The following is a 144,179-nucleotide window of genomic DNA, read 5'->3' as shown; positions in this document are numbered from 1 at the left end:
AAGCTATTATATGTGCAAGCTGAATTTTTGCCTCTGTGGAACTGGGAAAGTTAGCCATGGGTTAATTTATAATGAACAAATTGCAGGGCCTGAATTGTGTCACATCATTATAAAAAAACTTTTTGTAGTCTTGTCATCCTATACAATAAGAAACCATGTTAAGAATTTTATTTTAGTGCCGTGGGTTAATATGACTTCTATCACTGGAATATCTTCCCATCTTCAAAACATGATGGATTTTTTTTAAAATCACCCCCTTCTGAGATAGGGAAGTCTATTTGTTCACCTTTATAGATGGAAATTGAGATACAGGAAGATAAATGAGAATTACAGGCAGTGAGCCTATATTCCAGAAAGAGAGAAAACTGATGTAGGTAGAAGTTGCTTAGATGTTTCTGCTGAAGTCCATACTCCTTTACCTAGGTATGTCTCATTGAATTCATTATGCAGGCTAAGCAGATATAGGATTCAATTCTTCCCCCCCCTTAAACCCTTGGTTAATTAATGTGTTGTATTGTGCTTCGGTATTCAGGATCCAAAGACCCAAGAAATGGCCCGATTTTGCTGCACAATATTGTGCCTACATTGCCAGCAGGAAAAAGAATGCCAAGCTTTACATAGAAAAGGGCTTCCTGAATGTTGACAGCACCAATGGCAAAAGTCAAGATGGTCTACACTACAGGATACCCCCTTGTGCTCACTACCATTCACAAAGTGGCACTAAGCAAGGAAAAATCCCAGAAGTTGATTCTCTCTCTCTCCCCCCCAATCAGTTAACCAATTCTCTGTCAAACAGAAAGCAATGGTCATGGCAGTTTTTTGATAAGTGATGTACAAATTTGTATGCTAATTCCCTGGAGGTGCATGCAAAATGTACTGTTCTGGAGAACTGTCAGTCCATTACTTTCTTTCCTCTTTTGACTGTTTCAGTGACTTTTCATTGCCCTCCAAACATCTCCTTTCCAGGCCACAAAGCTACAATAATGTGTCTTCTTTCGAATGCACTTGCTGGTAAGACCGTTCCATGCATGCTCAGTAGATAATAAAGCCACAGTTTTACCCATTTGAAAGGCCTTTTTTGAGGATCACTATTTCAGCCCCTGTAGCCTAAATTCCTTCCAAATAAAAAAAGTGGGTGGGACCAACCATTTTCTTTCAAAATAAGCAAGATGGATATTTTCAATTTATTTGATCCGTTTTTAATCTGTGGACATTTAAGGCCACTTGTTTCTGCATGGGGGAGGCTGTAAAACAGCTTTACATTTTTTAAAGAAAGCATAACTCAAGAGCTCTTTGCCCAGACTCCCACAAATTTTGCACAGATCAAGAGCAGACTGTCTGCTACATCTGTGCCAAATTTGGTCCAAAGTCCAGTTTCAAAGTTATACTTTTTTTTGGTCAGACTGCCCCCATTTTTAGAATTGCCTTTAGGATGTTGATTTGCTCTGCTGCACAACAAAATCACTACACTCTTGTGCAATTATAATTACACTGGAAGACATACAGCAAGAGCAGGAAACCATGGGTTGTTCTTGTACAATTTCTAGGCAACATGCACAAATGCAACTAATGCAGGTTATGTAGAAGTCAGGGTAGGGTGAGAGATGTTTACTTATCCTTTCTTTGCTTTTCAAGCATTAACAGTTTTTGAATTACTCATATTTCCCTCTGGAAGAATCTTCATGAGGCTTTTTCTAAGGATCTTCCCACAGTCTATTTGATTGTTTTGCTGATGGATCTGCATTTTCTCTGGGAAATACTCTGGGATTATTCAAAGGTTCAGATACACTCTATATATCTAGTTCTTAGACCTGTATTAATCTTTGCAGTAGATGGTCTTTTTTATTCCAAGATCAAAGAAACATCACACATCATTATTTCAGAAGTCCCATTGATATTAGAGCTAACATGTACCCAATAAGCAGGCAAAGAACTAAGAAAGCAAACTGGCTACACAAAGACGTATCCAAAGGCCTCAATCGAGATTAAGACTTCCTTGTGTTTTACATAAATTAATAATCCATCTTTCTGTAATATCCCATGAGTATAAAATAGCTGTCTTCCTTGATAGACCCCAGCCTCTGACCAAACAACAATTCAGCATTTCTGTGACACAGCAAAGCGTGCTGCTTATATACCACTCCATAATGCTTAAAGCATGGAATGGTTTACAAGTTAATTATGCAGGCCACACATTCCCCCCCCCCCCAGTGAGCTGAGTACTCATTTTACTGACCTTGGGAGGATGGAAGGCTGAGTGAACCTCGAGCCGGCTACCTGGGATTGAACCCTGGGTTGTGAACACAGTTTTGGCTGCAGTACAGCAGTTTAACCACTGTACAACCAGATATACTTGGTTGTATCCTTTGGAGCAACTTGCCAGTGGAGATCTGCCTGGCTCCCTCTCTGGGTGTTTTCAGGAATAAACGTAAAACTTGGCTATTTGGTAGTCTTTCCCTCCTGCCATATCTTAATCTCTTATACTTCGCCATCCTGGACTTATAATATATAGTATGTTTTTGGTTTTATTGTTTTTAAATTTGTAAACCACCCAGAGTAGACCTTTGGTCTAGATGGGCAGGATAGAAATCCAACCAACCAACCAACCAACCAACCAACCAACCAACCAACCAACCAACCAACCAACCAACCAACCAACCAACCAACCAACCAACCAACCAACCAACCAACCAACCAACCAACCAACAAACAAACAAACAAACAAACAAACAAACAAACAAACTTAGCTTATCACCCTGACTAGGATCTGCTAATGAACAGCTTGATAGTCCTATTATCGCTTTATCGATTCATCATGTCGTTGCTCACTGGAGAAACCTATGGTCCATTCCTCAGATTAGGAGACAATAGCATCTTCCTGGAGCTGTGTGAATAGGATGGAAATTCTGAGGCAGAAAGCACCAGTTAAAAAGGGTTCTGATGCATCCTCTGAGGGTATGGTCAGATGGGCATTGGCTCACTGTTTGGTCTGATGCAGGGACAGGCTGGTTTGATCCTTTTTCTGGCAATCCTATGATGTTATCACTGGAGTGAATTAGCCCATCTACTCACAAGTTTCTGGGTCCCTGTCAGGACCTTCTTTTGTGGAGGTGTAATTGCTCCATTTCCATTGTGCAACCCACTGGAAATGAACCAAAGCAGATGTCAAGTCTCCTTCAATTTCCCACACTGTGGCTTAAGAAGACAGCCACTTCCCAGCATTGACAAATTAAATACTTCCTCTGCTCCATGGAAAAGAGTAAGTTAAAGATTTTTTTACATTATAAGGGCAGTGCTGATGTATTGTATCATATATTTTAAAAATTGAAAACTTGAAAACTTCCTGGAAGGAGATAGGAGGGGCAATAAGGGGGAATTTATTTATTTCTTTTTTGTGACTTGTCTTAAAGGTTGTGTTGAGAATCTGACAACAGCTCTATATGTCCCAAAGTATTTTTAAAAGTTATTGTATGTTATTGTATCATTTCATCCTTATACAGGATTTTATTTGCTGTTTTTTAAATTAACAATTGTTCAGTTATTTTTGTTTCAACATTTTTGCAACAACAAATCCCACTTGGAATGCTGTTGATGGAAAACGTGTTGGTGCTGACTGAAAAATACCTATCCAGCATTTTGATCACCGTTCCTCCATCCTTCTTTCTTGCCTCTTCTTGTGTCTTGTTCTGCTTACATACTGCCTCTTTTTAAATCTGGAAATTATTCCTGCAAATATTTTCAACTTCCCACAATACCTTCAATTAATTCTCATTTAAAAAGTAAAGGTTCCCCTTGACAATTTTTGTCCAGTCGTGTTCGACTCTAGGGGTAGGTGCTCATCCCCGTTTCCAAGCCATAGAGCCAGCGTTTTTGTCCAAAGACAATCTTCCGTGGTCACATGGCCAGTGCGACTTAGACACGGAACGCTGTTACCTTCCCACCGAGGTGGTCCCTATTTATCTCCTTGCATTTGCATGCTTTCGAACCGCTAGGTTGGCGGGAGCTGGGACAAGCGACGGGCGCTCACTCCGTCACGTGGATTCGATCTTATGACTGCTTGGTCTTCTGACCCTGCAGCACAGGCTTCTGCGGTTTAGCCCGCAGCGCCACCACGTCCCCTTATTAAAGACAGGCTTGGTAAACATATTTGCTACAGTACAAATTCTACAGGACACAGTAAGACTTAAAAAGGTTGAGGGGAGAGAAAAGGAAAAAAAGATATAAAAGGAAAGTATCCCAAGATGAGGGTTTTAAGTTTTAATCTTGTAAACTACTCAGAGTACTGTTTGCAGTAATGGGGCAGTCTATAAATCAAATGAATGGAAACACAGAGGCCTTCAGGCAGGCTGCACAATCCAAGATGGAGGGTACCAGGAGCTCACATATTCACAAGGAGAAACTGAGGCAAAGAATGAGGAGTCTTACTGTGTTCCAAGCAATCCAGGCTGTTTTACAGATTCAAAATTCTCCCAGACATTATAGGATGAAAACTTTGACAGATAAATGGTGAAATAAATGTTAAATGAAGAAGGAAATACTGAAGACGACAAAACTTTCATGTACCTTCTTTTGGCATTCTAGAGGCTGGCTTTTGGGAGTGAACAGAACACACACACACACACACACACACACACACACACACACACACACACACACACACACACACACACACACACACACACACACACACACACACACACACACACACACACAAAGAGCCTCTTTCATATTATGTCCCATCTCTCATTGCCTCCCATGTAGTAAAATCGCTGATGCTCCCTTCCATTATGTGGAATAGCAGCGGCAGCATCTATGAACACAGAGCCAAGTGTAGATCCTGGCATGCTGTAATGCCCTTCGTCAGCCCTACAAATGCAATTATTTACAGAACTAATTTGAATATCTAATCATTGAAAGAGGTGAGAACTAAGAGCATGTGATTTCCGCTGTGAAAGGTACACATGCTTTCCATTTTAACTTTGGCCATGGACCAGAAAGACTAGTTAGTCCACTGTGCATAAGTGGCTTGGCATTATATGTTGTATTTGAAGAACATGTTCCGATGTTCCATTCCAGAGCTTACTGGCTGGGGGATGCTGGGAGTTGCAATCCAAAAATAACTTTTCTCCTGCAGGGAAGTAATAACATCCAAAAGTTAGAGACCTATTTGGCCAGGCTAGTCCCTGAGTTGCTCCATATTACCGAAGTCGAGCCAGTTTCCAAAGTCAATAGTAGTGGATCGAAAAATCACCTTTCAGTGGGAAGTGTAAGGTACCTATTGATCTCTAAATACACACATATATGACTAAAGATGTGATGAATATTTATGAATCTTCTTGCCCTTGATAAGAATGGGCATCTAGAGAGATTGAGACATTCCGTCAAAAAAATGGTCAACTGACAGAATTTGGGTTTTGTTCTGCCCCTGCGTTAGAGCAAAAACTATCACTAGGTGTTAAGTGGGGAAAACTATGTTTTTCACAGAAAAATCTCATAGCTTCTACAAAGCACTATGTATTCTGCAGAAAAGATGGTATTTTTTGCAAAAATGCATGGTGTGTGTGTGTGTGTGTGTGTGTGTGTGTGTGTGTGTGTGTAAGTGTGCTCGCGCGTCACATCTCCATAAAAAGTTTGCAGAAGTCTTGAAATTCAAACAAACAAAAAGAAAACAAATGCCACAGGAACTCTCATCCATTGGGGAGAAACCTTTTGCCAATGTGAAGATTTACATTCTCATCAGTGACCTCCTGAAAAAGAAAGGCTGCAATCTAATAAGGCTAAGATCATTTGTAGCTTCAGAGATGCCCCTGATTCTATTCAATCCTATCACAATGGTGGAATGGTTTGTTTTTAAGGTGCAGCGCTTGATGGTTCATTTGAAATGCATCAGAAATGGCCACGGATGCCTAGGCATTGGTTTGCTGCTAAGTGATTCATCCGACGGTACTTATTTAAATTCATAGGATAATCTTTGCTTGTGCCTACTGAAGTGACAAGTAATATTCTTTCCATCTGCATTAGCTGATGCCGTCCAGATGTCATTTCAAAGTCCGTTTTTTTGAGTATTTCTAGTTCCTGACCCCCCCGACCCCCACACACAATTTGACAGTGTAATCAGATTCTTGTTTTCACTTGCTTAGCGCTTGATGTCTATTTATTGTCTTTTTGTGAAAAAAATGCCACCGGTACAAGGTATAAATACGACTCCCATTTCTTTTTCAGCCTACCACAAATGCACTGTAAGCTATCCAAAGTTCAGCGATAGGCGTGGGGTTTTGGATTTTTTTTGGACTTCATTCTCCCCCCCCCCCCTGCCCCCAATTCTCCAGAAATTCACTCAGCTTGAATTCTGGAGGTTTTAGCCAAGAAATTAATGTCATCAGAGGAGTTTTCAGTTACTTACAGCTGAGGATACAAGGCTCTGTCAGCCACTGTGTTCCTGTGAAGAAGACAGAAAAAAGGGGCGGGAGGGACTGAGATCTATGAGAACTGCAAGGGATTATGGGACTGGTAGTTTTTTCAGAGACACCCTTATTGAGCCTAATGGACAGAGAGACTATCAGTCCCTTAATCCCTTGCAGCTCCCACAAAGTTTAGCCCATCCCACAATTTCCTCTGTCTTCTTCATAGAAACAAAATGACTTAGGGAGTTTTCTATCCTCAGCTGTAAATCACAGATGGCAAGTCTTCCCTATAACACCATTATTTGGTGGTTGCTTGGCTTTCATAGTGTATCCTGTAGGCCAGTGGTCCCCAACCTTTTTTGGACCGTCGACTGGTTGGGGATGTGGGCTCCGTGGGGGGCATCCCTGTACTTGTGGGTGTGTGTGTCAAGCTTGTGGAGGGGTGTGTTGTGCTTGCACAAAAGCGCGACATGTCCACCCACAAGTGCAACATGCCCCTCTGCAAACGTGACACACCCACCATGCGTGCATGAGGAGGGGTGGAGATCCGTGTCTGCGGCCCAGTTCAAGGAAGCCCACGGACTGGCATGGGTCCACGGACTGGGGGTTGGAGACCCCTGCTCTAGGCTATCTTGACTGCTGCCATGGATGTCATCAACATTCAGACTGCCTTTTGCTACGTAATGCTTGGTATCCTTTCTCCTGCTGTCAACAAAGGCACAATATTGTACAGCAATCTGGGGCCATTTCCTGGCTTTTTGAATCTTAGTTACAGGAGCACAATATCCCACATTCACAAAACGGAGGCCGTACTGCAATGGATGCAGGAGAACGGGCTGAGGCTGAACCCGGACAAGACGGAGGTACTGAGGGTGGGTGTCCCCACAGTGGGGGGTTTGGGAAACTCCCTCTCTTTTTGGGGGGTGACCCTCCCTGCCAAGGATGGGGTCCGCAGTTTGGGGATCCATCTGGACCCGGCGCTCACTATGGAATCCCAGGTGGCGTCCGTGGTCCGCTCCGCCTTTTTTCATCTCAGGCGGATAGCCCAGCTGCGGCCCTACCTAGATGTGGGGGCACTCACCACCTTGGTGCATGCGCTCGTAATCTCAAGATTAGACCACTGTAATGCGCTCTACGTGGGGCTTCCTTTGAGGCTGCTGTGGAAACTACAGGTGGTGCAGAATGCGGCGGCCAGATTACTCAGTGGAGTGAGAAAATTCCAACATATCTCGCCCACTCTGGCCGCATTGCATTGGCTGCCCATCTGATTCTGCATCGACTTCAAAGTGTTTACGCTTACGTACAAAGCCCTAAAAGGTTTAGGGCCTTGATATCTGGCGGAACGCCTACTCCCACTAAGTTCTACCTGTGTCACTCGAGCGAGCCAGGAGGTGAGGCTGAGGAGCCTAACGCCGAGGGAGGCCCGGAAGGAGAAGACAAGAAATCGGGCCTTCTCGGCGGTGGCTCCTCGCCTCTGGAACAATCTACCTCCTGGGATTCGCGGGGCTCCCTCACTGGTTATCTTTAAGAAGCAATTGAAGACATGGATGTTTCGGCAGGCCTTTCCTCCAGACAATTCCTGATGTTTCTTTTCTTTTCCGCTGCACTTGGTTTCTATTTTTGTAAAGTTTTTATTATTTACGCTGTTGTATGTATGCATACTTTTATTATCTGATGATGTGGTCCTGAGTTGGCTAGATAGGCGGGATATAAATAAAATAAATAAAATTAAATAAATTAATATTTTTTCTTTTGCACCAATAAATATTCAATAGGCATTTGGCCCTAATGATCAGTTACCTGTGGCTTCAAGTATGACAGAGTTGTAACTGTGACGGTTGCCCCACGTCACTCCTGTCACTCACAGTCTGGTTCTTATTTGCATGAGCCTATGAGAGGAGTGGAGGGTCAGAATCAGGAGTTATAGGCAGAGAGAGAGAGAGAGAGAGAGAGAGAGAGAGAGAGAGAGAGAGCAGAGGAAGAAGCAGAGATAGATAGATAGAGGAAATAATAATAAAGATAAGCTGGTCAAGATAAATACATAGAACAGGTGGTGAAGGTGGCAAGATATATGATATTTGAATAATTATATTGCATGCAATGAATAAATAACATCTGTGATTATAATTAAAGTTAATGCCTTTCAATAAATCAGTTCTGTTGGCAGTACAGTAATCTGACAAGTGTCTGACTAAAAGTCTTTTTATATTGTGGATAACGGGAATCTACTGGTGGCATTGAGAAAAGGGGGAACGTCTCAATTGTTATCTGCTGGTGGGAAGACATAGCACGAGCCCTTTGTTTGAGGAAATTAGCAGGGGTTACGTGGTAAGCGTCACAGTAACCAGCCATTTTGGCACATGACACTTTACCAATTGAACAATAAAGTGTCATGTGCCAAAATGGCTGGTTACTGTGACTGGTGTTTGTTGGAAAGGGGCAGTGGGGAGGAAATAGGGAGGAAAAATCAAGTCTGAGCGTAATGGTCAAATTAATTGGTGCCATACTAAGCCTGCATGTTTTATGAATCCTATGCGAGGAGGAACAGCAGGGTCCTATATTCCGGTTTGTGGTAGGCAGATTCATGCCCTTTCAGCAGCCATTCTTATGTCCTCTGAATGTTGGCGCCCTGGATTGTAGGCCTGGTTACCACACCATGGTTATTTCTGCTAACTTTGTAACCCCTTCCGACCCAGAAATTGCTTTCCCTTCTCTTTTTAACTCCTCCTCTTTGGCTTTTGTGTTCACATTCTCAGTGTTTGCATAAATTTGCATTTGGCGATAAAGCGCAAAGGCCAGGGGTTTCCCTTTCATCACAGCAGCATCAGAAGCCATTTCAAGTGAGCTGGGTTCAGTGGATAACTGGCATTGCCCCCTTTTCTTGTTTATATAAGGAGAATGAAAGGAACCCCCTTCTAACCCCCATTCCCACTGTTCTTTTAGTTTTAATGGAATAGGAAAGTTCAAGATTGTTCTCTGTCGGGAAGAAAGGAAAGGAGGAGGGCTGTGAAGGCATGTATGGTATGTAATATTCTTTACTTTTCAGTCATTTTTACCGTTTTAGTATTTTTGAGTTTAAAAAATGCATATAAACATTGGCTTTAAAATATGTACATAGACAGACAACTGTTCCCTCTACCAGGACGTATCTGATTCCCTCCACACTCAGAATTTGATGTCTGTGGCTTTTTTCAGTCCGGTAGTCTTTGGCATAATAAACACATATAGGGAACTTGGAAAAGCAGGCAAGCTTGGTCTGTCACCGTCCTTCTTTCTGTGCTGAAGTATTCACTCGGGCTCCCTTATCCAACAGCTTATGCTCTCACGTCAGCACTGAGGAGAGACAGGTTAACTCATAAATAGCCTGCTTTTTGTTAGAAATAACACAGAGAAGTCCATCTCTATGGCAGCAATGGAGACCTGCTCCTGCTGCCTTCCCTTCGCTCTTGCATGCCTTGAAAGGGATTGAGAGAAAACAAATGAAGTTCGTCTGATGTCTGTGGGTGGGTGGGTGGGGGACTGTACAAAATCACTCCTGGCAAGTATCAGAGGAGATCCTGGAGTGTTCGTCTACACCTTTTTATTGCAGTATACAATATATACTTAGCTAGTTGGGTTGCTCAGTGAGTTTAGGCATCTGGTTGCAGAGCCAAAAGTTGAGAATCTGATTCCACAATATGGCTCTCAGGAGAAAAGCCATCCTGTGTAGCCTTGGGCGGGAAGGCCGGAGAGTCCAAGAGCACCCCCACAGGACTCTCTACCTAGGAAATCCTCATACGTTGGAATTGATATTATGGCGTATCATGGATAATCATTATCATCGCCACCATCACCTCTGTTACTACATACAAGTGTATAATACAATACTCTAGTCCTCATCCTTTCATTAAAATGTAGCTTGGCAATAATTAGAATCGCAACAACAATAACAAATAACAAGAACCATACAATAGCAATAACAAAAACGAATCTGTATGCCCCTCCAACAAAACCAGTGCTGCTCTATCTATAATCATCATAGTCACTCTGATGCCCAACCTCTGACAGGAAAGGAAGGAGAAAGAGGTGACTTGTAGTTCCTTGAGTTTTTTTTTATCATGATTTTAAAAAGTCATTATTTTAATTATAACACTACAACATTAATAGCTGGAGTGGCAATTGACATTTTACATTATTTTAATTAGTGATACTAGGAAGTAATGAAGGGGGAATGGCACATTTTTGCCAAAGTTTTCTTTTTCTTTTGAAGGATTTAAGAATAACGTGTTTCCATTATTTCAACAGACTGTTTAGGTTCCATGGAAATATCTGTGATATCTTGATGAAACATCTTGATGAAACATCAGTGAGCAAATTCCTGATTGAACATGAATATTAGTGTGTTAACAGCAAATGCCAACATTAGTTTTCAAGCTCTGCCTTAAGAGTATCTGAAGAGATTCCCAGCATGTCTCTGGACCGATGAGCAGGACTATTTCTGCCATTTGACCGAGAGAGGCATCTGCCTCAGGCAGCAGGTTTGGGGTGACATGACTGGGCAGCATCAATAGCTACTTAATTTATTCCTATTGGATGTTTATTGCCAAAGATGGGAAGCCCTGTTGAAAGGATTTTCTTGTTCACTCTGCATGACATTTTGGTTATTCCTCATATGGCATCAGGACCAAAGGAACATACGAAGATGCCGCAGTCTGAGTCAGGCCACTGGGCCATCTAACCCAGTATTGTCCACTCTAATGGGAATCAGCTCCTAAAGGTTTCAGGTAGCATTCTTTCCTTTCCTTTTCTGGGTTTTCCCTATGTCCCTCAATGGTCACCCATCCAATTGTTAGCCAGGCCTGACCCTGCTTAGCCTCCAAAGTCAGACAAGAGCCATACATTCAGGATGATATAGTGATGCCCAAATAACCTGGCAGCCGTTGGGTTCTCCGCATCTTGACTTTGGCACGTAGGTGCCATTTGCCTCTGGTGGCAAAGTATCTCAGATCAGTCTTGGATGCGGAACTCTCCATTGGCATTTTCATCGATGTGTGTAGACTGTTGGAAGACCACATGCTGCTGAGATGCCACCCCCACTTCTCAATGTACATCTTCCCCTTTCCTGTTTTATAGCTAAATTAGTCAGGCACAGAAGGAGAAGGATGACTACAGAAAAGTTACACCAGAAACCAGTGGCAAGAGGACTTAGAGGAGGAGGCTAAATGTGAGACTTGGAACAAAATATGGTCACAAAGAATAATGAAAAATATGTCTATAACGATAAAAGAAAATTGTTATAAGGTAGCATGGAGATCATACCTTTCCCCAGCATGATTGAATATTATAAATAAAATTGTACCATCCCAATGCTGGAGACACAAAAAGGAAGTTATCTACATATGTGGTGGACTTGTGAAATAAGAAAAAAAGAATGGGCTCTGGTTTTTAAAGAAATTAGAGGAATTATTGGATATCACATTCAAATATCACCAGTTACTGCCCTTTTAAATATACTTAAGAATGACCGTCTTAAAAAGAACAGAAAGAGCTAATTGTTATAATGGTCAAAGCAGCAAGATCAAGATTTGCAAAAAAAAAAAAATGGAAAAAATGATAAACAAATTAACCTTGAAGATTAGTATAAAGAAATGTGGAGTTTAGCAATAAATGATAACCTAACGTGAAATACTGTAAAAGAAAAAAGGGGAATGACAAAATATAATGATTTTAAAGAGGTATGGAATCCATATTTGAACTATGTTTTTGTAAAAGGGCGAGATCACAAGCCAGCAGACCAATGTATTTTTGGAGTGGAATGGGGTGAAAAGAAATTAAAATGATATACAGTATTTGGTTATCTGGTCCGGATGGTGATGGTGGTACTCGGGGGGGGGGGGTTAGTAGTATTGTATGGCATGTATGTAAACACATTTTATGTTAGCATTGTTATTATTGTTTTTCTTTAATTAAAAAAAAGAACAGTTACATCAGCAAGGGCAACTTGGATCTTGATGGTTCACATAACATCCTGTCAGCTGGGTGCACGTGCAAAAGTCCATGGTGCAAGCAGCGCACTTTTGGGTGTGACCAGATAATCCCGAACCTTTGAAATGAGAGGGAATGGCAACAGAGAAAAATAAATATATCATTATTATGTCTGAATAGGCATTAGTCCAGATCAGACTTCCAAAGGCATTGCTAGGTAGAGGAATAATATACAAGATGCAAATGTAATTAACAACTAGATGAGTGTGTCATCTCGTAACTACGATCAGGGAAAGCATAACAATTGCCCCATTATAAATAAGCTCACTGCTTAATGCATTGAAGGTTTATGACTCAGAAAGGATTGGGTAATGGAAAATCACATTATGAGTATTAGAGAATTGCAAAAGTATCACAATGATGCAAGGACACTTTCAAAGCACAGTTCTTTTATTTATTTATTTATTTATTTATTTATTTATTTATTTATTTATTTATTTATTTATTTATTTATTTATTTATTTATTTATTTATTTATTTATTTATTTATTTTAAAAAAAACCCAACATCCAAACATCTAATAAACTAATGTAAATATAAAACAAAAGACAAACTACAAACATTGTGCATTTCATCACCAGGACTGTTAGGGAGCAACCAATGAATTATTTGCCAATCTGGGCCCCCCTTCCCTTTCCAAAATGGTATAGACTAATATATAACACGTTGTTCTTTTCCCTATCAGTACAAAATCAATAATTTCTCCCCATATATCGATAAACTCATATTTCTCAGTTATCCCCTTCTTAACCTTAATATTACAAGTGCAGTAGAGCCCCTATACCTGCAGGGGATCAGTTCCAAGTACACACCCACCCATGGATACCAAAAATGTTGGATAATAGTGAGCCCTATAAATAACATGGTCTCTGGTTCCCTTTAGTGGCCAGTTCTGGTAGTTACATCATTACAGTTTCTGGTTTTTTTTCTTTTAATTTTTTGAATATTTTCAGACTGTGGATAAGTGAAAATGTGGATACAGATCCCGCAGATACAGGGGTCCTACTGTAAGTTTATCATTAATTGCTATGTCCCAAACTTCTCTGTACCTTTCATTTAATGATATAGTGTGAGCCAATTGTGAAAGAAACACACATTTTAATGCTATCCAACATAAAAACAGAACTATTAGGGTAAAAATTACAGGAAAGAATGTGTAACAAACAATTTTTTCCCCTCCCTCAAGTCTTTGTTTTTATTTTTAGGGTGTTTTTGCCCCCTCTTGGGAGGAAAGAGTATTGGAAGTGATATCCCATAAGCAACTAATTACGCCCACCCTATAAGCAATTTTGCAAGAGGGCACCAATTTGCATAGATATTGCCTATGTTGATTTCTAAGTACGGATACATTTTTAGAAATGGTTACTGCTTTTAAAACAGAGATCTAGCAAATGAACTTTAGAAGAGAAAGCTGTGGCCCTCTGACTTCTCTGCCTCCTTGACCTGTTGAGGGGCAACTTTAAGGTCCCCTGCTAGTTCTCCCATTCTCTGGTTCTTTATTTTCAGCTTTAAACTGGACTTAAACTGGGTGGCCCTTCAAGCAAAGCAGTGGGCCCAGAGGTGTTCTTGGACCGTCACTCCCAAAAATCCTGGCCAGCACAGCTGGTGGTGAAGGCTTCTAGGAACTGCAGTCCAAGAACACCTGAGTTACCCAAAGTTGGGTACCGCTGAAGTATACAGGATTACTTCATGCTGAGGCCTGTTTCCTATAGAGCAGAAGACGTGATTGTTACATACAGCACTGATGTTACCTGTCTGTCATGGGTTTGGAGGGAAAGTTCCATCCTATGGGGAGTGGAAGGCGGGACATCAGGAGTAGGGGCTGTACTGTATATATAGGTGAAGCCTGTGTGGTGAAGTTAGAAGACGCTGGGATGTGACAAAGCAGCAGCTGGGAAGAAGAAGCTGGTGTGGGAGTCCGTGTGTCAGACAGGGTACTACTGTGTGTCAGTACCAACCTGATAGGTTCAGGTGTCTGTTGGTTAGCCAGAACTGATAGGTTCAGGGTCTGTGCTTCAAGTTAAGGGTTCTGTGTGAACCAAACTGTGTGTATGTATGAGTGAAACTAAGCCACGTTACTAAATCTTATTCACCTGATCATTTTATTTTCCCTGTGTGTGTTTTAAATAAACCTTATTCTTTTATTTGTTGAAAATCCATCCCTGGTCTGTGTGACTTCTTAAAGGGAATGGTTGGTGGCAGCTTAGTGTAACGTGTGGCAGATCCCAGTAGGTCTGGGTTTGTCGCATTGATTGGTGTCCAGCGTGTGGGATACGACTGGTCCAGTTGTCCAGCGGTCCAGCAAAGCCTTGGCAAGTGTGCCCAGAGCAAGGGGGGTCTAGTCAGGGACAATCTGAGGCGCGTAGGTAATCTTCTAGGTGTACCTCACGGGGAGGTGCGCTAGTGGAAGAACGTGCCAACTGGGGAGACTAGATTAGGGTGCTCTGAGGCAGCCTGGTTTTGGCGGGAAAAAAGCTGAGGCAAAACTGTGAAATAGCAGTGATCTAGCCTGCCTGCTGAGAGGCCCAGCAGAGGGGGGTAGACTTTAACTCGCTACAGTTGCAAGTAGTGCTGAAGGACAGCAGCAATCTAGAGGGAAAGCTGGTTCTGAGGCAAAAGAAAGAAAAAAAAAGTGGTTGTTTTATTTTGAGGCTTGACTTTTTAGAGCAGCCTGTTCTGAGGGGGGATTATGCCCTTGACTCGAAGCCAGATGGCAGAAATGGGTGAAGTGAAAGACCCCCAGGTTGACCAAGGTTCTGAGGATGAATTTGGCTCAGTGCAGGGCGACAGCACAGGAGAGCAGAACCCAGAACTCAGAAAATTGCTCCTAGCCCAACAGCATGAACTGAGGGTGAGGGAAATGGAGGAAAGATTAGAGAGAGAAAGAAGGCAATTTGAATTGGAATTGCAGAGAGAGAAAATGGCGTTTGAATTAAAAAAATTGGAACTGATGAACCAGAACAATAATAACAATAGGGATTCTGAGGGAGGCCAACTGTCTAAAGCTGACCTGAAGAAATTCCCTGTGTACCACAAGGGAGATTGTCCTGAGGTGTTCTTTTCCCTAGTGGAAAGAGCGTTTGTGGACTTCTCAGTGAGGGAAACTGAGAAGATGACCATCATGCGATCTTTAATCAGTGGTAGCCTGGCTGAGGTCTATGCCGAGATGCCTGAGGAACTGATGAAAGATTTTGCAGAGTTTAAAAAACTGGTGTTTGCAAGACATGGGATAAATGCGGAACAGCTGAGGCAAAGATTCAGGTCCCTCACAAAGAAACCAGAGCAGACTTTTACCCAAGTGGGGGCCCAATTGGTGAGGCTGCTTGAGAAATGGCTATCTCAGGAGGGGACAGAGACCTACCAGCAGCTTAAAGACTTGATAGCGCTGGAACAATTCTATTCAGTCCTGCATGGGGAACTGAAATTCCAGGTGAGGGAAAGGAAACCGAAATCTGTGGCAGAAGCCGCCGAGATTGCAGATTTTATTTCCCAAATAAGAAAGCCCTTGGGTGAGGGGAAATCTGTAGGTAAACCCAAAGAAACCTACAGCAAGTACTCTCAGGGACCAGGGAAAAGCCAGCAAGGGGGAGGGGCCCATGGTGAAGGGAAGCCCTCAGACATGAAACCAAGACCTCAGATTTTGGAGGGAAAACCAAAACAAGATGAGAGAGAATCAAAATACACCAGAAAATGTTATTTCTGTCAGGGAAAGGGCCATCTAATCTCAGAGTGTGAGAAATTAAGGCAGCTAAAAGGAATGGTGCCTCAGGATTCGAGTGGAACCAAGCCAAAAGCTGTGTTCTGTGTCCAGAAGGAGCAAGGCTCATTGTCACTGAGGGAGCCTGTTGCCATGGCTACTCAATCTGGAACAGCTACATCTGCTGATCAGGCTGAGGAAAATGGTCCTCTTGTAGAGGTCAGGCGCTGCCTGCTGGTGAGAACAGATTCTCAGTTGTTTGAGACAGCAGGGGTGGACGTAGGAATACTTGACCGTCAGTATAGGGGGCTGCGGGACACTTGTTCCCAGGTGACCCTGTGCCATCCAGATATTATTCCTAGGGAGTATGTAATCCCAAATGAGAGCATGAAGGTGGCAGGGATTGAGGGGCAGGTGATCTCTCTGCCAATAGCGGAGGTACCTGTGAACTTTCAAGGCTGGAGGGGAGTTTGGCGGCTAGCGATTTCATCGACTCTGCCAGCAGCCGTGCTCGTGGGAAATGACCTGGCTGAACATGTGAAACGGGTGCTAGTGATTACACGCTCACAAGCCACCACGGGGACAGTTCAAGGGGGTAATGATGAGCCAGAGACGGAAGCAGAGGGGAGTTCAGAAGCTGTGGGGGAAACCTTAACCACAGACAGCAGATTTGGACAAGAGCAAAAGGCAGACGCCACTCTCCAAAAGTGTTTTGAACAGGTGACTGACGCCCAGCTAACACCTGAAACCCCAGTGAGATTTCTGGAGAAAAAGGGGATTTTATATAGAGAGACCCTGAGGAATATCTCAAAAGGGGGAGATGGGATCAGAAGTCAGCTGGTGGTACCTGAAAAGTATCGCCTCATGATCTTACAAAGGGGGCACTCTGACATGTTTGCTGCGCACTTAGGGGTGAACAAAACACAGCAGAGAATCACACAGAATTTCTACTGGCCTGACATAGGAAAACAGATCAGGGAGTTCTGTAAACAATGTGATGTGTGTCAAAGGCAGGGGAATAGCCGCGATAGGACCAAAGCAAAGTTGTGCCCTTTGCCTGTGATTGACACTCCGTTCAAATGCATAGGGGTGGATATTGTGGGACCTTTGCCCAAGGCCACAAAGAGGGGGAACAGGTTCATTCTCACCATTGTGGACCATGCCACAAGGTACCCTGAAGCCATACCCTTGACTAACATTGAAACTAACACAGTGGCAGATGCCTTGGTGGGGTATATGTCCAGAATGGGATTTGCCTCAGAAATAATCACAGATTTGGGAGCATCATTTACATCGAAGCTCATGAAACGCTTATGGCAAATCTGTGGAATTAAGCTCAAGGAAACCACTGCCTATCATCCTGAAAGTAATGGGTTAACTGAGAAGTTCAATGGGACTCTAATGCACATGATTAGGGCTTACTTGGCAGAGAATCCAAACAATTGGGACCAGAAGCTGCAATCCCTTTTGTTTGCTTATCGATCAGTGCCACAAGCCAGTACCGGGTTTAGTCCATTTGAACTTTTATTTGGGAGAAGGGTGAAAGGGCCCCTTGATTTGATCAAACAAAATTGGGAGCAGATCACCCAGGATGACCCACAAGACGTTGTGACATATATAGACTCTTTAAGGAAAGACCTAAAGAGAAACCTAGAGCTAGCAGCAGAGACCCTGCAAGCTCAAAAGGTCAGAAAGAAAGCTTGGGATGACCAGAACGCCAGGGAGAGGCACTTTGACCCAGGGGAGGAAGTGCTTTGGCCCAGGCCCTGCAAAGAGAACAAACTGCAGCTGGGTAGCCCAGAGATTAAATACTTGGGTCACATAGTAGGGGGAGGAGTGATAAAACCCCTCGAGGCCAAGATAGAAGCAGTTCGTGATTGGCCCAGACCCAACACCAAGAAAAAAGTCAAATCATTTCTTGGGTTGGTGGGCTACTACAGAAAGTTCATCCCGAGGTTTAGCGAGATTGCGGCTCCGCTGACCGATCTGACGAGGAAGAAGGCTGATGACCGCATCCCGTGGACCAGCGACTGTGAGGCGGCGTTCCAGAGGTTGAAGGAGGCGCTCGTCCAGTATCCAGTGCTGCGTGCTCCAGACTTCGACCGGGAGTTCATCATCTACACCGATGCGTCTAACAGCGGGGTAGGAGCAGTTCTTTGCCAGGAGGATGAGAATGGTGACCAGCATCCAGTGTCCTACCTGAGTAGGAAACTTCAAAAAGGTGAGAGACATTTGGCAACCGTGGAGAAGGAGTGTTTGGCCATAGTCTACGCGATCCAGAAGGCCAAGCCTTACATCTGGGGAAGACATTTTATTCTGTGCACTGACCATTCACCACTGCAATGGTTAAAGACAATGAAAACCCACAATAGTAAACTTATGAGGTGGGCTTTAAATCTGCAAGACTATGACTTTGAAGTGAAGGTGGTCAGAGGGTCAGTGAACTGTGTTGCTGACGCCTTGTCAAGAAGACCTGAAGATTGAAGACGGCGAAAGAACATGGACTATGTGTATATATTGATGACAAAAAGTTAAATGTACCTATTTTTTGAATTTGGGTTGTAAGAATAAAGGTAAATTGATGTAATGTATATGGTAAATGTTTAAATGCCTAATTGATATGGTTAACTTAGAATGTAAGTATAAGTAAGTATGATATTGTATGTATAACTGTTTTTGTGTGTTTTATCCAGGTTGTTTTTTGGGAAAAAGCACCTTAGCTTTCCCCCTACAAAACAACTTATAAAGAGGGGAGGTGTTACATACAGCACTGATGTTACCTGTCTGTCATGGGTTTGGAGGGAAAGTTCCATCCTATGGGGAGTGGAAGGCGGGACATCAGGAGTAGGGGCTGTACTGTATATATAGGTGAAGCCTGTGTGGTGAAGTTAGAAGACGCTGGGATGTGACGAAGCAGCAGCTGGGAAGAAGAAGCTGGTGTGGGAGTCTGTGTGTCAGACAGGGTACTACTGTGTGTCAGTACCAACCTGATAGGTTCAGGTGTCTGTTGGTTAGCCAGAACTGATAGGTTCAGGGTCTGTGCTTCAAGTTAAGGGTTCTGTGTGAACCAAACTGTGTGTATGTATGAGTGAAACTAAGCCACGTTACTAAATCTTATTCACCTGATCATTTTATTTTCCCTGTGTGTGTTTTAAATAAACCTTATTCTTTTATTTGTTGAAAATCCATCCCTGGTCTGTGTGACTTCTTAAAGGGAATGGTTGGTGGCAGCTTAGTGTAACGTGTGGCAGATCCCAGTAGGTCTGGGTTTGTCGCAGTGATCACACAGCAGATCTCTGTCAAACCTGGAGCCAGAACTGTTGAGTCACTCAGAGTGACCTCAGGAGAAGGGGTGACAGGATGTCAGCCAGGGATGACCTGGATGACTCCATCCTGTAATACAGGACCAACACAGAGAACTCATTTCTTCCAGGGATCTCTGACAACAAGTGATTTGTTCCAAACCTGGGCAAAAAATGTCTGTAAATTTTTTTCCCCCCTCCAGTCATTCTCTAAGAAGTTTGAACAAATCAAAGCTCTTTTGAAATCATGGAAGGGGCGAGGAATTTCCTTCCAAAATCTTGGGTGGATGAATTCCATCACTTAGATCAGATGGCCCATGAAAGGGGAAAGGTTGCTTTTTGGACTACAGCTCACACAATCCCCGCCAATATGGCTGCTGTCCAAGGAATTCTGGGAGTTGCAATCCTCCAAACTAACTTTCCCAAGCACTGATAGTGCTCTAAATTCAGCCCTAGTCTCTTGCACCACCAGCTACCAGTGTAGGTGGTCTGGGTGGACTTCCAGATGTCAAGACAGGATTGCCAACCTGTCAATATTCCACTGTTTTGACCATCTGCCTCTGGCTTCGATTAGGCATCCTTCCATCTAGAGACACGATGGTAATGTGCTCTAAATAGAGGACCTGAAACGGTGACTATTGTGGCTGAGAAGGCCAATTCGACAGAGAATTTTCAAACCTGGCAGCCTCTGGCTACCAGGTTTGAAAAACAGCACCTCAACTGTTTTTTTTTTTTTTTTTTTTTGTAAGGGCCCATCAGTAATAATCACTTCCTTTGCTTCTGCGTTGATTCACTGGTTCCCATTCTGCATGAGACCTCAGCACAGTGGATTAGTATTGCCAAAATCAAAACATCTGAAACCATTTTTGTAATGCCACGATATGGACATCAATGTGTTTCCGCATGTACCTGCAGAACAGTTCTTCTGCATGCTGGTCTCCCCTGCCAGATTCAAGGTGTGAGCCAGTGTGGGGCTGTGGACCCTATTGTGCCCTGCCCATGTTAAGGGTCATCAAATTCAGCAGAATCATTAGGCTCTTTATATACTTTTTTTGCGGGGGGACGGCAATACAGCCACCTTGGAGAAATCCTCTGTAGCTACTTCAATGGGATGTATGTAAATCAGGATCCAAACCAATTGGATCTTTTCTCCTAGTTAAAAAAAATCCTGATTATAAAACTTTCCTCTTTTTTCCCACTCAGGGGGAAAAGTTGCTAATAGAAATTAAAATGCAGAAAACAAAAACAACAAACAAAACAAAATTAGTGCAAAAATAACAAGACCACATTCCGAACAGTGGAAGAATATACATGCCTAGGAATAAATGGTTCAGGAATTCTTTGTGTGCTAATATTTTCCCCCCTTATTGGCCAGAATCCTCTTCGCTAATGTACTTGTGGAGCAACAGTTGCACCTGTTTTTTTCTTTTTCTCCCAGCAAGGTCTCTTTTGCACAATCAGTCATGCACTAGTTGTAAAACTGGGTGCACAACCAGTTGTGCAGAGGAAAGCCAAATGAGGTGGGAAAACGGCAGTGCAATTGCCCTTGTGCACACAAGTTTGGTTAGCAGGACTTTGACCACACAGTTATATACCCCACCCTTCCATTGACAACCATGCTGTTGCATACACATGATTCCTTCACCCTTCCCTCATTGTATCACTATAACAACTCTATGAAATACATTCGTCTGAGAGACTTTGATTGGCCAAAGGTAAACTAGTGAGATTCACAGCTAAGCAGGCTTTTGAGCACTGGTTTTCCCAGCCCTACTCTGACACCCTAAGTGTTTAACACTGTGGCGAAAGCATGTTTGAACTCAAGAACTAAATATATGACTAAATCAACACTATGCTTTCAGGTGAAGTTTTTGTCATGCAGTTGTTACATAGAATAGAATCACAGAATCATAGAATCACAGAGTTGGAAGAGACCACGGGGGCCATCGAGTCCAACCCCCTGCCATGCAGGAAAATCCATCAAAGCACTCCCGACAGATGGCCATCCAGCCTCTGCTTTAAAACCTCCAAAGAAGGAGACTCCACCACAAACCTGTCCCTTCCTTGACATGACATCCCTTCAAATATTTAAACATGGCTATCGTGTCCCCTTTCAACCTTCTTTTTATAATTCTAAACATTCCCAGCTCCCTAAGCCGCTCCTCGTAGGACATTGGCTTCCAGATCTTTGACCATTTTGGTCGCCTCCTCTGGACACATTCTGGGTTGTCAACATCCTTCTTGAATTGAGGTGCCCAGAACTGGACACAATACTCCAGGTGAAATCTGACCAAACAGGATCCACCACTGACAGTAATTTCCATTTTAAAACTCTGCATATCTTCCTGCTTTCTTTTTCTTCCATCTGTTTGCTTACATGAAAAAAAGACATGCTTTTCCTTCACTGCCCTATTTTTTTTAAAAAAGTCCTGCTGTCTTTGCTTTCAGACTCTGCCATCTGCTGTTGAAACAATAAAAATGCACAGAGTCTGTAACGCATCAACTCACCGAATTATTTGCCAACAGACTTCCCGTGAAGATTAGATCAGAATGCCACCAGTGGGGTTTGCTCCACTGGAGAATTGCCCATACTTGGTGCTTCATTTTATTTGAGTACGATCCAGTTACGAGGATCTAATCCTGTACTCTCCACTCTATCTGTGCCATTCACCTTGCTTGGTATTACATAGTCAGTATTGTGATCAAGACGTGTGTGTTGCCTTGTATCTGTGCCATTTCATCTCTCCCATGTGTAAATGGAAATCAACTCTAGAATAAATGATCAAGGACTGGACGAGGCATTTCTCAGGATGGTTGAGTCAAGTCCCAGGTCATGATTCAAAGTACATTGAGGCAACTATTTTAAATACAGCAGCTCTTTTGTCTGCATAATTGAGAAAGAGGGTGCTTACAGACTTAAGAGAGTTCTAGGGAGTGTTTGAAATAACAAGAGAAAGTTTGGAGCACTGTAGAATGTTGAGCAAGGGAAGGCATTGTTTTGCTTTGTGTTGTTTTGCCAACACAAGTAATCAGGCTTCCCCATATTCGCTACTTGGCAGATTAGTCATGTGTGAGTGCAACCACATGCTAAGCCTGAAGCGTATTGCTTCGTCTTACAATGCTAGGTGCAAACCAAGCCGTTCTATCTGCGAAATGACGAATCATAAAACAAAAGGCGCCTGTTTTGCCCAATGAAGATCGAGACAAGTTCAGGTAAGAATCATCAGACAGTTCTTAAGCAAAAGTATTTGTGTGTGTGTGTGTGTGTGTGTGTGTGTGTGTGTGTGTGTGTGTGTGTGTGTGTGTGTGTGTGTGTGTGTGTGTGTGTGTGTGTGTGTGTGTGTGTGTGTGTGTGTGTGTAAAACACTGGAGAGAGGGCTGCAACCCTGTTTGTAAAACATTATTTATTGCTGTAACCAGTGATAAACTAAGATTCAGACATAAAAATTGACACATGGAATACAGACAAAATGACAGAACAATAAAATGCAGAATACTAGATACAGTACTGTTGTTTGAACTCCAATGGAAATCACCAAATGCTATAGCTAAGCCTGACACCACAATTTAGCCAAATATCTAGAAGAAATAATAAAAGATAGCACGTTAAAAATGGCCACTTGGGAACAAATCTAAGGCAATGGATCCACCAGCAAGCAGTTGATGAGTCATTTATTTTATTTATGTATTTATTTTATTTATATCCCGCCTTCAGAAGTCCACTCCACTTCTGTACTCAGTAAAGTGCCAGTAATCTGGCCTAACTTCCTTCCTCTTATTGTTTCATAGAAACCACAGCATAGGACATAATGGGAAAAATCCTGTTGACCACACAAACCAGATCTGGTGCCAAAAATATTTAATTTAAACTAATGGGAAGCTTCTTTAACCCCCTTCCCCCCCCCAACACACACACACCATTTTCAAGTTCCAAGGCTCCATTTTGCCCTTTGGGAGCCTCAGGATGGAGACGAATCTTTATTAGTCAAAAATCACCGCTGGATCACTGCCTTCTTGCCCCCTATTCCAAGGCTCCTCTGCTTATGAGGTAGAGCTGTAGAGGTGCTGCTCCATAGGAACTATAGAGGATCTGCCCTCAAGGTACTCAAAGGCATCATTTGAACACAGAGGTTACTAAAGGCCTTCTGTAATGATGGGCTGCTTAAGATTAATTAGGTACAGTGGGGTAAAAGTATTGCTCTTAAAATGGGGGGCCTCCCAGGGAAAACTCTGAATGTCTTGATTGGACCCCTGCCAACCTGCTTGTGTCCCAGGATTTGGCCTCCTCTAAAGGAGGCAGGGACAACATTTACCGAACATGGGACAAATATTTGCATATTGGTTCCCCTCACAGTAATGCCAGTAGCAGGACTTGCCTGTATGGCCATCCAAGAGCTCATTGGGATTCTTCAGATAATTCAAAAAGGTCAGGTGCACTTCTACATTAATTGAAGACAGCCCTACCCCCACCCTTAGGAACACAGCTGGGATGCCCTCAGGGAACATTTCCCTTAGAAATAATAATAATAATAATAATAATACTAATACTACTACTACTACTACTACTACTACTACTACTACTACTACTACTACTACTAATAATAATAATTATTATTATTATTATTATTATTATTATTATTATTATTATTATTATTATTATTATTATTATTATTATTATTATTATTATTATTATTATTATTATTATTATTATTTCTAAGGAACATTTTCCTTAGAAATTATTCTGGACTAGAGATGGACATGAACCACCAATTTGGTGGTTCGTGCTGGTTTGTTTAATGGCTGAACAGGTGTTCAATGATTCTGAGCCCCACCTCCATCAGTGGGTGCCCCCTCAGAGGCAGTGCCCGGAGGAGACGGGAAAGTGGCCGCCTGCTGGGGGAGGCAGGGCTCAGAAGTGCCTGTTTGGCTACGGAACAAACTAAGACGAACCAGCAGTTTGGCGGTTCATGCTCATCTCTATTCTGGACTATTCTGAACAGCACAAGCACCTTCTCAATTCATCCAGACATTTTGGGCCCCATGAAAGGAGTGCATTTACTTTACCTTAGAATAGTTTAAGTGTGGCGGCTGTTAATTCACCACCATTAGTTTTTAAGAGTGGACCCATCATCTGTCAAGTAACTGTGAGAGCTGCACTGAGGTGTTCCTTCCACAAAGAAGACTCCTGAAGTGAGACATTTCAAAATACTTCAAAAGAGGGGATTGCTTTATTTACAGACAATGGATTATCCACATGTGTTTGACTCTTACTGAAGACTGCTGTTTTTGTTTTATGACAACGAATTCTCAACCTCTTCTTTTCACAGTAACCAGCGAGTCCAATCAACATTCAGCAAAAGACAGAAGTGTTGTATCATCATCATCAGCATATAACAAGACTGGGAGTTTTTTGCCTATTGAATGAGAGAGAGAGAGAGAGAGAGAAATTTGGGGAGGGTGAGGAAGGCTGACAGTGGCAGGGGAGGACACAAAGACTTTCAAGTCCACCAGTGGCCTTTGGACTGCTCTTTGCCTCATGAGGGTGCACTGATTCTAGATCCTACACCCATCTTTCGTCTATGAAGGCTCTCCATTAGCAAATATCCAAATAAGTGGGTGAGGAATGGGCGGGTGGGGGAGATAGTCTAGGTAGCAAGCAGCCCTGCCCTCACCTGTCCATCACAGTAGAACAGTGGAGTTGGAGCCAATGAGAGGATGGAAGGTGGAGCCAAGGGGGGAGGGAGCTGGATAAAAAGGCTGGTGTATGGAGTATGAGGAGAGATTCTGGTAGTGAGAGACAGTGTGAAGCTTAAAAAGTGAACTGGTAGAGAGTTAGAGATCTGTAAGAACGCTGAATGGTACAGAGAGTTGATAGAGATTTAAAGTTAAAGTAGAACTGATACAAATACAAGTGATTAGCAAGCTGTGATTTACTTAGCGAATATTAATCATATGTTAACTTCCCTGATTTAATAAATGAGTTAAGTTTTAAAAACACACATGTCTCCTTGAGTGAATGGTATTGAGACAGCAATACCTGGTGGCAGCGAAGAAGGAAGAAGAGCGAGAACCTTGTGAAGGCCCGGGGGAATAGGGGCTTCAGAGGGGATCGCCACAGTCTACTACAGTGTACTTATGTATTCTTTTGTGGTCCAAGTGTGTGGGTTACTCTCCTGTTCTGGTTTTGAAACACTGACAGTTTAGTGACAATATTTCTTAATCCACAGGATTGGGATTGGAACCTTGACAAAGCAATCCTTTCCCTTTTTTTGCCACAGGATTAAGTTACCAAAGGGGTTGGTGGGGTCAGGATTGGGTCCCATTGCAGTATGCTACTGATACCCAGCTTCTCTCTAAACCCGTCATCAGAAGTAGGTGAGTGGTGAAGGTGCTGGAATGGTTTCTGATTCCTGGAATGGACTGGACGAGGGTCAATGGACTGAAACAGAATCTCAACAAGATGGAGAACCTGTGGTGGTTCTGGGCCTGGAAATTAGGCAAAAGACCTGCTCCAGACAGGGTTCCTTTCCTCCTGAAAGAAAAGATAGGTATACCTTGGGAACAGTTCTAGTTTATTCCTTGCAACTGGAGATCAAACAGTTGGTGGCTTGGAATGTTTTCTCCCGTTTCAGTTAGCCTGCCAGCAACAACGGTTCTTGGACAAGGATTACTTAGCCACAGGAGTCTGCTTTCTCCAGTGGTCACTTCCTATCTGCTCCAATGTGTTCTGTTTGGTACTTTATTGTTTGTTTGTTCGTATCCCAACTTTCTCCTTAAAAAAAAACTCAACTTGGTTTATATCATTAAAAAGTCAATATTTAAAAGCTAAAAACAGTAAGTATACAAATATATAAAAAAAGAATTAAACAAGCATTACATTAAAAACAGTAATAAAATCAATACTGAAAGACATTCAAAACAACAAAACACAGCAAGCCATTTAAAAAACCATCTTAGGCAGCCAGTCATGACAGGAAAGCCCACTGGAAGAGAAAGGTCTTTGCCTGGTTACAGAAGGACAGCAAAGATGGGGCCAGCCGGGCCTCCAGTGGGAGGGAGTTCCAGAGTCTGGGAGCAGCCACAGAAAAGGCCCTGTCCTGTATCCCCATCGGATGCACCTGTGAAGGTGGCAGGACTGAGAAAAAGGCCTCTCCTGATTATCTTAATGCCCAGGCAAGCTCATAGAGGGAGATGCAGTCTTTGAGATGGCTTATCCTCTTTATGGATACAGCTTTTTAAATTAGTGCTTTACCTCAGTTTAGTAAAAGGACTTGCATTCTGGTAATTCCCAAAGAATATGGACATCACAAGAAACTAAGAGCACTATCCTACAAACGTCAATCAGTAGCAAAGGACTAAATCCCATCCTGTTGCTTTCAGTCAGATTTAGTTGTGGCTAGATTTTGCTAGATTATTAATTGAGCACTCAATGATGAATCAAAAAGGGGAAGGGAAAAGAAAACACTCCAAAGCATAATGAGCAGTTTCATGCCATATTAAATGACAAATAATGATCTTCTCTGACTTTCTAACCACAGCTGTTTCCAATGCAGACCCATCTCATTCATTCTAATTTTTGATGTCTTATCTTTTGAATGTTTCTTAGATGCCCAGGGTACAATTCTTAATACACATGCCGAATGAACTAAGCAGCCAGGTTCTCAGTTTATCTTCCTTTATCATGAAAACATCACACATAGATGCAGATAAAGAAAAACAAGCCCTTTCACACACTTAGTAAGTAAACAACAAATGCTCGAAGCTAGAAGTTCTAATACACCATGTTTGTATATATCTTCAACAAAATCAGCATATCTCTGGTTAATAGTGAGAGGGTAAAGAGAGCCAAAGACTTAAATGCCTCTAGCATCTGGGTGTGTCCGTGCATTGAAACAGCCAAACACCTGCTTATCTTGGAATGTAAACATCTGCAGATAAAGTTCATACATTGAATTTTAGAGGGTGGTTATTATTTTTTTCCCTTAATTTGGGAGTTGTTCCTAAACTTCTAGCTGCATTCTCGGGACCAATCATCACATTCAGAAAATCTATACATTATAGTTCTCCCCTTCTGCTTCAGAATTTAGGAGTGTTGGCAGGCTTGGATGATCCCTCTTATCACAAATACAGAATTACCAGCACTTGGAAAGCTAGCATTTCAGGGAAAGGGTTGTAGTCTGCCTTGAAGTCCTAATTTTCTATGTGCAGGAGAGGAATTTATCAGGGAGTCCCTTAGCAGCATTTTAAATTATTGTAGTCACAGGAAACCTCTAGGAGGTCTCTTTAATCAATACAGTGGGGTCTTGACTTGAGAACTTAATCCGTATTGGAAGGCGGTTCTCAAGTCAAAAAGTATGTAAGTCAAGTCTCCATTGACCTACAGTGCATTGAAAACCGATTAATCCCGTAACAGGCCGTTTTTGTTCCATTTTGTTTTTTTTTTTTTTTCTGGTCTGTAAATCAAATCTCAGTCTGCAAGTCAAACCTAAATTTTGCGGCTAGAGAAGTCTGTAACTCAAAAAGTCTGTAAGTCAAGCCGTCTGTAAGTCAAGGGTCCACTGTATATAATGTGGCATTTCCCATAGGCAGTTTGTGGGCATGACCCATATTTCCAGGACTGAAGAATTATATATTTGACATCTAATCTGATTTGGGTGTAGCCATTCAAATCTGGCATGAATAACCCGTCTCGTCTAAATGGGTTCAGTTTTAGTCCTTGGCTGTCTACCAGGGGGGTGGTACCTGGTGCCGCTCTCTGTGCATTGGTGAACTCGCCTCCTGATTAGATGTTGTCTTTGAATAAGAGTGTGTGTTTATTGAGGATATTCTGGACAGAACATTTATAGCTCTAGGGGCCAAAGCTGTCATGACCCTCACTCATTGTTTCTCTTTTGACTTTTCCTTTTTAAAACCATGAACTTCTTCTCTTCCCAAGGGCTAAAAAGATAGACCTAACTTCTCTCTCTCTCTAGTGGAAAAGTGAGAGGTACAGTAGGACCCCCTATCCACTGGATCATTCACAGATTCACTTATCCACTACCTGAAAATATGAAATAAAAAATAGCATTTACCAGAACTTGCCACTAGAGGGAGCCAGAGACAATGGTCCGTTCACTGCCTCTGAATTTTTCAGTGTCCAAGGGGATTGGAGGGGCTTCGATCTGATCCCCCACAGATACAATAGTCCTACTGTATTTTAAATGGCAAAATAGTCTAAAGGAAAGGGATTAAAGAGGCCCTTCATTTCAGTGTTTGCACATTTAAACCTGCTTTTGGTTTTAGGAAATGTTGACTTGGGACTAGAAGCAGACATTACATTACAGCCTATAGTAATTAGAGCTGAAAGCAAATTAATGCTGCAGCGGGGTGGTTGAGGAACTCTTTCCTGGTTAATAAAATTAGACTTCAAAGGAATTCTGTGCTTAAGTCCTGAAGACCAATCACCAAAGAAAGAAAGCTAATTTACTGAATCCTGGAGGTGTAAGACGTTTGTGCTTTGACACTCAGATGCTTCCATCAGTTGACAATTTCTCTCTTCCAGTAAATTTCTAGCCAAAGCTACATGCAGTGGTGAGCTTTCTGATATAACGATTTACTGTCTAATTCTAGGCAAAGAAGTTGTGGTGGATTTATGTGCAACAGTGTGTGACATCTAGTTTCACACGACTAGATTGGGGTAAAGTTACATGCAATAGTGTGCCTTATCAAATCCCAGGTGAGTATCCTATTGAGCTTTCCCTCAATTCAAAGTCCCACCAGTGTAATAATGGACAATGTTTAATTTTGTTTGTTTGTTTGTTTTATTTATAGGCTCTCTGTCTCCTCATAAGGGGAGCCAAGATGGCTTACAATATTAAAAAGGACAGAATTAAAATTTAACATAAGTTAAATATTATAAAACAATTACAACAATTAAAATGCAATGGCATAATCAAAAGTAGGTGAACATTGAAAACTATCTTAACTTAAAAATGGCATTCAGGGGCTCAACCATTATTGATTAAAAGCCTGCCAGAAGAGGTGGGTCTTCAGCTGTCACCAGAAAGATAGAAAGGAAGAGGGCCAGCTTGACCTCCCAAGAGAGAGCAGTCCATAACCTGGGAGCTGCCACAGAGAAAGGTCCTCTCCTGTGTTCCCATCAGCTGTGCTTGTGCTGGCAATGGGATCCAGAGGAAGGCCTCCTCTGATGATCTTAAATGTGAAGAAGGCTCAAATATTTTAATTTCGCTTGTGTGATTTAAAAAATTAGGGGCGGGGAGGACCAAGTGGCATAATCCCACATTATTACACTGGAAGGACTTTCCGTTTGGCAGATTCTCGACAGAATACTGGCATAATTGAAAATCAACACAAAATGATTAAAAATGAGCACAGATGTGTTACTTCATGTGTGTATGTCTAAGTCTCAAGCCAGTCAATGCTTAATATGTCTCGTTGCTTTCTTAGTTCTTAAACTTGTTTCTAATCTACCATACAGTTTTCTGAATAGCTTTCCCTCTCTCACAGAATTTCCTTTTAATTGCTACATTTATAGTTATACCATAAATTGAATTTGACAGTAAATATCCCATGGGCCAAGCCTATGCTGCTATGTTGCAATAGGAATTGGTTTGCTAATTAATGAAGAGGGTTATCATTTCCAAACCATTTCCCCAGGCGCTGCAGCCCATGGGGGGAAAGCCATTATGTTCTCACTTATGGCGTCATTAAGTGCAGAACGGAGCACCCCTCCTGTGGCTTATTGGTTCACTTTCATTTCTCCCAAGTCCTCTAAGGAATGACTGAAAAAGTGAGGCATGTTTAGCCTGGAGCAGAGAAGATGTAAAAGATGGAGCAGAATTCTTCTGGGATGTTCAAGAAGGCAGGGCTAGAACGGATGGGTGAAAACTGCAGACTTTGGTTTAACATTAGGAGAAACTTCTTAACATCTAATTTTATTCTTTCTTTCTTTAGACAGTGGAATGGATTGCATCTCAAGGTGGTGGAGCCCACTTCAGTAGAGAGGCTGTCTGGGAAGGATCCTGGAGTTTCAACCTCCAGGATCCTTCCCAGGATTAAGTTGGTTCCTCCAGATTAAGTTGGGGTTGGACTAGCTGACCTTCCTGGAAGTTTTATGATCCTATTGTTGTCGTTTGCCTTTGAAAGACACGTTGGCCACTTTTCTTTTACTTAATCGAAATTAAGAATTTTTTTTTAAAAAAAAATCTCTTCTGTTCAATTCAGTTTATTTGTGTGAAGTCTTGACCAAGAGCATAATACAAAGACTGTGTGAATATACAAAGTAACAATAGACAAAATCCACAGGCCATGCAGAACCAACATGTATGTCAGAATCAACCTGGGGAAAAAATAGCGTGTAATCCCCCCTCCCAGAGAAAATAGCTCCGGATAAGAATTGTGCACCTTTCGTGGTTAAATGCTTATCTTTTCCACAAGAAAATTATAGTTTCATTAGCATCTCTTAACTTCTCACTTCTTAAGATCTAGCCAACAAATTTACCCTTGACATATTTGGCAAGGGAAGTAAATAATGGTATATATGAGGGTTTGTTTTTTTAAAAAAACAATCAAAATAATATATTCGCGAAGGCTTTCACGGCCGGGATCTAATGGTTGTTCTGGTTTTTTGGGCTCTTTGGCCGTGTTCCTAACGTTTTGCCAGTCTCTGTGGCCGGCATCTTCAGAGGACAGCAACCTGTGCTCTGGTGTAGTTGGCTTGGGAGTTTTCAGGATTTCTAAAATTTAAATCAAGAATTTAAGACTCCAATGCCACTTTTAAAAAACAACACCCTTCATCTCACTGTTTGCCTGTTTTAACTGGCTGACTTCTGTGGGTGTGTTTTGGTTTTTAAAAATGTCGAGGCAGAGTTGTATGCAGTGGTGTGTAACATCTAGTTTTGACCTAAAAGGATGGGGCAGACTGTACATGCAATGGTGCGTAAATCTAATTCCAGCCTCAAAGATCAAGGCATGTCAACATCTCAGCCCAAAATACTGCAGTAACAGTACATGCAATGGTGTGTAACATGTAGTTAGGAACCTATTAATACTGCTAAGTGTGGCTAACAGGATTTTTCTCATTTCATTCCTTTACTGAGCCTTGCCTACATGATTTTTGTATGGTGCTTTTCTGATGTGCAGATTATGTGCACATGTGCTTTTCTATACTGATAAAATATACACATGTGCTCATGTGTGTGCACACTCTCTCGCACACACACAAGGTGTGTGTCTAAATCTAATAGTTGTCCCATTTCAGTGAACATATGGAAATGAATGGGACTATTTTCGCGAAGGTTTTCACAGCCGGGATCTAATGGTTGTTGTGGGTTTTTCGGGCTCTTTGGCCGTGTTCTGAAGGTTGCTCTTCCTAACGTTTCGCCAGTCTCTGTGGCCGGCATCTTCAGAGGACAGCACTCTGTGCTCTGGTGTAGTTGGCTTTGGGAGTGCAGTATTTACGGCTGTGAGATGGGCCTTTGTCTTTTTCTGTAGATGGGTGATTTGTGTGTATTGTTGTGGGTGTATGGTTGTGCTAAGGAAAAGAGATTATCTGTTCCTGTGGTTGATGGGTGTCATTAGCTGGTCTTTTGTGTGTAGTGATCCCTTGTCCGTGTGGCTGAGTAGAGTTCATTGACCTTTTGCACGCTGTATTTTTGAGAGCTGGGAATCAGCATTATATCATCTTCCAGAAGAAAAAGCAGAGGAAATAAGAGGGGAAGTGACTAGGATCCTACGGAAAGCAAAACCCCCTAAAAGCAACATAACAAGAAAGGAGAGAAATGCCATCAAGTCCCTGAACTCAGACCCAGTCATCATCATCCTGCCAGCAGACAAAGGCAACGCCACAGTAATCATGGAAACAGAAGAATACAAGGACAAAATCAGAGAACTTCTAGACCCCACCACCTACAGAAAACTGAAACGGGACCCAACCAACAAAACCACAAAACAAACAAACATGTTGATCAAGAGTTCCTCCCTGCACCCCAACATCCTTCAATGTATCTACAAGACAGAAGCCCTCCCACCAAGACTATACGGACTTCCCAAAATCCACAAGGACTCAATCCCACTCAGGCCCATTGTAAGTGCCATCGGCTCCCCAACATATGAATTAACCAAACACCTAGCGATCCTCCTACAGACCCACATTGGACAAACCTCATCCTACATCAAAGACGCAGGACATTTCATAAGCAAGATCAGCACCCTAAAACTCAACCCTGGGGACAGACTGATCAGCTTTGATGTTGTATCCCTGTTCACTAAGGTACCGATAAAGGACACCCTGACACTCATCCAGCAGATCTTTCCAGAAGACATCAAGGCCCTCTTCCAACACTGCCTAATGACCAGCTATTTCCAGTGGGACAATGAATTCTATGAACAGACAGATGGAGTGGCCATGGGCAGCCCCCTCAGCTCGGTTATAGCAAACGTCTACATGGAGCATTTTGAAAAATTGGCCCTGGCTTCAGCACCCCTCACACCCACAGTCTGGTTCCGATATGTGGATGACACCTTTGCAATTTGGAGTCACGTTGAAGAAAAATTGGAAGAATTTCTCAACCATCTCAACAGCATCTATCCAAATATACAATTCACCATGGAAAAAGAAATAGAGGGCCAACTCCCATTCTTAGATGTCATGGTCCTACGCAAAACTGACTTTCGACTGGGACACAAGGTCTACAGAAAACCCACCCACACAGACCGGTACCTCCACATAAACTCCAGCCACCACCCACAGCAAAAAAGAGGCATAATCAAAACACTGGTAGACCGTGCAAATCGTAACTGTGAAGCTCAGTTTCTTAGGACTGAACTCAACCATCTGAATTGGGCCCTACAGGCAAATGGCTACTCCAAAAATGAAATCACAAGAGCCATCAAACCAAGAAAACAACACCGAACTGAAGAAGAAAAACAGCCACCCACAAATAAAGTATTTCTGCCATACATCAAAGGGGTAACGGACCGAATGGGGAAACTTTTGAAAAAACACAATCTACAAACAGTATTCAAGCACACCACAAAAATACAACAAATGTTATGATCAGCAAAGGACAGAAGGGACCCCCTCACCGCTGCAGGAGTATACCGGATACCTTGCAGCTGTGGCCAGGTATATATTGGAACCACAAAATGAAGCATCCACACCAGAATCAAAGAACATGAGAGACACTGCAGACTAAAACAACCAGAAAAATCTGCAGTAGCAGAACATGCCCTGAAACAAACTGGACATGAAATTCTATTCCAGAATACTGAAATACTGTACAACACCAGCAATCATTACGTCGGACTGCCCAGGGAAGCCATTGAAATCCACAAGCACCAGCAAGACTTCAACAGAAAAGAGGAAAGTGTGAAGCTCAACAAAACCTGGCTCCCAGCTCTCAAAAATACAGTGTGCAAAAGGTCAACAAACTCTACCCAGCCACAAGGACAAGGGATCACAACACACAAAAGACCAGCTAATGACACCCATCAACCACAGGAACAGATAATATCTTCTCCTTAGCACAACAATACACCCACAACAATACACACTAATCACCCATCTACAGAAAAAGACAAAGGCCTATCTCACAGCCATAAATACTGCACTCCCGAAACCAACTACACCAGAGCACAGAGTGCTGTCCTCTGAAGATGCCGGCACAGAGACTGGCGAAGCGTTAGGAAGAGCAACCTTCAGAACACGGCCAAAGAGCCCGAAAACCCCACAACAACCAATGGGACTATTATTTATTTTATGTATATATTTAAAATATTTTTACTTCGCCTTTCTCCTTGAGAAAGGACCCAAGGCAGCTTACAATGAAGGACAATATTTAAAGATGAAAACAATTATACAAATGGTGGTTAACACCATTGAAAGACAATATTAAAAACTACAAATAATGAATAAGGAAGCACCTTAAAACATGAATAGGAAATATTAAGGCGAAGATCAATATGTATATATATAGATCAACAGGTATATATAATAGGACTAACAATGGCATACATACTGATGTGACTGACTTATTTTCGCCAGCTTCAGAGGAGGAGTTGCTTGAAGGAACAAGGGATAACCCAAATGCCTTTCTGAAGCCAAAATACAAAGTCCCAAATATATTTATTTATTGATTGAGGTAGGAAATAGCTCAAAGTACATAGCCATTAAAGCCCTAAAATAAATTTGCATAAATGCAAATCCATAAGATCAATATTTGTATTCACCTTTTGGGTCCCCCTCCTTCACGAATAGGTTAAAATTCTACTACTTAAACCAAGGTGGGAAAGGCCTTATCCTGCTCCGTGGAAACAACAGCTGCTGCTTCTTCATCTATCTTGCTCTTTCTCAACTCAAATTTTGAATCACAGCCTCTTCCCCATTGGGCTGAACCAAACAGTTCACAAGAGCTGCACAAAAAACAGATCTTTCAGATCTTTGAAATCTGAAAAATTGTGTGTGTGTGTGTGCTTCAGAAGCAACTGTAATGAGACAATATTTTTCTAATTTATTCTATGGTATTCACTAGGAATATGTGGAAGCCCCTGACTCACACTGTACCTGAATAAAAGGCATATGGAGAAGGGCTGGCCTGCCTTATACATTTGGGGAACCTTCCAACCCACTCAACCCACTTCATACCTGAGTCTGTGCACTTCCAGATCTCCCTCTCTCTTTTAATCTCATTAATGGGATGGGAAAATGCATGTGGCTATAACTGGAATGGAATATAGTGCCTTAATTGCGAGACTTATCCACTCAAAGCCCATGTAACAATCATTCTTCCACAACCACACACAACCAATACTGTAATAACCTTTCGATAAAGTTTTGTAAACTAACTAACTTGGTTGAGAGAATAAAGAAAATGAAGAATATTCCAGGACACAAAAAGGTTTTTTAAATCCAAGTCCTTCTTTTCACCCTATAGCTCTGAGAAATGGCTGGGGAAGCACTTGCAAAGGGCCAAATATGTTACATGTCAACTTCAGTGTGAGCCCTCCTCAGCATCTCTATGGTTTGCAGGTCTACAGGAGATTTTGAGCTATTGGAGTGATGGGTGTCAGTAGTTCAATCAACTGTGTTATATTTGATTTCCCCAAGTCCTGCCTCCTGTGTTTGCAGTTACATCACTCCCCCCCACATGAACTAGAGAGTTCCATTATCCACGGGAAATCTTGAGATATGCAACTGTGCAAAGTCATGGAGAGAGCCCAAACAGACTTCTCCTTATTCAAACTCATTGTCTTCCAGACTGAACTGCATCTTTCTTGATGTTTTTTTTTTTGGGGGGGGGGGGTGTCCAGAAAGACTCAGTGAGACCCTTGTGAAATTGATTTCAGGTACCTCCCTGGCTGTTACCTCCAATGTAAATTATCAAGTTGAAAAGTAACATTGGAAGTAAAATGCCAGGCACCTTCCAAGTGCCCTTTTATATACAAGACACATTTCACTGGCCAGGTAAGCAAGAGAAGATGAAAAGAGAGTTGAGGATCCTTGTTCAAGAGATGAAGTATCATCTGTGTTTGGCATTTCATGTTCATCTGATAAAAATGTGCTTCAGACTGACGGGCAGAACATAAAACGAAAACGCTACCACAACCCCAGGCTCAATCTGTCTTGACTGAAAGACATGAAAAGCAAGGGGTGATAAACAAACACCAAGAAAGATGTGCAAATGGGAGCAGGGAGGGGGAGCTCCAGGGTTTGATTTTGCTCCAAATAAAAGGATTTTGTCAAAGGTTCTCTCCTTCCCTCCCGACTTTGGAACCTTTTCTGCCCTTAGGGTTTCCCTAAAGGAGAGAGGGCTCCAGACTGTCTCATGCTGGATTAATACTCTGGCAGGTTTACTTTGGATCGACATGGCCTGTAGTTTCCCAGTGCATAGATGTTTGGGTTTGGAGATGGATCTTTTCATGAACAATTATCAGATTCTGAACCTTACTTGCTTTTTCCTTCTGTAGCAAAAATTGGGAGGAACTCCACCAACCTTGACCTGTACCCGTCACAACATTTGCAAATACTCTTTGTCAGCAAAAACGGCTGTTGGTTATCAGAGCATTAAGACAGATCACATAGACACCTTGTCTCAGTCAACTAGCAAACCAACAATGCTAGCTATAAAATAATCATTCAGCAAAGCAACAGGAGTAGAGATGGGCACAAACCATGGTCTGGCAGTTCAGCCCCGTTCAGTGTGGCACCTGCACATGGGTTCTACAGATGCTGTGCACTCCCCTCTCCCTCTACACACTCACCCATTCACCGGTTGCAGTGTGCTTAACTCCTATGCCTTCTCTATGTGATTGTCCACTCAGATGAAAAGGTGGGCAGGTAAGCCTGTGGTGCTGCCAATGACTGGGCACTCAAGGTGAAGGCGTGGGGAGGGAAGTGCACATCGCCTGGGCAAAGGGCAGGCGCACATAGGAGGTGGGAGAGGGGAGTGCATTGCACCTGCAGAACACCTGATAGGGACTTTAGGTTTAGGCAGTGCCTTTTCCTTAGCCCTAGCAGAGTTTTATCCTATTCAGGTACCAGTATGCAGACAAGTAAAGGAATGAGAGTCCATTAAGGTAAAGAAAAACTGTATTGCTTGGAGTAGTATTAGAGTCATATATACAGAGTTGTCTTAGTCCATTCCAATAGTCATACATCATAAAGCATTTTAATTCAGTCTAGTTACCATAGCACGTATCCAGAGTCCTTAGCAATTTTCAGCATCATAACTCAGTCCTTCAGAGTCTCTCCTTGTTCAACCCCAATGAACATTACTCAGAGGCTATTTACTTTATTGCCCCCATTGGCCAATCAGATATTAGATTCCCCAGGGTTTTACCTCAGCATTTTGTTTCCACAGCTGGATTGAATCAAACTGGTCAGCTTGTTACATAGCTGAATGAGGTGATTAGACTCTTTCTACAAACTTTGATTCATCAATTCTTACAGAGTTTTTCTAGGCCTGTCAACACCTGTGCAGGTGCCACACCAAACTGGACCAAACCGCTGAACCTCTCTAAACAGAAGCATGCTGGCACTACCTAGGATGTTGAAAATGCACCACAGGCCCAATTACAATTGAAAACTGGAAAATTGGGAGACTCTCCCTTTTGATTACCAAGCAACAGCTGAAATCCTGTTGCTGAGTGCAGTATAGGCCTTCTCTAGTGCAGTAAGTTGCACTAGAGAAGGCCTATTAAATCAGTGAGGATTTGGTCAGTCAACTCCTCTCTATGTTCCATTGATTCAAGTGGGTCTTTTCTAATGCAACTCCCTATGCTCAGCAATGGGATTGTAGTCAGACATAACATTCACATACAGTAAATCCCAATTTGGTACTGTTTTGGAGTTGAAAGAGGAAAACACCTATTGCTTTAGACTGTGATTTCTCAAAGAAAAGGGTGTACATTTAATAAATTTGGGACAATTTCTCCTCACTCATTGTCTTCCTACTTATTTCTGAGTGCAACCTGATCTGGTTCATTTTCCTGTCACATGCTTTCCTGTGCTTCAGCTCTTCCTGCCACAAACAGTCTCCACACCATTGTTTCATTGTTTTTCCCCTCAAGATTTAATTCCTTCGTTGAGGGCCAGAAGTTTCAGCCTGATTTTCATCAAGATTCTCCACCCTTTGCCATTAATATTATTCTATGTCTTTTAAACACCGCACTTCAAGAAGGATACCAACAAATTGGGACAAATTCAGAAGAGGGCAAACAAGGATGATCGGGGGCTGGAAACCAAGCCCTATGAAAAATTGGGCATAATTAGCCTTGAGAGAAGAAGACAGAGGGGTGATATAACACTTTTCAAATACTTGAAAGGCAGTCAGACAGAGGAGGAACAGGATCTGTTCTTGATCAACCAAAAATGCAGAACATACAAAAAGGGGCTCAAGTTACAGGAAGCAAGGTTTTGGTTGAATATCAGGAAAAACTTCTTAACTGCTAGAGCAGTATGATAGTGGAACCAATTACCTCGAGAGGTGGTGAGGGCTCCAACACTGGAGGCATCCAGGAGAAATTAGACAACCACCTGGCAGATATCCTTTGATTTGTATTCCTGCATCAAGCAGGGGGTTGACTCGATGATCTTATAGGCCCCTTCCAACTTCATGACTATGATTCTATGAAACTTTGTGAGCTCCTCTTCAGATATGTTTTATCTTCTACAAATGAATAGTAGATTCTGGAGCCAATGCCTGGGGTCCCACTTAGTCAAACCAAGAGATGGCCTGATGCAGGAACAGTGCAACTTTTCCTTCCCCACACAAGAAGAGCCCCAGTGCGTCCTTGTGCAAGGAGACGTTGCCACATCAATTTTCACTTGTGCAAGGGCACATCTGAGACTCCAAGTGTGTCACTACAGATGCAGTTCTCCATTTCACCATGGCTCCACAGCCACAGATGAAACTTGCAATAGTTCCCCAGTATCATTCTTAGAAATCCTGAGCCCAGCAATGATCACAACCATTTTATCTTTATGATGGGTTGTTACATTTGGTTATGACATCAGCTGCTATTTCTTTGTTTTCAGCAGCCAGTGCTAATTCAAAATTAGAACTGCTTTACATTAATATAATTATGAATGGGAATAATTCTAGAGTTCAGCTCCACGCCCATAATTCTACCAGGAGCAAACAGTGGGATGAAGGTACATAGACCATGAACATTAGATCACCCTATCTTCTCATTTACATTCAGCTGTAGTTAAGGCTGTTGGGGGGGGGGAACAAGTTGAAACTATTGTATAGGCTGGCTGCTGGAAAGCAATTATAATGTATCACAGTTGAGGCCACCTTTCTTTCTTTGAATGTCCCATCCTGGTTGCCAGTTACTGAAACTAATTATTCCAGAGTTCCTCACCATCATCAAAGGCAGAAAGTGAAGTCTTGTTGGAGACTGAACCCTAAGGAAACTCTGGAAATGTGGAAGGGTGAAGAGGTATGCTTTTACATCAGGCCTTTGAAGGAAGATAAGGTTCTCATGAGAACCCTGAATGCAAATTCACAGATTTACGAAGTATACTTCATTTACTTACTGTTTCTTATCTGTAACAATTCGGGGCATCCAATTGCTATGCCACACAAGGCTACAGTTGATTTACAGCACCTAGATAATTGGGTAGGTCGTAAAGATTTTCTTAATTAAGAGCTGTTAAATCTAAGCAGTTTATTTCCTCTGCTGGCAGAAAAAAGGGGCATACCTTTGCACTATCGATGCTGTAGACATTCCTCTAGGGTTCTCTAAGTGCATGGCATTAATTTTACTAATTGTGGCACTATGAAATAAGGTCATGAAAATATGTGTTGGGAAAAGCTCCTTGGAATGCAATTCCCTGCAGTCAAACTCATGCCATACAAATGATTTCACAGAAAAAAAAAATCAGAGCACTTCCCAAGTTAATATGCAAAATGAGTGCTGAGAAGCACTTACCTCCAGAGGGGCCAGGTGGGAGCATTCTTTTGTGAGAGTCAGGCTGAATAAACTACTATACAGTAACTTTTTATTACCTAAAATGGGATACAGATAATAGACTTCTATATCATGTGCACCCTTTCCAACTGCTTGCCTCTTTCCAAAGATAGAAGCCATGATTCAAAGAAGGGAAAGGAAGCTAAGAATTATATGTTCAGTCAATATTTTGGCCACCAGTTTTAGTGTGAGGGTGCATACTGCTAATGAGTCAAGCTACAGCCCAGTGACAGAATGTCTTCCTCCTACAACATCAGGTACAGAATTTCAAGTGGCTCTTCACTTCATTGAAACAGCAAGCATGTGTTCCCCTCTGTCAAGGCACCCTCTTCTCCACTCTCTCTTTGAAACAAAATACAGTGGTACCTAGCAAGACGATTATTCCGCAAAACGGTTTTTTCGCTAGACGTTGACTTTTTGTGATTGCAAAACGATGTTTCCTATGGGGAAATTTCACTGGACGATGACTGTTCACAAGACGATGATTTTTACAGCTGATCGTCGGCTTCGCAAAATGGCTTCCCTATAGGCGACCTTCGCAAAACGGGTGTTTTCAGGACCTATGCTTCGCAAGACAGCATTTTTTACAGCTGATCAGCACTTCGCAAAATGGCTTCCATATGGGCAATTTTTGCTGGACGACGACTATTTTCCCCATTGGAACACATTAAATGGGTTTCAATGCATTCCAATGGGGAAACGCTTTTCGTTAGATGATGTTTTCACAAGACAGCTATTTCAGTGGAACAGATTAACATCATCTAGCGAGGCACCACTGTAAGAGGAAAAACAGGTGTCATTATAGTTACCTTCTTACTGTGGTTCTTGTTTTAGAACAATTCATTGTTATGCATTCCCAGGACAACCATCATTTTTAAAAATCAATTAAAAACACTGATGTTTCGGCAGGCCTTCCCTTCAGCCATTCCCTGACCCTTCTTCTTTCTCCTCTCCCCTGTCTTTGTCCCTTTTCGTCTAAGTTTTCCCCATATTTAAAATTGTCTTAAGTCTATTGTAATTGCATTTGTTGTAAGCCGCCTAGAGTGGCCTTAAGTGGCTAGATAGGCGGGATATAAATAAAATAAATAATAATAATAATAATAAATAATAATAGATCTCCATACATATCACCAACACCAAATCTTCCCTGGGGTGTTTCGAAGATCAAGTGATGCACTGGAGCATTTCTGTTTCAGTGACAAAGCATTATTTTTCATTGTCATAGCTGCTTGCATGAAAATGTCCCTTCATTAGTCACCACAACCAGTTCTGTTTAGGTGTTGTAGTATCTGATGGTTTGAACATTCTCAGAGGGAGTGCCTGTAGCTTTCTTCACTCAGTCTAAAGAGAAGACATTTCTGTTTATCAGCTCTCAGACAGAACAAAATAAAATCCTGGAAAATCGGAGATCTTGCATGCAGGATGAATCTACATGTGAACAGAAACCTCTCCTCTTCAGTCAAATGATGACTGCATGAAGCACGCATCAATGGTATGGGGTGTGGATAAGCATTCCTCTGTAAGCATGTTAAAATTACCAGACTCTACAGTGGCTGAATAGGACTGTTATCACCCCAGCAACTGTAATTGAAAGAAGAAATTCAGGTAGTTGTTACTTTTTTTTTTTAATGATGTTGCTTTTCACTGTCATGACATGTCTTTTGATGCTGAGAAGTTAGCAGTAGAGCCTTCATATTTAGCTAAGCTGCTCTATCACATTTTTGAGCTATGTGCTGAATTACATTTGCAGCACTGAAAATATTCTATCACAGTAGTTACAGCTCATGAATATGAAGACCAGAAAACACAGGGGAAAATATAAAACAAAGCTATTCACTTTTAAAGGCTATCAGATAGTACAGAACACACTTAACAGCTGCATTCAGATGTACGGTTACTTCACAGTTTAGCTTTACAAGCATAAACCTAGCTGTTCGTTGGGCTTATGTATTCCCCCTCCTTCTTCAATGTGGCTGTAAGGAGTATATTGGAAGCTCATATTTCTATTGTAGATCAGCAACAGCTTGGCTCCTCATCTGAACCCTAAATATGATCAAGGACATACAACATCCTTGCTTGTCTGACCCTCACATGGGGGAATGAGGAACTGCAACATGTTTCTTTTTTCCCATGAGGATGATGATAAAATAAGAATACGCACAGTATCTGCAACAAATTCTTTTCACTCCCACTACACCACTGCAGAAAAACCTTTGAGGAGTATGGTCTACTCTTTGTATGACAGCATCCTCCAGTAAGGAGGAAGAAAACAAGCAAAGTAATTTGACAAGCGGTACAAAAGTAACATGGCAGGTGGGCTAATTATCTGGAAGAATTCAGCTCTCTCTGAGCAGTGAAGCCGAGCCCAAAACAGGCAGCTGAACTTGAGGAATCTTCAGTTGAATGGACAAGCAGAAAGGGAAAGAAGAAAAACAGAAAAGAGAGAGTATCAGATGAGGGCAAAGAATGTGAATGTAAAAACACAGTGAAAAGGGATTGTTATCAAACATAAATGATTGTTCCTTTACACAAGAAAAGCAAATCCTGGATCTCCAGGATTTATGTCACATTTATATGCATGTCTCTCTTTTTTTGCAAAGTATACTGGTAGTTAATAGCTTGTTTTGGGAAGCTGAGTGCTCTAAACATGATGAGCATTACACTTAAATTCTCTGACAAGCGCAACCTCTGAGCCTTGATTATATATTGGGGATTTTTTGTTATTTTTCTTAGCAGAGCACAAGACAGAAAAAACAACAGCACAGAAACAGGGATAATCTCAGTCCTCATCCCCTGCCTACCCCTTTAGTTTCTTTTCCACACAGACTAGCACTTTAATATGATAAAAGAATTCAAAGCAGAACAAAGGTATCTTTACATACAGTTGCCCTTTGTAGTTATAATCAGAAGAATTTTAACAAAGAACATGGAGTCTCCACCATATGGAAGAGTTCCTCCAGCTTCTTGCCTCTAACAGTAATAATATGATTAAGGGTGTGGCTAGAATTGCTCCATTTTAGTTCTGTTCCCGTGTGTTTAATTGCTGGGATCAAACTAAAGCAGCTGGCTGGCTGCCCTTTGGTGAAGTCAATGATTTTGAGCAGCACTTACTGATCTTGAGATGTTAATGGACAACATCAACATGCTGCTCACCTAAGTTGTAAAAGGAAAGAGAATTATCCATTTCTCTTTTTCTTTTTAATTCTTTTAAAAATTCTTTCAAAGCATCTGATGCACTGTGTCAGGCTGCAGTCACACCAGCAAAATGTTTCTGAGTTACCCCTCGTGGATTTCAATCCCTTGGGGGGGGGCTTACATCTGTCTAATCCAGCATGAAGTACTCAAGGAGGGTTTTCTTATCCTGCCACTAACAGCTTGCTTCAACCAGGTGGTGGTAAGAACACAATGCACTTTCAAGGTATTCTCGCATTATGGGTGATTTACTGACACACTGATGTACCCACACAATTTTTTTAAGAGAAAGGGGACAGAGAAATGCACAGAAAAGGAAGGGGATATGTCACGCTTGAGAGGTGTAGATGAACGTACCGCATCTAATTTACCATAAAAAAGGCAGAACGGTTAAAAATGTATGAATCACTATCAAAGGATGTATGCTACATGAACACAATATGAAACTATACAGGAAACATGAGACACGAGGGGAAAAAAAGGGGGCGGATTTCTCTAGTGTGACTGCAGCCTCAGTTAGCAACAATTATAAAGAAATAGAAAACCTCTGCTTCCTTCTCCTCTGCAGGTGAGCAGCAAGGACACTTCCTGTTTCTTTCGATTATTAAGCGGCTAAAACAAAGTACAGAGGAAGAGACAGGAGTGTCTTTTTTAAAGGGGGAGAAGATAAGTCTCCACTGGGTTGCTTGAAATGCAGTGTGGTTCATTCTTGCATGTGGATGGAAGGATTACCTCAAACAATATGCTGTACTTCCAATTACCCTGTTTAGTATGAACATCAGTGCTTGCAAACCTTGGGTTTGTGGACTACAACGCCCCAGAAATAGTTCAGTGGTTGAGGTCTCTGGCTGTGGAGCCAGAGGTTGGGAGTTGAGTTCCCCACTGGGCCTCCTTGACAGGGGCTAAACTCAATGATCCATAGGGTCCCTTCAAGCTCTATATTTCCAAGATTATTAGGGAGGCATCTCATGTATAACTAGAAATGCAATTTGAATTCTCTTGTAATTAGAGCAATATTGCTTCTTCTTAAGTTAAAAATATAGTGAAATGTAGTTTATGTTTCTACTATTGGAAAACTGGACTGTTAAATTTGGGAGTGTGGATTCACAGAAGCTTGGAAAGAAATCTGTGTAAGTTGCTCATGGAACAATAAGGGATTCATGATTTCTAGTACTATTCTAGTGAATGTTGAAATCCTGCCTGTCAGACATCTGTGACCAGAGTCCCTGATGAGAAGACAGATGTCAAGCACATTCTCATGGGTTCCCAAACTGTATACAGTGCTGCCCCAGGAGCACCGCCAAACCCAGCCATGGGTACCATGGAATCCTCCTATCCTTCTCCCAGCCACTCTCCCACACCTAAAGTATGGCACAGGTGTCCATGCAGGGTTGAGAGTGAGAGCCCTGGCCCAGTTTTGCAAAAGGATTGGGTTTCCTGCCTTCCTACAAGGGAGCTTTCCCCCTGCCGCATTCCCCCCCCCCCAGCGTGCGCAGCTTCTTCAATTCTCCAGGAACTGCTTCCCTCGGAAAAGAAATGAGTATTTTTTCATTTAGATTAGGCATCCTTCAGTGACAAGGGACTATGGCAACGTGCTCTGAATGGGGGACTTGGAACAGCCTCTAGTGAGGCTGAGAAGGCCAACTTGAGAGTGACAATCCCTTCCACACGGAAGACAAATACAATCTGTCCCCTGTCCAGCTCCATGATTTGGCTGTTTTTGGGACTGCCTCTTTGCCTCGGCCTGCTGGACAACAAGGGTCTCCATCAAAATGGGAGAGGCTGTGATGTAACACCTGCCTCCAGGCTGAACGCTCAGATGTCAAGGTTTCCCATCTGTTGAGGCCCATTCCTAAGGCCTTCAGATCCCGCATCCAGATATTCTTATATCACAGATGTGGTCTCCCTCCGGGGCAATTTCCTGCACTAATTCTCCATACAGGAGATATTTTGGAATCCGACCAACAGCCATTCTCACAACATGCCCAAGCCAACGTAGACGTCACTGTTTCAGTAATGTATCCATGCTAAAAATTCCAGCTTGTTCTAGGACTACTCTATTTGGAACCTTGTCCTGCCAGGTGATACCAAAAATGCATCAGAGACAACGCATATGGAACGTGTTCAGCTTCCTCTCCTGCCGTGCACGAAGGGTCCAGGACTCACTGCAGTACAGGAGTGTGCTCAGGACAAAGGCTCTATAGACCTGGATCTTGGAGTATGCCGTCAGCTTCTTATTGAGCCATACTCTCTTTGTGAGTCTAGAGACTGCTTTGCCAATGCGTTTATCCAGCTCGACATCTAGAGACAGAGTGTCAGAGATCGTTGAGCCATGGTACACAAAATCATGAACAACCTCCAATTCTTGTGTAGAGATGGTAATAGAGGGATGTGAGTCCACACCCTGGCCCATGACTTGTGTTTTCTTCAGGCTGATTGTTAATCCAAAATCTTGGCAGGCCTTACTAAAATGATTCATACATTGTTGGAACACTTCAGCAGAGTGGGCAACAACAGCTGAATCATCAGCAAAGAGGAAGTCCCGTATGCATTTCAGCTGGACTTTGGCCTTTGCTCTCAATCTAGAGAGATTAAAGAGCTTTCCATCTGATGTAGTCCAGAGATAGACACCTTCTGTTGCAGTTCCAAAAGTGTGCTTCAGCATGACAGCAAAAAAGGTCCCAAACAGAGCTGGCGTGAGGACACAGCCCTGTTTCACTCTGCTTCGGATGTCAAAGGGATCCACTGCTGAGCCATCAAAAACTACAGTGCCCTTCATTCCCTCATGAAAGGACCTGATGATGTTAAGGAGTCGAGTTGGACATCCAATCTTGGGAAGTATTTTAAAAAGGCCATCCCTGCTAACCAAATCAAAGGCCTTTGTGAAGGCCACAAAGAGTGGCTGTTGTTCCCTACATTTCTCCTGCAACTATCTATGGGAGAATACCATGTCAGTGGTGGATCTACTGTATTAAGTCACCTGTATGTAGCATAGTCTCTGGTTCCATCTAGTGAGAAGACCTGGTAATACATCTTGGGAATGTGTATTTCTTGATTTTATATACAACTTACCAAAATATATATACAGTGGACCCTTGACTTACAGACGGCTTGACTTACAGACTTTTTGAGTTACAGGCTTCTCTGGCCGCAAAATTTAGGTTTGACTTGCAGACTGAGATTTGACTTACAGACCAGAAAAAACCCAAAATGGAACAAAAACGGTCTATTACGGGATTAATCGGTTTTCAATGCACTGTAGGTCAATGGAGACTTGACTTAACAGACTTTTTGACTTGAGAACTGCCTTCCAATACGGATGAAGTTCTCAAGTCAAGACCCCACTGTATATAAAATATAACTTGGCATAAACCCACCAGCAGCAGCAGCACAGGAGAACAAATGCACATCTACCTTTTGCTGGCCAAAAAGTTCTGAAAATCTTCTATTTCTCCAAAGACAGGATGCCTCCACAACACAGACCACACCAAACAAAGGATACCCCACAACACAGACCACAGTTGCTCCTCTCGAAGTCAATCTTGGAACGGCATGTGGAAAAGTGAACCCAGGCTGCATTGGGGAGGCTTTTTAAACCTTCCCAGCACAATGCAAAATGCATCCTGGATATTAACAGTTGAGATTTGAACCAAAACAACAACAAAAAACTTGAAGACATTCATCTTGTGAAAAAGCGTCCGTTAAAACAATTGTCTTGCGAGTCATCGACCCAAATGTAAAAAAAATCGTCTTGCGAAACTCATCCCTAAAAACAATCGTCTTGAGAGTCATCGACCCAAATGTCAAAAACAATTGTCTTGCGAAAATCATCCATAGAAGAAACCGTCTTGCGAAGCGCCACAGCAATCACAAAAACCAATTGTCTTGCAGGTTTACCGTTCCGCGAGGCAATCGTGTTGCGAGGCACCACTGTATTTATTTTTCTTTCAGGCAGCAGATAAATGAATGTGAGTGTACTGATCACATGGACACCATGGTCCCACTGTGTTGAGTGAGTAGGTAAAGGGAGCCATGACTCAAAAAAGTTTAGGATTCACTGGGTTTAGGATTAGAGAGAGAGCTGGACCATAAAGAAAGCTGACCACCGAAGAATTGATGCCTTTGAATTGTGGTGCTGGAGGAGGCTCTTGAGAGTCCCCTGGACTGCAAAGAGAACAAACCTATCAATTCTAAAGGAAATCAACCCCGAGTGCTCATTGGAAGGACAGATCCTGAAGCTGAGGCTCCAGTACTTTGGCCATCTCATGAGAAGAGAAGACTCCTTGGAAAAGACTTTGATGTTGGGAAAGTGTGAAGGCAAGAGGAGAAGGGGATGACCGAGGATGAGATGGTTGGACAGTGTCATCGAAGCGACCAACATGAATTTGACACAACTCCGGGAGGCGGTGGAAGATAGGAGGGCCTGGCGTGCTCTGGTCCATGGGGTCACGAAGAGTCGGACATGACTAAACGACTGAACAAACAAACAAAGGATTAGAGATGGATTTAGGGTTAGAGTTTGCTTACATTCTGGTTTATGACTGTGTTTTATTTTATTTATTTATTTATTTATTTTATATCCCGCCTATCTAATCAATTAAGATTACTCTAGGCGGCTTTTAAAGGCTAGTGCTAGTGTTATGACAGGAGTTAAGGTTTGTTTTAGTGTTAGGTTTAGACCTAGGGCTACATCTACAGTTAGGGCTTGTGTTAGGATTGGGGTTTCTCCTAAGGTGAGGGTTAAGGCTGGGGTTAGTATTAGGGTAAGTGTTATTATAACTTGGTACTCAAAGCATTTTCTATAGGTGTTGAATGGCCCTTCTTTACAATGCCAGTATCCTCTTCTTGGGCTTCAACTGAACTTGAAACAGGTAATAACAAACTGGCTCCACAGATAACTGCAACTAACTCCATGCCTGGATCTAGTGGTGAAATACCCAACCTATATTCGGTCCCAAATCTTCTTGCCCTGAATGCTGCAGATTTGTGGGGAGAGCAGTCTCTTCCCAAGACTGATCCCAGGAGAAGTTAGGTGTGCCCAGTTTTCTTTTGTCTCTCTCTCCCTGAATACTCTTGTTCCTTCTTCCCCTTTCTGCCATTCTCCCCAATAAAGAGATTTCCTCCTCTTCTTACTCCTCCACTCTCTTTCAGCAACTTCTCTCGGAACCTTAAAAGTGATTGTGATGTTCACTCTCATGGCCCGTTTGTCTCCCCAAACACAGAGCTCACAAAGGCAAACCAAAACCTCTTGACATGCTGCCACCAGTTGATCTCCTTATCAACTTACTTTACTTAGAAAAGATGAGGGTCCATTCAGTACTGAATTTTTAATAGAACAGGTTTATTGATTGCAATTGGTTTCTGGAACAATTCATAAGGACATTCTTCAAGTTTCCTCAAGCTTCAATATTAACCTTTTATATTAATTACCACAGTTCTCACTCAGACTAATCACTCCTCAGACTCCTCCTTCACTCTCTGATTCCTAACACCGACTCTGACTCAGAATGAACTTAACTAAACTCCTCCTCTCAGGCTCTGCCTTTTAACATCTCGCTCGGCCCCGCCTCTTAACCACATTAACATATACCATGAATAATCCATAACTTACAATGCATATCTTAGGGTGTTCGCCACAGTGATCCATTCTCCTTTCCATGGATCCTCTTTGATTAGTTCTGTCCAATCTTCCTTTGCCCAGCACTCCTCAGAAAATGTTCTGCCTGCGCTATTCCCTTTATTCCCCTTGCCACAAACAGTCTCTTCCAATGGTTTTTCCTTCCCCCAACATTCCAGAGTTCCTAGATTCAAATCAGTCATCCCTGCCCTCAAATCCGTTAACGCAGGATTTTTGTCATCCAACGCTTCAGGTTTTGGGGTTGGAGGGGATGGCATACCAATGGGTTCTCTCTCTTTCTCACACTCCTGTTCGTAAGGGAGCCTTCCCCTGTACTTCCCTGCAGGTTTTCCATTTAACCAGAGGCTGCTTCCCTCTGAGATGTCAGGCCACAAGTGTGTTTCCATTAAGCCACCTGAATATAATATAGTCTCTGGTTCCATACAGTGGTCAGTCCTGGTAAAACGGTTTGGGAAAATATATTTCTCTATGCATGTTTTTTAATTTCTATTTTTTTTAGGCAATGGATAATTAAAACTGGAGGTACTGATCCTACAGATACAGTGGTCCTACTGTATCGGGGAGCTGTGGCCAGTAAATTAAGGGAGCTGTGAATCAAAATTTTGGGAACCACTGCCCTAACTTTAAGAAAAAGTGGAACTAGGCTTTTGGAAGTAGTGTAATTAGAGCTGCCACTTTTAGAAACTGCCCTGCTCCTCTGGTTTTCTATGTTGGCGTGACAAACTGAAATTAAGTAACTGAAGCTTTTTTTAGCATGAGACATAAATAGATAGACCCAACTAAAATAGAGTCTTTAAATCAATGGGATTTACCTAAGTGTTGTTTTATCATTCAGCAATTGTTATGTTATTGTGCAGCAGAGTAAATCAATATTCTACAAGGCTATTTTTAAAAAGTGGCCAGCCCAAACAAAAAAATTTATAACTTTGAAACTGAACTTTCGATCATCAACAAATTTGGTACAGATGCAAGAGACAGATTGCTATTGCTTTGTTCCTAATTTGGGGATGTTTGGACAAAAGGTTTTCAATGGATGGTTTTTTAAAAAGGAAAATTGTTTTGGCACCACTCCTGTGCAAGAACAAGTGACTCTACATGTCCCCAGATTCAAAATAGCTCAAACAAATTGAAAACACCAATTTTGCTTGTTTTGAAAGAAAATGGTTTGTTCCACCTGCTTTTTTTTAATTTGGAAAGAATCCAGCCTGCAGGGGCTGCAATCCTTATCCCCCCCCCCAAAAAAAAAAGGCTTTTCAAAAAGGAAAAACTATGACTTTGTTATAAACTTAGCAAGCTTGGCTTAACAGCAAGAGATGCAAAATAGATACATCGTTGCAGGTTTGTGGGCCAATGTCTGGAGGACAACAAAAGATCACAAAAACAGTTGGAAGACATGTTTTCCTTGAAGAGTAAAAAACAAAACAAAACCCTGTCTTGCTGTCTTGCGTTGTGGATGGGAATTGTATTACTCAACATTAGCCAAGATTTGGTGTTTATATCCTGGACAGGTCCTGCCATAGGGCCCGTCCAGACTTGGCTTTTTGGGTGTGGGGTGGATCAGGCTACAAGTGGTCTGTTCAGGTAAGGGGGAACATCTGGTACACTCCTCCAATACCAACAATAAATGACCCTTGTAGCCTGATTAGCTATCAATTGAGAGCTTTTCTAGATTGTCTGTGGAGGGCCAAGTAAAGCGAAAGCACTTTTTACTTTGCTCTTCCCTCCCTTCATTCCTGCCATTTCATTTTCCTTCTTCCCTGCTTCCGTTCTCTTCTTCTTCCCCCACTCTGATTTGGAATCTGCAGCCACAGTTTTGACGCTGCTGGAGGGTGCTTTCTCCCAGCTAAACAGAGCATGCCAAAAAATACAATCCTTATCACTGGGCGAGAAAGATCCGCAGTAGGTCTTAAAGGGGAAGGATGGCTTGATCTAAACACATGGTTGTGGGCTTTTTAAAAAAACAGTGTCCTCACAATCCATAGACCATATCTAAATGCTAGTGCGGGAAAGGCTTATAATTTCAACCATGCTCACTACCATTCACAAAATGACACCAAGCAAAGGAAAATCCCAGAACTAGACTTTTTTTCATCAGTTAACCATTTCTCATCCAAACATGAAACAATTGTCATGGCTGTTCTTTGACAAGAATGAATAGTAGTGAATGCAAGACAGTATACTGTGTAGACCATCTTGACGGCTGCCATTGGTGTTGTCAACATTTAGGCAGCCTTTTGCTATGTAAAGCTTGGCACCTTTTTTCCAGCTGGCAAAGCGGGCATGGTATTATGCAGCAATATTGGTCATTTCCTGGCATTTTGAATTGTGGACACAATATCCCACATTCACAAACAGGATGTTTTCCAAAAATTGAATTGACTCAGTCGATCTATGCTAGTTGAAACAAACAATTGGATCTAAACCAAAGAGATGGGGATGAGACTCCTCTTGCACCAGGGTCTGGAAACAAAGTTAGTAATCAGACCTGGGAATGTTACACAGATGTGAAATAAGTGAGATCTCTGTACGCTTTTAGCTTTTCCTGGAAAAAGCAAGAAAACATTTTAGCAAACCTGAAAAACTTATTCATCTTAGTACAGTAATGGAGGAAGTAACCATAGCAGGTAAGTCAAGTGCGTTGGTCTCTTTTGTGACTTCAGTATTTTAAGGAACGCAAAGAGATTACACCAACATAGCACAGAGTCTTTTATAGTACAACACTTATATCTCCTGTTCCACCATCTTGCCTTTCTAAATCAGTTTTAGTTACTTTGATGTTGTCTTTTTTTGTATGTCTGTCGTAATTTCGGGTTTTGTATAATTTTTTAAAGTTTCTTAAAATGTCACTTATTTTATCATGTTATGAATCGCCCACAGGTGGCCCTGGTAGTCAGATAGTCGGTAGAAAAGTCAAATAAATAAATAAATAAATATTCTTCATATCTTTCGCTCATTCTTGTTTTGTCTGGGCCTGACAACGAACGGCATGGGTCGACGAGGCTTCCCTGAAGGCGAAAAACAACAACACCCCCCTTCATGTCTGGAGGTGCTGTGGGTGCTTCGTGGGGGGGGGATGAGTGAAGAGAGGGATGCCCTTCCTCTTCACGGTCCTTTTCAAGTCTTCCTTGCCTTCAGGGACACCCCGCCTCCCCCCGTCTTCCCTAACCCCAGCAGCCCTCCGTCCCTCCCGGCTCGGGTCGCCAATCCCACCGAGAGCCGTTGGGACGAAAGCAGGCCCTCAGGCGGACCCCAGCCCATGATTGGGGTGGGGGAGGGGGCGGGAAAGGAGGAGCCTGAACTGAAGAAACGCGGCGAGACCCTGCCCACCCCCCTCTTCCCCCTCTCCAACGAACGAGAGGCGGGCACTCCTCTCTGAGGAAGGAGGGACTGGCCCGTTTCCCTGCCCGTAACCGGTGGCCCCGCCCCTCTCTCCAGAAGGGAAACGCTCCGTTCCCTCTTTCTCTCGGTCGAGTGGGCAGAGCGGCCGCCCGTTCCTTCGCCCCGGGGGCCGCCCCCCCTCGCGCGGGTTGTGAGGCGGCGGCGACGGCGACGGCGACGACGACGCCTTCCGTTGGACGAGAGGGGGAAGGAGCCGGGACCGAGACGACCATGACGTTCAAGCGGAGCCGGGATCGTTTCTATAGTACTCGGTGCTGCGGCTGCTGCCATGTCCGCACGGGGACTATCATCTTGGGCACTTGGTATATGGTGAGAGAGGGAATTTCGAAGGCGGAGGTGGCAGCGGGGAAGGAGGGAGGAAAGGGTGCCTGTTGCGTTACTGCGCATGTTCTGAGAAAGGAGGGTCGGGGGGGCGGCTTGCTTCGGTGGTGATGAGGTTCCGGCCGATGTTCTACACTGCGCATGCGGGCGGCTCAGCCTGCGTCACCGCGGTCTGATGGCAGGGAAGCGGCGCTTTCATGTAGCGGTGGCCTGTCGCGCATGCGCGTTCTATTCGAGGAGAGGTCGGAACAGAAGTGATGATTCGCGGTGTCTTTGGGGGTTCTGACTGTAATCCATGGACACGAAAGCTTACATTAAAATATAAGTGTTAGTCTTTAAGGTGCCAAATGTTTTGTCTCTTTTTTGTTCTGTTTTGTTTCTTTGGATTTTTATTTATTTATTTTTTGATTTGATTTGATTTGATTTGTACCCTGCCTATCTGGACTACCAGACCACTCTAGGCGGCTGGAGTGATTGGCGATTTTGCCTGATAGGCTTGCTCGGAGTAACAGGGCTACCTCTTCTAAAACTACAACATATTTCTGTTGCTCCTGGTCTGGAGCCCTCCTCAGTGGAGAGGCTAGAGGGATCATTGAACAGAGTAGTTCTTGCATTTCATCAAAGTTACGCCTAGTCCTGCCTCTTCGTTTCCCACCGTACCTAGCCAGATCTTTTCAGGAAGTCCACAGTCAAGGTGTGAGAGCAATCACCCTCTTTTGCCCTTGCTTCATAACAATTTATTGAGTGGCTGCCAACCCAAAGGTTTGGTTATGGCTACTGAGAGACTTCTGTGAATGTGTTCACCTCTTAAAGTCATCTAAGGTGTGGTCTGTTACCACATCACAGTGAAGCAACTGGCAAACATAATGTGGTGTCATAAACTTGCTGCTAATTAATTGCATCACATAATGCTTAGGCCTCCTTGTAATGTGAGAATAGGGTTGTGTTTCCTGCTGTCTGAACCCCTGTGCTGGTTTGCACGAGGAGGGGTTGGAATGTCTAGCTTACCGGCAAGAATGTCATTTCCAGCACATGTCCTTTTTCTTTCTTTTACAGAATCTCCTGTTTTTACAGTTTTGAACTGCTGGCAGACAATTCATGACCTGCTTACAGTCTGTTCAATCTGGTTTCATTGTTTGTTTTGTTTCTTCCTTTCATTAGGAAGAGATTACATCTTCAGGCTAGGTAGGAGGGACTATTTGATCAGTCCTGCACTTTCCACACAACAGTAGTTTTAGAAAGCATTTGTGTGACTCTGCATAAGGCAGCCCGGAAGATAAGAATTTGACAAAGCACTTAATTGACAGGGAATTGGTCACAAATGTGTCACAGGGGAATTTGTTTTATATTTTACAATCTCTTCTTGTTCTTCTGAGCCTGGCAGGAAAATGTGGGGTTAACTTCACAGAGGATTAGAAAGAAGACATATTCTTCTAAGTTGCATTTCTTATGCTATAGGTCCAGAGTGGGAGAATGGTGCTTCAGTGATCGATCTGTTCTTGACTGGGTAGTGTACTCCCACACTACTGAAAAGAGTGTTTGATAAGGATACCCTAGTAAATATTTTGTAGTTTAGGGAGGAAGTGAAAAATGGTACCTTTCAGCTGTGAAGGCTAAGCACATGTGTATGAAAATCAGAGTGAATTTGATTTAAATCAAAACAATTAAAAAATTTTAAATATCAGATTTTTTAATTTAAATCAATTTGGCTTTTTAAAAAACCTTTGATTTTTATCCACCCTGTTGAAAACATTTACACCCTCATTTAACTTACAAAACTTACAAGAAATTCTGCTAGAATTAGTAGAAATTACTTGTGTTCAGGATATGGATGTTGGCGAGCCAGTGTTAATTACACATATTAAAAGTCTCAATCACAGATATTTAACCTGCAAAATTTAGAGGAGAGCTATGCCTGATTAAAATTAGGAAAATTAGTTAACGAACTTTAAAAAAAAACATGTCTGAACTCATGTTGTAAAATAAAGATGCTCCTTTGGGAAAGTTTAATAGTTTTGCCTGGGAATGGGAGTTTCATATTTTTTAAGACTACAAATCCCATAATTTCCCATTCTGGGAATTATGCATGATATATGGATAGGCACCTAAAGGTAGTTTACCTGGGAAAAGTTACTGCTTAAACTGTATGGTTTACAGTTAATTAAGGCTATTCTGCCCAATTACCTGAGAGGAAGTCCAGCTGGGCTGTTTTATTTCTGAGTTGATTTGTAGGATTATGCCAAATGCTGTTTTTCATAGTGGGTCTTTCATAAAGAAATTATGGCAGATTAATATTTTAAAAATTAGATTGTTATTTCGTTGCATTTGACCAAACTACTTGTTATATTTAGGTTGTATTTTTTTAATTTTAACACTTTATAATGCTTTTCTGATAGATTTTAGATAGTTTATATAAATGTATTAACGGAACAGATTTCCATAAAAATGGTTTAATGAAAGAGTAGACAAGATGCAACGGCGTAGGAGGAAGGAACTTCTTGAATACTACAGCTGTCCTTGCCCCAGATCAGGGTGATTATTTGGTAGGCTTGTGATGGCAGTTGACAGGGGAAAAACTGCTGAATTTGTGTTCTTTGTTTCGACCCAGAAAGCTCTTGCGTTATCAAATACAAGATGGAATGTTTTTCAGTAGCAGTCATCCAAGGGATTAAAAGAGGAAAAAGTTCACAGGCTGTTTGGACTACAAATTATTACATAATTCCTGTTCTCTTCTATTCATGAGGCATTTTTATTTTGTTTACGTTACAGATTAGAATAAATGTATTAAACTAAGCTAAACCAAATCCTCTTTTGCAAACTTGAAGGAGAATGTTGTGGTCCGGTTTATAAAATGGTGTTTTTTTCTGTTAGCTTGGCAGTATTAAGACTCCCTTTTCCTTCAGTTCTGTGAAATTTAGTGTTATCAGAATTAAACTAGAATAATTCAAAATAGCAGTGTAGAGGCTAGGTGTTACTATACTCTTACCCTAGGGTTCTCTAATATTCAGAAACATTCAACATTGTACTATAGTAACATTTGCAGTCTCAAGTCTACTAAAAACAAAGAAGCAGGCTTATGAAATGGAGATGTAAAACTGTCTAAATAATAAAGTTATTTTTGTTGTTGTTGTTTATCTTGCACTACAACAGACCAGATTGCTTGATCCAAGCAACACTTGCTGTTTCCGTAGAATTATCATTTCTTTAGGTAATGAAGAATTTTGGCCAGAATTTTTTGAAAACTGACACTGCCTGAATACTTTGTAGTGTTCCCAGTAGATATAAATTTGTGCCAACTGACTATACTGTCCTTTGTTCTTATGGATCAGACTACCCCAACTGTACTCCCATCGTCAGCCTGCTCATAGGTAGTGACATGAGTTTCAGTCTGTCATACATAGACTGCCAGGATAGAGAAGGCCGATACAAATGTACTATATGGCATAGGTGGTGTGAAGGATACAACTGTAATGCAGAAAAAACATCAAGGTAACACTTCCTAGAGGTATTGCTTTCAAAACCTACATTGTCCCAGTGGCCCCGTCCATTTCAGCATTGTGTGAGAATTGAAATAACACCTTCTGGCTTGCTTTTCTTCTCTCCACCCCCCTTTACTGTTTCAATGTTAAGAAGTAATGTTTTGCTATATCAAATGTTGTTTTCTGGAAATGATGGCATCTCTTTTCACTTGTAGGTTGTGAACCTGCTGATGGGCATTCTGCTGACAGTTGAAGTAACTCACCCAAATACAGTGCCACAAGTCGATATCCAATATGAAGTTATTGGTAACTACTATCCCTCTGAGAGGGTGGCTGGTAGGTGTATAATCTTCTTCTTTTAGGGAGTAATAATCATGTTTTTCCAGGAAACATTTTGCAGTATAAAGACATTTAAAGATTTATTGGTGAGATAATGTTGACAGCGTTTGAACCTCTTGGTTTTGCTTTTTCATCAAATTCATATTTTTTAACTGGCATTAACTCCTCCATTCCAGGCTTCCTATATACCTGAGAATATGGGAGAAGAAAGTGTGTAAAAGGGATATTTCAGCACAGCAACAGCTATTAGTCTGAATCCATATACTGTGAATAAAAGTTCCTGTACAAATAAGGTGGAACCTGCTTTTAGGTCTCTAGAACTGGAGAATTATTAATCAATATCTTTATTGTTGATTTAACCATTCAAACATAACTAGTATTACAATTAAAACATATGTAGAATTAGGAATATGTATACCTGTGGTTTAAGACAACATCTTAAAAAGCAGAGACATCACCTCACCAACAAAGGTCCACATAGTCAAAGCGATGGTTTTTCCTGTAGCAATATATGGAAGTGAGAGCTGGACCATAAAGAACGCTGACCGCCAAAGAATTGATGCTTTTGAATTGTGGTGCTGGAGGAGACTTTTGAGAGTCCTTGGACTGCAAGAACAAACATATCAATTATGAAGGAAACCAACCCTGAGTACTCACTGGAAGGACAGATGCTGAAGCTGAGGCTCTGATACCTTGGGCATCTCATGAGAAGAGAAGACTCCCTGGAAAAGACCCTGATGTTGGGAAAGTGTGAGGGCAAGAGGAGAAGGGGATGACAGAGGATGAGATGGTAGGACAATGTAATCGAAACTACCAACATGAATTTGACCAAACTCCGGGAGGCAGTGGAAGACAGGAGGGCCTGGCGTGCTCTGGTCCATGGGGTCATAAAGAGTCGGAAATGACTTAACGACTAAACAACAACAATACCTGTGGAGTGTTAGCTTAAGAATACAGTGTTAACAAGTTAAGAAATATAAATATATGCATTAACAGAATACTGGGTTAAAGATAACGTACAAACAAGTTAAAACACACATGATTTCAAAGAAATTAAGTCCTTTTAATTAACCATGTGGGTTTTTACAATAATTTTCTCAATTTTGGGGCAGATACTGTACTGCCAATATTGCTACTGTTACAGTTTAATATCAGATAATGGATAGATGATTTTATTTGGGTCTTTTTTAACCTGGATGTTTCTTCTAGTAAATTACTCTTTATGTTCTGTATATAAAAAGCAATTACAGTAAGTAAGGTATATCTGCTACTGCTTAGACTCCACGTATTTAAAAAAATTATGCTATTGATTTGTAGGTATAGCAAAGGCGTAAGTTGAAATCTTGCTGCCAAAAATACTTTTCTAAGTGAAGACGAAGACATCCCCCTCGTGCCGCTTTCGGAAGCCTCCTGGGGCTATTTCAGCAGTAAAAATGCACCTCTAAAAGCGGCGCTTTGCTGTGGGGGTGGCGTGAGGGGGGGCACGGGGGCGGTCCTGTCCCTGACGCCCACCCACCCCCACCCCAGCAAAGTGCCGCTTTCAGAGACTTTGGCAGTGCATTTACACTGCCGATTTAGCTGCTAGGCAAGCTTCTAAGAGCAGCAGCAGCACCTGCCCGTCAGCTGTAAGGCGGGGAGGGGGAGGGGCTGGAGCAGGGAAGATAGCTCCAATTCTTTTCTGGGATGATCGCTTCCCCCCCTCATCGCAAGCTCTGCAAAAATGGAGCATTTGCGATGAGGGGGGGAAGCCATCGGGGGGGGAAGCCATTATCGCAATGCAATTTTTCCTATAGGAAATCTTCATCGCTATGTGGATTCTTTGTTAAACGGGGCACCCGTTAAGCGAGGCACCACTGTAGTTGCTTACTTCCACATCATCAGTAGTAGCCAAGAACTGTAACTGTAACATTTTTGAATGCTACAGACTGCTAAATCTGTCACAGGGCATACCCTCCCTCTGTTGTCATCTCGATACCCACACCGAAACACAAGCCAAAATTTGAACCACATAATACTTCTCCTCCAGCGCTGGATAGCTCAGTGGTTTAGGTCTCTGGCTGTGGAGCCAGACGTTGGAAGTTGAGTTCCCCACTGGGCTTCCTTGACAGGGGCTAAACTCGATGATCCATAGGGTCCCTTCGAGCTCTACATTTCCAAGATTATTAGGGAGGCATCTCGTGTATAACTAGAAATGCAATTTAAATTCTCTTGTAATTAGAGCAATATTACTTCTTCTTAAGTTAAAAATATAGTGAAATGTAGTTTATGTTTCTACTATTGGAAAACTGGACTGTTAAATTTGGGAGTGTGGATTCACAGAAGCTTGGAAAGAAATCTGTGTAAGTTGCTCATGGAACAATAAGGGATTCATGATTTCTAGTACTATTCTAGTGAATGTTGAAATCCTGCTTGTCAGACATCTGTGACCAGAGTCCCTGATGAGAAGACAGATGTCAAGCACATTCTCACTGGTTCCCAAAGTACTGGTACTGCTTTTCTAAGTGAAGGGGATGATATCTCATGTAAATAACTCATAAATTTATGGGATAATTTCAAAAAAACAGAAATAAGGGGGAATAATGAAATTTTAAATGTGTCCAGATATTGCTGAATATATAGGAAATATTTCCGTTTTTCCTTTATAGATTTGTGAGTCTGTTCCAAGGTTCTTATCTGGAGGACTTCTGTATGGAATTAAATCAAAGCTCACATTTGTTGTTCATAGTTAGCCACCCAGCTGTTTTGGGTGTCAGATTTCATTTGTTCTGTAATACATTTTTTTAGGAAGCCCGGAATTGTCCATCTGAAGATTAACTATGTTTAGAATGACAGGAGACTCAGAAGACCTGGGTTCAAATCCTAGCTCTGGGGGGGGAGGGGGTTGATGATAAAACTATTGCTTAAATATCTCATGTATCTTGAAAGCCTTGGTAGCCTCTCTGCTCATCAGGCTCTGTATATGGTGGCTCTCAAAAAATCTACCAGTTGCACAACTCCTTTTAGCTCCCACAGAGCTTAGCAAGTCCTGCCCACTTGTCCTTTGCAGTGGCTTCAGAGAAGAACATGCTATGCCTAGGAGGTGTGAGCTGAAACTCCTCTATAAAGACTTGGATTATTTATTTATTTTGGCTACAGAATCCTGGCTTGGTTAATTCCTGGTGACTTGTGGTATTTTTTGGGGGGGGGGGAATCAGAAAATCTCATGTTTAGGAAATAGATACCACATGGTCTCTCAGATGATTAATAACAAGATCTTTATAGTCATCCCTGTTTTATTTGTCAAAGCAAGACTGAAAGCTTGTTACTAGCATAATTTCTGACTGAAAGGTAACATGTAATTATGAGAAGCTGTATACTGACATGTTTAAGAAATAGATCATGAATGATGTACAATTAGACACTCAGAAACTTATGCTGATAAGTGACATTACCCTATATGGACACGAAGTTTTTTCTACATATAAGCAATTGATTCATTTGTTTTTTTAACCAGAGAGACCTATTACATTGTTAAGATTATTGCTACATTCTAGTACACAGTGCTTTTAATTGGTGCAGAGTTCTTGTCATTTGTCTTTTTCTATTATCTTCCAGTCCATTTGACAATCAGCAAGCTAATATAATTTAAGATAAAGCATTAATAAATTCTGAACACAGCGTATTTTAAAACGTTTGCCTTTATATACCTTTATTTTTAAAATTATTCTTTTTTTTTCCTCCATCAGAAAATGCATGTGTTCTCTTTGCCATTTCACTTCTCATGTTCACAATTAGCGCTATGATGGTGTATGGAGCAATTGCTGTAAGTACATATAAACATGTTTACTTGTTTGTTTGTTTGTTATATGTGACAATAGCTCTCTGTACTATTAAAGTGAGTAATTTTTTTCTTTTCTCTGTTCCTAGCATCGAGTTGGCTGGCTGATTCCATTCTTTTGCTACCAGCTCTTTGATTTTGTTCTCAGCTGTCTGGTTGCTATAAGTTCCTTGACATACCTACCAAGAATAAAAGACTACTTGGATCAGCTGGTAAGTATGACACACTTGGGGGTGTAAGTGAGACACAAATCTGATGACAGCTCACACCAGCCAGGGCAGGAACTGGAGGACAGAGCTACCCGGTTTTCTTCCATGAAAAGTCAGGGGGAGTTTGGTGGTGCTGTACTGTGACACTGGTATCTCTTTAAAACAGTTTTCTTGTCTTTATTAGCCTGAATTCCCCTACAAAGATGATCTCCTTGCCCTCGATTCAAGCTGCCTTCTGTTCATTGTTCTGGTATTCTTTGTTTGGGTCATCATTTTAAAGGTCAGTATATCGTGTTTTAGGGCAGCCACTCTCAACCCCCTTTTTAGCCATGGCCATAAGTACAGTATAAAAGAAATATAGGTCAAATCAGGATTATATAAACTGCATAATGAGCTTTATAAGGTGGTGTGTGAAGAATTATTTTCATTCTGCGGACCTTTTCAAATATACCAGGGTCCCCAGGGGGCCACATCTGGTTAGCTACTTCAACAGTTTTCCAACCCTAGACAACAGTTTTTGACAACTCCCTCACTTGGATTCCCTTGACTGGTTCAGAGCAACTAATTGTAATGATGAACTATTCATACTTTTTAATAATTCACCATTATTGTACTTCTGTGCTGTTTTGTTCTCCTGTGTGTGCCTTCTGCTGCTGTTGGCATACTGTCCAGCTAAAGTAAAGGTATTAAAACAGACTCTGATGTACTAGATATACGTGATCAATTTGGTGGTGTTCTTACTGTAGCACTTTCCTTAGAAAATGATGGCACTTATTTCCTCTGGAATGAACAACTTTAACAGTTTTCTCAGTATAGTTGGTGTGTGTGCGTGTGTTTCTGTGTATGTATGTATGTGCAGTCATCTTTGTGTAGATAGGTAATTCATCAATCTGCTGCTATTTTCCACACTCAGATGTCCTTCATTCCCTCCCCTTTGCAGGCCTACCTAATTAACTGTGTATGGAACTGCTATAAATACATTTGCAACAGAAACATGCCTGAAATAGCAGTCTACCCTGCATTTGAAGCACCTCAACAGGTAAAATCTTAAGAAGACCGATCTGATTAAGCCTGGCAGGGGGTGGAAGGCAAATTGTAGCATCCCTTCATGGATAGAATGCTGTACGGGAAGCATGAATGTGGGTGAGGCTTGGATGTAGCTAACGGTAACTTACAGGAAGAGGAGCAAGGGGAACAATCTGCTTTCAACTGGCACTCTCAGAAGGCCATGGTAAATGACTGAGTTAGCCAGGTGGTTTCTAGTGCTCGTTTCCAACTCAGCAAAGGAAAGGGGAATAGTGCTGCCCGCAGTGCCAGCTGAGAACCTGAGGCTGATTCCGCACTGTCTTTAAAGGGAAATCTCCACTGATCCAGATTTCAGCCATCTAGTTCAGTGGTTCTTAATCTTTGTTACTCGGATGTTTTTGAACTGCAACTCCCAGAAACCCCAGCCAGCACAGTTGGTGGTGAAGGCTTCTGGGAGTTGCAGTCCAAAACTCCTGAGTAACCCAAGGTTAAGAACCAGTGATCTAGTTGAATTAGCCACATGAGGGAAAGGTCACCTCTCCTAATTTGAGATCATCTTGTATGTAATTCTGAAGGAGACAGAGACAAAAGGTATTTGTACCAATCTCGGTACTTGCAGGCTTCCAAATTTGCATTTGTTTTTACATCGTGTAGAGTACAGTGGTGCCTCACTTAGCGATTGCTTCGTTTAATGACGAAATCGCTTAGCAATGACTTTTTTGGAGTGTTTTTACGCTTCGTTTAACAATGGTCCCTATGGGCAATTTTCGCTTAGTGATGGTTGGGACCATGCTTCGCACAGCGATTAAATTTTGGGTCCCCTGTTTCGCTTAACGATGATTTAAACAGCCTCATGTTTGCTTTTTTAAATGTTTTTCTGTTATTTATAAAGTTAAAGTTTACTGTTTAAAATTTTTGAAATCATAAAGTGCACTTAATAAACCCTTTGTTAACCAAATTTGACTTTGTTCTGACTCTTTTTTAATTTGTTGTATTCCCCCCCCCCCATTGAGATGCATTGAATAGGTTTCAATGCATTTCAATTGGGGAACTGTGTTTCGCTTAGCGATGTTTTCTATGGCGATTTTCGCTTAAGGACGGCAATTCATTCCTATTGGAACGGATTATCCGGTTTTCAATGCATTTCTATGGGAAACTGCGTTTCGCTTAGCGATGAAATCGCTTAGCAGCGATTTTTTTGGAACCAATTAACATCGTTAAGCGAGGCACCACTGTACTAAAGCTTTGACTAGTGGATAGGGTGGCAGACTAGGACAGGATTTGAATTACCACCTGGCCATGGAAACTCACTGAGGGAGTGGAACTGGTAAAAGCAGTCCTTAAATATCTTGCCTATCTTAAAAAAAATAGGGTTGCTATAAGTTGTTTATGACTTGATGGCACATAACTTAATAATTACATAAAGCCTACATTTTAAAAGTCAAAGTGAAATAATTGAATTTTTATGGGTATGTTTGAGTGTATTTGTGTGTATAAAAACAGCCTGCCTAGCCCAGTGCTTGGAAATGTTACTATTCTGAACGATGGTTTTTGGATTATAGTCTAAGAAAGAAAGAAAGGGAACATTTCCAAAATGCAGGTCTTGTCTCCTGATGCTACTGTTTTTTTTTTTTACAATACTATTGCATCTAAAACAGCCTGTGTTAGTGGCGGCTAAGAATGTAGATCCTTTAAATCAGCCTTGTGCACTCTATTGCTATCCAGAGATTGATGAACTACCACTACCTTCTTTTCCTGTTACAGTATGTATTGCCAACCTATGAAATGGCAATGAAGATGCCAGAGAAAGAACCACCACCTCCTTACTTACCTGCCTGAAGCAGCAAAACTTGTGATGAAACACCTGTACAAGCTTCATTTTTATACAGCAAGACGGCTTAAATATTTGAGGCTTTAGAAGCAACATTATATGATTAAGAGGCATTTGATATAATTTTACTAAATGAATTCCATATGGAAGTGACCCCATAGTAGCTTTAATTTCATTGATCTCCTTAATCCTCTTAAGCAAACAATTCTACAGGCACTTCTGTATCTGTATATAATTTCATTCGTACATATTCATTGACTCGTTTCACTTGGATAAATAAGGATTAGTCTGGGTGTTTGCAAGATCACGTGTTTTACAAATACAGATAAATTCTGAAGGACAATCAGAAGGCAAGATGACAGTTTGTGGGGATTTGTTTTTCTATTTTAATGAGCGCGAAGGAGTTAAGAATGTGGGATACAATTCCATACATATATTTACTTGGCATTTTGTCCTTTATCTTACCTTTTTCCTGTGTTATCCAATGCCTTGAAACAATATTTTCAGGAAGCCTGAAGTTGGCACAACATTGTGAAGTTTTTAACCATATGCTGTGAATGCAGGAAAAGTGCTCACAGAAATTACATTTGTGTCAGTTGCATGCTTCTAATTTGTATGCATTTCCATCTTTGTTTTTAAACGATGCTTTAATAAAACTTGTTTTAAAAAGAGTTTGAAAATGCATTGGTGGTAGATGATTCAAGCACTCAGTTAAAACCTGTATTATATGCAGGTGATCTTGAAATAGATAAAGTGCCACCAAACAAAAGCAATTATGGCCAGAAAATATACTGAGGAAACAAGCAGTAAAAATTCTCAGATGTTTTAGCAACAAATTGTTTTCACTACTTCTTTGTATTTTCAACCAATTTGCTAACCTGGCTAGAATTTGTGGAGTCCATTACAGCATTTGCCGCTGGCTCCAGGGATGCGGTTGTCTATTGTGGGTTGACCATGAAGTTGAGTAGTCTGTTTTAAGTTACCTGTGAGTCTGGGTCTACCAGAAGTGATGATATAGGCAAAATTTCAATTGGACAATATACACTCAGGGCAAACAATCAGTTTTTTTCCCTTTGCTGTGTACAAATCTTTAGGACAAAAAGGACAGAATATGACAATTACAAATATGCTTTGCTTTGCAATTACAACCGCAGCCCCTGTGAAGCCAGATATTTTGAGGGGGTGAGGAATCTCCCCTGTAGAGAGCCTGGAGGCAAGGCCACTTTGGAATACCCAAGGAAGATGGCAAAAAGTCCCTAGGCATGTCAGGCGGGTCTGCGGAATCATAGAAAAATGAAGTTGGAAGGTGCCTACAGGGCCGTCAATTCCAACCCCCTGCTCAACGCAAGAATACAATCAAAGCATATCTGCCAGGTGGTTGGCTGAATTTTTTCTTGAATGCCTCCAACGTTGGGGCACTCACCAACTCCCGAGGTAACTGGTTCCACTGTCGTACTGCTCTAACAGGAAGCTTTTTCTGATATTCAGGAAAGCTCTCTCTTGTCCTTCGAGCAGGGAAACAAATGCATAATCTGAAGCTGGCACAGGTCATTTTCCTATCAATGAAATCAATGGAAGAATTTTTTAAAGAAAAGGAAACATGACCAAATACAGAGGGAAGAAGCTATCCGCCCCCCCACCCCCCCCGTCTGCTGACAGGGCTCTTCAAGACATTGACAAATGCTTCCCTCCCCCCTCGGTTTCTTCTGTACCTGGATAAAGATTCTTTGCCTCTTGTGTTGTTTACCATTTTGCCAAGCCAAAAAAATCATAAACAAACCAAACCCTTGCAAGTTAAAGGAAAGAGAGATGCTAGGGCAGAAGTCAAGCAATCACCAACAAGAAACGAAAGAATCTATTGCATTTATATCCTGCTTTTCCTCTAATGAAACCAACTTTTTCTCTGTCATAATACTAGACCCAGAGTCTTCCAGTGAAGCTGAATGGTGGGGACTTGGGGACTTTCAGAGGAGATATGGCTGGCTTCTAAGCACTGGACACAAACAGTGGCATTTGAAACCACAAAATATAGAGTTCCCTTGGTGCTCACATATCTTCACTTCCCAAAACATGCAGTACATACAATATAAAATTTCCACAGCTTCTGATTTTGGTTGCTTTAAAAGAGGAGTAACTGCATGTCAGTAGGATAAAATTAGCAATGACTTGTTATGCCTATGCAGTATGTTACCCTATGAGTAGCAGTTGCTGGGGAACATGAATGGGATCATTCTGTTGTTCTATATATGGGCTTTTCAAGAGGCACTTTATTGGCCGCTAAAGGAACAGAATGGTGGATTAGACACGTCTTTGGCCTGACCAAGCAGGGCCTTTATGTTCTTGCTTGGTGCACAGATTGGAAGGGCTCTTACTATCTGTCTAGCTAAAACTAGATTTTGTTCACTCTTCTGTGAGCTATCTAGCCACCAGTGAATAGGATTAGCAGCCTAATCCTCTGCATGTGTACTCTGAATTAAATATCTGCACTCAAGTGTAGCTTGCTTTCAAATATATGTTCACTTCCAAGACCATGTTGAAATAAAGATTTTCAAAAGACAAGGCTCGTTAGCCAGCTAAAGTGGCTTTTTGGCTTAGTTTAACTTGCCTGCTATTTTGCTTGTTCGATTGTTTCATAATAGGAAACACAGAACACTGAGGTAATAGAATAAAAGTTGTATGACCAGAAAAGATGCTCCTTAATTGTTTCCTTTTGAATGCAACCTGTAGAAAAGGTACAACTTGCAACAAGAGATTGGCCTTGGTGAATTAGGGTCAGATCATACCTTATGGCAAATGCATATTTCCTCATCTTATAATATTGTCCCTCCATATGCCTAAATCTGTCAAATGCACACGTATGAGAAATCAAGTATGGAAACAAAGCTGTACTTATTTCAGAAACGACCAGCAGCAAAACAAAAGCAGGCTAATTTGCAAAAAACAAAAAAAACACAGATACCTATGATCATCACCACTATCATTTCCCCCAGAAAAGGTTAATTCTAGTAAGAACCAGAGGAAAATTAGCACTCTATACAATTTACTCACCACTTTTGGATATCCTTTAAGTTATTTGCCGTATGCAAGACAGATAAACTGAATGTCCACAAAAATGTCTACTTTTTTCTTTTTATTGAACGAGCTCGCGTAAGCAGATAGGTGTGTGATATTGTTCCCTTGTCTACTGAATATTCATTGTAACTACAAAAAATTTAATACCTTGTTTCCCCGAAAATAAGACCTAACCTGAAAATAAACGCTAGTATGATTTTTCAGGATGCTCGTAATATAAGCCCTACCCCCAAAATAAGCCCTAGTTAAGTGAAACCATGTCCTAGTTATGGACGTGGTGGCGCTGCAGGTTAAACCGCAGAAGCCTCTGTGCTGTAAGATCTGTAGATCTGCAGCTGTAAGTTCGAATCCACGCAACGGAGTGAGCTCCCGTCGCTTGTCCCAGCTCCCGCCAACCTAGCGGTTCAAAAGCATGCAAATGCAACTAGATAACTAGGGACCACCTCGGTGGGAAGGTAACAGCGTTCCGTGTCTAAGTCGCACTGGCCATGTGACCATGGAAGATTGTCTCCAGACTAATGCTGGCTCTATGGCTTGGAAACGGGGATGAGCACCGCCCCCTAGAGTCGAACACGACTGGATAAAAATTGTCAAGGGGAACCTTTACCTTTATCTTTAAGTGAAACCCCAACTTCCACCATTGTGCACCAACCAGATGAAGATGATGTGACTGTATTTAAATAAATGTAGATTGTTGTACATGAAAAAAAAATCTAGAAAACCTGGAGAGGTTTGCTGTAGGTTAGACTTGACTCGATGTCATGCAATTATTACAGTAATTTAAAGGTAAAGGTAAAGGTTCCCCTTGACAATTTTTGTCCAGTCGTGTTCGACTCTAGGGGGCGGTGCTCATCCCCATTTCCAAGCCATAGAGCCAGTGTTTTGTCTGAAGACAATCTTCCGTGGTCACATGGCCAGTGCAACTTAGACACGGAACACTGTTACTTTCCCACCAAAGTGGTCCCTATTGATCTACTCGCATTTGCATGCTTTCGAACCGCTAGGTTGGCGGGAGTTGGGACAAAGCAACGGGAGCTCACTCCGTCGCGTGGATTCGATCTTACGACTGTTTGGTCTTCTGACCCTGCAGCACAGGCTTCTGCGGTTTAGCCCGCAGCGCCACCACGTCCCTATTACAGTAATTTACAGCATTGGAAATGCCACCTGATGATTATGTTAGCACATTGCAGTGTTGCACACAATGCACACCAATTATTTCATTGCCATTTCAATACTATACATGCAACATCCCATGGGTACTGTCTTGACACTAACATCTCAGTTTCTAAGGCTGCAGATCTTGCATTGTGAGCTGTGAAGCTCTTCCCCTGCCCCACTGAAAGCACAACAATGAAGCTGTTGAGAAGCCCTCTACGTTAGTACAGTAACTATCACAAAGCACTCTGTTCTCTTAAATTCCCTTTGGCTCTCTTGTACAGGCTTAGGAAGAAAACTTGATTTTCAGGGAGCCAAAGGATTTCAGCTCCATCGGCATTGTTGATGTGCATTCACAGGAGTTGTGGACTTGGCATATCTGGAATCATAGGATGAGTTTATACAAGGGTGTTCCATGTAGACAAACCAGCACTTGATACTTGCCCTTTTTTTGGCACAGTACCAAGAACAATATGTGCACCATTACTATATCTAAATGCTGGTTTTCTTTAAGCTGTCTGGACCCAACATTTATGGCAGGTTGAGTCCAGCTAATACTTCCAACTAGCTGACCACTTTACATCTTCAAATGTGCATCCTCAAATCAGATTTAGATGTATGTACCTTATGTTCACAGACACGTGAACAAAGCTTGGAGAAAAATCCCACTTTATTTGTTGTCCTTTTTTTTTTTTTTACTAATTTTAATTTGAAGGTGTTTACTACCAGTACCAATACATTAGTTCTTTTTTTGTCCTGTCCAAGTGTCACCTTGGATGTTTACCTTTGTGACCCACAATCGCAGCAGGCAATCTCTTTGACAAGTTTGAGTTTGGCTGTCCCAAACCTTGACTCCTGCAGCAGCTGGTCTTTGGCTGAAGCTGAGTAAGTGAAGCGCACACTGGAAGCTTGTATGTTCTCCTCTAATGAGCTGGAATGGCAGGCTGGAAGTTCGGGTTTCCTCCTCTAATGAGTCTGTTTCACTAACAATGTGATTGAGAAGAATGCCCAAAGAACTCTTGGTGTTTTAAATGAAGACATTGTAGTCTAGGGGGAGGGTAGAGACTGAGAGAACTGGTGATTCCTTCCACCTCCCCTCTTGCTCCCTGGCTAGGAACTTTTTTAAAAAATCTGTCTCAAGGAAAAACACACAAGAAGGAGACAGTGAGGTGCATAAACTTGTACTTCAATTCAAGGCAGCTAAAATGCTCTGGCTAGCAAGGATCCTTGGCTATTGCCTTTCTCTAGTTCTGCTCCCAGTTTTGGGGGGTCGTTATAGGTTTGCTGACGACCAAACTCAAAGCAGTCTGGACTCCATGTCGCTGCAGGCCAGTATCTTTGACGGAATGTCTGGAGCACAACCGACTGAAGCCTCTTCCCCAGATGAAAGCTACTTTTCAGGAATCTCTGAAGGTAATTGTGTTTCTATATTGTGGGCAGGAAGATTGGAGAAAGACTAGCTAGTATAAAAATATGAGAAGGTCAGGATTGCTTTCTACACATTGACCGTATACCCTCTATAACAGCGATGGCGTACCTATGGCACGCATGCCACAGCTGGCACACAGAGCCCTCTCCATGGGCACATGAGCCATAAGTTGCCATTGAAAAACAATTACCCATCCTCCAATTTTGGCACTCCCCTCTGCTAGTGCAGTGGTCCAGCGGAGGGGTGCAATGGTGGCCATTACCAGGCTAGCCCAACAGGGGGATTGGAGGACTGGTAAGTATTTCTCTGTTAATACTGCCCCTTGGGGGGGGGGGAAGCATTTAACTCTTGAGGTGCGGGGCAGTCTTGTTTTATAAACTAAAACCTCAGTATTCAGGTTTAATTGCAGGGTTGGCACTTTGAAATAAATAAGTTGGCTTTGTGTTGCAGTTTGGGCACTCGGGCTCAAAAAGGTTCACCATCGCTGGTCTATAATCTTGGTTTTCCAATTAATCAACAGTCCAGGCGTTCACCTTTGTTCTTGCAGGACTGCATGAGACTCGACGGTGCCTCATTTATTCTCCTGGAGATGGAATGATGGTAAAGTCTACCATAATAATCCGCAGCACGATAGGCGTGCTGTGAGCAGCACTCAGAAGATACATAGTTTTTGGACCAATTCCAGAATCCAACCTGCTCTCCCCAACTAGCATGGCCATTGCGCTGCAGCACTTAGAACAATGGTCCCTAACCTTTGTTAGGGTAGCCCAGAAGCCTTCACCACTAGCTGAGCTGGCTAGAGTTTCTGAGATTTGTCATCCAAGAACCTCTGGAGACTGACGCTTGGGAAGCACTGGTTTAGAATGTTGGACTAAGCATTTGAGCGAACTGGGTTCAGATTCTATTCGGCTGGGGGGTTAGGTGGGACCTCCCTGGGCTATCTTGGACAAGTTACACTTTCTCTGTCAAACCTCGCTCACAGAGTTGTTGTGAGGGCAAGGAGGGGAGGAGGGGAGCCATGCCTTGTGATCTCACTAGAGAAAAGGCAGGATATAAATGGGATACTTTTCCAACACTTAAGGAAAGGCTAGTAATAACACGGACGTGTTTACACTTGAGAGAAAGCAAGGAGCAATACTTAGGTTTTCAAAGGTGAGAGGCATCAGCACAAACTAATTTGTGAGGAATACAGCTGGCCTAAGATGAGTGCTGGGTGAAGGGTCCTTCTCTATGAGGAGTCGTAAACACTCCTAGATTAAAGGCTTTCTTTAAAAAGATCATTTGTGACAGTGGAGTATAAATGAAAGCGTACATCAAGGGTGGACAACATGAACAAAATGTCCCAGGGTACGAAGGGATTGCGAGGGCCTCTTTAAGAATATATTCCTTTCTACCCTTCTGTTTCTCCTCACATCTAACCAGAAATATAACTTACGTATCTTCATGAAGTGCTGCAACCCATTGAAAACTCATACACATAAAGCAAGTATTCCACAATAAGGTGATTTTGGTTGCTGTCTTCTAACCATTTACTTGGCAGCAAGATCATTAAACTTTCCAGGACTTTTGAGTCGACACAGGACTGTGTTGTTTGTTCCATAAATACAAATGTTATGCCGTGCTTTGCAAAGTCATTTCTGGATCTTTTGGCCTTCATATGAAGTGTTCTGTTTTGCTACCATTTCCATTCCCGTTTCCTCTGAGTTAAGCTACTTAATCCATAATGTTGTCCTCTACTTCCTCCTGCAGAAGACATATGTGGAAGTCAGCCCCTGGATCTGGTATTTATAATAGACAGCTCCCGCAGTGTTCGACTACATGAGTTTGAAAAAGTGAAAGTTTTCTTGGCCAACATGATTGACACCTTGGATGTGAGAGAACGGTCAACCCATGTGGCCGTGGTGAATTATGCAAGCACAGTCAAGATCGAGTTTGATCTTCAAACCTACTTCGACAAGGTTTCTATGAAGCAAGCAGTAGCCCACATCAGTCCATTATCTGCCGGTACCATGACTGGTCTGGCCATCCAGACTGCCATGGAAGACATTTTTGCCAAAGAAGGAGGAGCAAGAGACTCTTCCCTTGACATTCCCAAGGTGGCAATAATTGTGACTGATGGTCGTCCTCAGGATCAGGTGGAAGAGGTGGCATCCCGGGCTCGCGCTTCCGGAATTGAGATTTATGCAGTCGGGGTTGGCCGAGCAGACATGCAGTCCTTAAGGCTCTTGGCTAGTGAGCCTGTGGATGAGCACATTTCTTATGTGGAGACATACGACTTGATTGAAAAGTTGGCTTTTACATTTCGGGAAGCATTCTGTGGTAAGAAGATAGTATAATTCCTTTCTCCGTTTCTGCTCATAAAAGTGGTCCTTACTTGAATCAGTGAAGTAATTGGTTGAAATAGGTTACAATTTTAAGTTGTATTTAGGTCTTTTATGAATTGGCCAATATGATTGGTAGTTCTTGGAAATCACAAACGGTGTGTTGAAGTGTGATGTGCAAATATCTTTTGTAGAAAGAATGTTTCACAGCAGGCCACCGCTGACTAAAATATCATCTTTCTTTTTTCCATGTTTCTACACATAGGATCCCACAAAAACTAGAGCTGTATTCAATTATGCACACTTTAGTTCCCTTCAAAAAGTAAAAGTATCAGAATTTTGAAATATTGTTTCATAACTGGCACACAGGCTCCATGCAGACAAAAGATTTCTTATTTAAAATCTTAATGCATGGTTCTCTGTCATTGCTGCTCTCTACATTAATCATATTTATCTAAGTTCAGAAGAAAAATATCTTTGGCTGACTTTAATATATTGTAGCCCATGGGGTTCTGATTGAAGTGGCACTCAGCATCATGTCCAAATGGATAATGTGTGCTCTTGATTTGATAAAAGCAACATGAAGCTTTCTTTACTGCTGATTCGAAAGATGATTAGTTGAAGTGCTGCAGTCATCTCAAGGTGAAATAAGCATGGTGCATCACTGTTGTTCACAAGCACCCTGTTTCCCTGAAAATGTCCTAACCTGAAAATAAGCCCTAGTATGATTTTTCAGGATACTCATTATATAAGCCCTACCACCAAAAATAAGCCCTATTTAAGTGAAAACCCCTCCCTCCACCGCTGTGCAGCAACCAGAAAAAGATGACGTGACTGTATTTGAATAAATGTAGATTGTTGCGTGGTGGCGCTGTGGGCTAAACTGCAGAAGCCTGTGCTGCAGGGTCAGAAGACCAAGCAGTCGTAAGATCGAATCCACGCCCATCACTTGTCCCAGCTCCTGCCAACCTAGCGGTTTGAAAGCATGCAAATGCAAGTAGATCAATAGGGACCACTTCGGTGGGAAGGTAACAGCGTTCCGTGTCTAAGTCGCACTGGCCATGTGACCATGGGAGATTGTCTTCGGACAAAACGCTGGCTCTATGGCTTGGAAACGGGGATGAGCACCGCCCCCTAGAGTCGAACACGACTGGACAAAAATTGTCAAGGGGAACCTTTACCTTTACCTAGATTGTTGTACATGAAAAAAAAATCCTCTGAAAATAAGTCTTAAGAGCATGGGATAAAATGTGTACCTGGGTGCAAATTATTGTATATACTCCTCATCTAGCTGTGGATGCCTGTGTCCATGGAAACCATGACTGTGAGCAAATCTGTGAGGCGAATGACAGGTCCTGGCGCTGCAGCTGCTACGAAGGCTACACCTTGAACCTGGATGAGAGAACGTGCTCACGTAAGGCTCTAGTAGCTGTTTAAGCTAGCCTGTTCTGTGCTGGGAATCATAACCACTGTCCTTGTTGCTGCAGCCAGTCATAGAATTCCTTCACACCTTCCCTAGGAATGGAGAGCTTCTGTGCACCCAGAATGCACAACTGCGATCAGATCTGTGTGTCTACCAACGGCTCCTGGCATTGTGAGTGCTACGAAGGGTACACACTGAATTCTGATAACAGGACATGCTCGTGGCGCCTCGTGGCGCAGTGGTTAAAACGCTGTACTGCAGCTAAAACTGTGCTCACGACCTGGGGTTCAAATCCCAGGTAGCCGGCTCAAGGTTGACTCAGCCTTCCATCCTTCCGAGGTCGGTAAAATGAGTACCCAGCTTGCTGGGGGGGCAATGTGTAGCCTGTATAATTAAAAATTGCAAACCGCCCAGAGAGTGCTTGTAGCGCTATGGGGCGGTATATAAGTCCAATAAATAAATAAGTAAGTAAGAATTGGGAAGTTAGTCAATTCTGTGAGAGGATTTAAAAAAAAAAAACTAGTGAAATCATTTGGTACTATCTCATCAACATGTAGTGCTATGTGGTATAGCTTCGATTGGTGCCCCATTTACTGTATGTTACTTTATCACACTGAAGGAAGATGTGAGAAGTAGCACTGATGGCTACGCAGTTCCCTCTGCTGTTGTCTTCACTCGTGCATCACGCCATTTTTCTTCCAAAGGCAACAGTGTTAAGAAGCAAAGGCTGCAGACAAACTCACTCCTTTCTCTCCCTCTTAAGCCGTTTGCTTCCCAGAGAAGGAGGAAAAGGAAGTCACGTACAGTATCCTCCTGGCTTTTGATATGCATGGCAAATCTTTCTGTGAGATTACATTATGAAAATAAATCAGAAGATGCATCAAGGTTTTTGAAATCAGGTTAAAGTCATGTGATAGTTACATGGTATTTGGGCTGGTGTGTATTTCCTACTCCTGTTTCCATTTCCGCTTCAGTATAACCTCCTACCTTAACGTGTCTCCTAGGAAGGGAGCCTTGTGCACCTGGAGCCCATAACTGCCAACAGATCTGTATGCCCACCAACGGCTCCTGGCACTGTGAGTGCTATGAAGGGTATATCTTGAATGCAGACAAAAGAACATGCTCAGGTAAGAAACATCACTATTTAATGAGGAGGATTATTTAAAATCATCATCGTCATGAAAGCTACATTCAGCATATTTTAGTTAACCTGATGTTTACTTTGAGTTCGTAGCAATATTTAAGACAACTTTGTTGAGCATGTCATCGTTCTTGATTATCACCACACTGAGGATGAAGGAGGATTGAGCTGCGACAGTGGTTTCCCTTAGGCTGGCTGATGAGTTCATGTGAAGCTCATTTTGAACAAGAGGGTTTCTCATATCCTAGTAACATCTTTGGCCACTAAGTTATTTCAGGCCCACTCTGAGTAATATCTTAGTAGAGGCATTCAAGCAACTTCTCAGTAAGTGCAGTGGTGCAGAGGTTAGAATGTTGGCCTAGAATGAGAGAAACCTGGGTTCAAATCTGCATTCAGCCAGAGAGCTCACTGTATGATCATGGCCAAATCTCTTAGGCTAATATACCTCATAGGGTTGTTGTGAGGACGAAAATGAAGCAGGGAAGAACTGTATCCATTGCCTTGAGGTCCTTGGAAGAACTGTTAAGATAGGAGTGTAATTAATTAATATACATGTGAAGACAGCAGTTTTGAGTAACCTTACTTAGCCAAGACAGAGTCATTTATGTCCAACGGGCAGCTATCAGTGAGTATGGAGGATCTCAAGGTTTGCAGAAGTACAAAACCCTTTAGACAAAAATCCCACAGAGGCAGAAAATGAGCCAAATGATGCTTGCCTACTACCATGGGGTACTAAATGACTGTCAGGTGGGGGCTCCAGAAACCAAGTGAGAAATGGAAAGGAGTATCCTGTACAAGAGCATGTCACGCTGCAACACTCTGTGGCAGGTCTCGGGTAAGACTGATGTTTAACCTTCTTGCTTTAACTCCTTCCCTAGCTAGAGACTCCAGGGGTATCTGTACAACTGGAACCCATGACTGTGATCAGATCTGCGTTGCCAGCACTGACTCTTGGCACTGTAGCTGCTATGAAGGATACTCCTTGAATCCAGATAAGAGGACCTGCTCAGGTAAAGACCCGGTGAATCCTTCTATATGTATTTGGTCGGGAGGGGGGAGGGAATGAGTGTGACAGCCTCTCTTCGCAAGATGATCCTTTCCTTTTTTTTCTTTTTATAGCACATTCTTCACTTACAGACGTCTGTGCGCCTGGAACCCATGATTGCCAACAGATCTGTGTGCCTAGTGGCCGTTCCCATCGTTGTGAGTGCTATGAAGGATTTGCTCTGAATGCAGATAAGAAAACATGCTCAAGTAAGGATTTCACGGCTACATCAGTAATTGGATTGGGGAGGAAAAATGGATTTCCTTCCTTCCTTCCTTCCTCTAATTACATATTTGGTTCCGGATAAGAAATCAAAAGTTTGCATTCTGCCAAGATCATCTTGTGATCTTGACCAGATCAGACATCTTCACAAATGGGTGCAGGTGACACACTAGTTTTAATTGTACAAAGGCACTCCTGTCTCCTCCCAAAACCTGGGCATCCAGGCTCAGAGATGTAGTGTCTGGGATGTACTGACAACGGTGTAATATGCTAGATTCAGGTTGGTTGGTTGGTTTTACTGTTTTTATGGTGTTGTGGATAGAATGATAGACTAAGACTCAGAAGACCTGGGCTCAAATCCCTACTCAGCCACGGAAACTCAGCTGGCAGCTGATAATGGTAAAACCACTTCTGAAATACCTTATATACCTTGAAAACCCTGCTGGGATTGCCATAAGTCAGATGTGACTTCATGATGCATAACATACACAAACCTTTCTTGGCCTCTCTAGATAAAGTTGAGAGATCCTTGTGAACAGCATGACCTGTGGTATAATGGGTTGTTGCATTGTGGTGGGAATGGAGCAGCATTCAGAAGAAACACCTTGAGTGAGCCAGAAGCATCACTTGTACAAAGAGCCTTCTGCTCATTTTGGACAATTCACATTTCTCACAGCAGTTCCTAGCAACACAAGAATGCTGTTTAGGATTGTTTCCTGACCTAGACAGGGTCTTTGGTGGAACAGGAGAACGGGAAAGGAATGTGTCAGTGCAAATGATGCATAAGCCATAGTACTGGAGGTGTGTAACAATATGTCGCTTGCATTGTTTAGGATGGTGATGGTACTCACTGACACAGTAGATTACCAGATCAGTAACATGTTCCTTTGGGAGGCTTTCATCTCGCTTATTTTGCAGGCACAACAAAGCCTGCTTTCTGCCCTAGTGGCTGCCTGCCAGCGTCACAATTTACAAGAGTTGTGGTTTGCTGTTCCAGTAAAACCAAGAGAATTTTCCATTGAAAATATTTGAACCATGTACAACTTACTGACTCAGTAAAACAACTGTTGACTAGGAGATAAGGACTGATAAAAGAGTCTAAATAAAAGTCCAAGAGGATGGTGAGGCAAGGAGCAGCACCTGTAGATTCTGCAGGGGGGGGGGAGGGGATAAGTTTTTTTTTTCCTTTCTTCATCATTATAAACCTATGTTGATACGATATTTATTTGCTTATGCTTTAGCTTATTAAGGAAAATATTGTTAATGTGACTTACTTAATTGAGAGTTATTTGACTCAGTTAGTATTTTTGCATTACTTTTCTTGAAACTTGAAATGCTTTACCTAAGTTCATATTCTATTTTGACAGCTCTTATTAAGTTTCTAGATATAAATTTTGAGAACAATCTCTCTCTCTCTCTCTCTCTCTCTCTCTCACACACACACACACACACACACACACACACACACACACACACACACTCTACCTGTGTGTGCTTGTTCAATCAAAGGAGAAAAAACTGTTTTGTTCTGGAAAATCAGTTTACCTGTCTTGCATGGAGAAATAATCTAAAGGATATTCAGAAGAAAGATGCACATTTTTTTAATTTGGTTCATACTGAAATTAACCCTTTCTGAGATAATAGCCAGCTATGACAACACAGGCTTCTGAGTATTCCTAGAAGTCTATTAAGTTCGATAGGGCTCTTAAGGATGTGTTCAGACACTAGACTTTCTAACCTGTCAAATGAAAGAACCATTACTGGTGCTCTTATTACTGCTCATATTATTTATTATTTATTCTTTCCTTAGAAATGTCAGCAAGGAATCCTTCTTCCATGACAAAAGAAGAGTCCTGTAAATGTGAATCGTTTATTACTTTTCATAAGATGGCCACATCGTATCTTGAGACAATATTTATAAAGCATATCCTTTGTTTACAATCTTTCCATTTATTGACATCTTGCTATTCATTTCAAAGGTGGTGGTCTGCATTCAAATGTCCATCTATCAGTTTTCCTATGAAGGGAGTGGGTGTTGGCACAACCAGAACAGTTTCAGGAGCAAACCTTGCTAGATTCTGCTAGCCATTCTCTATATCAACCATTCTTAATGGGAGAATATGGTGCTCTGGGGGTTCCTGGCATATTTGAAGGACGCCATAGCCTGAACATTTTCTATTCTAGTTTTCTGTTCATCCACTTGTGCTGTATCCTTGTTTGACAGGGGGCTCTGGAATCTGAGAAGAGCCCCTCAAAGAGCTGTAGCCAACAAACAAACAAACAAACAAACAAACAAACAAAAAACAAACAAACAAACAAGGTTGAGAATGGTTGCTCTGTACCTACATTACATCCCCCCTTCAATTTTTATTTTATAGGTAACTTAGAGGGAAAAGCTTAAACCACTCACCTTCAGACCTAATAATTTCGAATCTATCCATACCAGCTTTCAGAGGCTGACTATGTTTAGCCATAATTAAAGAGATTTAGACTTGCAATTTAGGGATGTTAACCATCCACACTTTCCCACATTTAATTTGAAACAAGTTCTTTGGAAATTAAAGAAATGTACTGTCAAATGTACCTGAGGAGGATTTGCGGGTCAACACTGAGATGGAGATGCTCATGGAAGTATAATATACAAGGTCAGCCCTACCATTTGGCAAAGTGAAGTAGCCACCTCAGACTGAAGATGCAAAACAGCATTCCTATTTGAGCGCTCTGATTATTCCCCTTCTGTTGGGGGTCTTGAGGTCACTGACCATCTCTATTCTGTTAGAAGACACTCTTGTGTGTGTCTGCAGCCTGTCTTGAGCCACCTAAGCTAGTCCTCGGGTCTGGTGGAGGGCACTATCCTATTTCTATCTCTGAAATAAGATTAACTGGCCATCCAGCCAGCTTCTGTACATGTACATGAAGTAGAGGCAGGGCCAGTTTGAAGCCTACAATGAGAGAACACACAGACACGCACACAAACACACACACACACACACTTGCCAGCTTAGGCAAAAAATGTCATAGGTCAGCCTTTACTGTAATGCTGAATTATGCACAGGGTGTACACTTAACGGTTCTTAGACTTTGATTCTCCAGATGCATGAGATTTCAGCTTCCATTATCCCTGATCTTGAGCCATGCTAACTGGCACATCTGGTGGGCTGAAACTTGAGCACCATAACTGTGAACACATTTTCATTAGATAACTTAAACAAAGTTTTCCTTAACTGTTGTCCACTAGACGATCTGTCCAGGAAGTTAGAAACATACCAGTATGGAGGGAAGCATGTCTAAAGGGCCTTCTTTAATTCACATCCATGTCTTTTATGTTGCACTTGCATGCTTTTGTTTCTACATGTCTGATGACTGAAGTTGCCTACGCTGTGCATAATGACTGTGCCTGTTCAAAGAATAGCCATGCATCATAAAAAGATGTATGTTTATTTATATTCCAAGTTGTATGCATAGTGCATTTTCCCCTCAACTGAATTTGTGTACTTTGCATTTATATACTCTGGTATTTGCTTCTTCCTCTTCCAATCTGCATTGCCACCTCCACACCAGAGGTACAATGAAACTTTAATTTTATGTCCAAATGTTTCACCATCAGAGTCACAAGTGACAATTCCACACTACTGAATTACAGTATTGCACTTTTCATTTCTTGTTTTGTTCTCTCCACCCTAGTTGGCCTCCTATGGATGGGAAAGGAAAGGGTGGAGTAGCATTAACAGTCATTTTAAAAGAGAAAAATCCAAGGGATGCTGAAGCATAATTATTTCATTTGTGCTAGTCCTGTGGTTGCTCATTATGGCCTGTGAAATGTCAAAATCCCAGAAGGTCTAATATCGGCTTTTGGATTGGGTGTGCTAATCATCTTGTTAAAATGGTGGTAATCTATAAATTAATCTATAAGTAGATGTGGTGGCTCTGTGGGTTAAACCGCAGAAAGCCTCTGGGCTGCAAGGTTGGAAAACCAGCAGTTCTAAAATTGAATCCACGCAACGGAGCTCCCGTTGCTTGTCTTAGCTCCTGCCAACCTAGCAGTTTGAAAGCATGTAAAAATGTGAGTAAATAAATAGGCACCACCACAGTGGGAAGGTCATGGCATTCCGTGCCTAGTCGCGCTGGCCACGTGACCATGGAAACTGCATATGGACAAAACACCGGCTCTACGGCTTGGAAACAGGGATGAGCATACCCAACATCAGGGTATTTTCCAGGGAGTCTTCTCTTTTCATGAGATGGCCAAAGTATTGGAGCCTCAGCTTCAGGATCTGTCCTTCCAGTGAGCACCCAGGATTGATTTCCTTCAAAATGGATAGGTTTGCAGTTCAGGGGAGTCTCAAGAGTCTCCTCCAGCACCACAATTCAAAAGCATCAATTCTTCGGCGGTCAGCCTTCTTTATGGTTCAACTCTCACTTCCATACATCGCTACTGGAAAAACCATAGCTTCGACCATGCGGACCTTTGTCGACAAGGTGATGTCTCTGCTTTTTAAGATGCTGTGTTGATTTTTCGTTGCTTTTTTCCCAAGAAGCAGGCGTCTTTTAATTTCATGGCTGCTGTCACCATCTGCAGTGATCATGGAGCCCAAGAAAGCACAATCTGTCACTGCTTCCATATCTTCCCCTTCTATTTTCCAGGAGGTGATGGGACCAGTGGCCATGATCTTAGTTTTTTTTAACGTTGAGCTTCACACCATTTTTTGCACTCTCCTCTTTCACCCTCATTAAGAGGTTTTTTAATTCCTCCTCACTTTCTGCCATTAGAGTGGCATCATCTGGATATTGGAGGTTGTTGATATTTCTTCCGGCAATCTTAATTCTGGTTTGAGATTCATCTAGTCTAGCCTTTTGCATGATGTATTCTGCATATAAGTTAAATAAGCAGAGAGACAACATACAGCCTTGTCGTACTCCTTTTCCAATTTTGAACCAATCAGTTGTTCCATATCCAGATCTAACTGTTGCTTCCTGTCCCACATATAGATTTCTCAGGAGATAGATAAAGTGGTCAGGAGCTCCCATTTCTTTAAGAACTTGCTTTAGTTTGTTGTGCTCCGCACAGTCAAAGGCTTTTGCGTAGTCAATGAAGCAGAAGTAGATGTTTTTCTGGAACTCTCTGGCTTTCTCCATAATCCAGTGCATATTAGCAATTTGGTCTCTAGTTCCTCTGCCCCTTTGAAATCCAGCTTGTACTTCTGGGAGTTCTCGGTCCACATATTGCTGAAGCCTACCTTGGAGGATTTTGAGTATAACCTTGCCAGCGTGTGAAATGAGCGCAATTGTACGGTGGTTGGAACATTATTTGGCACTGCCCTTCTTTGGGATTGGGATGTAGACTGATCTTTTCCAATCCTCTGGCCACTGCTGAGTTTTCCAAACTTGCTGGCATATTGAGTGTAGCACGTTAACAGCGTCATCTTTTCAAATTTTAAATAGTGCAACTGGAATGCCATCACCTCCACTGGCCCTGTTGTTAGCGAAGCTTTCTAAGGCTCACTTGACTTCACTCTCCAGGATGTCTGGCTCAAGGTCAACAGCCACACTATCTGGGTTGTCCGGGACATCCAGATCTTTCTGGTATTATTCCTCTGTGTATTCTTGCCACCTCTTCTTGATGTCTTCTGCTTCTGTGAGGACCCTACCATTTTTGTCTTTTATCATGTGCTTTCTTGCATTTCATTTTCTTTGGGATGGTTTTTGTTGCTGCCTCCTGTACAATGTTACGAGCCTCCATCCATAGTTCTTCAGGCACTCTGTCCACCAAATCTAGTTCCTTTAACCTCTTCTTCACTCCACTGTGTATTCACAAGATTATACCTGACTAGTCCAGTGGTTTTTCCTAATTTCTTCAGTTTAAGTTTGGATTTTGCTATAAGAAGCTGATGATCAGAGCCACAATCAGCTCTTGCTGACTGTATAGAGCTTCTCCATCTTTGGCTGCAGAGAATATAATCAATCTGATTTTGGTATTGCCCATCTGGTGATGTCCATGTGTAGAGTCACCTCTTGTGTTGTTGGAAAAGAGGGTTTGTGATGACCAGCTTGTTCTCTTGACAAAACTCTATTAGCCTTTGCCCTGATTCTTTTTGAACACCAAGGCCAAACTTACCTGTTGTTTCTTTTATCTCTTGACTCCCTACTTTAGCAATCCAGTCCCCTAGAATGAGAAGAACATCTTTCTTTGGTGTCAGTTCTAGAAAGTGTTGTAGGTCTTCATAGAATTGGTCAATTTCATTCGCCTCAGCATTGGTGGATTACTGTGATGTTGAAAGGTCTGCCTTGGATTCGTATTGAAATCATTCTATCATTCTATCATTTCTGAGATTGTATCCCAGTACTGTATAGCTTTTCCCACTCTTTTGTTGACTATGAGGGCTCCTTCATTTCTTCTACGGGATTTTTGCCCACAATAGTAGAGATGGTAATCGTCTGAATTGAATTCGCCCATTCCCGTCATTTTAGTTCACTGACGCCCAGGATGTCAATGTTTATTCTTGCCATCTCCAATTTGTTCACATCCAGCTTACCAAGGTCCATAGCTCTTACATTCCATCTTAATAAAACCTTAATATGTTATCTTAATAAAGCCTTATTTGTTCTATTCAAGCTGAGTGGTTCCGAATTCAATACCTGAATTCTGGCTCTGTGAAGGGTGTTCAGAAAAGACGTGAATAATGGGGCAATATACATAGGGACAGCTAGGTATGTATATTTGCGAAAAGACACACGTGTGTGTGTGTGTGTGTGTGTGTGTGTGTGTACACGTACCTACATGTGTATACATGTATCTAAACACACAGATACACAAATAGTACGCACTCCCCCCCTTCTCGCAGAACGGCTCTAATGTATGACGGCAAACTAACTCGGAAGTTGATAACCCCGAGAGATGGTCTTTGAACGTGAGTCTGGGGAAGGGGCGTTCCCATTGACGTCAAATGGACGTAAGGAAAGCGGAAATGAGGGCAATTCTTCACAGTCGCTAGAGCGGTGTCCGCTGCGCGGTACAGTATAGGCATCCTTCAGTCTCAAGAGACTATGGTAACATGCTCTGAATTGAGGAGTGTCCTCTCCAGAGCATGAAGCCTGGGTAAAGTAATATGGAGGACAAGCTGTTACCAAAGCAGCAGATCCCCCCTCTCCACATTGCTGAAATGGTCCAATGGAAAGGCGCGGTGGGCTTTGTCATAACTCCAGAGCGAAGAGAGAAGCAGAGGGGAGGGGAGGGGGTGTTGGCGGGTCTCGTCGCTTCCGCACTCGCCCAGCTGGCGTGAGAAGCAAGGAAGATGGAGCGAGGCCTAACGCCCGGAGGCGCCTCCGACTTGCTGCTCGCCGCACACGCGCAGTTCCGGGAGCGCCAGTTCGAGAGGGCGGAAGAACTGTACAGCCGCTACTTGGAGAACTGCGCATGCTCCGGCGGGAGGTGATTCTGGCGCTGCGGCGCGGAAGCGCCGACTGCTGGGGTGGGCGTGGCGTCGAGAGGGAGGGGGCAGCCGGGCGGGCAGGCTTTGGAGGAAGGAGGAAAGGCTGATTCTGGCAAAAGGCCTGGAGCTGAGGTCTTGTTAGTTTGGGTTTTGTTCTTAGGTAACGACGGATCTATCGCTCATTCTGCCTTAAAGATTTAAAAAGCCCTTCCTGTTCTTTTAAGAAACAATTTATTTATCTGAAATATCGTTTACCCTGCCTTTCCCCTTGAAAAGGAACCGAGGCGGCTGACAACAGTGAAAGACAGTATTTGAAGTTGAAAACCATGAGTAGACAACCGTGTTTACCATCATTAAAAGACAATATTTAAAGCTAAGAACAAAGAGTACAAAGAGGCAGCTGCCAGAATTCAAAAGCAACATTAGAGCTAAGAAACATAAGTATTTGAAAATGCCACTCCGAGAAATACAAATGGAACAAAAATCCATGTCGTTTCATTTCAGCTCCGGTAATGGAAGTGTCCCCCTTGAGGCCACGGTTTTTGGACGTCCACTATCTACATTTCTCCCCTTTATATATATGTGTGTGTGAGTGTGTGAGTGAGTGATGCCAACCAAGGGTTCAGCTTCACACGCCTGGCAGGGGGTCCTTGAATCCTCATTTCAGAATTGACTGCTCTAAATTGCCTGTCTGTGCCATAAAAGCAAAACCCAAATGATGATCTGATGAGGAGGTTGTTGTTGCTCTGCTTCTGTTGTGGTTTTTGAGAAGAAAACCTGCGTGCCTATGCAGCAGCAGCAGCAGCAGCTAATCTGGCCCTTCTGTTTGTGTGTTGTTGACCAAAGCTTGACACTTAAATATTTAGCACGTGAAACCTTTCCTGATATGGAGATGTCCTGAATTTCAACTTGATCCCTGGGATGCTCAAGATTTTTATTTTAAAGGCTGCTTCATTCCAGTGGCAGGACTTCCTTTCTCGAAAGAGGTCCACAAAGTTGTATCTACAGTACTGGGGTCAAAAGCTTGGATGTATGACCCCAATAGGTTTTGACATGTATTGCCATGTTCACTAATTAAGCATAATTTACAGTGGTGCTTTGCTAGACGATTGCCTCGCAAAATGAGGAACTGGCTAGATGACTTTTTTTGAGCAATGTTGCACTTCGCCTTGCAAGACAGGTTTTTTTTTACCCTATTTCACAAGATGGTTCCCCCACTGAAACGCATTAATTACATAAGACAGGGTCTACATCCTGGAAAAACAGCAACATATACTTTTTCCTCAATTTGGGGGGAAAAAAAGTAGATCTTACATAATGTGTTTTAATGGGGGGAAAACCCATCTTGCAAAGCATCACCAATGCTTTGCAATGCTACAAATTTAAATAATAGAAAATGGTGAAAGTAACCAAAAACCAAAGGATAAAGAGATTATAAAGAAAACCAGGAAATCACAAATGCAATTTCTTCTTAAGACAAATTATGCAGTTGAGTTTCCCATATTTGGGGAAATCACAAGGATTAGCAATATACCTAAAGTATAATGAATAAGCCTCTGCCTAGGAAAACCACTTTTAGGATATGGTATTTCCCTTGCAAAGTATGAGTTGGAATGGCCCTTGCTTCTCTACTTCCCTACCTCCTTCTGTCCCGTGACCCCCCAAGTCATGGTGACCCCCTGGCTGCACCTCCCACTCAGTACAGGGCTGCACAGCCCCAGTCCTGCCAGAGCCAAGAGAGCTCCTCAGTGTTTTGGGGTGCCCTGTGGGACCCCCATCAGGGGCTAGGTGTTCCTCCCACAAACCTTATGCTAATTGTGGGAGGAACACCTAGCATTAGCTATGTTTTTCCCACAATCCTCTAGTGCACATGTATTAGCATATGCTAATACCTTATGCTAATACCTGTGCACTAGAGGATTATGGGAGGAACACCTAGCCCCTGATGGGGGTCCCACAGGGCACCCCAAAACACTGAGGAGCTCTCTTGGCCTCTGGCAGGACTGGAGCTGTGCAGCCCTGTACTGAGTGGGAGGTGCAGCCAGGGGGTCACCATGACTTGGGGGGTCAGGGGATAGAAGGGGGTATGAGGTGCAAGAGCCATTCTTCTCATCAGGACCTATTACAAAGGTAGTAAGTTCTGAGGATGTCTTGTATTGCATTTTTCCCCCTATGGTAAAGGACTAGGGCAAAAGGAGTCACCATTATCAAAAGCCAGGGGGCTGCTTTGATTTCTTTCTTTGTTGCTAGAGGGGGAAGGACATCTGAAACCCATTGAATTTCCAAAGGCAGTGTAGATGAGGGGATTGTTTTTCCCCAGTATGGCATGGGGAACTGTGTTTTGCAAGATGATGTCTTCTATGGACAATTTTCACTAGATAGTGAATTTTCCCCAAATAGAGTGCATTAAATAGATTTCAGTGCACAAATCTTCATTTATATTCCATGTGAAAGAATTTCTCGAATTTGGCTGCTTAGCTCTTCTGAAGCCAGTTGTTCATATCCTTCCCTAGGTTTATACTCCTGGAATTATTTTAAAATATGGTTGAAACTTTAAAAATAACTGCATGACTTTTATAACATTTTAAATAATTCACTTATCTTTGTTTTAATGCAGCAAATGTTCCCTGGCATGTCCTATTAAGGCAACTCAAGAAGGTTACGCTAACACTTATGAAATATCTTCTTGTTTCCCCCCCTTGTCTTCAAGCAAAGACTCCTGTGATTTGGCCACAGCTCTTAACAACAGGGGACAGATCAAGTATTTGAGAGTTGACTTCTATGAAGCAATGGATGATTATACAGCAGCTATAGAAGCCAAGCCTGATTTTGAAGTCCCATATTACAACAGAGGCTTAATATTATATAGATTAGGTATGGAATTCAGTTTTTATTGTCTGTCTGAATATATCTTCTTGTGATAATCTTTCATTTGATAATTTTCAGACCAGATTCTAATAGTTTTAAAATAAATTTTATGTCCTTCAGGGAAGCTTTCCTATATTGTTTGCAAACACCTAGGAAGATTTTGGAGAAGGTTTTGCGAGGTTAACAGTGAACTCCTTAGATTTGTTTGTAGTTCTATATGAAGTAAGATTGTGCCTTGCCATGCACCTGATTCTGTCCTTTAGCTGTGCATTGCAGGGATATAGTACTGTTAAGGAATTTGTTGATACAGAAGCCCCTTTGCCATTATATGTCCTTTCTTTGAAGAAAAACAACAACCCACCTCTGCTTTCCAGAAAAGAGCATAACATCTCTCCTAAGCCGTTTCATTAACTTTAACTCAGCAGAAATAACAAGTATTACAAAACCACAGTAGCACTGTCCGTGCATTTTAAGTTTACATTCATCACATTCCCTTTTTAGTGTGGTACTTCTAAAGTATGGCTTCTTTGGCACTTTTTATGGAATACCACTACCCATTGTAGAGAAGGGCAGTTTTTCAAATTTTCAAAAGCTTTTCTTTGTAAAAGGTATCCTGTTCCTATTCCCCCCCCCCCCATCATAATTGGGCTCTTATAGTTTTATGAGGAGAGGATATAGCAGCTGTTACAGAATTAAGAGATCAGCCTCAGGTAAAATTTGTGTCTGATACCCTGATTACCTGAACTTTCCTGTCAGTCTGTTTTACTTTCTACCACTTCGCACAGATTCATGTTGTTGTGCAAACAGATAACCCAGATATCCAAACAAAAATCCACACAGGATAGAGTTGATATATACATGGCATTGCTTCTTTTAATTTGGTCCATGAATTAAATTGGTATCTCGAATTAGTATAGCTTGTATGACATTAGGCACCCAGTGTAGACAAGGGCCCAAGGCACTGAAACGGCTATTAACACCAAGAATGAGGTTCGGTATTTGTCGCAGTTGGTGAGAGTGTAAATTAATTTAAATGACAGCATATACATTGGGAATATAATGTATGAAGTAAAGATACAGAGGAAGATCAATGACTTTCATTGGAGTGCAGTGAATAAATGAAAATTGTAATGTAAAACAGCCTGGATTAAAATGTGAGATGAATTTATACAGTAATATGCAGAATTAGCCATGCTGAGCTCATTATGAAATACTACATTTGGTCCTAATCTCCCATCACCTCCCTAGTTAAAGCTTACTGTGTTCCCAGCTGCTCAGCAAGAAAATAAACTAGGATCCTCTCTCTGTTGAGTTCTCAACAGCTGAAAATATCCATATGCATGCTCTGTTAAGGTGCTCTCTCAGTTCCCTAACCCTTTTTCAAACAAGATAGCTGGATGGAAGGTGGTGGTGGTAGGTGTAAGACAAAGAGACAATTAAATTTAGAATTTATTTCAGTGTGATAGGCAGTGTATATGTTTACTCAAAGGTAAATCCCACTCTTTTCAGTGGGGTTTACACCTTAGAAAGTATATAAAGCATAAATTGTTTTATGGAAAATATATTATTATTCTTCTGTTTCAATATGTAAAATAAGATAAAAGCATCAATTTCTTTCTTTCTTGAGACAGGATTCTTTGATGAAGCCATGAAAGACTTCAAGAAGGTGTTAGAGCTAAACCCTAACTTCGAAGATGCCTCTTTGAGTTTAAAACAGACTATCCTTGATAAAGAAGAAAAATTAAAAAGAAACTATTGAAATTCTATTGCAGTGGAACATTATGTTAACTTAAGATTTTATTGTCTGATCAAATGAAGACACAGCGAAGCTTTAAATTAGTTAATCTGTTGAACTGAGATGCAGATTCTTTTTATTGCAAGTGTTTTGTAATGGCAGAATGGAATAAAAGCTGTATATTAACCCTCAGGTGCGCATTGTATGTATTAAGCGTTTACATTCAGAATTGCTGAGCAGTGCTAATAAAGCAGTAGTATGAATCTACGTGTTGACTACCAATTATGCAAGATTTTAAAATTTGCTAAGGAAGGGGGGAAATCCTGTATTCTGTGTAATTTGAGTCATTTAGCCCAATTACACACATGCATGGTTATTATTTTGATCAGTGGGACTTGTGCTTAAGAATGGTTGAGCCATGATGCCCAAGATATGTCTTTGTTATAATGAAGTCATTTGCTTAGGTGCTCCATGATTTGTATTGCTTTCCATTCTGCTGCATTATTCAAGTGATAATTAAAACATTTTAAATCTCTTTGCTGTTACCTGTCTGTCATGGGTTTGGAGGGAAAGTTCCATCCTATGGGGAGTGGAAGGCGGGACATCAGGAGGAGGGGCTGTACTGTATATATATGGGGATCCTGTGTGGAGAAGTTTAGGAGAAGGAGGAGAAGCTGGGAAGAAGAAGCTGGAGTGGGAGTCTGTGTGTCAGTCAGTACCTACCTGATAGGTTCAGGTGTCTGTATGGGTAGCCAGAACTGATAGGTTCAGGGTCTGTGCTTTATTTAAAGGTGTTCTGTGTGAACCAAACTGCTGTATGTGAGACTAAGCCACGTTACTGTATCTTATTCACTTGATCATTTTATTTTCCCTGTGTGTTATTTAAATAAACCTTATTCCTTTGTTTGTTAAAAATCCATTCCTGGTCTGTGTGACTCCTTACAGGGAATGGTTGGTGGCAGCTTAGTGAAAGTGTGGCATATCCCAGTAGGTCTGGGGTTGTCACATTGATTGGTGGCAGCGGTGGGATACGACTGGTCCAGTTGTCCAGTGGTCCAGCAAAGCCTTGGCAAGTGTGCCCAGAGCAAGGGGGGTCTAGTCAGGGACAATCTGAGAGCGCGTAGGTAATCTTCTAGGCTTGCCTCACAGGGAGGTAGGCTAGTGGAAGAACGTGTGACCTCAGATTGGTGGGACTAGATTAGGGAGCTCTGAGGCAACCTGTTTTGGCGGGAAAAAGCTGAGGCAAAGCTGAGTGAAGTAGCAGTGATCTAGCCTGTCTGCTGAGAGGCCTAGCAGAGGGGGGTGGACTCTGGCTGGCAACAGTTGCAAGTTAGTGCTGAAGGAACAGCAGCAATCTATAGAAGGCTGGTTCTGAGGCAAAAGAAAAAAAAAGTGGTCGCTTTATTTTGAGGCTTGACTTTTGAAAGCAGCCTGTTCTGGGGGGGATTATGCCCTTGACTCGAAGCCAAATGGCAGAAATGGGTGAAGTGAAAGACCCACAGGTGGACCAAGGTTCCGAGGAGGAATTTGGCTCAGTGCAGGATGAGAGCACGGGAGAACAGAACCCAGAACTCAGGAAAATGCTCATAGTCCAACAGCATGAACTGAGGATGAGGCAATTTGAAATGGAGGAAAGGGAAAGAGAGAAACAAAGGCAATTTGAAATAGAGAGAATGGAAAGAGAAGAAAGATTAGAGAGAGAGAGAATGGAAAGAGAAGAAAGATTGGAGAGAGAGAAAATGGCGTTTGAGTTAAGAAAATTGGAACTGATGAATCAGAACAATAATAACAATAGAGATTCTGAGGTGGGCCAATTGTCTAAAACTGACCTGAAGAAATTCCCTGTATACCACAAGGGAGATTGCCCTGAGGTGTTCTTTTCCCTAGTGGAAAGAGCGTTTGTGGACTTCTCAGTAAGGGAAACTGAGAAGATGACCATTATGCGATCTTTAATCAGTGGCAGCCTGGCAGAAGTCTATGCAGAGATGCCAGAGGAACTGCTGAAAGATTTCGCAGAGTTTAAAAAACTGGTGTTTGCCCGGCATGGGATAAATGCGGAACAGCTGAGGCAAAGATTCAGGACACTCACCAAGAAACCAGAGCAGACTTTTACCCAAGTGGGGGCCCAACTGGTGAGGCTGCTAGAGAAATGGCTATCTCAGGAGGGAACAGAGACCTTCCAGCAGCTCAAAGACCTGATAGCGCTGGAACAGTTTTATTCAGTCCTGCATGGGGAACTGAAGTTCCAGGTGAGGGAAAGGAAACCGAAATCTGTGGCCGAAGCGGCAGAGATCGCAGATTTTATTTCCCAAATAAGAAAGCCCTTAGGTGAGGGGAAATCTGTAGGTAAACCTAAAGAAACCTACAGCAAGTACTCTCAGGGACCAGGGAGAAACCAGCAAGGGGGAGGGACCCATGGTGAAGGGAAGCCCTCAGACATGAAACCACAAAGACCTCAGATGTTGGAGGGAAAACCACAACCAGATGAGAAAGACTCCAAGTACAGCAGAAAATGTTATTTCTGTCAAGGAAAGGGCCATCTAATCTCAGAGTGTGAGAAATTAAAGCAGCTAAAAGGAAATGTGCCTCATGATTTGAGTGGAACCAAGCCAAAAGCTGTGTTCTGTGTCCAGAAAGAGCAAAGCTCCTTGCCACTGAGGGAGCCTGTTACCATGGCTACTCAATCTGGACCAGTTACATCTGCTGATCAGGCTGAGGAAAATGGTCCTCTGGTGGAGGTCAAGCGCTGCTTACTAGTGAGAACAGATTCGCAGTTGTTTGAAACCGCAGGGGTGGACGTAGGAATACTTGACCATCAGTATAGGGGGCTAAGGGATACTTGTTCCCAGGTGACCCTGTGCCATCCAGATATTATTCCTAGGGAGTATATAATCCCGAATGAGAGCCTAAAGGTGGCAGGGATTGAGGGACAGGTGATCTCGCTGCCAGTAGCGGAGGTACCTGTGAACTTTCAAGGCTGGAGGGGAGTTTGGCGGCTAGCGATTTCATCGACTCTGCCAGCAGCCGTGCTCGTGGGAAATGACCTGGCTGAACATGTGAAACGGGTGCTAGTGATTACACGCTCACAAGCCACCACGGGGACAGTTCAGGGGGGTACTGATGAGCCCGAGACGGAAGCAGGTGAAGGGAGTTCCGAGGCTGTGGTGGAAACCTTGACCACGGACAGCAGATTTGGCCAAGAGCAAAAGGCAGACGCTACTCTCCAAAAGTGTTTTGAACAGGTGACAGACGCCCAGCTAACACCTGAAACCCCAGTGAGATTTCGAGAGAAAAAGGGAATTTTATATAGAGAGACCCTGAGGAATATCTCAAAAGGGGGAGATGGGATCAGAAGTCAGCTAGTGGTACCTGAAAAGTATCGCCCCATGATCTTACAAAGGGGGCACTCTGACATGTTTGCTGCGCACTTAGGGGTGAACAAAACACAGCAGAGAATCACACAGAATTTTTACTGGCCTGAAATAGGGAAGCAGATCAAGGAGTTCTGTAAACAATGTGATGTGTGTCAGAGGCAGGGGAATAACCGTGACAGGACCAAAGCAAAGTTGTGCCCTTTGCCTGTGATTGACACTCCGTTCAAATGCATAGGGGTGGATATTGTGGGACCTTTGCCCAAGGCCACAAAGAGGGGGAACAGGTTCATTCTCACCATTGTGGACCATGCCACGAGGTACCCTGAAGCCATTCCCTTGACTAACATTGAAACTAACACAGTGGCAGATGCCTTGGTGGGGTATATGTCCAGGATGGGATTTGCCTCAGAAATAATCACAGATTTGGGCGCGTCATTTACATCGAAGCTCATGAAACGGTTATGGCAAATCTGTGGAATTAAACACAAGGAAACCACTGCCTATCACCCTGAAAGTAATGGGTTAACGGAGAAGTTCAATGGGACTCTGATGCGCATGATTAGGGCTTACTTGGCAGAGAATCCAAACAATTGGGACCAGAAGCTGCAATCCCTTTTGTTTGCTTATCGATCAGTGCCACAAGCCAGTACCGGGTTCAGTCCGTTTGAACTTTTGTTTGGGAGAAGGGTGAAAGGGCCCCTTGATTTGATCAAACAAAATTGGGAGCAGATCACCCAGGATGACCCACAAGACGTTGTGACATATATAGACTCTTTAAGGAATGACCTAAAGAGAAACCTAGAGCTAGCAGCAGAGACCCTGCAAGCTCAAAAGGTCAGAAAGAAAGCTTGGGATGACCAGGAAGGCAGGGAGAGGCACTTTAACCCAGGGGAGGGAGTGCTTTGGCCTAGGCCCTGCAAAGAGAACAAACTGCAGCTGGGTAGCCCAGAAATAAAATACTTGGGTCACATAGTAGGGGGAGGAGTGATCAAACCCCTAGAGGCCAAGATAGAAGCAGTTCGTGATTGGCCCAGACCCAACACCAAGAAAAAAGTCAAATCATTTCTTGGGTTGGTGGGCTACTACAGAAAGTTCATCCCGAGGTTTAGCGAGATTGCGGCTCCGCTGACCGATCTGACGCGGAAGAAGACTGATGACCGCATCCCGTGGACCAGCGACTGTGAGGAGGCGTTCCAGAGGTTGAAGGAGGCCCTCATCAACTATCCAGTGCTGCGTGCTCCAGACTTCGACCGGGAGTTCATCATCTACACCGATGCGTCTAACAGCGGGGTAGGAGCAGTTCTTTGCCAGGAGGATGAAAATGGTGACCAGCATCCAGTGTCCTACCTGAGTAGGAAACTCCAGAAAGGTGAGAGACATTTGGCAACCGTGGAAAAGGAGTGCCTGGCCATAGTCTACGCGATCCAGAAGGCCAAGCCTTACATCTGGGGAAGACATTTTGTTCTGTGCACTGACCATTCACCACTGCAATGGTTAAAGACAATGAAAACCCACAATAGTAAACTTATGAGGTGGGCTTTAAACCTGCAAGACTATGACTTTGAAGTGAAGGTGGTCAGAGGGTCAGTGAACTGTGTTGCTGACGCCTTGTCAAGAAGACCCGAAGAATGAAGACGGCGGAAGGAACATGGACTATGTATATATTTTGGTGACCAAAGGTTAAATGTACTTGTTTATTAAACATGCTTGGTTTGTATGAATAAAAGTAACTTGATGTATTGTAAATGGTAAATGTTTAAATGCCTAATTGATATGTTTATCCTAAAGTAAGTATGGTATTGTATGTTATTGTATAACTGTTTTTGTATGTTTTGGATCCAGGTTGTTTTTTGGAGAAAAGCACTTTAGCTTTCCCCCTACAAAACAACTTATAAAGAGGGGAGGTGTTACATACAGCACTGATGTTACCTGTCTGTCATGGGTTTGGAGGGAAAGTTCCATCCTATGGGGAGTGGAAGGCGGGACATCAGGAGGAGGGGCTGTACTGTATATATATGGGGATCCTGTGTGGAGAAGTTTAGGAGAAGGAGGAGAAGCTGGGAAGAAGAAGCTGGAGTGGGAGTCTGTGTGTCAGACAGGGTACTACTGTGTGTCAGTCAGTACCTACCTGATAGGTTCAGGTGTCTGTATGGGTAGCCAGAACTGATAGGTTCAGGGTCTGTGCTTTATTTAAAGGTGTTCTGTGTGAACCAAACTGGTGTATGTATGATTGAGACTAAGCCACGTTACTGTATCTTATTCACTTGATCATTTTATTTTCCCTGTGTGTTATTTAAATAAACCTTATTCCTTTGTTTGTTAAAAATCCATTCCTGGTCTGTGTGACTCCTTACAGGGAATGGTTGGTGGCAGCTTAGTGAAAGTGTGGCATATCCCAGTAGGTCTGGGGTTGTCACAGGGGGGAAATCCTGTATTCTGTGTAATTTGAGTCATTTAGCCCAATTACACACATGCATGGTTATTATTTTGATCAGTGGGACTTGTGCTTAAGAATGGTTGAGCCATGATGCCCAAGATATGTCTTTGTTATAATGAAGTCATTTGCTTAGGTGCTCCATGATTTGTATTGCTTTCCATTCTGCTGCATTATTCAAGTGATAATTAAAACATTTTAAATCTCTTTGCTGATAACATCAGTTATTCCATTTCTGCACTGCAGCAGTTCTTTCGAACAACACAATTTTAGAAATCACTGGAAAATCAGGATAGGTCAAACTGGCTGGACCTTTGGTGTTTGTAAGCTCCATTTAGCAGTCATGTTCATGATCTTTGTTCCTAAGTATTTCCGTCAGACATGTCCAAAGATTACAGAATGCCAAAGGAGTGTCCAAAAAGTTCAAGTTTCCTAGATGATGAAGATGAGTTTGATTTTTATTTCAGCTTTGCCCGCAAGGAAGTCCAAATAATTTTATTATTACTCTGAATACAGTAACATCCCACTTAATGCTCAGGGTAAGTTCCAAGAAAATGGAGCACTCACTGCATCAGTGCTACAGTAAATGGAGCAGTTTAACATTATGCCTGGTTTTGCCAGTTCCAAGTACTGGAACAGAAAGTGAGGCCGATCCTCCCAACTGCTCATTGGTTGAGGAGTGTGATCCTGTGTTGATTGCAGAGAGGCAAAGGACTCCATGTAAAGGGACAATAACTGGTGGGGACGATCAGGCTCAATTTCTGTTCTCATACAGTACCAGGAACTAAGTCCTCTGCTTTATCTCTCTGCTTAGAGTGTGCATGTTCTGGGTCACCATTTCGTGGTCTACATGTCTATATATGTGTACAGGCCATCCCTAGCATGCACGCTATAGGAGATCAGCGCTATGGAAAGCAGTGTTATGCAATGTATTATTGACTGCACTTTATATGACATGAACAAAATACTGTATCCCACTGTTGAGAGAGTCTGGATCGGCACTCGCTATCTACTTGTGATACGCAGCTGTTTCTGTTCTACAGCACAGGGCACATTCATGAAGCTCAGACTGCAAAGAGTTCTTCAGCACATACATTAAGAATAAAGTTGGTTTGACAAAATAAGATGGTGTTCGTAACTTTTAAGATTTGTTTCAAATTAGGTAATGTTTCACAGCCGTGGCATTAGACAAATGCAGCCACCCAATAACACTGGCTCTTCCATGCTGATTAATGGTAACTAGGCTGTAAAGCTAATACAGAATGAGTAATAGGAGAATACTGGTGAAATTTCTTTTCCGGACGTGGCTCCCAAGTGATGTTAGCCCTCTACTTTTCAGGGACAGACAATAAGCTGGAAAGACTTTATGGGAAGATGCTGATGTCGGTGTGGTGATCACAGCTTTGTAAGCCTGCCCAGCCATTAAATTATTGAGTGCATGCACGAATTCTGGCAGGACGTTTTACAGTTCTGGGACTGGAGCAGTAAAGGAAGCAGCTGCAAGCGTGGAAGGCTGGCAGACTCTCCTTTGGCTAGGATAGTTTTAGACACGAGTATTCCTAACAGTAAAGCTGAAAACTTAGGCAAAGATGCAGTTTGTTTCATGCATTTCACACAAGAGCAAATCCTTGTCAGGAACTAGGTTGGAATATATCATGTTTTCTATGATCTGTTCTTCATTATATAAAACAGTAAGACTATTGTCTAGTGATTTTATTACAAATGTCTGGGAGTGTTTCACTGTATCACCCAAAACGTTTTATTCTTTTGGGCTAGTTTGGCCTACATGTACACCTAGGAGGCTGGGGTAGAAAGCAACTCAGCTTGACAGCCAACTCCTCTGTCTGCCCTGCCCTCACATAATAGGGAGAGAAGTTAAATAGGTGTTAGTCAAAGGACGTACGTTGCCGTGGAACTGTTGCGGGTTAACACCGGCCATCTCCCTGCTCAGTGCACACCTGAGTAGATACAAATAATATATTTTTCTTTCTATGAACAAATGCACGGTATGAGAAAGTCTGGTTCTTTTCACCCGAAAGGCCACATAATGTATTATGCATAGATATCATTTCTACATATGATAATAGCTTTGTTTAAAATGCTAATCAGGAGCAAAAAAAAGGTTTCTGAGCAGAGGCTGGGCCCGTCCTTAGTAAGGGTGGGGCAGTTGCACAGAGGGGCCAGAGCAGAGCCACCGCCACCTTTTCTCAAATCACTGGCTGCCTTTTGTAGCACGGCTGTTTCTGGCCAGGTCTTTGGATAACGCTTGGCTCCGACAATTCTAGAGCCTAAACCTGGGTGTGTGTGTGTGGGGGGAGGGCTGGCTTTAAAAGGATTTTGACCATCCTTCTAAAATGCCTCATCCTGATGACCTTTAGAGCCAGGCGCTGTCCCACTGCGGAGTGGGCATGCTATAGAAGCAGGCAAGAGACAGTTCACGGAAAGGAGACCTTGCAGTGAAACCACCTCTTTTTCATTCCTGTCCTTCCTCCATGAGTGTTTGTTGCTGGGCACCTCCTCCTACCTCAGGCAGCAAGAGAGTTGTGCCATCACTGGACATGAGCTTGCATTTCCTGACATCTAATACAACATTTTTGGTCGCAGCCTGTCCGCGGCAGTGGCTTGTATACCCTGTGATTTTCTCATAATGGTCCAGTGGAATGGATAACGTTTTCTTTCCCCACAATGAAATATACTACTGAAGAAATTTCTCTCATGTTTAATTCTACATTGGACTTAGGGCCCACTCACAGACTGCACCTCCTGCTTTTTATTTATGATCTTATTTGACAAAATAAGAAGCAAGTGTGATATGGACCTTTTAACTCGTCCCCGGTAATAACACTGCATCTGGAGGCCACCCGTGGCAATTAGAATATAAAGTTATACCTGGAAGAGAAAAGAAACATTAAGTTTGCCCATTTATGCAGATGAGTAGCTATTAGACCAACACCCACACTTATCCTAGGATTATTGTATTCTCTCATAATTGAGTCATTAAATATCAGGTGCTCAGTGCATGTGATTCTAATTTATTACCTGTGATGGCAAATACAGGCCTCTCATTGAGCAGATGTGGCTGCTTTGGGTAAATTAATCTGTCCCAAAAAGTACTAAGGCAGTTTTGGGCCCTTTCAAAAAACAATCAATCAATGAATAAAATATGTGCTTCATGCCACATACCTGCCCCTTCTCCTGTCCCAAGGTAAGCTTTTCGGTGACAGGGAGGAGCATTAGGAAGCAGCTTTGTGCTTAGCGAGAAGCAAAGGCAAAGCTACAAGCAGCGGTCAGGGGCCATCCTGTAGGGTTCAGAGGCACTCGTCGAAAGTTAAGATGGCCGATCATTACTCTCTTTAGGGCACTGAGGTCTGTTTCCTTTTCATTTCAAAAAGAGCCCTCCAATAGTAGAGGCAGGCCTTACAGAACACCATGTTTTCCTCAACATTTAAGTTTCATTCTGTTTTGTGCCTGCACAATTCTTGTGAATTGCAGTCACCTCTGACTCAGTTCCATGAGTGTTTGCACAAACAGCTTTTGGTCATGGGCTAATATTGAAGTAATGGGGGGGCAACTATTCTACAGTTCTACGTAGAACATGTACCTACAACTATAGATAAGTGTGATTTAGCACAGAGGACCCCCACCCTCAGTTCACAGCCCAGTGCCGGACCAGGCCACTGAGACAGATCTCCCACCTCACCCCCCCGCATGCACTCACCCCCACACAGCCTGTTTGCACCTGTGCCCAGCACGCTCGACCGAGTGCTGTGCTGCCGTTTGCACATGCGCTCGAGCACAAGCATGCCCAGACAAGTGCTGTGCCACCGCTTGCACATGCACACGAGCATGCACGTGCATGTGCAAATGGTGGTGCGCCGCTCACATGGGGTGTTCACGTTCATGCAAGAGAGAGCGAGAGAGAGCGCTTGTTCATGCATGCGCACAAGCGCGTGGGCTGCCCTGCCTTCCCCAGCCAGTCCATGGACTGAAAAAGGTTGGGGACTGCTGATTTAGCACATGTAACTGCAGGACTGTGTCAGATTATCCACACCGATGAGTGAAGGTGTTATTTCCTCCCGCATACACAATAGCTCTTAACACTCCTGTGTATTCCCCAACTCTGGAACAACCTCCTGCCTGAACTCTCCCCGACTCCTTCACTGGGAACTTTAAAACTAAAATCATGGTTTTTTTAGGCAGGCCTTTCTGGACATCCTAAAACAGTGGTTGTTTTAATGTTTATATTATTAGTCCTGGCGCCTTGTCTCCATTTCATTTTAATTATTTTCAGTTAAATTTGTTGTATAAGTATCTAATTTTGATTTTATAATTATTATGCTTATCTTTAGTGCTGTCCTCTGAAGATGCCGGCCACAGAGACTGGCGAAACATTAGGAAGAACTGTCAGAATATAGTAATTTTCTAGGCCTGAACCTGAATAAATGTATTATTAACGAGCTGCCATTGTGCACACATGTGAGTATGCTGAGTCACTCTGAAGATGATGCAGCGTCTGGAAATAAGAAGACACCAGGTGCAGAAGATGAAGTCATGTGTCTTCTGATTGGACTAGAGATGCCATGTACGTGTATATAAGTGAACAGTGTCTGTGTATCATTCTCTTCTCTCTCCACCATTTGCTGCAATCCACTATGTCCGTTTGTGTAATGATGTCCTGCCATGCTGATGTGATGCCTGCCTGTAAATACTGTAAATACAACCGTCTTGCAAAAGAAGAAGAACTTGTAAGTGTCTTCAATAACTCTGCACATTTTCCTGTCGCCAAATCCTTGACAAGAACAACCTTCAGAACACGGCCAAAGAGCCCGAAAAACCCACAACAACTATTATGCTTATCGTTAATTGATGTTATATTTGTTTAATGTTTAAACTGTCCAGAGTGGTCTTGGCAACCAGATGGGTGGTATAAAACTCCAACAAATGATTAATTAATATAGAATAGAATAGAATAGAATATTCAGCCCTTCTACCTACCAGCTCTCATTGCTGCTCGCTTTTTGCAGAATGAAGGATGAAGATTGGTCCAGTTACTGCGTAACCCTGGCAAGCAGGATGAACGACAGAATGTTGATCTGAAGTATCAAAAAGAGAGAGGAGTCAAATCAGGGGACAGGTATTTACTACCACAGTCAAAAAAAGCTGATAGCCCCCCCCCAACGTTTAACATCACATTTACGGGTTGATGCGATAAGACAAATTCCTTCACAGTAGATTAAGCTCTAATGTACAGTGACTGGATGGCATCTGGATTTTCAGTGGAACACCTACCAAGCGGTCTTTCAGAAGGACACTGTTTGTGGCGAAAGCCATTGCCGGGCACACGTAGGCAAGTGCTGACAGTTGCTGTGCAATGAAGATACACCTAGAGTGGGAGGGGTGGTGGTGGGATGAGGCGGAGAAAAAAAAAAGAAAAGGACCCTTTGTTAGCTTGTCCTAGAATATTGTGAGTAAAGGCCTATCTACACACTGTGGCCCTAGGGGCTTGCCTCTCTGATCAGCCTGCCATTGGAAAAGAATGGTGTCATTGCACTGAGAAATGGTTTCATAGAAAAATCCGGAGAGCTGGCTTTGTTGCCCTGGTGACGTTTTAAAGAGAGCCTTGTTTCAGTGTTTACTATGCTTTGGCTGTTTTAACATTTCTGCCTAAAAACAAACGCTTTTGACTAGCGCTCGGATAATGATAGCTCCTCTTTTGTTGTCAGCCAAACATGTCTTATGGACTGCCAAGGGCTTGACAGACGTCTCTTGTCGCCTGTGACAAGGAGACAAATAGACTGTTTATACGAGGTTTATTGAGCTTGTGCATTTGACTGGAGGGGTCAGCAACATGTGGGGACTGCTTCAGTCTATATGTCTCAGAGTTTTAAAGGAAAGGGCTTTGACAGACTTTCCTCCCAAGGTTTCTAAACAAGGACAGATACTTTTATTAGACACTTGCATAAAAATGTTCTAGGCAAAACATTATGTTCCACCTGTACGCGACATTTGTGAGGGTTTTTCAAAAATCATTCTATCATTTCCTGTGTGCCACTGCTCTGAGTTTTGCTAGAGTGGCATTAGTGTTTTGCACTATGTACCCTGTTTCCCCTAAAATAAGACCTAACCTGAAAATAAGCCCTAGTATGATTTTTTAAGGACGCTCGTAATATAAGCCCTACCCCAAAAAGAAGCCCTAGTGAAGTGAAACCCCACCTTCCACCATTGTGCAGCAACCAGAAGATGACATGACTCTATTTGAATAAATGTAGATTGTTATACATGAAAAAAACTAAAACATCCCCTGAAAAGAAGCCCTAATGAGTTTTTTGGAGCAAAAATTAATATAAGACCCGGTCTTATTTCAGAGGAAACACAGTAGTAGGCGACCCTGAACATCTAATGTCATCCCGCCAGATAAGGCTTTTATTCCTGTCATCCTGTATCCTTCACTGAATTTTGCAAGAGAAGGGGGAATGTTCCAGAGGTTGCCACCATGCACTTGTGGACATCCAGTGCTTCCCCTCTCCCTTTTTCTACCATGTTGTTACTGCGAAAGCAATGACTGTAAAAGTAGCAACAACACATCAAGGAGAAAAGAATCTCTGCACAATGTCTTCTGAGTTGTAGTGTTGGGTGTTGGAAGGATTTGGAATTTGGTTATTCCTTTTTTCCTCTTTTTTTTTTTGGTGCAGAGAAAAGTATGGAGGGATCTGCCCAGTCTCACCCCTTTCCTCGGAAAAGGGAAATAATCTGTTTGGATTCTTCTTGGATAAAGGTTTTATTTACAGTTCATGTTTGTGGTCCTTCCTTTCACCTTCTGTGAAGATACAGATCTATCTCTAAAGAACAGACAAAAGGAGGCAAGGGGGACAGTAGGGAACAGAGAAACAAATAGGAAGGAAAGGATGGTCTCAAGAGCTCTTAGGCATGAAAGAAAATGCTACAGTACAGTTGATTTAGTAGTGAGTACAAGGTATGCTTGGCACCAGTGTCCAAAGATGTGTATGCAAAAGTGCATTTTCCCCCACATTAGCAGCCTTCCATTTGGAAATACTAATTACCTGGATTTTCTGGATCCATTTCAATTGGGTTTCAGGCTGGGTTTTGGTACGGAGACTGCCTTGGTCGCCCTGTACGATGACCTTTGCTGGGAGAGAGACAGGGGGAGTGTGACCCTGTTGATACTCCTGGACCTCTCAGCGGGTTTCGACACCATCAACCATGGTGTCCTTCTGGATAGACTGGCTGGGTTGGGACTTGGGGGCACCACTTTACGGTGGTTCTTCTCCTTCCTGGCTGACCGTGTCCAGAGGGTGGTGCTGGGGGACAGTTGCTTTGCCCCATGGCATTTATGTCATGGGGTTCCTCAGGGCTTGAGACTGTCCCCCATCCTGTTTAACATCTACATGAAACCACTGGGAGAGGTCATCAAGAAGTTTGGGCTGAGGAATCAACAATATGCTGCCAACACTCAGCTCTTACCTCTCGTTTCCCACCAATATAGGTGAGGCGGTTTCTGTGCTGAACTCTTGTCTGGATCTGATAATGGACTGGATGAGGATTAATAAATTGAAACTTAATCCAGACAAGATGGAAGTGTTATTAGTGGGTGCTTCTCCGGACAGGCTGGAGGGCCATTTCCCTGCCCTGAATAGGGTTGCGCTCCCTCTAAAGGACAGGGTCCACAGCCTGGGGGTACTCCTGGACCCCCGTCTAACTCTGGAAGCCCAGGTGGACTCGGTGGCCAGGGGTGCCTTCCTTCAGCTGCAGAAATTATACAGCTATGGCCCTACCTGGATGAGTGGAGTCTCATGACAATTGCACACGCACTGGTAACATCCTGCATAATTACTGCAACTCGCTCTACGTGGGGCTGCCTTTGAAGACGATCCGGCAGCTGCAACTGGTCCAGAATTGAGCTGCACGGCTGGTGAGTGGTGGGGCCATTAGCGGACACATCAAGCCAATTCTGTTTAAATTACATTGGCTACCAGTTGCTGCACTGTTTATATGTCAAAACAGCGCTTGTTTTGACATATAAAGCCTTAAATGGCTTGGGCCCTGGATACCTGAAGGACCGCCTCCTTCCATATGAACCTACCTGGCAGTTAAGATCTAGCCAGGGGGCCCTTTTGAAAGAGCCGTCCCCCACCGTTATCTCCTTTATCTCAGGTAGTGGAATTAAAGAATTTTCCGGAAAATTTAAAAAAATTAAAGAATGTACTAAAAAGTAAACAGATAAGTAGATTAAAAGACTGGATAGAGAAGATAAGAGGATAAGGGGAAATAAAAAAGGTATTAGGAGGAGAAGGGATTTCATGGTTAAATTTAATTCAATTAGAAAGGTGGACGAAAGTATGGTATACTAAAGAAGGGAAAGGTAGAGAAATGACAAAATTTGAAGAGATTATAGAAAAAAAAAGACTGAAATCAGAGGAAATGACAGAAAGAAAAGGAACAGTACGTCAAATATATAAATTATTAACTCAAGCAGAACAGGGTATTTTAGGGTTAAAATGCAATGGCAAAATGATTTAGATAAAGAAGAAATAGGAGAGGAATGGGATAAAATATGGGATCAGAGAATTATGTCAGTAAGGATAAAAGAAAACTGCTATAAAGTAATATGGAGATGGTATTTAACGCCGGTCAAAATGAATATGATGGATAAAAGTGTGTCAATGTTATGTTGGAGTTGTAAAAAAGAGAAGGGGACGTACTTACATATGTAGTGGTTATGTGAAAAAAGAAAGAAAGAATGGGAATTAATATTTAAAGAAATATCTGAAATAATTGGATTGAATATTCAAATGTCTCCGTTAATAGCCTTACTGAATCTGATTAAGGAAGATCAACTGGTGAAAGAAAATAAGGAGTTAATAGTAATGATGAATACGGCAGCAAGGATAATTATTGCAAGGAACTGGAGAAATGAAAATCAAGTTAACTTGGAGGAATGGAACAGAGAATTATGGGATATCGCAATTAACGACAAACTGACATGCGATATGAAAATAATTAGAAGCCAAATGAAAAATAACGATTTTAAGAAAATATGGAATGTATTTTTAGAACATGTATTTCGGAGAGGGAAGGGGGTATACACCGAGATAAGAAACAATGACATTTTGGAGTGAAAATGGATGGAAAGAAGTGTAATGCTAGTCCTGAAGGTGATGGGTGCACAAGGGTAATTGTATGTTATTGTATTGTTTTGTTTTGTATTTTACATAGGTTTTTTTTCTGTAGTACTAGGTATTTTATAATAAAATTAAAAAAAAGAAAGAAAGAGCCGTCCCTCAAGGAGGTAAGAGGAATGGCTTGTAGACAAGGGGCCTTTTCGGCAGCTCCCCCCAGACTATGGAATGCCCTCCCGACTGAGATTCGTCTGGAGCCGACGCTGATGACATTTTGGCACGTCAAAACCTTTCTGTTCTGGAAGGCTTTTAATTGAAATAATATCAACTGTGGGTCCTGATGGCAACTTTTAGAGGATATATTTTAATTGTATTTTAATTGTTTTACATTTTTACTGTATTTTAATTGTTCTAAGCCGCCCAGAGATCTTTGGGTAGTGTGGGCGGCATATAAGTCAAATAAATAAATAAATAAATAAATAAATAAATAAATAAATAAATAAATAAATAAATAAATAAATAAATAAATAAATGAACAAACAAACAAACAAACAAACAAACAAACAAACAAACAAAAATCTCTCAGCCAACTTCTTAAACATTTGCAAATGTCCCATGGCTTGAAGGAACATAAATTCTGATGGTCACTGAGCACTGTCAGTGGTGGGCTTGTTTCCCAAAACACAGAAGTCACCAATGAGCGTTGATGCATATTGTTATGCCACTGCCTTCATTTGGATTTTACCTTTCTCAGAGGAAGAGTTGGCATCTGTATAACCAGTCTTTTGAAGTGATTGGGGTATTTCACCCGGTCATTTTTAATTACTGGGTAGAAGGTCACAGTTCCGTCACTTGAGTTTTCACATCTATTGATGAGAGAAGGAGGTAAGTTGTGTTTTCTAAATACTTGAGGGAGAAAGTGAGAGAGAGAGAGTCATACAGGCCTACGTGCCCATCTGTAATGAGGTTCCACCGAGGAAGGCTGCTGAATCCTTCAGTCTCTGTCATCCAGCAGTTATCCAGGTACAGCTCAACATCAGGAGATCCATCTTTCAATTCAACTTCAAGAAATACTGGTCTCCACGAGTACGTAACAGCTACTGAATGTGTCCCATATGCTGCTGCAAAAGATTTGTCTGCATTTGGGGGGGGCGAGAGAAGGAAGAGATCTATTTTATATAATTAATAGGTAACTGCATTTTTAGGTTTTGTAAAGCTTTCATGGGAGGTACCCAGTGTGGTGTAGTGCAGTGGTCCCCAACCTTGGGCCTCCAGATGTTCTTGGACTACAACTCCCAGAAGCCTTCACCACCACCTCTGTTGGCCAGGATTTCTGGGAGTTGAAGTTCAAGAACCTCTGGAGGCCCAAGGTTGGGGACCACTGGTGTAGTGGATCAAGTGGTGGACCAGAACTCTGAAGAATAGGGTTCAAATCCCCGCTGAACCATGGAAACACACTGGTGTGTGGCAGTGGCAAAAGTACTCCTTAAGTATCTGACCTACCTTGAAAGCCCTATTAGGGTCACTATAAGTTAGTTCTGACTTGACGGCACATAAGTAACTATAGCTTTCATGCCCCTTTAGGGGAATCATACCTTTGAACATATTTGAGATGATATTCAGAGTTTGTCTTGCTCTTCTAAGACCTACAGAAGGAAAAGCACATCAGAGGTATTCCTGCGCCCAATGATGATGCAATAAAACATACTGGTGAGTTTTTTTGCACTCCACAAGGATGCCTACCTGCCACGTTTGACCTAATTATCATTTTGCCATAGCCATAAGTAGAAGCTGTTGGAGGTGAGGAGAAGCCATAGAACATGGCGCTTTGGATGAGTGTCTCCTTGATTGGATAATAGCACAAGATGGTCAGTCTGCAACAGAGGGACTCTGTTAGTTTGTAGGTACATTATGGAAAATATAGGTCCTCATCTCATTCTTCCTTACCTGTATTCTGGATCTCTTGTGATAACTGGTGGTCCTTGTACTGGAAGACTCTCTTTTTCAAAAGATATTTCATTTTCATAAACAAGATGTTCACCTTCAAACTGGATCAGGGAAAAACCATTTTATGTCCAACATGTCTGAAGGCAGGCAGCTGTCATCTCTCCATCGCCCGTATCCCTCTTACCTGCTTACTTACCCTCAGTGAAGTCCCACAAGCAGAAACATGAAACTGGAAGAAGGCTTGTTCCTTGGTAAACTCCCTTGGCTGACAGGCCTGGTCTTTCAGTCTTGTTTTGCCCATGTCAATGACCGGAAGTGTCTTCATGACAGCAGATACGCTTACTGTTCCATTAGGGTAGCACACTAGGCGAGCAAGAGATTGAACAGGTTAGAACAGATGACGTCCCTCACATCTGGATGAACTCCTGAACGGAGAAGGGTATATTGCTCACCCACAAATTCATGAGAGAGAAAATGGCATCTGACAGAGAAGGTCTCCAGGGTCTCCATAGTGCGGGCTTTTTTCAGGGCAAGATCAAACCTTGCTTGGATTCTCTCCAATGATACTTCCTTTAAAAATCACACAAAGCACATCGTTGAGATTTCTTCCTTGATGATAAGGCTCATGCTATGATTCATAGGCCCACCTCTATATAGAGCAGATGAATAATAATAAAAATTGTGTGCTGCCATGTTAATTCCAATTCATGGCGGCTTCTTCTGGGCTTTTCTAGGCATTGGTATACCATTCCCATCATCTGGGGTGCTCTGGGATCAAGCAGCTTGCCCAAGGCTATAAAGGCTGGCTCTACTCAGAGGAGACACAATGGGAAATGGAACTCCTGACCCTCGGGCTCCGCAGTCAAACTCTTAACTCATCAGAATAGAACAGACAGAGGCAACGCGTGGCCTGTGCACTGCCTGTGGCTTCACAGCTACCTCTGAACTACAAACATCCCTAATGTTCAAACCACAGATACAGGTAGCGCCCCCCCCCCACTGGCAATGAAGGCTATGTGCCCCAGAAGCCTCCAGGAAACCCGAGTTGTCTAGCACACTTTGCCTGTCGCCCCAGGCCTGACAACCAATTTTTTTTAAAACATAAAGTGATTGGTCAGTCACGTTCTGTTTCTAAAAAAGGCCTGGAACGAACTGGCTGGATAGCTCAGTGAGATGATGGAAGGCATGGCTGGTTTTGGGGAGTTGGGAGTCCTCCTGGGAGAAGAGCCGGCCCGTGCAGGATCAGGGCAAGCGGCAGAGTCCCAGGGTGCCCCCGGCGTGGTCAACATTCCTGAATAGTGTATCCCTAGAAAACCCTGGAAAAGGGTCGCCATGAGTTGTAAGTTGGAACCGACTGAACAGCACATTCTTCTTCCTCTTCTCATGGTCTAGAACCATTTTGGATGGGAAATGAGATGTGCAAGACAAAATTCCCTCCACAGGGAGGAGTAGTCTGCATTTTGGAGGGATTTTTTTAGGGGAGTGGTTTTTTTTCACCAGGATGGGGGGGGGGTCCCTTAGAAGTTGGGAAGGGGTAGACAAAAATGGTCCCTGACCCTGAGGAACTTTCCCATTCCTGGAACAGACAGCACAGATTTTTTTAATGCTTACAAAAGTCTATTTTATTAGCTTTCATGGAATCACCGGAGTTCTCATGCCCATGGGGAGGAAGGAATGTCTCTAAGACAACGCGTACTCTAACTTGTGTGGGCAAATGTGTGGGTGCAGCTAGACAACCCGATTATCCCAGCCTGGATTGGTCTAGGAGAGGCTACACAGGGTAGCTTTGAGTGGCGGTAGACATGTGGGGCGATCCTTGCATCCCCATGCAAGGATTGCTCGTACTGCCCCTCCAGTTGCCCTGTTTGGCACAATCTAGACTGAGCTGGTAGAAGAGGTAGCCGTGTTAGTCTGTGCACGCTCTGCAGGTGCAAACAAAATGTTAAAAAGTTTTATAACATTTTATATTTTTATAATATAACTTTTATATTTTTTAATGTGAGCTTTCATAGACAAGTCCACTTCATCAGAAACTTGTCCAGGAAAGCTCACATTTTAAAAAAGACAGTCTTTAAAATTTCACCATATTTTTATCTTTTTTTTTTTTTTACTTTTTTACTTTTATTTTTACCTGCACTGATCTTCTTTCCCTCTAACATGGAAACTAGAAAAATGAAAACAAAAAGTCCTTCTCTTTTCTCCTCCTCCATGCTTTGCCTGATGTTGAGAAATGGGATACTTCTTTTCCATTTGCCTGTGAAAGAAAGCTTTCCATTTCTCTTTAATTGTTAATATATGGCACAAAGCATAGCTGATGTGTTAGCACTTTTTCTTTCTCTTCCCCTCTGTAGGCGAGCAGAAAGGAAGCTTTCTATTTCTCAGGATTGTTAAGTAACTTCAGCATGGGACAGACAGGCAGCCACTTTGGTTCAATCCTAGTGGTCTCTCACACACAGGAACTGAACCAAAACAGAGCAATCCTACCTACACTAAAAAGCAGTAGCCACAGACAGGGACTCAGAAAGAGGTGGATAGGCATCAACCAGGGTGGGTTGGTTTGTGATGGTACATATGTCATGTGGCTGCTGGTAAAAATGAGCAAACCAGCCCATTCCTGGCCCAGAGCAAACTGTGGGACAAATGCCACCCCTCTATGCTTTTCTTTCTACTTTATTTATTTACATGTACACTGGGATCAGGTTAGCCACCTAAAGCCCACATAATGAATCAGAATGCAATTTCCTTAATCGGCTAACGGACCTTGTTTTATATAGTACACTTGATAGTCTTGTTCAAGCATTTCTGCACATAAAGAATTGGTGCCGGAAGGGGGCAAGAGGACCGTGTGACTGGCCCCGGCACCCCTTGAGGTAGACCTCCTAGATCTCAACATCCTGATGAGGGGTTTGCAGAGGCCTGAAAAATGCGCTTTCCCTGTGCAGATGTCTGTGCCAGTGAGGAGATGTATGGAAAAGGTGGTCAGTGCCATACAGAGAGTAAAGAGTAGGATGAGCAATGCAACAAGATCTACTGCTCATTTTTATCCCCACATGGAGGTTATACAGTGGTGCCTCGCAAGACGATGTTAATTTGTTCCGCGAATATCGCTGTCTTGTGAAAACATCATCTTGCGAAATGTGGCTCCCTATTGGAATGCATTGAAATCCATTTAATGCGTTCCAATGGGGGAAAAATCATCGTCTAGCAAAAATCGCCCATAGAGAAACCATTTTGCGAAGCACGGATTAAAACATAATCTAGCGAAAATTGCCTATAGGGAAAACCGTTTTGTGAAGCACTATAGCGACTGCAAAAACCCATCGTCTTGTGAATAAACCGTTTTGCAAGGTAATCGTCTAGCGAGGCACCACTGTATAGAGAACAGGTGTAGGGCTAATCTCTCTCTAAATGTAACATATTACCCAATCAGGATGACTGAATATATCTTGCTAGGGAGTGAAATGTCTGGTGTGTTATCCTATCCTTGCCTAGACGGTCAAGCTTTCGTTCCCAGGCTTATGAGAATCTAGTACTAGAATAAAATCAGCCTGGCTTGTGTGGTGTCATGGGCTCAGAGATCCAAGTCCAGTCCTTACTCAGCCATGAAACTATCTGGGTGGTCTTCATCTACTCATGAATGGTCTCCCACACCTCTCATCCTGGCCTCCCCCAAAAGGCTGCTCTAAGGATAAAGTGGGAAGAAGGTAAGCCATCCATGCCAGCCTGAGCTCAATGGAGACAATGTGAGACACAAACAAACAAACAAACAATTAGCGGAGCCCGACACAGGATTTTGAAGTCTGTGCCGCTGTCCTTCCCTCTCATTCTACTCCATCTACGAACCAAGGTCCCATAGGCCCCCTACATACCAATCTCTGTTGTGGGGAATGAGGAGGGTGGGGGTTACAGAAGAGAAAAACACGTCAGTAAATTTCACACAGCTTCAGTTTACAAGCTTTCCCACAAGTCACGCTATGAAGCATTTTAGTTACGGACCTGTACCGCTACATACCTCATAGATAATCCCAACAGCAAAAAGGGGAACTTCCAATACTTGATGAGTGGCATTGGCAGTGAGAAGATACCCATTTGCAAGGGCAGTCCCTGGATCGAGTGGCTTATTGCCTACATACAGACGCCAGAGTTGACCCATGTCTTTCACAGAAATAACTAAATACATGCTCTTTTTGTCACAATATCCAATGGCTTCTGGTAGTACTGTGGGGGAGGAAAATGTTTTTTTTAAAGTAATTAAGTGAATGTCATCATGAATGACACATTTCTTTCCAGAAGCTTTGACAACTCTTTCAGCTCTAAATCATTTCTGAAAAAGAGGGAGACATTTCAGCTCAAAAAGAGACATCATTTTAAAGCTCTCATGCTGGTGTTGAGACCAAGATTAATGGTATCTTTGGTCTTCAGTTGATGTTTCAAAACATGACCAACATTTGGGTGGTATTATCAGTGATTTGCACAGTGGTGTAGAAGAGCTAGGGTTCCTATGGTTGAAGATCTGAGACTTTCTAAAAACAGGCACTATGACCCATCTCCCCCAACCCCACCCCACATTCTTCCTGCATCTGAGCTTTGCTGAAATCCACACTGACTGAGAGAAAAGTAGATTCCTCCTGCCCCCCAGGAAGAGAACAGGATTGCAGGCCATCCCTATTATAATGCAAAATATTAAGGGTGGTTTTGTTTTAAATGGGCTGCTAAGAGCCACTAGCTTGATCAAAGACCTGTTCCTCATGTGTTTATGAGGACCAATCCAGCTGTTTGGGAGTCTTATTATGGGGAGGTGATGGCTACAGAGACTGGTCCATCAGGGTGAGCCTGAAATATGCCATTACACTAAGAGATTTATAGGACTAGAAACACCTTTGCTAATGAAAAATATTGGCAGAATAAACAGGGAGCGACAGACATCTTTTGTAAGAAAACAAGTGGGCTACATGTTGTACGATGAAGTCAGAGAATGAACTAAAGCTAGGGTGGAGAATGTGCAGCCCTCCAGTGGTTTTGGACTGAACTCCCACCAGCCCTAGCCCTAGCCAAGATAGTGAAAGATGATGGGAGCTGCAGTCCAGCAACAACCAGAGGGCTACATATCCCCTGTCCCTGTACTAAAGCATGGAGACTGCAGCTGGAACAGGTTGGGATTGTGGGCAACGGGGAGTCAGTAACTGAAGCAATTCCTGACTGATAAGTTAGAACTTAGGTTGATCCTATTAGCTCATTGGGTGGATTCTAGTTGGCACTAGCAACTGGATTGAATTGTTATGTCTAAATATTATAATTAAGAATTATTCGGTGTTCATTGAAAGGGAAGGGCGTATTTAAGACACCATGTCATGAAAGTTTTAAATCAGTTCTTTCTCTCTCTCTTTGATTTTTTCTCCCCAGACTTCTTTAGATAGTCTACTGGCTCACTAACAAAATAACCCTCATTGATTCCAGTGGTCTAGACCTCTGCAGTACAATAACTGTGAGGCCATCCAGCATAACATTTTAGCTAGCCATCTATGGGTCATTGTTTTGGACCAAAACTGAAGGCAACTTACCAACATCTGCAACTATGCACTCTATGTCTGCAGGATGATGGTACACTTTCCCCTTTGGGCCCACATTCAGAGTGTAGTTCAAGCGGAGGTAATATTTAGTTTCATTTTTGTTCACGTACTAAACAAAAAAAAAACACCCACCAATTAAATCATGGAAAGAGAGAAAGAGGTTGACAGCATTAGCTTCATCAAAAAGGGTTTTTGGGGTCATTTAAAATGGGTATGGAAAAATATCAGTTCAGAAATATGTCAGCAGCAAATCAATATCTACTCTCTTTCTTCTAGTAGACTGTCTAAAAGGGCGGGATAGAAATCTAACAAATAAATAAATAAAATTCTATCAGGATGAGCAAAAACATGCATTGACCAACTCAAGTACAATGCTGCTGCAGTTCCTCTGTTCAACATATCACCAGTCCAGGCACCATGTATGTTCAATGCCTGCCCCCATGAGAGAATTTCAAGGGTAAGACACCCCCCCCAAACTTTCTTACCTCTCTTAGGACATTGGGATCATCGAAAGGTACTTCTAGCCTGAAACTTTTTTTCCCACTGGAGGTGGGTGTATCAGTGATCTTGTAGCCTTTTTGCTCTGCTTCCTTGAGAGATACAGGCATGTCTCCTATTGTAACTGCAACCAGAGTGACATCAGGAAGAAAGACTCCCAATGTGACATTAAATAGCCGCGTTTGTGGATCAGTGTCTGTTAAAACAAACAAAAAACAATTATTTATTTTTATTTATTTTTATTTTATTTATTTATTGCATTTATACCCCACCCATCTGGTCAACTGACTGCTCTGGGTGGCTTCCAACACATATAATAATATAAAATATAACAACATTTAAACATCAATAATATATTCAAGATGGAAAGAAATAGGGGAAAATAAATAAATAAATCAAATAATAGCTGAGGGGAAGGCCTGCCTAAACATCCAAGTTTTCAATTGGTTTTTAAAGATGCATTTTAAAAACATTTAAAAGCATTTTGTTATGGGGCAGTTACAAACTATGTTAGAATACCGTTGCTTCCAAAGATTTTGATAGCAATCTATACTCTGAAAATAAACTCCAAACAATATTTCTGCTGAATAATAACCCACATTTAGGAACACGTTGAAAAAAGGCATCTGTTCTTGTGTAAACCTAGGAATGTGCGAGTATCATCTGATCTGTACGTAAATATTTGTTGAACAGATCAGGACTGACTTGCCCTGAGCTGGTTTGAAGGTGACCTGAACCCATTTGTTCTCAGGGATGTGCAGGTATGTGTATGTTTTCAGAGGAGGGGTGAGTGGGAGAGGCTGTGAATAGGGAGAACAAAGGGCTATGATCTGGGATGGGAGGCTACTATACATTGCCACAATTTTTTGAAATGTGGGTGGACTGCCAATGCATACATGAAGTTCCTATTACTTCCTTTCTTCTTTACATTCCTCCCTTTCCAGGAGCCATGCGCTCTATTATTTGCCCAAATCCTGTGCTTCCATGAATCCCTGTTGCATCAGGAAGAAAGAAAACAGACAACAATGATGGGGTGGTGATGGTGGTCTCTAGTGCTTCTTTGATCTATCTGACCAGAGCCAGCATAAGAGGGTCTATCATCCACCCCACATTCACACATGCTCTCAAACCGAAGGTAATAAAGCCTCAATATAGCTACATGAAAGGAAGGAAGGAAGGAAGGAAGGAAGGAAGGAAGGAAGGAAGGAAGGAAGGAAGGAAGGAAGGAAGGAAGGAAGGAAGGAAGGAAGGAAGGAAGGAAGGAAGGAAGGAAGGAAGGAAGGAACTTCTAAATGCAGCATCCTCCCTTTGCCACGCCTAGATGAGACACGGCTGCTCTGGCCAGCGGATGGGCATCCATGGGCTCAGGGACAGGAGTTCGCAGGGAAGGTTTTTAATGTCATGGGGACTTCAGCTGTCCCTTTCAACATCAGTGCTTCTTTTGCTGCAATGAATGATGCCAAATTTCTCCTTCCCAATTTCACCAATTCTAATCACCCAGAAAGCAGAGCAAACTTTAGTGAATTGTAGGGACATGCAATACTTGTAGGATGCCCCACGTGATGTAATGGGAGAGTGATGAGCTAGGACTCTGGAGACCAAGGCTCGAATCCTCACTTGGCCATGGAAACTCAGTGGGGGTAGGGAACTGATAAAACCATCTCTTGGGGTCCTGACTTGATGGCACATAGCTAACTCACCAGGGGCCTGCAACCTGCCCTGATTTAACTGGAGGCTTCTTGAGCTGACCCCACAACTAGTTTAGAAAAGCAAATATAGACCAGCTCCAGTGAATCTGGATACCTTTCTCCAAAACCACCACATATATCTCCTGTAAACTGACCCACATGTTTTCTGACAGAAAATCTACAAGTCCTTTATAATTAAACGGCAATAAATGCTTCTTCCAGGACATACAGTGAGAATGACATTCACATGGAAGTCTCTCTTCTGGAGCTGAAATGGCTTTACCTTATGCCCCCTTGGTTACAGCAACTTACCATTGACTACTGTTGGTATTCGAGGCATGAAGGGTGTAGTGATTGGCTTAATCACAGTGTATTTGGTCAGCTTCCAGTCTGTATCTGACCAGGTATGCTCCAAAAACACATTAATACTGTAGGTTATCCCATGGACACCATTGGAGACAGTGCTCTGTGGGAGGGTGAAAGGGAGAAAGAATAAGATTCTTACGGTATTTAACCGAGACTCATTGAGATGGATTGCAGTCAAAAGCATCAGTACCAATGAACTCCTGGATAGCTCAGTGGTTTAAGTCTTTGGCTGCAGAGCCAGAGGTCCTGAGTCTGACTCTCAACTGTGCATTCTTCACTTAATGATCTATAGGGTTTCTTCCAGATCTCCCGTTCAAAGATTATTACTGTGTTTCCCCAAAAATAAGATGGGGTCTTATATTAATTTTTGCTCCAAAAACACATTAGGGCTTACTTTCAGGGGATGTTTTATTTTTTTCATGTACAACCATCTACATTGATTCAAATACAGTCATGTCATCTTCTTCTGGTTGCTGCACAAGGGTGGAGGGCGGAGTTTCACTTCACTAGGGCTTATTTTTTGGAGTAGGACATACGTATATTACGAGTATCCTGAAAAAATCATACTAGGGCTTATTTTCAGGTTAGGTCTTATTTTGGGGAAACAGGGTATTATTAAAAACAATAATAATGAAGCTGTCACAGGCAAACTGGACTCAAAACATACAGGATTTGCATCTTGTGTATTGCATTCTGCAGTACTCAGTTGCATCTTGCCATATTTTTGCAGTTGATTCAAGTAACCGTAACTGAGTAATGCTAGGGCCATCTTGATTAAGATGTAAAGTCTGCCCCATTTCAAATAACACTGGCTTAGTGTACGAAGTGTACAGTGTACTAATTCCATCAGTGCATTCCTGATTGAATGTCAGCTTTAATGAAGACATCTTTCATTGTTTCAGAAGAATATAAAAGAGTTTCCAAGGATTAAGTAGATCTCCAGGGTAAGGGATTCCAAAATTATGGAAAGCCAGCGGCAAGAATGATTCTCTGCTCACCTTAACAGATTTATTGCAGAGATAGTGGATTTATCATTCTGATCCACCTTCAAAGTTGTGGAATCAAGGGTGGAACAGAAGGTTGTAATGGAGCAAGAGTGATTTCTCAGGCTGGATGGGATCAGGCCTGAAACACAGCCCTGATAGTAATATGTAATCAATGCAAATACTTCCGCTCAGTATCATGTGCTGTTCATGGCCCAACCTTTCTAGAAAATAGGCTGCAGTGCTGAATGAAAATGAGAGGACTTGCGGCCAGGTCACACTGCACTCCACTACGTTATCTCACATGTCAGGAGGCCCCCAACTTTCACACACATTTCTCAATGCATGTACAGTATAACGTATGTTAAGGTTCAGCGGGTACACCTATCCTGTTCTAGCTGGGTGGCTTGAGCATTTGCAGGATGTACTCTGCTGTGCAAATAAAACCACAAATTCAAATTTTGCTTAGCTGCAATATGGTTGAGATTAAACACAGCTTTCAGGATCTGCTATGTCAGCCATAGCTTACTTCTGGACTGTATACTTTCACTGCACTGTACCTCAAATCTGCCATCATCTGCTCCGATTGGGATGGTTATCACAATGTGCGTGAGGTTCCGTTCCAGGGTGTAGTTGAGTTTTTCAGGGTCCTCAATTCTTTTCTCACCAACTCCCATTGATATATTAAGAGAAGTGAAGGTGGGTTGCTGAAGGACCAGTCTAGGGATCATAGTTGGCACCATCCATATTATGTCAGCATCTGTGAAGCTGGTACCATCTGTGGATTTATAGAACTGGTAAAAATCAAATCATTGTTGGAGAGAATCAAGAGAATTTTCACATTATAACTACCAGGTAACCAGGGACGTGGTGGCGCTGCGGGCTAAACCACAGAAGCCTGTGCTGCAGGGTCAGAAGACCAGCAGTCGTAAGATCGAATCCACGCGACGGAGTGAGCGCCCGTCAGTTGTCCCAGCTCCCGCCAACCTAGCGGTTCGAAAGCATGCAAATGCAAGTAGATAAATAGGGACCACCTCGGTGGGAAGGTAACAGTGTTCCGTGTCTAAGTCGCACTGGCCATGTGACCACGGATGATTGTCTTCAGACAAAACGCTGGCTCTATGGCTTGGAAACGGGGATGAGCACCGCCCCCTAGAGTCGAACACGACTGGACAAAAAATTGTCAAGGGGAACCTTTACCTTTACCTAACCATGTTAAACCTGTGAAACATATAACATGTATGAATCATCTTGCTACACCACTTGTGTGCAGACCAGCCAGATCTCATTCTAAGGTCTAGCTGCTGATTAAGGATTAGCCATACATGCAACTTTTCAACAACTGGCACATAGGGACAAAGAGAACACTCACAATAATAATAATTGCTGAACAGTACAAAAGAACAGCAAAAAATGCAGAGCTCTCTTCTGTAAGAACCAAGAAAGAAAGGAAAATGTATACCAAGTATTACCTGATTGGGATAAATTAAAGATTAAGGCAAGAAGAACTATACAGAAGCGAGGCAAGGATAACATTCCTTCAAAAGAAAATCTTCTGATGAAGAACATGCTATTTTAGAAGATGAAAGAAAAGCTACTACTAAAGTAATGGCAAAAAATAAATCATGAGGAGTAGATAGGATACCAATACAGCTATCTCAACCTGCAGGGATCAGATCTCTCAAAATCCAAACAAGAATATGTCAACAAATATGGAAGACAAAAACTGTGGCTCACAGATTAGTAATACTCAATTAATATTCCAATTCCAAAGAAAGAAGACATCAACCATTGTAGGAATGATCAGACTATCACATTAATTTTCCATGGAATCAAAGTCATGCTCAGAGCTGGGAAATAATGCAGCGAAATTAACACATTAATGTTAAAAAACATTAGCTATCTTCTGAATCAACATTTAAAGAAGTAACTTTAACAGCAGTTTTTGTCATTAAAAATGCTCGTCTAGGTATGCCTTCTCCTGAAGACATATATGAATTTACAGTTCCTCTCCCTGGAAAGAAAGAGGCTAATAACACCTATTTAAAATTACATTTATGTTTGGTTGCCCGGTCTTGGGTCCATTAATGTAAAGGAAACGTTGTAAAGGAAATGTAGGAGGAAACTTTGAGGGAATTAGAATCTAAGATCTTTAAGAAACCCAAGATTAAAAAGCATTACTCTGTAAAAAAGCAATTAACTCATAGCTATAGTTCCTTGGTACAATACTACAAGATATTTCCACTAAAACATAAGTTTGCTAAAAATTATAGCTCACAGCCTTGTTTTGCCACCATCTAAGGTAGCTGCAGCATCGAATTCCTGTTGCGACCAAATCAGCTCAGGATAAATGCCCAACTCTTAAAAATTGCTGGCTTAATCTTCCATGGCTTTCATTTACAAAATAATGGTCAAAATTAATTTATGCTGGATTAAGGGGAAATGATGTCACTACGATGGCAAGTTGCCCTTCATTAATGTTCCTACTGTGATTCCTCATTGCCGGTGAATCAGGTGGCTTCCCATGTGGGCCTGGAATACAAGCAGGAACTATTTAATTAGCATCTGCTAGTCTTACTCCACTTTATAGACATAGTTGGTGGAGAATTCCAGTTGAGAATAGATCCTGTTTTCCAAAGAGGTCTCTGAGGATGCAACTACGTGGGGACGGGGGAGGATGCAAGAAATGCTACAAGTCTCAGGCAGGCTGGCTCACATTTCTTCACATGACATGGAGGGAAATGTGAATCAGCCTGGAGACACTGCCCCCCCCCATCTGTAGTTTTTTCCTCCACTAATGGGGTTCTACTTTTTAAAAAACTATGAGCCAACTTGCATTGATTCAAGTATGTGACTGCTTGCATCGATGCAGAAAAGCTGCCAGAAACCGTGAGTAAGCAGGCAGGGTGTGTGTGTCCTAGTGTGGGTGTGTGAATACCAAAAGCGGAAAGAATGGGGTTTAGAAAATTCTGGACTACACTATTGGTGGGGGACTCTGGGACCTGCTATTTCTAGGCTTTCCCAAACTACCTGCGTCAAAGGACTTCATCCTCTTGACAAATCCTGGCTGCTCCCTGTAACGCTGAGGATGAGGAAGCCGGAATGGATAGATTCTGATGTCGTTTACTCCCCAGTAACATTCAAAGGCTTTTTGCTTTACAGCTTGACTTTTATTTATTTGAACAGCTTGTTTGTTTGTTTAAACAGCTTGGTGCAGGATAACCATATGAAGAGAGGACAGGAGAAAAGCTGTTTTTCCCCAGATCTTGTTCAGGTGGCCTCTTTGAATGGCACCTCCTACAGGCAGTTCAAACGTAGGAGACAGATAAGGTGCAGAAAAGGCTTATTTCCTGTCTCCTCGAATGGCCACTTTCATATTTGAATTCCCCAGTGCAACCTCACATCCAGTGAATATGTGGGTAGATTTGCATCTCCCTCGCTATGTTGTTGCACCCTGAGTCTGATGCCCCAAATAATCACAGAGTCTTGTGGCACCTTAAAGACTAGCAGTTTTATGTTCTGAATTCTGATATTGGTCTGTAACAGCCATTGAAGGCAATTATCACTCTCTGTACATCTGCCTCTGACCTTGATGTTTACTATCCATATCCTTCCTCCCTGTCATGTGCGTACAGTCTGCCAACATGAGGTGACACTTCATGCAGCTGGTGAAGTGGCTAGGGGTAACAAAAGCTTATAGACATTAAGCTTTGTTGTCATTAAGTTGTTACAAGACACTCCACTGTCGTCTCACAATTACGTCTCTCCAAATAATTTGCTCTTAAGTCCCAGTTGAATCAATGATCCATTTTTAGGGCAGGAGAAGACAAATACTTGCCAACAGGGCATGACACGGTGGTATCAATCAACAGGAGCAGCCATCTTTGCTTGTACATGGAAGTGGAGCTAACCGTGCTCATGGTGACCCCATTAACCTGTGAAAACACACATGGAGAAATTTTACCACTTCTCTGGCATATGCTACTCATTAAACGAACACCATCTTTCTGAAAGGGAAAAACTCACCAAAGAATATTCAGATTCATTTGTGCCATATGGAGAGCGGAGGAAGACTCTTGACAGTGTGTTGTTGAAACTGTAGCCTAGTTTGCCAGCATCACTCACCACCGTAGCCTTTCTCCCTGAAGGAGAATGGAATACCAGCTGCCATACCTGGTATGCAACCTTTTGCGTCTAGAAGGAAAAGAAAGGATTAGGCAGGCAAGGATTTACAAGCTTTGGCAAAAACAAAAGGGATGAGGCGAGCATGTATAATTTTCTGATTTTACAACAATGTAGTAGATGAAGCTACGGAGTTTCAAAAACACTGTATATAGAAGCAAGTTAAGGCCAAGAGACACAGCCTCTGCCAGCCACAATGTCATAGAAAAGGGACTGTCCTACAGAAGCAAATTTCAGAGGAACAGCCAATCAAATCCATACCAGCAAAGGTGCTGGGTCACTAACAATCAGTTGGAAGTGGTGTAGCTTTCTGCAGAGGCCGGAAAAAACTGTTTTGACTGCAATTTCCAGAAACCACCTTGGCTATGATATTCTGGGTGCTTCTGTTGAAAGGGATAACTATTCGAAGCATTAGACGTTTGTTGTGGTGGTTAAAAAATGGTTATCTTGCATACCTAGGCACTGCCATGTAGTTATAGCTTCACACAGAGTGGAATTATTCCTCTTACTGGAAACAACAGAAACTGATTCAAAAGGAATGCAACATGTCAAAGATCCTTTTATCAAAATCAGTCAGAACCTCCAGCATGCAGTGAGTGATGGCTGACTGAAACTTAATCACATTTTAGGACTGTGGTAGACTGCAAATCCCATCATCCCTCCTTCTTGTCTTTGCCAGTGGAGGATGCAGGAGGTTTTATCCTAAAAACGTCTGGAGCACCTCATGTCTTCCAGCTCTGGATTAGGAGAAACTGTCTCAGCTTTATCCTATCCATAGTTGGTTGTGATTTGATGTAGTGACAGTGTACGGACGGGCAGTGATCAGTGAGCCTGGGTTCCAATCCCTGCTCAGACAAGGAGCTCAAGATATGACCTTGAACCTATTTACCTCTAAGCCAAATTTACCTCATTTGAAGAAGGTGCTGAAGATAAAATGGGAGACCCTCCTTTTCCCCACTTCAAATGCTGTCTCAAATTCCTTAGAGGAAAGTGTGATATATGCAATGTTAAAAACTGTACAGTGGTGCCTCGCTTAACGATTTTAATTGGTTCCAAAAAAAAATCGCTATGTGAAAACATTGTTAAGCGAAACACCATTTCCCATAGAGATGCATTGAAAACCGGATAATCCGTTCCAATTGGAATGGATTACCATCCTTAAGCGAAAATCCCCATAGGAAAAAACCTTAAGCGAAACCCATTGAAATGCATTGAAGCCTATTTCAATGGGGGAAAAAATTCAGAAAAAAATCAAAAAGACTCAGAACAAAGCCAAATTAAGTTAACGAAGGTTTTATTAGGTGCAGTAACGATTCCAAACATTTTAAACATTTTTAAACATTTTAGAATATTTTAAAAATAGCAAAAACAGGGCTGTAAAAAAAATGTTAAGCGAAACAAAGGGACCTAAAACTGTCATTGTTAAGCGAGACATGGTCCTGAAATCGTTAAGCGAAAATCACCCATAGGGGAAATCGTTAAGTGAAGCGCAAGATCGCTCCAAAAAAGCCATCGTTAAGTGAATTTTTCGTTGTACGAAGCAATCGTTAAGCAAGGCACCACTGTATATTTATCACATCCTATAATACAGGTAAACAAACTGAGCAGGTAGTTTGATTAAAAATATACCAAAATGTCAACACATTACTTCCTTCAAGGGAAAAAAGAGACAATGAGAGGTTGGATTCAATGGCCTTCTGGGCCCCTTCCAACTTAATTATTCTGGGATTCTATGTGCAATTTAAAGATGGGTTGATTTGTTTCAATACCCATTTTAGCAATTGAAGAAAAGACATTTAATGATTAATACTCCTCCCCTACCTCTGGAAGTGCTGACATCCACGGTGCAGTCTCATCATCTGAAATCACAGGAATGTCGGTCTTCACTGACACCTTGAAATGAGATTTAGGGTTGTTTTTTCCCACTGCAGAATTCAACAGGTCACTTCAAAGTCCAAAAGTGTTCCGTTTCTACCTCACACAACCCACAATTTTAGGGACATAAAATTGCCAACATTTTCCCATTCATTTTCTGAAGAAAGGCTACCCACTTACACTGTATAGTCCGCAGCCCAGAAATTCTTATGTTGGGACTTACTTTGGAGGAGGCAAACACAAACCCCAATTTTGTTTTGTGTGCTTGATGTGCAAATGTCCAGATTGGAAAGAATGATATCTGGCTCCATTCCCCAGTGCAGCCCCCAAGAATCCCTACTTGGAAAATAGCTCCTCCACTCAAATCCCACACAGGACAGGAGTCTTGGTAGCAGAGAGTGGGCCGACATGGCCAATTGTTCATCAAGGTTGCCTGTCATTATTAATAGGCACCCTGAGCGCCATCTTACCTCCATGTAATTCTCTTCACACACGATCTCCCGTGGAGCCCATGGGTAGTAGGCGCAACGCATGGGATAGGAATAGACTTCAGGTGCTCTCATGTCCTCAAAGGTTGACACTTTGACATTGATGGTAAGAGAGAATATTTCATCCCTCTGCAATTGTTTTTGATATATCAGGTTATTGTGGTTTGCCTCTGAATATAAGCAGAGCACACACTCAAAGAATACACCAAACTATGATGCACAAATTATATTTATTCAGCACACTCTAGACTCCTTCTGTACATGTGAATGGGGCTCCATTGTCTATCATGGTGCTTCTTGCTTTCGTGCAAAACCCATCTAAATACTGTAGTTACTTTTCAAAGCATGCTGGCTTAGCTGCTTTATTACAGTAACGAGAGCATGCATTAACTTAGAATATACTGTGGCTGCTGCCTTCATAACTAGGGGCTTTCTTCTACCTTACCCCTAGATCTCCATATCAGGTCTGGTGCTATCAGATATTTCTATTGGTAGTCAACAGGCACATGTGGGGGCTAGCATACCTAGGCAGCAGACTATTTACTACAAAATCACAGGCAGGGAACAATGGCCCTCCAGCTGGCTTTGGACTACAACTTCCATCCTGTGTGTAGTGGTTAATTTGAAGTGCAGGTGCTCATCAGAATAATCCCCATAAGCAGCTTTCCCCTGAGAAAATGCAAGTAAACAGATCTGTTCATGCCAATAAATGAGGAGCAGGTCTTTTGTAAAGCTAAAGGCTCTCAATTTCCCATTCAATATCAAACAGTTCTCAGTACTTTGCATTACAAGAGAGATTGCTTGAAACAATGCTCTCTTTCTGGAAAAAATCAATTTCTCTTCTAACATGAGGACTGACACTATACAGTGGACCCTCGACTTACAGACGGCTCGACTTACAGACTTTTCGAGTTACAGACGTCTCTGGCTGCAAAATTTAGGTTCGACTTGCAGCCGGAGAATCGACTTAGAGACCAGAAAAAAGACAAAATGGAACAAAAACAGTTTGTACAAAGGAAGAAGATCCCTCATTTGATATTCACCATTCTATGAATTAAAGGAATCTGGTTTTTGTTTTTTTAATATACTGCCCTAAATCCAACATCTTGCTACTGTTTTTCCACTGTAATGACTGGACTTTTTTTTTGGCTCCTTTCCATGCCTGCAGTCTTTCGGCTACTGAGGGGCAGCCATGCCTTCTTGGCAGTTCTGTCAGTGGAACAACGCTTGAATGCTGACCAATATCGATCACATTTTGTACGTATACAGTATTAAAATAGTTAAGGAGGTGTAAAAAAGCAACCCTGAAAATGTACATTGTGCTTCAAAATGAGGTTTGAATTTCTGGTTTACTAAATATAAGCATTTCAAAACAATCACCTAACGCCAGCCAAGTCTGAAAGCGAAATCAATGTAAAATAATATTGCCTCAGAACAGTATTTCTTCTTTAGTTAGCTGACAGTTGAATATGTCAACGATTTGTAAGAAAAACCCAAATAAAGGAGAAAAAGGCTCCTAGAATGTGAAATACAAGTGGAGCACCGAAATACAAGTTGAGCAAACTGGCACATGTTCACCAACTTTGCTCACCAACTTTATGCTCAGGGCATTTTGCCTATCCAGCAAAACAGTACCCAAGTAAGTTACTGGATAGCTCAGCGGCTGAGGTCTCTGGCTGTGGAGCCAAGGGTTGGGAGTTCAGTTCCCCCACTGGGCTTCCTTGAGAGGGGCTGGACTCATTGATCTATAGGGCCCCTTCCGGCTCTGCCGTTACTATTCTTATTCTTCAAAGGGACCAGTTTGCTGCTCCTCCAGGTGCAGGGATGCATTCAGACAAAACAAAAGAGCAATCAATCACGGTGGCAACCTGCCAGTCCGGGAATGAACAGGAACTCTACCTTGCTACCCTGGCAAAAGTAACAGAGATTTCCACCTCAGACAAGACAGAAATCAACGTGACACCTCCAGAACTAGCAGGTTTTCATTGGCCTAAGCTGTTACGGATTGTAGCCGTAGAAGCAGAAGCTTATTCTGAACTGGTTCGTCTTTACAGTGTTGTGAGGCTCCTTCTTGGTTTTCCTGGCATACATGGTTACTGCTCTGGAAATGGCAAGAATGTTTTAATTTTTCTTCTTCTTTCAGCCCTGCTAAAACGGGCCAAATAGTTATGCTGCAGATCATCCTTGACAAGACATCTGCTTTTGAGATTATACCTGTCAAACCATTCTTTGGCCTCACCTCATTTGTAACATGACAGCCGAGAAGAGACGCCCGGAAGACAGTGTTTCCCCACACATCTTTGGACAGAACGTAGCCACAGCGAGGCCCCAGCTCTTTGTCAACCAATACAGGAATGCCAGAAGGATCTAGAGGGGCAGAGCAGAGTTTTAAAGCCTCTATGGAGTTACTACCTCAGCTGCTAATTAAACATTTCAGCATGACGTTTAGAAGGTAATTGCTGTTCTCTGTGGCAGCTCAGTGCCGCATTTCACGATACGAAGTCGTAGCAGGATCTTCAAACACAGTCACCCAAATCCCCTTACCTAATTAAGCTGGCATAGCACAACTCCTGAAGGCAAACTGCTCCAAGTTAAGAAATCGAAGTAGACATTATCAATTGAACCCTGAGTTGCATGACTCAGCACGCAACTGAAAAATGTCTATGGTGATTTCATAACTTGGGGCATTTTCCCTTCTGAAGTTACACCACGTATATAACCATGCAAGAGGATTTTAGTCAATGAGTTTGGGGCCTGTGTGTGTGTTTCCCCCTTCCTTTTAGAGTATTCTTTCGATCACTTCATAGTTCCAATTTAGCTGTCATTGCAAGCCCTTTGAATTGTGGTGCTGGAGGAGGCTCTTGAGAGTCCCCTGGACTGCAAGGAGAACAAACCTATCCATTTTGAAGGAAATCAACCCTGAGTGCTCACTGGAAGGACAGATCCTGAAGCTGAGGCTCCAGTACTTTGGCCATCTCATGAGAAGAGACCTTCTCATGAGAAGAGACCTGGAAAAGACCTTGATGTTAGGAAAGTGTGACGGCAAGAGGAGAAGGGGACGACAGAGGATGAGATGGCTGGACAGTGTCTGTGAAGCAACCAACATGAAACTGACACAACTCTGGGAGGCAGTGGAAGATAGGAGGGCCTGGTGTGCTCTGGTCCATGGGGTCACGAAGAGTCGGACACAATTAAACGAGTAGAATACGACGCAAGCCCTAGGTAAGCAATTTTTCATGAAATGTCAGAAAAACTTTGAGATGACAGATCTGTCCATCTCACTTCCCATCAACATACTAGGCTCGCTTGCATTGAACAATAATGATTCAGAGCCCAACAGTTTTAGCCAAAAAAACTGGACTCAGCCACCCTTTAATGAACAGCTAGGAAACCTGGGGCCCTCAAGACTTTGTTGAACTCTTAATTCCCATCAGGTCTGACCAACAGTGAGGCATAATGGGAATAATAGCTTGCCAAACTTTTGGAAAGTCAGAAGTTCCCCACCCTTCTTTTAATGCCTTCTGGTATTAAAAGTGGAAACCGAGAGGCTAAAAGTTCTCAGTAATGTTTTTCTGCCAAAAGTTCATAATCAAGAAAGCATGGGACTCGACTATTAAGAGTTAACCAAACCTTATCATCTTAGAGCATTCAGATGTGTTTAATTTCCAGTTCTAAAAAGGTTCAACACTAAGTAGAGCCACATTCAGATAACTGATGGAAAGGAACTTTCCCAAGTGAAAGCTACTAATTATTCTCACCTAATGAATTCATAATAGCTAATTTAGAATGCAGATCTATGTATGTTATCTTCAAAATGAACCCTCCTGATTTTAGCAGAATTTTACATTGAAAAAAAAAATAAAGTATAGGATCAGGCCATCAATATGAAGAGAAGTGGCGCCTTGTCAATCATTTCCCATGAATTATAGCTTACTGATTATTTCTATCCTACAGAACTTGTTCTTGAGAAAGGACTCGTCCAGCTTCATCCAAAACATGTTGGAGAAACAAGCAGTCTGTATAAAACCTAGGGGGGAAAAACAGAAGGGCATCAGGAATAACGCACACGTCATGCACAACCAACTATACTGCAGTACCCAATCTGCGTGTGGTTCGTCCTGAATCCTACCAGTCCCAGTGAGCACAACTGACTGTCAGTTGGAAAATATAATCTAACAACACCTGCAAGGTTGCATGTTCCTCATCCGTAGGTTTGCAATTTCCCAAGTGCTCCATGAACTGAGGTTAGTAATTGGCAGGAAATACTGGATAATCACGCTACCCACCTGGGGACGCTAGTGCTTGTCTTGTCCTCCCTGTTCCAGACTGCAGCAAAGAAAACACCAGCAAGATTCTGCAATAGAGAGTGGGGTGGGGGAGTGTTAAGGGTATCAGCAGAACAGACAAAAAGAGAAAGCTTGAGGAACAAAGGCTGGCTCAAGCCAATTTACCTGCAGAGCTGTTTTTTGATCACCTCCATGCTTCCAAGCAAGCAAAACACTCCACGTTCAACACACTCCCTTGTACACCATTCCTTGTACAGTAACTGACACCAAGCAGACTAAGGAAAAGAGAATTTTGTTTTAAAAAGGCAATGCATCTCCTTTACAAAGAAACAGCCTGGTCTCTCCTGTCCTTAAATTAGGAGCAGGTGCGCCAACATTTTACTATTAAGCACTGGAGGCCACATTGTTGATTTGGATTCAATCCTACATTGGCCCTTTGGGCTATAATACTTGACATATTTCCTAAAGCAAGTAAGACACAGAGAAATTAATGTTGGATTGCCTCTCTCTGTAGCCCCAGCCAGCAGTCAGTGGTGAAGAATCATGAGAACTGTAGTCCAAACCAACCCATACCTGGAGGGCCACAATTGCCTGCAATGAAAACTACGTGAACTAAGTTTCTTGGGATGCGAGAGCTCTTAAAGGCAGAGGAGCAAGGGAAATAAATGTTGGGAAAACTACCCACTTCTCCTCATAGGAAATTTGTGGTTGGATGTAAATTACCACCAGGCTGAAACATGAAGAGGGAAATCTTCTGGGACTTCCAGCCATATGTTTATCATTCCTCTGTTGATGAGGACTGGTAATTCTAAGATTAACTGGATGGTGACAGAATATAGTTCTCAGCAACATTAACATACATAGAACTTGGCTACAGAAGTGTAATCCTAACAGTTACAACTTGATCCCTGTACATATATTTTGAGGAAATTCCTATCAATTTCAGTGGAGCTTATTCCCAGGCTGGTGTGGGATTACAATTTTACTTGGGACTAAATTACATTGTGTGGACCTTAAACTTGAGTAAATATGCACTCTCCCTAATGCTGCCATCCTAAGCATGCACACTATAAGGTAATTCCCACCCTCTAATTTACTTCTGAGTATGTCTCAATAGGACTGTAAATATCTACCTTTTTGTCATCCAGATCCACCTTGTATAATTCTACTTTCTCTGAATCGCAGTATTACGTTCAATGTTAACGTGTTGCAGTGAGGTGCATTCAGACCTTTGTCCTGACGTAGCATGGGATATTTTTAGATCTGTGTTTGAAGACAGAAACAGGCACAAATAAGTGAACCTATGCCACCAGGGATTTAAAAAAACAGTAACCTTACTTCTGGTGTTATTTTCTTAGAGCTTTAATGTTTGTGACCACTTCCCCGAACAATAGAACTTTGTTGTCTTTTTTTCTGTAGGAAAATGGAAAACATCTGTTTTTATTTTTAATATGATGTAGTTATTTCATTTCGGTGGTTTTTTTAAAAAAAAGCTGGCTTGATCTAACGAAATACCAGTACTATGCCTATAATGAGTTACTATTAATATGTGGGAAAGGCAATCATCCAAAGCCAGTGTAATGTCAAATAACTGGCAGGATCATGCATTTTATTGCCTAAAGTGACAAATAAAAATGTCAGGATTACAAAAACAATATTCATTGGATGAGTAATAGACTGTGCAGATATTCCCTACAGCCATCTGAACTACCCCAAATAATCTTGTGGTTAAACTCCAAGGGCAAGATCTCCTACAATAGTTTTTGTTATTTGAGTGATGTAGGTTGTGGGAACACAACGCAAGCAAACACTATATGCAAAGATGACTGTGTAGTCATATGTTAGCCCAGAATTGGGCTTGCATACATTATCTGATCTTTCATGAAGCCATTAATCATTTTAGGTGGAATCTCTCATGCGACAGGGAAAACTCTTGAAAAATAGCAATGTACACTGAAGAGTTGTAAAAGCGGAGTGGTCTGCAGTGTCTGGTGGTGGAGTCAGGGAATTTGAATCCACACAGTGTCTTCTGGAAGAAGCACTAGCCAAAATCACCAGGCTAGTGGTGGTCTGGTTGATGAGGTCACTGGATGTGCCCTGCCACGTGGGTGACCTCCAGACACATACAAGGAGCAGGAAAGGGCAACCCACAGTATACTTGGGAAACCTACGGAGATCACCATAAGTGAGAATTACTAACCTGCCGACGCATCTTCATCATTGAGAACAACCAAGTGTTAACGGTTTAGTCCTCTTCAGGCATAGACTCAAACTAAAGTCCTACCATGTTGAGCATGTCATCCTGCTGAGCCAACGTCTGTAGTCTTGGCGGGTGGGGGGAGAGCGAAAGGTAAAGGAAGCCTGGACTCCTGTGGCTCTGTAAAAATTGTGGTGCAATTTCTGCAGCTGCTGTTGGCTCTACAGAAGCCACACCAAGTTGCACTTGCTGCATTTCCCTCTCCTGCGCTGGAATGGTTGCAGTAGAATTGATTTTGCCTCCAGTAAGCCCTCGTTCGTCTGTTTATTCTGTCTTTAAAATACTTTTACCCCACCTTTTGCCTTGGGAAGGACCCCAGGCGGCTTACAACAATGAAACACAATATTTAAAGTTGGAAACCATGAGTAGACGATGGTGGTTGTTGGTAAAAAGGTAAAGGTTTCCCCTTGACATTTTTAGTCCAGTCGTGTCCGACTTTAGGGGCTGGTGCTCATCCCATTTTCAAGCCATAGAGCCAGCGTTTGTCCGAAGACAGTTTCCGTTGCCATGTGACTAGGGAACGCCGTTTTACCTTCCCACCGAGGTGGTACCTATTTATCTACTCACATTTATATGCTTTCGAACTGCTAGGTTGGCAGGAGCTGGGACAAAGCGACGGGCGCTCACTCCGTCGCGTGGATTCGATCTTACGACGGCTGGTCTTCTGACCTTGCAGCACACAAAGGCTTCTGACGTTTAGCCCGCAGCGCCACACCATTAAAAGACAATACTGAAACTAAGGAAGGAACAATAAGTACAAAGAGGCAGCTTACATCAGTAACAGGCAATATTAAGCCAAAAATCAATAAGTATACAAAAATTAAGAAATAAATAAATTAAGAAATAAATAAACATGATACTCTGTGTAAATGGAAAACAGGAGTGGTACCAAAAAAAATCCGATCAAAGCAGTAGGTACTGCAGAGCAATCTGTGGCAGGAAGCTGTCTACTGAGGGAAGGCTTGCCTCAAGAGAAAGGTCTTTTTTTTGCCGGCCCTGTGAGGGTTTGGGGCAGGGGACGGCGCCCTCCTCCAGCCCTTCCTGGCTGCCTCGCTTCCCAGCGCTTTCCCTCCGGGTGCCTTTCGAGGGCTCTCCACAGGATGTCTCCCTTCTCCACTTCGGCGGGAAGAGCACCGGCTTTTCCAAGCGCCTTCCTCCGGTCCGGACCCACCAGGCGTCGAGGCGCGGAAGGCGGCCGGGCTGTTATTCTCCTCTGCTTTGAGGCGGGACGGTTCCAAGACGTCCGAGCCTCCTCCGTGGAGGGTCCAGTCCCGGAGGCAGAAGCTCCGGGGCTGTTTCGGGCGGACGCCGGAGCAACGCGGCCGGTCAGGGCCCGGCGCTTGGCTTTCTCGGCGTCGGACCCCCTGGGAGTCCCTCCGTGGGAAACGATGCGCAGCCACCTCGGGTGGAATCGGGGAAGCTTTAATGCAGAAAAAAAGGAAAGAAAGGTGAGGGTGGGGAAGGAAGGAAAGCAAAGGGGCAGTCTGGGGGAAGAAGGTGCTTCTTCCCAATCTGGCTGCGGCAGGGATGGGCATCTGTGGGGGGGAAAAAGGGCTGCAAAAAACCCCCAAATGGCTTCAGAGTCTAGGGAAAGGGGCCTCCTTATTAGGCCATTCCCCTGCTGGAGCTGGGAAAAGTAATCGTACCAATCTGCAGGTAAATTATAAATAATTTTGCCTCACTTAATAATAATAGTTATCTGTGAAGACTCATTCAGGTGAGGTTATCTGGAAGTTACCATGACTCAACTTAATAACAACAACAACAACAACAACCACCACCACCACCACGACCACCACCACCACCACCACCGTATTATAAGGAGTTGCAGATCTCAGAAATCACACCATCAGAGCTAGAAAAGACCAGCAATATTAGGAACAGCATACATCCTGCGCCGATACTTAACAGAGATACTGAGGTTTTTGATTAAAACTTGTATCTGTTATATATAATGCCATGATCTTGCCGTCATAGCTAACTGGGAAGAATGATGAGAGCCCTACCCCAACAATATATGGAAGGCAAAAGGTCGCCCATCCCTGCCTTGGAAAAGAGAAACCTAAAAATGTGGAGACACGTGTTCAGGCCAGATACATGTGGTAGACCAAGAATATGTATGTAGTATAATAATAGTTTATATGGTTTATGCTAATAGTTCCCCACCTTGAGTAATCCAGATGTTTTTGGACTGCCCAGAAACCCTGGCCGGCACAGCTGGTGATGAAGGCTTCTGGGAGTTGCAGTCCAAGAATACCTGGGTTACCTAAGGTTGGGAACCATACTGGCTTATGTTATTGTTGTACAGTACTGTATATAGTTTATCAGCCACATATATCTGCCATTGCACATGCAGATATAGGTGGGATTTCAATATTCTTTATTTTGCAGGGGAAAACGCCTTATATAAAAGATGTTTTTAAAATATTCAAACAAATGTAAAGCATAATCTGTTTGTTTGTTTATTTGATTTTTATATTGCCTGACTTAGTAAGAAGTCACTACTCTGGGTGGTGTACAAAGAAAATAAACCCATAACGACACCAGCACCTCCAACAACAATATGAAATGACACAATAATATACAAAAGTAAAAGAATGACAAATTACAGCAAAATAGAGCAGAATCAGCAAAATCAAGTAAAGTCAAATGACGACAGAAAGTAAACTCTGAAAGAAAAAGCAATAGATTCCTATCTATGAGAGGCAAGATGTTTTGAAAGACCTCTTTATACACTTCTCCTTTGACGAATTTGCTGAAAGGAGGGATGAGGCAAATGTCTAGTGGTAAGGAATTCCAGAGGGATGGGGCCACCGCCAAGAGGGCCGTATTACTCTTTGACAATCTTCTGGCCTCTCTCATTGTGGCCACTCTGTGTGAAAGAAATAAAATTAAAGCAAATATTCAGAATACGGTAATTCCAGTGAACGCCACTGAATGGCTGTGAGAGACAGCCACTGCAAGGGTAGGGGCACACCGCATACTTGTTGCATTTGAGGCTTTATCCTGCGCCCACCTGCCCTTCTGCTGGCTGCCTCTCACAGCTATTCGCTGCTGCCACCGCAAGTGTTATTTTTCAATATTTGTTTTATTTTTTATTCCTTTCAAACTGGGATAGTGTTAGTTCAGTATTACAGACAGAAGGGAAATATAACAGATCCGACTGCAAGGTTTCCCTGGAGCCTGAAACCCATGATCCTGGAATCTATTATATTTGACAAACCCCACAGACACAATTTACTTTGACAGAGGCGAGCACACATGCCAGAACGATTCAAAAATAAATTATGTCCACAATCAAGTTAAAGTAAGCAACTCCCCCAGGCTGTTTAAAATACCTTACTTTCTGAACAAAGAAACAAAGCTTTCTGGTAAAAAAAAAAATATGGCTCAGCTATTTATATGATCATATAAATAGATATTTTAAAATTGATTTCAAGTGTGCTAAACCTAACACAAACTCCAGAGTATTTTGGTGTGTAACTGTACTCAGAGTATTTTGGTGTGTAACTGTACCCTAAGTTAGTTTAAATGTTTGTTAAATTGCCCTATTATTTGATGCCCTGCTGCTACTGATAGGATCAGGCCATCAAGAGAGACAATGTACCGTAAACTTTAATTACATCAGTTTAATGGTGGATGTTTATGACCATACACTGAAGTAGTCAGTCCAATGTGATGTATTTCCTTTCTTAGAGTTAATGCACCCACTTAAATTATGAAAATCCTTAACAGATTTGTATGGTGTTCAGAATATAAAAACAATTATTCAGATAGTACTCAGATTCCATGCAGAAATATGTAAACATTTCATAAATAGCAAGCTCTTCAACCCACGGTGCTTTCCAGTTACATCAACTGTTCAGTAAGAAATAAGTACAGTACATTTAAGTTTGCCAGGTCAGGAATTTTCCGACCCCTGAGATTTGAGGACCAGATCCTGACACCAGGAGGTAGACTCTTGTGGTATCCTCGAGTTGGAGCAGACACAGGGAGGGGTCTCCCTCCCTCCCCCACACCCCCACCAAGGCTTTGCACAGTTGCTGCTGGAACCTGAACAGCAAGAAGCCACATAAGTTATGATGTTAGAGCTCCACTCACCGCCCTGCTCCAAATCCTTCCATCCCTGCACTTCTAAGATTATTAAATGGCTTGATGAACCTAATGAGCTAAGAGTGAGAGGAGAGGGCAGAGAGGAGAACCAGTGGGTACAAAATCCTGCCACTCTGTTTTATCTCCCAGCCTGAGGACTTCGAGATACAAAACAATTTTTCTGATACTTCACCTGTCCAGTGCCTTGAGACCTGGCAAACCTAAAATTTAAATTGCCAGTGTGCCGATATCGGGACCTCAATCATACAAGACAAAGAGGGGTACAACAGTAGAGAGGCTTGGTCCATGAGCGAGGAAAATATGATGATACACACAAATTCAGGGATGTATATGCAAAAGTATTTCCCTGTTTCTACATTAGATGGTAAGTAACATTCTTTGAGCTGCTGCCATACATTTTGCTTCAAAATTCTAATTGAATATGTAGACAGTAATTGAATATATAATTAAAATTCTAGTTCAGACATCCCCTGAACTGATATCTAGCAGTCTTGTTCTTCCCTCATGTGCGTATCTGTTCAGTATGCATTGCACCCACCCCATTACTATTCCATGTTTCCATGAGCAGATTAAAAAGATGAGCGCAAGATAGGCTACAATAAATCTACAGCAGCCACATTCAGTATGTATAATTGTTTCCTGGGTAGTGTGGCATAAAGCAAAAGCAAAGCGTGCTGCTTATATACCGCCCCATAACGCTTCAAGCACTCGCTGGGCGGTTTACAAGTTAATTATGCAGGCTACACATTATAGTGGATGGAGTGATGATCTAGAACTCAGGATGAGGATTCAGGAGACCTGGATTGGGATCCCTACCTGGCCATGGTGGAAAGTATCTCACTTACTTTGAAAATCCTATTGAGGTTGCTGTTAAGTCGGATGCTACTTGATGGCACCTAGCATACACACAATTCTTTTATGAAGCATTGTGTGAACCTTCTTTACTAGTGGTAAATGTGCCTCTCTTCTCACAATCTATGAACAGGTGTATGTAAGAATTCTCTGTTTGTTTTTAAATGTTTCTATCACAAAGATCCACTTTGCAGTGTCAGAATTTGGCCCAGAAATCTCGGAGATCACGATATTCCTAACCTGGCAAACCTAAATGTGCTTGTTTCTTACTGAACAGTGTCAGTGATTGAAATGCTGATAGCATAAGCATTGTTTTCAGGCATTTTAAAAGGTATGCTTTGACAGTTATAGAAACTGGGATAAATGACTTTTGGCTGTAGTTACTTTACTGGAGGCCAAGGGACCCTGGGCATGTATTGGAAAAAGGTGAGCACTGAGAGCTAGTTGGAGATAGACCTGTATTTCAATGGTGGTATCTTCTGGGTTGAAATTAGCCCGAGACCAGGTTTCATGATCACTGGCTCAGAGTAATAGCCACTAAGGACTGCAAAGAGCAGTCAGAGCAAGTGTATTCTCTCCCACAGCAGTTGTCTTGTTAGGTTGATGTAAAAGCCCCAATCAATGTTGTTACTATGTGTTGTATTTAGGTAGCAAGTGCCATAACTGTATTGTTTAAACCAGTCATTTTCCAAGCACAGCCTGTTGGTTAGCCTCTTGGTCCAGTCAGATAAATCGAGCACCATCACAACCAGCAGAGGCATAGTTACTGGGCAGTCCAGGCCCTCAGAGGTTCCAGGAGCCATGACAGAGGACAGGCAAAGGTTGAACGTCCATGTTGTCTCGCACAAAATCTTCTTCGCCAGCATGCACAGAATTTGTATCTCTCAGCGAGCCTCTCCCTGGAGTCCAGGTGCTTCCAGTCGAGAGTGCTTTGAAACACTGCATATGCTTCCACCTCCACTTTTCCCTCAAAGGAATGGCCATTACATCGGTTCTCTGAGGTGCTCCTGTCAGCTGTTTGGCTTCTTAAAGCTTCTGGAAGAACCGTGACAGCTAGAGTACTGAATACGGATCCTAGCCTCTTCTGACTGAGATTGTCCTCCCTTTCTGAAGATGAGTTGGCACGTTGGGGCAGGACAGTAGCTGATGCATAGTGCCAGTGTTTTTTATGTGTGCATTAGTACCTGGCAGGCAAACTAGAGCCTCTTGTTTGTGAAACACCAAGACACTCCCTCTGCACGTTCAGTTTGTTTTGAGTCTAGAAGAGAACGACAGTATTTGCTTCTTTGGAATGAAATGGGGAGAGTGCTTGGTGCCCCTTTGCCCCCAGTCATGATGATTGGTGTGTGACCTTTGCAGATGTGTTTTTGATTGAGATCCCCATTTTTTAAAAATCTAATGTGGAAATAAGCTTTGTTCCTCTTCATTTTGGGCAACGTGGGCCTCTGAGTAACAGGTTTTTGCAAAGATTTTGCACTGCCATATTTGAAGGCAGGGTTGCATCTGCGTAAGGGCTTCACCTAAAGATGTAACATTTCTGAAAATTTCCATATTTTTTCTGGGGAAAAAAACCATTTTCCTATTTTCCCCCCAGAAAAAATTATGGTAAAAGTTTACATCTCTAGCTCCACCACATAGCTGTTTTTAATTGCCAGCACTTACTTTTGCTAGATAGGTGAAAAGCTGGTAAAAAGATTTACTCTGGGCTTATGCAGAATACTTTTAATTTGCTGTGAGGTAACTATAGCCAGCATGCACTCAACTGAGGTTGTGTTAGGAAGATATCTAGGCCAAATGGCTTCCAGCTAAGCTTTAGTTCTTCTCTCGGGCCATGAATAGATATTAATAATAGCTAACCAGCTGGTTCTCTCTACCCCTTTGAGGCCTGCTGGCTACAGGAGCAGTGGGGCCCTTGTGAGGATTCTGAAAGATTCAGAAAAACATGTTTACGTCAAGAAGACCAAACAGACGAACTGAAGAAACAATCATGCATGTACTAGAGAGGAGCAAATCCTAACTATTTTCTTTCTGTTCAACATGTTTCTCATTTGACCAGAAAAGCTTGCTTTCTCAGGAAGTAGCGCTGATCTGGAAGATCAAGTTTCTATCTCAGCTCTAATGGCAAAAGTAGACGATATAACCAAGAGATCATTAGAAGAAGGGAGGGAGAAATTGCTTAGAATAATCTTTGGACGATCAGTTACAAAACAAATGCAGGCAAATTTGACAAATGCATATTGAGTGAAGCTTGTTTTAGAATAAGCTTCACTCAATATGCATTTGTCAAATTTGCCTGCATTTGTTTTGTAATTGATCGTCCAAAGAACAGCATGACTTTGTTTGCATGCCTGATATCTTAGATACATAGCTGTGAAAGATTTGCATGCCTGAAGGGATAATGTTGTTGTAGGAGGAAATACCATTTCCAATACATGTCAACTGGCCTTCAGCTGATCAGAAACAAAGGAGACAAAACGCCTGTGCTTTTTCGATAGATGCACAGAAGGGTAATCCTGCTTTGATAATGAGCCAATACTTAGCATCATTCCCATTTTACATATGTGCAAAATTCCTCTGTTTCTTGCAGTGGCTTATTATGGACATGATGGGTTATTTCTGATGTTCCACTGACTCTGGTGTTACAGCCCTGTAATGGCAGGAGAAATCAAACTGCATTTTCCTGCCACAAGTATTAGACTGGATTTTCCTCTTTCTCCCTCTTTCAATTTGTGTGCCATACTCAAGGAAAGAATGAAGTATAGCTGACCAATTGCTGGAGTAGTAGACCACTGTGTTTTGTCATTCAGTCTGCTGGCAGGGGAACCTGAGTTGACAAACAGCTGGCATTGTTTTCCAAGCTCTCACCTTTCAGAATCACCACATCCATCACAAAAGGAAATACCTGGGAGAGGAAGACCAAAGGAGGCACACACTGGAGCACAGAGACAAAACCTTGACTGTTCTGGTACTCCTGATTGCTGCTAAGCTTTGGCATGAAAGATTCCCCCACAGGAAAGGAAAGCCAGAGTGGATGAAATGTGATTGCAAATAGCGTGCAGCCCTCTATTAGGAAAGTTGTGTGCCTTTCTCCCTTGTTTTTGGTGCAATAGTGATCCAAGCATGCAGAGAAGCCTGGAATGGGTTCCAAAACCTTGAAACGTTTCAAGTTGTTCTCATCTACCTCTTGCCACAATTACACAGAAAATGTAAATGGGTCCAGGATCAACAAATTTGGAAGAGGAAAAGGCCAGTCGTCCAAACTGAAAGATAACTATCTTGAGTCATCCATATGGTCTGCCAGATAATCCCTTGGCCAAACCAAGTTGTTCTCTATTTCCCACATGTTCTTTCCCCCTGTTACTATGGCACGATTGTGATCGTGTTGGACAAAGTTTATGTGCTGATAAGGTGCCTACACATAAGAGGGTTAATAATGTTCCAAGTTTGGCTTATACATGGTGACTTCACAGAACCTTGTGTCTCCTCTATTTTTAAAGGCCTTTTGGGAGAGACAGGAACCTCTGAGAAGAAATGACCCAGACTATTTGTTTTAATTTTACAAAAAATAAAAATAAAATGCTGGTTGAAAGATATAACTACTGCCACTTTTTCAAAAATTACACGTCACTTCAGGAAAGCCTAAAGAAGGGGAAGAAAAGGAAAAAGACAAAACCCCCAACAACAAACCCCCAGGAGGCAGCAAAGACCCTGCCTCGTCTTCAGCAAATGCAAGAAAAATTTTGAGCTGGTTTCTGAGGAGGATACTATCCTCTCACGAGTGAGTCTTAGGAACACTGGGTTGGGAGGAGCAGTTTAATTATGGAAAATCTCTCTTGCTGATGAAATCATGACCTTTCCACAAGTGTAATGCATGCAACAGGATTTTGGCTGTTGTGACTGCTAAGATACTTCAAATAAGATAGTGAGTTCTAGTGATTTCAATGGATGAAATGTTTACTTTTCCTACTGAATCTTGAGATAAAAGTGGAAACCTTTGAAAGCGAGGTTCCGTTTAAGCTGTGTGCGCACACACACTCACCCAGAGCTCTGTTCGGGTTGCGCACGGGCAGCCAGTTTGTTTACTTCCTGTTTTGAATGAAGCCACGTCCACCCTTGTGCACATGGAGCGAGGCTCCCGCATAGCAGGACAGAGGGAATATTGTTTGAAAAACTCATAAACCAGCACTTTTACCTAACAAAGCAGTTCTACATATATTTAAAGAAAACTGTATAAGTTATCATTCTCTTGATTTCCATTAGTTATGGATATGCTTATAATCAGAATGTTATCTGAAACAAAATTACAAACTTGAATTGCAAGCGGCTTTTCCTGTAAATGAATGTTTTAAATATACAATCAAGAATATAGCTGAGGACAATAAAAGTCGTATCGCCCTAGTATATGTCGACGGCCAGATTACAACTGGTGGTTTACACTTGTGTAAGAGGAATGTGCAACTCTTTGCAGCAAATTGCCACTCATTAACGACGCACAGGTCATGTTCCCGGATGAGCAAGCGTGTGAATGCAACCAGCACCTCATTAAGGAGTTACCGTTTGCCGCCAAGAATTGCGCCATTTCCCTTGTGCAAACGAAATCGCCAATAGGATTCTTGTCAGCATATTTCAGTATGCATCCCCTTTAGACTGCCCTCGCAAAAGACAGCCAAAATCAGTTACCATGGTTTTGCAAGTGAACCATGAGTAAAGCAACGATGAACAGTTCTATCTTTGCCAGAAATGTTGATATATTGCTATTGAAATGAAAAAGTACCATCAACACCAACTTTATTATAAAGAAAATAAATGGCTGATATAAAGCACTACACAGAATGAAGCCTGTTGTACATCAGTGAAGCCATCTTGAGCCAAACATTGAGGCTTAAAAAATTGAGAAGTAGATTAAGAATGTTGGTTGTAATATGTAATAGGATACCCAGTGTGGTGTAGTGGATAGAGCAACAGACTAGATCTCAGGAGGCCTGGGTTCAAATCCCCGTTTAACCGTAGCAATGCGCTGGAGGTGTGAAAGGGGTAAAACTGCTCCTTAAATATCTCACTTATATTGAAAGTCCTGTTGATTTCTTAAACTGAACAGAGATAGATTTGCAGTGGATGTTAACGGTATAGGATTTGAAACAACAGCAAAAGGGCTCCGATTTGGAAGCTTTCAATCAATGCTAAACCAATATTACAAAGAGAAAAGTGGAATGTTAAAAGCTAAGTTTGTAAATCCTGATCAACTCCACCCTTGTTTGGTGTCAAGGGACAGAAAGTATGGGTTGAACTGTTTGAACAGCAAAGCCACAGGGTCTTCAGAGTCAATAGATCAACAGGTTTTATTTGGCATCAGCTTCCACATCCTGCAGCTCACGTCACCTTCTGATGCTTCGGGTGTCGCTTCAGTTCTGGAATCTCTGCCGACACTTTTTGCATCTGATGATGGCGTGGGCTGCAGTCCGTAAAAGCTTTTACCAGTGAAATGTGAAGGCACCACAAGATACTTTGAGCTGCCTCATCATTTTTATTTTGCTTTCAGAATAAAAAAAACATTCTACGATTAATGCCTGTATAGAAATTTTCTTTTTGAAAAAGGCAACATAGCAATATTGGGAACATTAAGAATCGCACTGTAAATAATACTAGGCAATACTGAGTGGAATAGCTAATACCCTGAAAAAGAGAAACAAAATTCAAAATGATCTTGATAGGCTGGATCAATGGAATGAAAGCAACAGAATGAAATTCAACAGGGATAAGTGCAAAATACTGCACCTTGGTAAAATAAACAAATTGTACAGTTATGGGGGATACCTGGCTCAGCAATACAGCAATTGAGAAGGATCTTGGAATTGTCGTAGACCACAAGCTAAATATGAGCCAACAGTATGATGTGGCTACAAAAAAGGCAAGTGCTATTTTAGGCTGCATTAATAGAAGTATAGTTTCCAAATCCTGTGAGGTGCTAGTTCCCCTTTATTCAGCACTGGTTAGGTCCCACCTTGAGTATTGTGCCCAGTTCTGGACACCACACTTCAAGAAGGAGGCTAACAAATTGGAACAAGTTCAGAGGTGGGCGAGAAGGATGATTAGGGGCTGGAAAGCAAGCCCTATGAGGAAAGGCTGAAAGAACTGGGCATGTTTAGCCTTGAGAAAAGAAGACAGAGGGGTGATATGACAGCACTTTTCAAATATTTGAAAGGCTGTCATACAGAGGAGGGGCAAGATCTGTTCTCAATCATCCCAGAGTGCAGGACACGCAACAATGGGCTCAAGTTGTAGCAAGCCAGATTTCAAATGAATGTCAAGAAAGATGTCCTAACTGTTAGAGCAGTAAGACAGTGGAACCAATTTATCTCGAGAGGTGCTGAGTGTTCCAACAGTGGAGACATTCAAGAAAAACTTAGATAATCACCTGGCAGATATCCTTTGATTTGTAGTCCTGCATCGAGCAGGGAGTTGGACTTGATAGCCTTTATCGGCCCCTTCCAACTTCACTATTCTATGGTTCTTAGTTGGCTAAATGCAGGATTTCTAGTTTCTGGAAGGCCCTTTGTAAGTATTAGTTAAAGGAGCTACCAGCTCGGTCACATCTTTTCAAGCTTGGTTTTGGGGAAATTTAGAGCTAGCAGCTGGCTGCCGCCTTCCTTGTCCGTTGCTGAAGAAATGAGCGGGCAGACCTCCCGTTCTTTATCTGTTGACTGACAGTGCTGAGAAATGATATACAGCAACCCTTATTTCTGTAGGTAGATCATTTCTCCAGAACATCTTCTTTGGACCCATATGTTGCTGTTTTATTTGTAATAAATCTTCCAGTTCAAGGGTGGAGCCTTCTGCTTCAGTGGCTAAAGGAGTAGAACCCACACCAAAAGGCATAACAGACCCTGTGACATCCAGGTTTTGGGATGGCTTGAGGATGGACAGGGAGGGAAAGAAAGTATCACCACCCTGGTCTTGCTAGCACAATGCCAGACTGAGGATATGGTTTTCAGTAATGCACCTGGTTACTGTACCCTAATTTGAAGAGCCTCACTAGAATGAAGTATGTCACTAGAGCCTCACTAGAATGAAGTAGGGGTGGGAGATACTATCCAGAGAACACATGTCTGCTCCATGGGAATAGCACCAAGAATCTTTTAAATGAAGTATGCCTCCCTTTAGGGATTACCGCATTGTTTGATCAAAGTCCATTGGAAATAGCTTTTGGCAAGACCAATATTTGCTGTGACTCCTCATTGGTGTAGCTGGAGAAAGCAGCAGTGATTTTTGACAGCGTGTTCTTGTGTGCGTTTGAAAAGGGGTGGAGAAGGCAACACTCTGTAAAATAATTGGTTTTTGGCTAGATCAAAGTTTTGGCCACAGAGATCCTAGTTTTTCAGCCTCCCTGAAAGAGAGAGAGAGGGAGGGAGGGAGGGAGAGAAATATTAATGCAATACAGGCACTGCATAAATTTAAACATCTTTTTGGCTAGATGCAACTAGATACACTGTCAGCAGCTGCAGTGTGCTGACATGTTCAACAGAGTAAAAAAATGTCTGGAACCTTCTTTTTCTTGTTGGGTTTTCCCCCCTCTTAATGAAAGTCTAGCCAATTGTCATGTCTGCCTGGGATAGGGGAATATTTTCTGTAATCATTTCTCAGATCAACTTTCTATTCAACCTGCCTAGACGCAAGCTACAAATTTGTGTATATTTTATGTGGTCTCTTTTCATCCTAGTATAGCCACAAATTAGGCACAGTCTCACCTCATGTGTCCAAGGTTCTCTCCCACCTTTCACTTCTCCTGGCTCCATATGCTAGCATTAAAGAGCACACAGCAGTGGAGAAATGCTAAATGCCTCATGAAACAGTATATGTAGGCATACATAACCAAAATTCCATAGTGTCTCCATTAGTGAGGGAAAAGAAGCTTGCAGAAGGGCTGATTTTAATGAGGAAAAGGGACTGTGAACTTAACCTTCACGCTACTTCCTGGCGGTCTGCTCCAAATTCCAATCCCAGGCCCAACTCCAACCTCTTTCCTACCTGTGTTTGATTATTCTTGTAAACAAGAGTTTAAGTATCATCCTTCCTCACACTATTTTGCCCAAAACTGCAGGTGCTAGTGTTCTAGAAATGGTTTTGTATCTCTGCCTCTTCCCAAGTGGTATTGGCAGCAAATCGTTATTTTGCAGAACTTTACGTAGTGCACCAGCAGTGATCTTTCCTCAGTGAACCTGACAGCTCAACAGTTACTCCACAGTTTAGTTAAATTGTGACTTTACTATTGCAATGTATTGCATGGGACTACCTTTGAATGGGGTCTGGAATCATCAGTTGCTGAATCATGCAGCAGCTAGGCTGCTAATGGTATGTGGTATTGAGATCATATGATCCTGATGCATAATGACCTGCAGAAAAATGATATTTCAGGGTGTGTGCATGTTAGCTTGGTTTGATAAAGTGAGATGGCAGCCTGAAGCAGCAGAGTTTTGGGTTAAAGAAGGGCAGCAATGTTTAGTTATAGAACTAATTTATATTGTGATTTTGTCCTCAGGGATAGAGGGAGATTTTCTGCCTCAGATATTAAAAAAATAGTACAGGAAGGAAATGAACACCTGTCCCTAGATGACCACCTCTTGGCAGCACAGAAAAAGGAAGTGCTAGTAATAGAGACCCAATTCTGAGGTGTATTCCATAAAATTCCTGGGAGAATGCAGGTGGAACATGCCATAGAAACTAAACCTGGCAAAATACAGTCCCAGGATGTAATTGGCCTAAGCAATTGAAAAAGGTAATTGTGAAGGAAGTAGACAGTATGTTGAAATTAGGGGTAGTGGAACCACTGAGCAGTCCATGGCAAAGTCAGCATGTTCCAGTCCCAAAACCTGATGGGAACATTCACTCCTGTGTAGATCTCTGCAGATCAGCATTTGGTGCTTACCTGATGCCAAGAATAGATGAGTTAATAGCTATGGAAGTCGCAGTTCCTTATCACAATGGACCTGATCATGGGGTACTGGCAAATAACTTTGAGGGACCAGGATATAGGAAAAACAGCATTTTTAGCTCGTAGGGGACTGTTCCATTTTACCCACATGCCCTTCAGTCTACATGGCACAGTGGCTATGTTTAATGGTTAATAGACCAAGTTCTTTTACCAGTGCAATCATTTGCAGCTGCTTAGATTGATGACATTATTATATTCAGTGGAACGTGGGAGGAACATATAAACCACCTCATGTGGGTACTGCAAGAATTGAGGAAAGCAGGACTCACTGTCAACCCATGTAAATGCAAGGTAGCCCAGCCTCAGGTACAATACTTAGGTTTTCCAATAGAGAATGGGCAATTAAAATTCCTGCAGGATAAGATGGCTAAAGGATAAGATGGCTAAATTGCTGCACATTTTGGTTTGTGGTATGGGCCACTGTAAAAGTGGCCCATACCACAAACCAAAATGTGCAGCAATTTTTAGGCTTACTTGGCTATTATAGACAATTCGTACCCAATTTTGCAACTATAGCTGCTTCAGTTACAGATCTAACCCATAAGAGAGCCCCCAGTTTAGTAAAATGGGGATCCAAGGAACACCACTCATTTGATCAGTTAAAAGCGGCTCTTTACTCACCTCCAATCCATCATGCACCTGACTTTTCTAAACAATTTATTCTTCAGATAGATGCATCAGAGAGGGTGGTTAGGGGCCATCTCAGCTCAATACATATGTGAAGAACACCCAGTTAGGTTTCTTACTAGGAAATAGTCAGCCAAAGAGCAAACATATGCTGTCAGAGAGAGCGAGAGAGAGAGAGATAGAGAGAGAGACTTTAGAGGGAGCCACCCACTGTAATGAGGAAGGAGGAGAGAGTAAGGTCAGTGAGAGTAAGCAAGATAGTGGGAGGAATGAGAGAAGTGAAAAGGCCTCAGGAAGTACTTGGGCATGCTGAGGGGCTGCAGGGACCTACCTGTATTAGAGGAAAAGGGAGGAAAAGAGGGAGATTGGGAGAATGCTCAAGAAGAAAGGTCTAAAACCTGTCAGAGAGGAATTTGTGGGAAGAAGGTCCAGGTGCCAGGATTGCCATGGGACAATCTTCAGAAGTGTGGTGTGCCCCCACTCTGGGCATATTGTCCTTCCCTCCATGGGGCTAGAAGAAGAGTCGATGGTTTAGGACTGACACCTAGAGGAAACTAAGGGACTGGTGAAAGGATTCAAACCTTCTTTAGAGACTTTAAGCCCCCTTACGATGGCAACGGGGGACCTGAGAATGGAACAAACAGCTGCCGACTAGGGGAGAGAACTCAGACTGCGGAGAGAAATCTAAAGAAGGCCTTCCCACTTGTGTTATCTCCTCCTAGGCTAATAAAAAAAAACTGTGTCATTGCAAAAGAGCAGCTTGTTACTTATAGAAACCAGAATGGAGAACAAACCCTCTGTCCTTCAGGGAGGTTTAGGTGAGAATTGCATTGTGTTTTGTACATTTACTGGTTTCCGCTGATTTCCACCAAAGCAAGACGATACTTTGTTACATCCAACTTACGTTAGGTACTAGGAGGTGCTGATAAGTATTGAGCCTTTCCCAGAAAAAAAATGAGCTAGGAAGCTATAAATTGCAGGGTGTATTGGCCAATTTGTCTGCATTTAATGGTGCAACTACGTACCTATGATTTTAACTTATCTTTCATTTTCAGCTCCAAAGTGAACATGGCAGCACCTCCAGAAAAGTTCAATGTGGAAGCGCATAAGACCATAATCAAGTTCCTGTTTCTCCAAGGGAAAGGTGAAAAGCAGATCCATGATGAAATGTCACAAACTATGGGTGACAGTAGCCCTTCAGATGCAACAGTTAAATGTTGGGTTGTCAGTTTTTAAACTGTCCATTTCAGTGTTGAAAGTGAGAAACCCAATAGAAGGCCTGTTTCTGTCTTTCTGCCTGCAAATGTGAAAGTCATCCATGACATGATCAGGAAGGACTGCCGAATATCAGCCAAAAGTATTGCTATATATCTGAGAATATCACGTGAGAGAGTTGATGCCGTTCTCCACAACAACTTGGAAATGAGAAAGCTGGCAGCAAAGTGGATCCCCAAACTTTTGACAACCGAAGAAAAGAGGAAATGCGTGGAGTCATCAGTGGCTGTTTTGGAACATTTTGCAAGAAACGAGTCAGATTTCCTGGGCAAACTGGTAACTGGTGATGAGACATGGATCTACTGTTATGATCCTGAGACAAAATAACAGTCTAAGGAATGGAGGCACAGTGGTTCCCCCAGGCCAAAGAAGTTCTGAGTGCAAAGGTTGGTGCAGAAGCAAATGGCAACAGTTTTTTTGGGATAAGAAGGGAGTTCTGCTGGTGGACTACCTCCAACAGAGTTCAACCATCAATGCAAAATATTACTGTGCTTTATTGATGAAGTTGAGGGAAAACATCAAGGAAAAATGTCAAGGAAAGCTCTCCAAAGGTATCATCCTGTTGCATGACAATGCCTCGTCACACACTGCAGGTGAAACAATGGCAAAACTGACCTCCTTAGGCTTTCAAGTGATGCCCCATCCACCCTATTCTCCCGACCTGGCTCCTTCTGACTATTATCTGTTCCTCAAACTCAAAGAATACCTAAAGGGACAATAATTTGGTAGTGTTTTGGAGGCAACTAATGCTGCAAATGAGTGGTTACACCAAGCAGTCGGAAGAATTTTATTTGCAGGGACTTAAGAAGCTGCAGGACAGATGTCACAAGTGCATTGACTTCCTGGGGGAATATGTAGAATAGTGTGGCAGTTACAGCTTCCTAGCTCAGTTTTCCCTGGGAAAGACTCAGTACTTATCAGCACTGCCCCGTAATATTGGGAGAACAAGTTGCACTTGATGGACTGGTTAATCCAGACGGACACCTTAAAGAATCAAAATAATGTGTGGGGAAACCAGCTGGCAGCCTCTGTCCCTAGTAACAGTTCTGAACTCTGAAAAGAGACAAAACTCTCTGTTTCCACATGAATGCCGTCATTCCCTATTTTGTCCTTGGAGTTGCCCTCTTCCATCCCTCTGCCCTCCTGCTGATCCAAATCATGCATAGCAAAACTTTCTAATCTTCTGTAAAGCAAGCGAGAACATGCGCTCATTGTTTAAACACAATTGCCAGAAGGGCAGGGCACAGGTTTATGTTTTTTTGGCCTTGTCTGTATCTAGATGAAATCATCATTCTGAACGGGGCTGCTAATATGGAATTTCAAAAGCTTGAGGTTTGGATGGGTTTTATTTCCTCGATTGAGGAAGCATGTCTGCATCAAGGAACAGCAACCCACAGCCAACCATCTCTCAGTGGGGGTGGCTTGGGGAAGACATTGTCCCATTGGCAAATAAAGGTTTGTGTAGACCTGAAACAGACTCTCTGAAGTTAGAATATCTTAGTTGCTAAGGTTTACCCACAGAGTGGCTATGTAGTTTTCAGTAGACCTGTTCAGTTATTCATGTTTTGCTCTTCTTCTAATGGGGAGCATACAGTTATCCTTCCATGACTTGCAGCACTCTACCTGAGGCAGATCAGCAAATGTCCCTCTAAATAGAGAGGTGGTTTACCCTTCCCTTCTTCTGGGCTACACAGGCTGGCTCTTCTTCCAGGAGGCACAGTGGGGACGTGAACTCCCAATCCCAATCTTCGCAGCCAGATGTATAAACCACTGGGCTATCAGCCAGCCAAGTAGTAGATGAAATAATTAAAAATGTGCCTTCTTTCATATTTCTCCCATTTGGAAGGAAGTCAGTGGAATAGGGTGGCCAGATGTCTTGCTTTACAGAGAACCATTCTCATATGAAGAGCTGCCAAAGGTTGATTTTCCTTTTTTTTTTTAAAGCATCCTATATTTGAAGGGTCATTCGACCTCAAATCTAATTTAAAGATGCAGGTTAAGGATATGAAATGTTCCCATCCCACAATCAGCAGCACCTGGATAGATTTCACCAGGCATGCGTGTCACAGACTTCCCCACTCTGGTGAGATTTACTGTAATTCTGTTCAAATTATTTTTAAAAAAACTTAATTTTACATAGGTAAAGGTAAAGGTTCCCCCTGACATTTAGTCCAATCATGTCCGACTCTAGGGGGTGGTGCTCATCCCCGTCACCAAGCCATAGAGCCAGCGTTTGTCCGAAGACAA

At 42.4% G+C, this 144,179-nt stretch overlaps 4 protein-coding genes and 1 non-coding gene across 9 annotated transcripts; 3 read left to right on the top strand and 2 right to left on the bottom strand.

The window, feature by feature from the left end:
- The first annotated feature begins 52,138 nt into the window (after positions 1-52,138).
- Positions 52,139-63,821, top strand: LAPTM4A (lysosomal protein transmembrane 4 alpha). 2 transcript variants are annotated; one of them, XM_020784284.3, is made up of 7 exons: positions 52,139-52,437; positions 56,144-56,264; positions 59,993-60,069; positions 60,174-60,296; positions 60,478-60,573; positions 61,234-61,332; positions 63,084-63,821. In XM_020784284.3, exons 1-7 carry the CDS (start codon positions 52,339-52,341, stop codon positions 63,156-63,158), a joined length of 690 nt encoding a protein of 229 aa, XP_020639943.1. In that variant the 5' UTR covers positions 52,139-52,338; the 3' UTR covers positions 63,159-63,821. The 2 variants fall into 2 exon arrangements, with proteins under 2 accessions (XP_020639943.1, XP_078244761.1); XM_078388635.1 differs by lacking the exon at positions 52,139-52,437 and adding an exon at positions 53,911-55,657.
- A 4,245-nt stretch (positions 63,822-68,066) lies between these two features.
- On the top strand, positions 68,067-77,145 carry MATN3 (matrilin 3). The gene is made up of 7 exons (XM_073003473.2): positions 68,067-68,790; positions 70,556-71,125; positions 72,419-72,541; positions 73,555-73,677; positions 74,570-74,701; positions 74,811-74,945; positions 76,769-77,145. The coding sequence occupies exons 1-7, from the start codon at positions 68,583-68,585 to the stop codon at positions 77,041-77,043; spliced, it is 1,566 nt and encodes a 521-aa protein (XP_072859574.2). The 5' UTR covers positions 68,067-68,582; the 3' UTR covers positions 77,044-77,145.
- A 4,744-nt stretch (positions 77,146-81,889) lies between these two features.
- On the top strand, positions 81,890-87,183 carry TTC32 (tetratricopeptide repeat domain 32). Its single transcript, XM_078388626.1, has 4 exons — positions 81,890-81,963; positions 82,135-82,387; positions 85,099-85,262; positions 86,888-87,183. The coding sequence occupies exons 2-4, from the start codon at positions 82,251-82,253 to the stop codon at positions 87,013-87,015; spliced, it is 429 nt and encodes a 142-aa protein (XP_078244752.1). The 5' UTR covers positions 81,890-81,963; positions 82,135-82,250; the 3' UTR covers positions 87,016-87,183.
- LOC144586198 (U1 spliceosomal RNA) lies at positions 83,834-83,997 on the bottom strand. Its single transcript, XR_013540936.1, has one exon. It is a non-coding gene; the product is annotated as a U1 spliceosomal RNA (small nuclear RNA).
- Positions 87,184-95,554: 8,371 nt separating the features above from the next.
- On the bottom strand, positions 95,555-127,487 carry LOC110074230 (zona pellucida sperm-binding protein 2). Of its 4 annotated transcripts, XM_020784239.3 has the most exons (25): positions 126,020-127,487; positions 124,953-125,082; positions 123,985-124,094; positions 123,820-123,887; positions 123,468-123,560; positions 121,773-121,900; positions 119,516-119,662; positions 118,992-119,063; positions 117,015-117,182; positions 116,827-116,923; positions 113,549-113,766; positions 111,952-112,105; positions 109,939-110,147; positions 109,445-109,562; positions 107,896-108,101; positions 104,336-104,453; positions 104,080-104,246; positions 103,884-103,984; positions 103,680-103,810; positions 103,532-103,582; positions 102,889-103,072; positions 102,682-102,802; positions 98,089-98,182; positions 97,795-97,892; positions 95,555-95,688 (listed from the first exon to the last, which is right to left on the bottom strand). In XM_020784239.3, exons 3-24 carry the CDS (start codon positions 124,011-124,013, stop codon positions 97,801-97,803), a joined length of 2,766 nt encoding a protein of 921 aa, XP_020639898.3. In that variant the 5' UTR covers positions 124,014-124,094; positions 124,953-125,082; positions 126,020-127,487; the 3' UTR covers positions 95,555-95,688; positions 97,795-97,800. The 4 variants fall into 4 exon arrangements, with proteins under 4 accessions (XP_020639898.3, XP_078244740.1, XP_020639900.3 ...); XM_078388614.1 differs by lacking the exon at positions 123,468-123,560; XM_020784241.3 differs by lacking the exons at positions 124,953-125,082; positions 126,020-127,487 and adding an exon at positions 124,393-124,480.
- Between the last annotated feature and the right edge of the window lie 16,692 nt (positions 127,488-144,179).

Source organism: Pogona vitticeps, chromosome 1 (assembly GCF_051106095.1).
Source record: "Pogona vitticeps strain Pit_001003342236 chromosome 1, PviZW2.1, whole genome shotgun sequence".
NCBI lineage: Eukaryota > Metazoa > Chordata > Lepidosauria > Squamata > Agamidae > Pogona > Pogona vitticeps.
The sequence above is the reverse complement of the archived record's forward strand: the minus strand, read 5'-3'. Positions and strand labels throughout refer to the sequence as shown.

Excerpts from the sequence above, each read along its gene's own strand:
- LAPTM4A (XM_020784284.3), top strand. The coding sequence starts at position 52,339 with ATGACGTTCAAGCGGAGCCGGGATCGTTTCTATAGTACTCGGTGCTGC. Across the intron at positions 52,438-56,143 it reads TCTTGGGCACTTGGTATATG|GTTGTGAACCTGCTGATGGG; the intron begins GTGAGAGAGGGA and ends TTTCACTTGTAG. Across the intron at positions 56,265-59,992 it reads TCCCTCTGAGAGGGTGGCTG|AAAATGCATGTGTTCTCTTT; the intron begins GTAGGTGTATAA and ends TTCCTCCATCAG.
- TTC32 (XM_078388626.1), top strand. The coding sequence starts at position 82,251 with ATGGAGCGAGGCCTAACGCCCGGAGGCGCCTCCGACTTGCTGCTCGCC. Across the intron at positions 82,388-85,098 it reads TGCGCATGCTCCGGCGGGAG|CAAAGACTCCTGTGATTTGG; the intron begins GTGATTCTGGCG and ends CTTGTCTTCAAG. Across the intron at positions 85,263-86,887 it reads CTTAATATTATATAGATTAG|GATTCTTTGATGAAGCCATG; the intron begins GTATGGAATTCA and ends TTCTTGAGACAG.
- LOC110074230 (XM_020784239.3), bottom strand. The coding sequence starts at position 124,013 with ATGGAGGTGATCAAAAAACAGCTCTGCAG. Across the intron at positions 104,454-107,895 it reads CTGTTGGGATTATCTATGAG|GAAGTATCATTGGAGAGAAT; the intron begins GTATGTAGCGGT and ends TGATTTTTAAAG. Across the intron at positions 103,985-104,079 it reads CTTGTGGGACTTCACTGAGG|TTTGAAGGTGAACATCTTGT; the intron begins GTAAGTAAGCAG and ends TCCCTGATCCAG.
- MATN3 (XM_073003473.2), top strand. The coding sequence starts at position 68,583 with ATGCTCTGGCTAGCAAGGATCCTTGGCTATTGCCTTTCTCTAGTTCTG. Across the intron at positions 68,791-70,555 it reads CTTTTCAGGAATCTCTGAAG|AAGACATATGTGGAAGTCAG; the intron begins GTAATTGTGTTT and ends TTCCTCCTGCAG. Across the intron at positions 72,542-73,554 it reads GGATGAGAGAACGTGCTCAC|GAAGGGAGCCTTGTGCACCT; the intron begins GTAAGGCTCTAG and ends CGTGTCTCCTAG.